Genomic DNA, 144,179 nt, shown 5'->3' with positions numbered 1-144,179 from the left:
CTTACCTTCAACTTTCCTTCCTACTTCAACCTGAAGATCATTGTAAGCAAAAACACGTTGTCTAATCACTTTTACTGCTTTTATCTTGTCTTCTCTTTAAAATTCGTGATGTCTTGCTTTATACGTAAGGACATAAAATTAGAAATAACAGTAAAGCCTATTGCCCCTCAAATCTGCTCCAACTTTTAATTATCTGCCTGTTGGTCTTCACTCAATTGCCCATGTGGTTTCCACCCCCACCCCCCCCACCCCACCCCAACAAAAATTTGATTCAAAAATCTATCTTAATCTTGAATAAGATAACCTTCACAGATGGAGAGACAGATGACTAGATTCTGGAATCTGGAGCAACATACAAGATGCTGGAGGAACTCAACAGGTCAGGCAGCATCTGTGGAGGGAGATAGGCAGTTGATGTTTTGGGTCAAAATCCTTCATCTAGAGACTTGAACCTCCACAGATGTCTGGGGCAGAGAATTTCAAAGATTCACCCCCCCCCCCCCCCCCACCGAGAGAACAAATTCCTCCATCTTAAGCCACGTCCATTTACCTTGAAACTATGTCCTCTAGTTCTAGATTCCCCCACCAGAGAAACATCCTCTCAGTATGTACAATAAGAGTTGGGACGTAATGTTGCAGCTACACCAAACATTGGCTCGGAGTATTGTACAGTTCTGGTTGTCACACCACAGGAAGGATGTGTCAACAATAGAGAGTGCAGAAGAGATTCACAAGGATGTCGTCCAGAATGAAGGCTGTAGATATAAGGAGAGATTGGATAAACTGTATTTGTTCTCACTGGAGCATGGGAATCCAATGAGTGAACTTATTGGGATTTATAAAATTATGAGGGGTGTAGATAGTCAGAGCCTTTTCCCACAGTAGCAGAGTCCAAAAGTAGGAGGCATAGGTTTAAGTTGAGAAGGGAATTATTTAAAGGAGATTTAAGGGTGGTGGTTACCTGGAACGAGCTACCAGAGGAGGTGATGGAGGTAGGTACAATTACATTATTTAAAAAGCATTTGGACAGGTACATGGACAAGAAAGGAGTAGAGGGATAGTGGCCTAATGCAGGCAAGTGGGATGAACATAGATAAGCATCATGGTCAGCATGGACTAGTTGGGCAAAGGGCCTGTTTCTGTGCTGTACAGCTGACTCTTTGACACAGTGACCCTGTCAAGACCCCATCAGAATCTTCTGTTTCAGTGATTATCTCTTCTTGTTCAGAGAGTAAGGTTTGTCTTCCTTGGAGCAAATGGAGGCTGAGTGAAGATCTGATAGAGGTGCATTTAAATAAAATGGGCTGCATAGATTGGGTTGATCATGGAAAACCTCTTCCTAGGTGCATAAAACCAGTGGGCGTAGGTTTAGGGTAAGGAATAAGGAGTCTAGTGAGGATCTGAGGAAGATTTTTCTCACCCAGAGGGTGGTTGGAATCTGGAACAGTGGCTGCTGGATTGTGGGTACAGGGGAACCCCACATTACAGAAGCTCTGGTAGTGGAAATCCACCCTTGTGGAATTCATAAACCACTACCAAAAAATCTGAGACAGAGACTTAAAAAAAAAATTCAGTCATGAAATTTCATGTCAATTTTTATTTTTTCTGCTCTCATTTCCTACCATGTGTGGAGCTAATATGGATGTGTTACAGAAAATCACCATAATAAATGACTCCAGGAACAGAACCCTCTCGTAACAGGGGGTTGCCTGTACTCTCATAATATTTGTGAAGTATTTAGCCAAGCACTTGAATACCAAGCATAGAAAGCTATGGACCAAACGCTGGTAAATGGGATTAATATAGATGGGTACTTGGCAGTCATCATGGACAGGGTGTGTGGAGGGCCTGCTTCTGTGCTGTATGACTCCATAGAACTGTCTGTTCATCAGTTAACCCCTTTAATCAAGTAATCTGGTGGACTTTCACTTTCTCAGTCAACTGACGTCTAAATCAACCAGGAAGAAAGAGCAACACACAAAGTGTGAGAGGAACTCAGCAGGTCAAGCAGCAGCTATGGAGGCAAATGGACAGTCTATGTTTTGGGTTGAGACCCTTCATCTGGACTGAGAGTGAGGGGAGAGAGCCGGTATAAAATGATGCAGGGAAGGGGTGGAGCAAGAGCCGGCAGGTGATAGGTGGATCCAGGTGAGGAATGGGGGTGAGAGGCAGATGGGGGAGGGGAGAGTGGGAATAGAGACAGAGGCTGGGACGTGATAGGTGGAGGCAGCAAAGGGCTAAAAAGGATGGAGACGGGAGAGGAAGGTGGAGCATGGAGCCAAGTGAGGGAGGTGGGGAGGGCAGATGGGAACAGTGGGGGGTGGGGAATCCGTGGGCGGAGCGTGTGGGTGATGGGTAGATGGCGTGGCTGGAGAAGGGGAAAGAGATGGGGGGATGGGGGGGGCTGAGATGAGTGTAGGAAGAACTGGATAGATCAGGAGGAGAGAGTAAAGGGACAGCCAGAGAGCAGTTTACTTGAAGTTGGAGAATTCAATGTTCAAGCTGAATAAAAGAGCTTGTTTTTGCCCAGCCTCTTTCCATGACATTTTTAGTGCTTCAAGGACAACGTATAGGATTTAACAGTATTTAGCGTAGACAAATGCTGTAATCAGTTCACACTTTGCTGGGGTAATGGAACTTATGGGAATGCTCTGAAGCCAGCATTGACCACACACACCAAATAACCACCTTCTATGTCGTAAGAAAAGAGTGAGAAACCTGAGAAGGACAGGGACCAGATAATGTGTTTGTAGTAACATTGGCTAAGGGATAATTGGGATGACTGTGGAATACCTCAAGGGTAAAAGCAAGCCACCAGAGTGAGATGGAGCATTGATTCATTGTTTCCAGCAAATATGATTGCACGTCTAACAATGGAGCACTTCCTCAGGCACACATTGGACTATTAGCTAGGACTTTTGTTCAGAGGCCTCAAAGGGAATTTTAACAACCTGCTCTCTGAGGTAAAAGAACGAACATTGCACAGAAGGGATTAAGTAAATCTTGATGGGGAAAGGGGGCACTGACTGCTTGTCTTATGAGGATAGGTTGAGTGAGCTAGGGCTTTTCTCTTTGGAGAGGAGGAGGATGAGAGGTGATTTGATAGAGGTATACAAGATGATAAAAGGCATAGATTGAGTGGACAGTCAGAGACTTTTTCCCAGTGTGACAATGGCTAACATGAGGTGACATAATTTTAAGGTGATTAGAGGAAGGTATAAGGGGCATGTCAGGGGTGAGTTTTTTTACAGAGTGGTGGGTGCATGGAATGCACTGCCTGCAGAGGTTGTGGGGGCAGATACGTTAGGGCCATTTAAGAGACTCTTAGATAGACACATGAATGATAGAAAAATAGGGGGTTATGTGGGAGGGAAAGGTTAGATAGATCTTAGAGCAGGATAAAATGTCGGCACAACATTGTGGGCCAAAGGGCCTGTAATGCGCTGTAGTGTTCTATGAATCACAGATAAGTTGCAGCATAGAAGGAGACCATTTCACCCCACAGGTCTGTACTAGATTCATGCAAGAGCAATCCAGCAAGCCTCACTTTACTGTATTTCTCCTAGAGCCCAGTAAAATCAGAATCAGGTTTATTATCACTGACAAATGGTGAAGTTTTGTAATTTTTTTGTAATTTATAGTAATTTTATAGTAAAAGGAATAATGAGGTAGTGTTCATGGACCGTTCAGAAATGTGATGGTGGAGGGGAAGAAGCTGTTCCTGAAACATTGAGTGTGGGTCTTCAGGCCCCTGTACCTCTTCCCTGATAGTAGTAACAAGAAGAGGGCATGTTTCAGATGGTGAGTGTCCCTATTGATGGATGTTGCCTTTTTGAGGCACCGCCTCTTGAAGATGTCTTCGGTGGTGGGGAGTGTTGTGCCCGTGATGGAGCTGGCTGAGTCTACAACCCTCTGCAGCCTCTTGCAATCCTGTGTATTGGAGTCAGAATGCTCTCCACCATACATGTATAGAAACTTGTAAGTCTTTGGTTACATTCCAAATTTTCTCGAGCTCCTAACAAAGTAGAGCCTCTTTTCATTCGTGTTTGTCCAGCTCCCTTTTGAGTTCTACAGTTGAATCTTGCTCCACTACAACCCCTTGCCATCCACTTCAAATCCCAACCACTCTCTGCATAAACAATAACTTTTCCTCATGTAAGTTTTGGCTCTATCACCAATTGCAATTGGTTATTGGTTTATTGTTGTCACATACCTGACCATACCCTGATTGCTTCCCTGGCTTATATTTGGAAATAAAAAAAAACAAAGGGAAAGAAAATTGGATCTTCCCAGGAAGGAAAATAAAGGTGGCCCAACTACATTGGTAATTGGTTTATTATTGTCACATGTACCGAGATACAGCGAAAAGCTTTTGTTTGCGTGTCATGCAGACAGATCATTCCATACACAAGTACATCGAGGTGGTACAAAAGGAAAAAATAACAGAATACAGAATATCGTGTTAGTTACAGAGAAAGGTGCCTTTCGAGTGACACAGTGGTCAGTTAGTAGAGCTGATTCCTCATAATTCCAGCAACCTGGCTTCAATCCTAACTTTGGGTACTGTCTGTGTGGAGTTTGTATGTTCTCCCTGTGACTATGCGGTTTTCCTCAGGGCTCTCCAGTTTCCTTCTACATCCCAAAGACATGCGGTTTGGTAGATTAATTGGCCACTTGTATTGTTCCAAGTGTGTAGGTGAGTGGTAGACTTTGGGGTGAGCTGATGGAAGAATAAACTGGGGCTTAGGGTTGGATTAGTGTAAGACTGATCCTCCTCAGGTTATGACAAGGTTCCGTCCTGCGAACTGTTGGTAACCTGAACAGTTCGCAATTTGGAAATGCAGCACCCTGCATATATTAAACAGAAACATAGGCCAACCAAGGGCAATGGTATTGGTTTATTATTGTCACCTGTACTGAGGTACAGTGAAAAACTTGTCTTGCATACCGATTGTACAGGTCAATTCATTACACAGTGCAGTTACATTGAGTTAGTACAGAGTGCATTGAAGTAGTACAGGTAAAAACAATAACAGTAGAGTAAAGTGTCACAGCTACAGAAAAAGTGCAGTGCAATAAGGTGCAAGGTCACAACAAGGTAGATTGTGAGGTCAAGAGTCCATCTCATCGTATAAGGGAACTGTTCAATAGTCTTATCACAGTGGAATAGAAGCTGTCCTTGAGCCTGGTGGTATGTGCCCTCAGGCTCCTGTATCTTCTGCCTGATGGAAGAGGAGAGAAGAGAGAATGACCCGGGTGGGTGGGGTCTTTGATGTGTTGTTAAACCAGGGTGTTTAACTCAACTGTTCAGATATCTCCGCAAGATGCAATGATGTTGCCACGAACCGACTTCACAGGTGGCAGAAGGTGCTTGTGGCCCGGACAAATCCATTCCACTGGGTTCCCAAATGCTTGCTCGTATGTATGGGCTGTACATAAGTTGAGTGTTCATAACCTGGGGAGGATTTGTGGGTGCCTAGTGGTCGGCATGGACTCAGTAGGCCAAAGAACCTGTTACAATGCTTCATGACTCTCTGACCTTTGTATTATGTATCTGGTCCTTGACACTTCTGACAATGAGAGCTGTATCATTCTACCTAGACCCTCCATGCCTCTAAAATACCTCCTATCAGATCTACAAGTTTGCAGATGATACCACCATAGTAGGCCATATCTCAAATAATGATGAGTCAGAGTACAGGAAGGAGATAGAGAGCTTAATGAGATGGTGTCATGATAACAACCCTTCCCTCAATGTCAACAAAACAAAAGAGCTGGTCATTGACTTCAGGAAAGGGGGCGGTGTACATGCACCTGTCTACATCAATGGTGCTGAGGCTGAGAGCTCCTGGGAGTGAACATCACCAATAACCTGTCCTGGTCCAACCACGTAGACACCACAACCAAGAAAGTTCACCAGTGCCTCTACTTCCTTAGGAGGCTAAAGAAATTTGGTTTGTCCACTTTGATACTCACCAACTTCTATCGATGCACCATAGGAAACATCCTATCTGGATGTATCACGGCTTGGTATGGCAACTGCTCTGCCCAGAACTGCAAGAAACTGCAGAGAGTTGTGGACACAGCCCAGCACATCACGGAAACCAGCCTTCCCTCCATGGACTCTGTCTATACCTCTCACTGCCTTGGTGGAGACCCCACCCACCCAGGTCATTCTCTCTTCTCCCCTCTCCCATCAGGCATGATACAGGAGTCTGAGGGCATGTACCACCAGGCTCAAGGACAGCTTCTATCCCACTGTGATAAGACTATTGAATGGTTCCTTTATAGGATGAGATGGACTCTTGACCTCACAATCTACCTTGTTATGACCTTGCACCTTATTGTCCACCTGCAATGCACTTCCCTGTAGCTGTGACATTTTACTCTGTATTCTGTTATTGTTTTAACCTGTGCTACCTCAGTACACTGTGCAATGAATTGACCTGTACAAACGGTATGAGTCAGAGTACAGGAAGGAGATAGAGAGCTTAGTGAGATGGTGTCATGATAACAACCCTTCCCTCAATGTCAGCAAAACAAAAGAGTTGGTCCTTGACTTCAGGAAAGGGGGTATAAATGACAAAAATAAACCAATGCCAGATCCCTTTACAACGTTCTCTACTCCATGGAGAACAACCCCATCCTTTCCAGTCTACCCTTTCAAATACAGCCTCTCTTCCACAGAATCATTTCAGTAAGATGAAGTGAGGTGCAGGAAAATAAAAAGCATGGAATATAAACAATAGAATGGATCCACTAGGTCAAATGGTCTGCAAGTGCCTCGCAAACACTTTGTCTTTTTTGAAGTTCCTGATTTGTCTTGATTTTTTTTTGCTGGCATCTTTCAGTCCACCTGAGTGGACAGGTTGGTCTTCAGTTCAATCTTTCTGCACAGGACAGGAGCTCGGAAAAATACATCCTTCCCTCAATGCTGAAATAAAATCTCAGGCCAGATTATCAGGTTGGTACATGAGTTGAGCCTGAATTCATTATCGAAAGCAAATACATTTCAACAGAGGAGTCTATTTGCCCAATGTACTTTCCCGGTATCTAAACTCTCTACGCTAATCCCATTACTTTGCTTTCTTCACAATCCTTTTCTTCAAGAGTTTATCTAACTTTTCATACGCTATTGTGGCACAAAGGTTATCATCAAAGCTTTAGTAAGCCCTTCACATGCTGACTGCTTCATTTATTTAAACCAATTTTATTTTACGAAATAACTGAATAGATTTTCATTTAGACAAAAATCAAGGGAAGGTAACAGACAGATGGCGGGGAATAAGATACAAATATTATGCGCAAGTTTTTAGCCAGAAACATTTGGAAGTTTAATTGCTCTTTTGGTTTGTCACTGCTGATGGGCTTTTAGAACTAATGAATAAGTTAATGGAATGAGACAGCAGCATTCTGCAGGGAAAGAATGGGTAGTTTAGGAAAAAAAATGGGGTAATTTGCAGTGTATTGTAACCTGTTATGTGCTGGAAGATGGAACACTCTGGTATCAATCAGTAGTTATTTGATACTCCTTTGTCCTTGTTACCGTGATATATCTTCACTCTTCTCCTGAGGAAGTGCGGGATGGGATATTAACTGTATCTTTTCCGAGGTGGACCTTAAGTATCTTCTGCCAGGATACACAGAAAACAAAGCAACAACCAATTTGTTTCAGGAACTCAGCAGGTCAAGCAGCATCTGTGGGAGGAAAGGAATTGTCGATGGTTCGGGTCAAAACCCTGCATCAGGAGTCCGTATCTACTTTTGTTTCTGCTTATTTTCCTCCAGCTGCTGTCTTCAATCTCCACGCTCCCCTCCCTCCACCTCGCTCCATCTGCCTCTCAATTTTGTTTTCTCTCTCTTTCTCTGCCTCCATCTATCATCCACTTGCCACTGTCTCCCAACTCCACCTCCACTCTCTTCCCCTACCTGGCACAACCTGCCTGTCATCTTGAACCCCTCCTCAGCCCACCAATCACCTCGGGCTTCTGTCTCGCCCCTCCCATTATAGTGACCATCTCCCCTCACCACACTCAGTCCTGATGCAGGGTTTTGACCCAAAACGTGGACAATTCCTTTCCACAGATGCTGCCCGACCTGCTGAGTTCTTCCAGCATATTGTTTGTTGCTCCAGATTTCAGCATCTGCAGTCTCTCGTCTACAAAGAAGAGAAGGTAAGTTCTCTCACTGTGCTGTCACTGGGACAGATGATCTGACCATTTATTTTGTTGAGATTGGTTGTGGTGTGTCCTATCTTACAACAGCCTCTCCTTCAAAAGTACTCGATTGACTGGGATTTGGTTTTGGAGATTTTGGGGTTTGAAAGGACCAAGTAAGTACCAATTCTTCTACATTTTCTTATGCAATAATGGTGATTGTGATTCAGAAGCAATTATCTTGAACAAATATGAAAGGGGACTTTTTTTTTCTCTATCAGAACTAATACTCAATGATTCAGGAACAGCTTCTTCCCCTCCGCCATCAGATTTCTAAATGGTCCATGAACCCATAAACACTACCTCGTTATTCCTTTTTTGCACTATCTATTTATTTTAGAAATTTATATTAATTTTGTCTTTGCACTGTGCTGCTGCCACAAAACAACAAATTTCACATCATCGAAGTCAGTGATAATAAATCTGATTCTGATACCATAGAGGCTGGTCAATTGGTCAAGGTGTAACATGACACAGATTGATAATTATTTTGTAAATGTACACATACACATGTGCATCAATGTACACACACACCAATATACACATCCTTATACATGCATACATGCATTGACATACACACTTGTTTTAATTTGATAACTACCCATAAAAGCAGAGGGAAAATGAAAATCTGGTGATTTCCACATCAAAGACTGGAGCTCTTTATCCAACAGCATTGGGGGAAAAGCCTAATCCGCCCTCCCTTCCTCCCCAAGAATGTTACACAGTGGTCCAAGAAGGTTACTCACCACCATCTTGTTAAGGTCATCCAAATCCTGTAAGTGAATAATAGAAAAAGGTGGCTGATTTGCCACACTACTTGGCGGGAATGATTCGAATGGTAGCAAACTTACTTCAAAATCAAAGGTTGCACGCAGTCTTTTTTTCCAGAGTTGGTGAATCAAAAACTAGAGGGCATAGGTTTAAGGGGAGAGATTTAATCGGGTCCTGAGGGGCAACTTTTTCACACAGAGGGTGGTCCGTATATGGAATGAGCTGCCAGAGGAAGTGATTCAGGTGGGTGCAATAACAACATTTAAAAGACATTTGGACCCGAAAGGTTCAGAGGGAGATGGGCCAAAAGCAGACAAATGGGACTAGTTTAGATGGGCATTATGGTTGACATGGACCAGTTGGGCCGAATGGCCTGTTTATGTGCTCTAGGACTCTTGTGTTTCTGGTTCAAATCCTGCTCTGAATCCTTAAACTCCAAGATCTAGGATACCAGCCCAGTGCTTTCTGGTGGGTGAGATGTTTAACTGAGGCCACATTAGCTTTCTCTGGTAGATTTAGAAGATCTTATGGCAATATTTCAAAGATATGCAGGTGATATGAAGATTGGTGGTATTGTGGATGGCTTAGAAGACTGCCAAAGGATACAGTGGGATATAGATCAGTTGCAAGTATGGGTGGAGAAATGGCAGATGGAGTTTAACCCGGCCAAATGTGAAGTGTGGCACTTTGGGGGAATCAAATGTAAAGGGACAGTACACTGTTAATGGCAAGACCCTTAACAGGGTTGCTGTGCAGAGGGATCTTGGGGTCCAAGTCCATAGCTCCCTGAAAGAGGCTACACAGGTTGCTAGGGTGGTAAAGAAGGCATATGGCATGCTTGCCTTTATTAATCAAGGAATTGAGTTCAAGAATCAGGATGTTATGTTGCAGCTTTATTACAACATTTAACTCCAGTTAGTCTAGCGCACCTAACTCTAGTTAGGCTGCATCTGGCTTTGGAGAGAGTGCAGAAGAGGTTTACCAGGATGCTGCCTGCATTAGAGGGCATGTGCTATAAGGACAGGTTGGACAATCTTAGGTTGTTTTCTCTAGAGCGGCGGAGGCTGAGGGGAGATTTGATAGAGGTTTATAAGATTATGTGAGCCATACATAAGAGTAGACAGCCGGTATCTTTTTCCCAGGGTTGAAATGTCTAATATCTAAAAGTGAGAAGGGCTAAATTCAGAGGAGATGTGCGGGACAAGTTTTTGTTTTGCACAGAGTAGTGGGTGCCTGGGATGCACTACCAGGGGTGGTGATGGAGGCAAATACGAAAAAGGCGTTTAAGAGGCTCTTAGGTAGGCACATGAATGTGCAGAAACAGAGGATATGGACATTGTGTAGGCAGAAGGGATTAGTTTAGTTGGGCATTTGATTACTAATTTATTTAGTTTGGCACAACATCGTGGGCCGAAGGGCCTGTTCCTGTGCTGTACTGTTCTATGTTCTAGAATTGTCCATTGTATTTGATCAACTTTTATCTTCACCCAGTGTCACTCAAAAATGGGTTGCAGTTTATGGGAGCTTGCTGTTGGCTGTTATGTTTGTAACAGAGATTATACTTCAAAAGTACTTCATTACATCTGCCTCAAAGGGATGTGAAAGGAGATAAATAAATGAAAGTCATTATTTCTTTATTCCTGAATAAAATTATTGGTGCCAACTAGTTTTCTAGGAGATCCACTAAAAACCCTAGTGTTTACATCAGAAGAAATACACAAGATGGTATAAATATGACAGAGCTGAGAATGCCTCTTTCTTATAGTTCAGCCACATGGACACTGTGGCCAAGGAAGCACACGAATGCCTTTGGTTCTGCAGAAGGCTAATCAAATTCGACATGTCCCCGATGACTCTTCCCAATTTTTACAGATTCACCATAGAAAGCGTCCCATCCAAATGCATCACAGCTTGGTAATGGCTCTGCCTAACACCGCAAGAAATTGCAGACAATTGTGAATGCAGCCCAGAACATCACTCAAATCAGCCTCTCCTCCACTGACTCTGTCTACATTTCCTCCTGCCTGGGGAAAGCAGCCAACATAATCAAGGACCCCTCTCACCCAGGTCATTTTCTCTTCTCCCCTCTTCTATCAGGAAGAAGGTATGAATGCTTGAGAGCACGTACCACTAGGCTCAAGGACAGCTTCTATCCCACCGTTATCAGACTCTTGAAAGGACCTCGTACGCTAAATATGAATTCTAGATTTCCCAATCTATCTCAAAGTGACCCTTACACTTTATTTGTTTACCAACACTGCACTTCTTCTGTAACTGCAACACTATATAATGCATTCTGTTTTCTTTTTATTACCTCGATGTACTTCTGTATGGCATGATCTGCCTGGATGGCACACCAGTGAAAGATTTTTACTGTATCTCGGCACGGGACAATAATAATAAACTAATGTTATTGTCCCATAAAGCACACCAATCAAAACTAACGAGATTCCTCCTTATTTAGGGGCATACGTCTGATAGTCCGTGAATGAGCAAAACCCAGAATGCTCTTAACTTATTCTGCTGATCGAGATGAGTTGCCACATTCCCTCATGGTCCTTCCTTGGAACTCCAGCCTTGCAGAAAATGGGTCTACTTTTAAAGGAAAAGCGAATAATACATGCTTCAGGCACAGAGCTAGGGAAAGAGAGCAAGCAATGAGATTAATTTCGAATTGTTCTTGAAAAGACTGGCAGAGACACAACGGTCTCCTTCGGTGTTCTTTTATGGTTGTACATACGATATAAATTAGTGTTTCAAGAAGAAAGCATCTGCTCAAGGCAATTAAGGAAGGGCAATAAACATGGCCTTGTAAGCATTGCTCACATTCTGAGAGCAGAGAAAAGCAAAGCAACCACCTTCGTAACATGAGGTACCAAGGGAATGAATAACAACACCACCTGAAACCATTAAGATGCATGAAACATTTTACAATTACCACTGCACAGCAGGAATCAACAGCGACTTGAGCAATGGCTTGTAGGATTTCATTCCTTTGTAATGTGAGTAGTGATGGCCTCTGTATGTCACAATCAGTTACAAAGAACAGTACAACACCGGAACAGGCCCTTTGGCCCAAGATGCCGTACGATGTAACTTCTGTATGTCAGTTACATAGAACAGTACAACACAGGAGCAGGCACTTTGGTCCCCAATGTTGTGCCAAACTAATTAAACTAGTAATTAATAGCCTACTAAACTAGTCCCTTCTGCTTAAACAATGTCCATATTTCTCCATTCTCTGCATATTCATGTGCCTATCTAAGAGGCTCTTAAATGCCTCTATCATATTTACCTCCACTACCACCCCTGGCAGCATATTTCCAGGCATCCACCACTCTCTTTAAAAAAAACTTGTCCCACACATCTCCTTTGAACTTACTCCCTCTCACCGTAAATGCATGCCCTCTTTAGACATTTTGACCCTGGGAAAACGATACTGGCTGTCTATTCTATCTATGCCCCTCCTAAACTTATAAACTTCTATCAGGTCTCCCTCAGCATTCGCTGCTTCAGAGAAAAGAACCTAAATTTGTCCAACCTCTCCTTATAGCTTGTACCATAGTTGGAATCTGGAGCAACAAACAACTTGCTGGAGGAACTGAGCAGGTAGAGCAGCAGCTGTGGGGCAAGAAAGGAAGTCTCAACATTTCGGGTTGAAACCCTGCATCAGTCTAGAAATTCTGCTCCACACAATGAGTTCCTCCAGCAGGTTGTTTGTTGTCCTACCATGAGGTAATGCTATCTCGGACTACATCTTTTTTCTCTCTCTCTGTCTTGCGCTAGTGTTGGTGTTTATTTTATTGTATATTTTATTGGTATTGGTTTATTATTGTCACTTGTACCGAGGTACAGTGGAAAAACTTGTCTTGCATACTGTTCGTACAGGTCAATTCATTACACAGTGCATTGAGGTAGTACAGGGTAAAAACAGTAACAGAATACAGAGTAAAGTGTCACAGCTACAGAGGAAGTGCAGTGCAGGTAGACAATATGGTGCAAGGTCATAACAAGGGGAATGAAGAACCAGAGGGCATAGGTTTAGGGTGAGAGGGGTGGCATTTAATAGGAATCTGAGTGACAACTTTTTCACCCAGAGGGCGGTCAGTAAATGGAACAAGCTGCCAGAGGAAGTGGTTGAGGCAGGTACATTAATAACGTTTAAAAGGTACTTGGATAGGAAAGGTTTAGAGGAATATGGACCAAAAGTAGGCAAATGAGACCAGCTTGGGTCTTGGTCAGCATGGACCAGTTGGGTTGAAGGGCCCCTTCCGTGCTGTGACACTAAGTTTGATATGAATGGCACTTGCATTCGGGTTAAAGGACCACTAGATGGCTCCTTGATGGGAGTGAGCACGCTGAAGTGATTACACTCAGATCACACACTTCAATCACTTTTGTTATTCTTTGGCAAAATATTCTAGTGGTGTTTGAAAGTAATAACAGTTAGCTATTACCACACCAATCTGAGTGCTTATTCAGACATAACGCTGTTAAATGCCATCATAAATCAACATTGACCTCACAGAGTGACATCTTTCACGCATTTCAAACAGTTGTATTCTGTTAAACACACATAATTAGAGCAAATGGATGGAGTACTAACTACAAAAAACACCTCATTGACCACAGATGCTACCAGTTGTCTCTTCATAGTTCGCTCAAGACTTCAGTGAACTTCCCTTCAATATGTGGAGAGTTACGCTCCAATTTATGTTCTTTTACAATTTAAAAACTGCCGCAGCTGTTTACAATTTAATTACAGGAATCCTTTCTAGTGTTGGCAATAGATTAGAATTGTGGCTCTGTGCTAAGTACGAAACGTCTGCACCAGTGATTATTCCTTGACTGCCTATTCACCATATCAGCAATGTTCTGTTGTTGTAGCACCTTAACATCATTATAATGGCTCAAGGTTCTTTAAAGGACAACAGGGACATACAGTTGTAGAACTCCCATTTACAGCACAGAAGGAGGCCATTTGGCCCATTGAGTCTATGTTGGCCAAATTCTGTAGTCCTGCAGATTATAGCTCTTCATTCCAGATACTCACCATTCATTGAGTGAAATAAGGTCCTTTCTGGTTTCCTCCCTGTAGCATAATTTTATGCATATCGAAAATAAGACTTTGCACAGGAACAAAGGCTAAAGAAGATGACCATAGTACTTTAATACAAAACTGTCCGTCTAAACAAGTAATGATTCATTTGCAAGGCAAAACACTTAAATGGTAAATTGATTTATTATTGTCACATGTACCAAGGTACAGTGAAAATCTTTCTTTTGCATGCCATCCGGGTTCAAATCCGACCATTGTCTGTAGGAGTTTGTACGTTCTCCCCGTGTCTGCGTGGGTTCCCTCCGGGTGCTCCGCTTTTCTCCCACATTCCAAAGACGTACGGGTTAGGAAGTTGTGGGCATGCTATGTTGACGCCAGAAGCGTGGCGACACTTGCGGGCTGCCCCCGGAACACTACGCAAAAAGATGTATTTCACTGTGTGTTTTGACGTACATATGACTAATAAAGATATCTTAAAAAGCGTAAACAAAATCTGAAACATATGTGGTATGTGTAATCTTGGTTGGTACCAATTGTTTCATGTGACCAACTGCTTCCTGCAACATTTTTTAGCGTGAAACATGTTGAAAAGTCTATAATAAAGGTAAAAAATGCTGAAAACTCTCAGCAGGTCAAGCAGCATCTGTGGAAAGGGAAACAGGTTTGTAGATCGAAGTTACATAACCCAAGGAGTTAGTGGAATTACAGCGAAAATTTGTAAATGAACATTTGTAAATCAAGACATACATGTACATTAAATCCCTGTTGTGTTTTTGGCACCAAGGCCTAAAAAATGAGACTAAAGTCAAGAAGAGTAACTGAGCGATGTTCAACAGCAATTGCAGTGAAGTGGCTGTGAATTTTAAACTTGGTTGACAGTAGGAATTGGACTAAAGTTTTATTTCCTGGCTCCATTTTGCTCTATGAAATCACTTTTAAACATTTAATCTCTCCTGTCTATTGCAGACTTTCCGTTTTGTTCTCCCTTCCTTTACCCACTGCCTCTGAATCCACTGAAAGTCTTTTCTCATCTCTGACCTTTTTTCAGATCAAATGAAAGTCCAGAGACCCAGACCGTTAACTACCTCTCTCCCTCTACTCATGCTTCCTGATCTTCTGAGTACTTACAACACTTTTTGTTCTAATTTAAATTAAACTGTGATCACAAAACTGCAGGGCATTTGTACAGAATTATGAAGCATTAGGCATGATCAGGCATTAGGAAGATTTCAATTCCTCTATCCCTCCTCAGAGATGCAGATTTATTAAATTATGGCCAAGTTTTTCAATAATATTCCCTTTCACCTTAAAGAGGTTGTGTCTTCAAACACAGCAACCATCCAGTCCCAAGAAGATGAGTGAAAGATAACTTTGCTTTTGATCTGAAGTGAGTTTTGAAATGCATCACTGTTGTGGATCACTGTTTATAGCCAATCAGGGAGCCATTTTATTCATGTAAAACATTTATGAGAATCTCCCTTTTTGTTGTTTGATCACAAGTCCTACCAGGCACCAGATGACATCTCAGTACTTTAACAGTGCCATTTGTAATGTATTAGGTTATGCAATTCACTATATTGTTCAGCTTGGGTGGCTGTGATACTTGCTGGTTTACCAGCAGATAACCTGTTGACCCTTACCTCAGTCAATTAACAGGTTAGGTAAATGACCACACGAATCCTAATTAGAACATAGAACACTACAGCACAGAACAGGCCATTCGCCCCACAATGTTGTGCTGACATTTTATCCTGCTCTAAGATCTATCTAACCCTTCCCTCCCATTTCTCTGTCATTCATGTCTATTAAATCAAGAGTCTCTTAAATGTCCCTATTATATCTGCCCCCACTACCTCTGCAGGCAGTGCGTTCCATGCACCCACCTCTCTCTGTGTAAAAAAAAACCTACCCCTGACATCCCCCTTATATTTTCCTCCAATCACCTTAAAATTATATCCCCTCGTGTTAGCCATTGTCGCCCTGGGAAAAAGTCTCTGACTGTCCACTCGATTTATGCCTCTTATCATCTTGTACACCTCTATCAAGTCACCTCTCATCTTCCTCCTCTCCAAAGAGTAAAGCCCTAGCTCATTCAACCTATCCTCATAAGACATGCTCTCCAATCCAGGCAGCATCCTGGTAAATCTCCTCTGCACCTCCTCTAAAGCTTCCACATCCTTCCTATAATGAGGCGACCACAAATGAATGCAATACTCCAAGTGTGGTCTGACCAGAGTTCTATAGAGCTGCAACATCACCTCATAGCTCATGAACTCAATACCCCAACTAATGAAGGCCAACACTCCATACGTCTTCTTAACAACCCTATGGACCTGCGCAGCAACCTTGATTAATTCAAAACTCGCACTTTGTTGTATCAACAGAAATATCCACATAAACTAGGTATTTTGTTATAATTGACCCCGGGTCAATGACTTAGGTTACTGAATGCTATTGTCCTTTTGTACCAGTACTCACCCAGACCCCCTCTCCAACACTGAAATAGGGGATCTCCTGTTGGCCAAATGATTGATCCTTCTTCTCCCTGCCCCTGGCATGGGGGCCTTCCTTGCGATAGTTATTCTCCGGACTTCTTGCTGCTGTACTTCTGAAATCCTTCAATCTTGTTCTTTTTTCTTATCGGTTCTGCACCGTTACACTTTGATTCCATTGGTTCTGACTTATGGGGTTAGCCTGTGTCCTCTCTCATTGGCTCTGGCCCAAGGCTACAGGTAACATTACCTCATTGTTCTTCTCCCAAATAAGATACTGTACGTCTCTGATGTCATTCCCTTGCTTCTCCTGGAATCAGGCCATTTTGAACCAGTTAGAGCCAGCTCAAGTCAGACACTGACCTTGGGTTATCTCAGTTCACAGACACAGACTATTCTTCTTGTAAGACTGCATTGATCCTTTGACCTTATCAAAAAGTATCTCTCAAAAACTTCTTATTTGGAAATGATCTCTGTTTCAGCAGATCATCGATAGGGTTCCTGTCGACCGCCGCAGGGATGGTTTTCTCCTCTCAGGTCATCGATAGGGTTCCTGTCAACCGCCGCAGGGATGGTTTTCTCCTCTCAGGTCATCGATAGGGTTCCTGTCAACCGCCGCAGGGATGGTTTTCTCCTCTCAGCCATCCTTCTAAATCTCCTTTGGACCCCTTCCAGCTTAGTGACATCTTTCCTATAGCAGGGTGACCAAAACTAAACATAGTATTCCAAGTGAGGTCTCACCAATGTCTTGTACAATTGCAATTGCAGACTTTGGTTGGACCAAAGAAATTGGTCGACTTATCTTCCACAGAACCCAATGAAATGCTGCAGAGGCATTTAAAGCCCATGGGTAGTTGATAGGAGAAAAAATAAAGATGGCTGCATGAAGATGAAGAGCACATGTCTCTATCTCCCTCTCTATTATTATCACAAAAGTTATTACAGTGGTCCCCATGATCAGATCAACTTGGTCCAGATGCACCATGCATCCTGTATTTTGTATAAAATGCATGAATCATCAGCAACGTTTTGTTATTACAATTAAACTTCCACCATTAAAAAGCTGCAGGAATTAGACGGGTACCACAATCTGAGGAATCAAAAGAAGATTTTGATTATTTCTTGGAATGTGTGAATGGTAATGATATTACAGATGAGAAAAAGGCAAATATATTCCTTGTAATTTTGTACCTTACATGGGGGCATAGAGTCATACGGCACGGAAACAGGCCCTTTGGTCCAACTGGTCCATGCCAACCAAGATTCCTATCTAAGCTAGTCCCATTTGCTCGCGTTTGGCCCATAGCCCTCTAAACCTTTCCTATCCATGTACCTGTCCAAGAGTCTTTTAAGTGTTGTTAATGTACCTGCCTCAACCGCTTCCTTTGGCACTTATTCCATATACAGACCACCCTCTGGGTGAAAACGTTGCCTCTCAAGTTCCTATTAAATCTCTCCCTTCTGACTTTAAACCTATGTCCTCTAGTTCTTGATTCCCCAACCCTGGAGAAAACCCTGTGCATGCACCCTATCTATGCCTCTCATGATTTTATACACCTCTGTAACATTAACCCTCATTCTCCCATGCTCCATTGACTAAAGTCCCAACCTGCCCAACCTCGCCCCATAACTCAGTCCTTCGAGCCCTGGCAACATCCTTGTAAATCCCCTATGCATTCTTTTCAGCTTAATAGCAGCTTTCCTACAGCAGGGTGACCAAAACTGAACACAATATTCCAAATGGGGTCTCACTAACATCTTGTACAACTGCAATTACAGACTTTGGAGCTTCTCAAAAATTTGACTGGACCAAAGAAATTGGTGGACTTACCTTCCGCAGAACTTACAGAAACATTGCAGTAGCATTTAAAGCCCAAGCCAATTGAATAATCCTTCAGATTTCACCATCAGGACTGAGTGGAAGGAGGAGCTTTTACTTACGACATTATTGCATTGAAGAATCTGGCAAATTCCTATGAGTTTGGTGTGGTCCTTGGTGATGTCCTCTGTGATCATTGCTGCAGGAGGATTTGACTTTTTTGTCAGCTTGTGATATTGCACTTGGCTTTGGAAATTGCCTGTAAAGATACAAAGCGGTTAATGTGAACACCTAACCCCAGCAGAGGTGCTGATCAAAACACAACACCAAGAGGCAGCAAGAGTGCCAAAATGTGAAACAGGCCTCCTCCCTTTCTTCAGTAAGCACAGGGTCCTCAGAAGTACGCTCCTCAAATAATAGTCTTATGACACAAGCATGCATGTTCCCATTCTGATGAAAATTCCACAGATTTCTCATAGATTTCACCAGGAAAGGTTATGTTGTCCCCAGGATAACATCATCAACTAATGGTACAGCTGAGCAAACTGTACAAGTCTTCAAGAAGGCCTGGATAAAACAGGGTTCTCAGCCTCTGACTCCTTGCCAATATGATAAGATGGACACTTGACCTCACATTCTACCTTGTTATGACCTTGCACCTTATTGACTTCCTGCACTGCACTTTCTCTGTAACTATAACACTTTATTCTGCATTGTGTTATTGTTTTACCTTGTACTACATCAATGGACTGTGTAATGAATTGATCTGTATGAACAGTATGTAAGACAAGTTTTTCACTGTACCTCGGTACATGTGACAATAAAAAAGTAATTTACCAATTTAGTTGGCTCGGTTCTTATTTGCTTACTGGAACACACGTCACGCACAGGCTAGAAGGACATCATCATGCTAAACAGGTTCATCTGCCTGATTCTCCCTCCATGGTTGCCAAACTGCGGTGAGTAAGAGCTCATGATAAGATGGCCAGGTTGGTGCAAGTGTTATACTTGGACAGAGGGTGATGGTTCTGTCAGTAATATCCACATCCAAAACGCTTGAGGACTTATGGAGAGGATGCCAAGCACTGAGCGCCTTTGACCTACATAGTTCAAGTGGAAAATAGACATGTTCACGTGGACCGTCTCTTCCCTTCCTGAGCTCCAATACTGCCAGTAGATGTCCTTCCAGACCAAGGTAGAGATATGAAAGACTTTGCTTTTTGCTCAAGAGACTGGAGCAGAACCTTCTCAACATGCTTAATACCAACACCCATTACCTCCAAATGAAGATACCTTTAAACTGGGCATATCTGACTTTTTGTCATTGGCAACAGGTTCTATAATTGGGTAAAATAATCCCCTAAACTTGTTCTTGAGTTGAACTGCTCTTTCAGCCCTGGAGTTAGTGAACATTATGCTATGTTGATGGGCATTGAGCTATATATTTCTGTCAAGGGAAGTATTATCTCAGAGGGAGAAGTGCTGTATATTGAGTTGTGCATTCTGATTGGTTGCGACACTGCCTGGTATGGAGGCTCCAATGCACAGGATCGCATGAGGCTGCAGACGGTTGTAGACTCAGCCAACTCCATCACGGGCACAACCCTCCCCACCATCAAGGACATCTTCAAGGAGGCGGCATTCATCACTAAGGACCCTCACCATCCGGGACATGCCCTCTTCTCTTTACCATCATCAGGTACAGGAGCCTGAAGACCCACACTCAAGGATCCAGGAACAGCTTCTTCCCCTCAGCCATCAGAGTTCTGAATGACCCATGAACCAATGAACAGTACCTTGTTATTCTTTTTTTTTGCACTATTTATTTATTTTGTAAATTATAGTAATTTTCATGTCTTTGCACTGTACTGCTATCTCAAAACAACAAATTTCACATCATATAAGTCAGTGATAACAAACCTGATTCTGATTCTGTTTGTCTGCCTTGGATTGCTGGGGTGCTGGTTTACCAGCAGTTAACCAGCAGGGAGTGTCAAGAGGGAAAATATAAAGATGGCTCAACAAACAATCTGCCGGAGCAACTCAGTGGGTCGAAAGGAATTGTCGATGGTTTGGGTCGAAACCCTGCATCAGGATATAAGGATGGCTGCCTGTTGAACAACACCAATCTCTGACTCCCTCACTATTATAATAACAAAGGTTATTACACCATGAGGTGTTTAATATCCTCTCTCTTGGCATCAAAGATAGCTTGCATCTATACTACCTAAAAGAAAGATGTCAATGTGTGACTGAGGATCATATAGAAGTACAGCAAGGAAACAGGCCCTTTGACCCGTTGCATCTGCACTGACCATCACGCACCCATCTACATTAATTCTACACTAATGTTATTTTATTCTCTTCATGTACATATCAAGTCTATATGTCTTGCGCAGAAGATGTAAAAGCCTGAAAGCACATACAACCAGGCTCAAGGACAGCTTCTATCCCACTGTTATAAGACTATTCAATGGTCGCCTAGTACGATAAGACGGAATCTTGACCTCATAATCTACCTTGTCACATGCCCTTGCACTTCATTGTCTGCCTGCATTGCACTTTCTCTGTAACTGTAACACTATATTCTGCATTCTGTTATTGTTTTCCTTTGTACAACCTCGATGCAGTGACCTAATGAAATGATCTGTATGGATGGCATGCAAAACAAAGTTTTTCACTGTACCTCAGTATATGTGACAATAATGAACCAATTTACCAATTTACTCAAAGTGGGAACATTAAATTGGGATGAGCGTAAATGGTTAACGAAATATTGATGGGTTAAATGTCTTGTTTCTGTGCTGCATGACTCTATGACCATGTAACTACCCATTGAAAGATGTTTTATTTGCAATATTGTTAAAGCTTCCACACAAATGCAAATATCAGACCAAAATTTGGGAACTGGATTGCTTAACAAGCTCTGGCTTAGCCAGTATAGGCATGATGGGGCAAATGTCCTCTGCACTGTAAATTTATAAGATTCTGGTAGTGTACTAGCTAGCGTAATGCTATTACAGCGCCAGCAACCCGGGTTCAATTCCAGTTGCTGTCTGTAAGGAGTTTGTACGTTCTCCCCGTGTCTGCGTGGGTTTCCTCCGGGTGTTCCGGTTTCCTCCCACATTCCAAAGACATACAGGTTAGGAAGTTGTGGGCATGCTATGTTAGCGCCGCATGCGAGGCGACACTTACAGGCTGCCCCCCAGAACACTCCATGCAAAGATGCATTTCACTGTGTGTTTCAATGTACATGTGACTAATAAAGAATCTTATAAAAAAGTTGGGAACTGGTTTGCTTACCAAGCTCTGGTTTAGCCAGTATGGGCATAGAACATAGATCATTACAGCACAGTACAGGCCATTCGGCCCACAATGTTGTGTCGACATTTTATCCTGCTCTAACATCTATCTAACCCTTCTCTCCAACATAGCCCTCCGTATCCCTATCATTCATGTGTCTATCTAAGAGGCTCTTAAATGTCCCTAATGTATCTGCCCCCACAACCTCTGCTGGCAGTGCATTCCACACACCCACCACTCTCTGTGTAAAAAACTTACCCCTGACATCCCCCCTTATATCTTCCTCCAATCACCTTTAAATTATGTCCCCTCATGTTAGCCATTGTCGCACTGGGAAAAAGTCTCTGACTGTCCGCTTGATCTGTGCCTCTCATCATCTTGTTCACCTCTATCAAGTCTCCTCTCATCTTCCTTCTCTCCAAAGAGAAAAGCCCTAGCTCACTCAACCTATCCTCATAAGACATGCCCTCCAATCCAGGCAGCATGCTGGTAAATCTCCTCTGCACCCTCTCTATAGCCTCCACATCCTTTCTATAATGAGGCGACCGGAACTGAACGCAATACTCCAAGTGTGGTCTAACCAAGGTTTTATAGAGCTGCAACATTACCTCGTGGCTCTTGAACTCAATACCCCGACTAATGAAGGCCAACACACCGTACGCCTTCTTAACAACCCCATCGACCTGCGCGGCAACCTTGAGGGATCTATGGACGTGAACCCCAAGATCCCTCTGTTTATCCACACTGCTAAAAGTCCTGCCATTAACCTTGTATTCTGCCTTCAAATTCGATCTCCTGAAGTGTATCACTTCACACTTTTCCGAGTTGAACTCCATCTGCCACTTCTCAGCCCAGCTCTGCATTCTATCAATATCCTGTTGTAATCTACAGCAACCTTCTGCACTATCCACAATACCACCAACCTTTGTATCATCAGCAAACTTACTTACCCACCCTTCCACACCCTCATCCAAATCATTTATAAAAATCACAAAGAGCAGGAGTCCCAGAACAGATCCCTGTGGAACATGATGGGTCAAATGTCCTCTGCACTGTAAATTTCCAAGATTCTGGTAGTACACTGGTTAGCTTAATGCTATTATAGCGCCAGCTGCCCGGGTTCAATTCCAGCCGCTGTCTGTAAGGAGTTTGTATTTTCTCCCCGGATCTTTTGAAGCATCCATCCAAATATTTAGATGTGATTGAGTTTGGAGATTTTTGATGTTGTGCAGAAGGCAAAATTAAGATGAGATATCTTTATTACTCACTTCAAAACACACAGTGAAATGCCTAGAGCACCCAGAGAAAACTCACGTCTAAATATTTGGAGGGATGCTTCAAAAGACTTGGTTGCAAAATGGACATTGTATCTACTCAGGAGACACCAGAGACTGCAGATGCTGGAATCTGGAGCAACACACAAGATGCTGGAGGAACTCAACAGGGCAGGCAGCATCTGTGGAGGGAAATGGGCAATCGACGTTTCGGGTCGACACCCTTCATCTGGACTACAAGATAAGGGGAGGTAGCCAGTGTAAAAAGGTAGAGGGAAGGGCCAGAGCAAGAGCTGGCAGGCGATAGGTGGATCCAGGTGAGGAGGCGTGACAGGCAGATGGAGGAGGGAAGGGGGGGGAGAAACACGGCGATGGAGGGGCTGAGGTGAGTGTAGGAAGAACTGGGTGGATCAGGAGAGAGAAAAGGGACAGAGGGGGAGCAGTTTACCAGAAGCTGGAGAATTCAATGCTCATGCCGTCGGGTCGTAGACTACCCAGGCGGAATATGAGGTGCTGTTCCGAACTAGACACAAACTAGAATTATTCTTACAACCCCCCAGCCGCCATCACCCTGTTTCTTTCCCCTCCCCCACTGTCTCCATCTGCCCGTCACCCACACCCTCCTCCCACTGGTTCCCCTCCCCCTACTGTTCCCACCTGCCCCCCCCACCTCCCTCATTTGATTCCATGCCCCACCTTCCTCTTCTTCAGCCCTTGGCCACCTCCACCCATCACCTTCCAGCGTCTGTCACTATTCCCAGTCTCCCCTCCTTCATCTGCCCATCACCCCTCCTCACTGAAACTATTAACACTGGGTAAGCTGTTACAAAGGAAATCTAACCGATGTAAGAAGGTGATGTGAGATTTCGTCCATATATGTGACTCCATACCCACAGTGGTTGACTATTAACTGTCCTGCGGAAATGGCCCATCCAGCCAAAGGCTAATTAGCGGTGGACAGTAAAAGTCGTTTTTGGTATTTGGTATCCACATTTGTGAAATATTATTAAAAAAGCACCACTTGGCCTTTCAGAGAAACAGTTAAAAAAAAGTCAATTCTCCTCACTCTTCTTGTAAAAATAACACACAGGGAAAAAAAAAGTAACTTTTCAGAAGTGGCTCATAAAATAGACTTCGATCGTTTATCTTAGCTGGGGTATTCTTCCTTGGACATCCTTTTGGCCAAGACCTTTCAAAAGCTGAAAAGAATTTTGCTGAAATATTTATAGCTTGCAGCTAGTTTCAGCAAGAAATCTATCTATAAATCTCTTTTACAGTGATTATTCTGGAAATACAGCACAAATAAAAGAACTCAATCTTGCTCTATCTCACTGTCATGTAAAATGCACTGCAGAAAGTGAGGAAATACTCATTACATCTCCGCTTGCCATTATTGGATGTGGTCCATTACCAATGGACCTAGAGTGTAAAATATGGCATAGTGCAGAAGAAACAAGAATGCAAGAGCTTTGAAATGGGCTATCCTCTTTTCTATGACATCCTAATATTTTTAGGTATTAAGGGAGTCAAGAGGTATGGGGTTAGTGTGCAAAGTGGTGCTGAGGTAAGAGATGGGCCACAATCTTTGTGGAACGGTAGAGCTTACAGGTGGGTCAAATGACTTCTTCCTGTTTCTATTTCCTATGTTGTTACGTTCCCCTCATTAGCCACCATGCATTATAGAACATGGAACAGTACAGCACAGGAACAGGCTCTTTGGCTCATGATGTATGTGCTGACCATGACTACATTAGCACAACATTGTTGGCTGAAGGGCTTGTTTTGTGCTGTACTGTTTTATGTTCTATGTTAAACCTATCTGCCTGCACATGATCCATATCCCTCCATTCCCTGCATATTCATGTGTCTAACAGCCTCTTAAGCACCTCTATCGTATCTGCTTGCACCACCATCCCTGGCAGCCCATTCCAGGCACCCACCACTCTCTGTGTAAAAAACTTACCTCGCACATCTCCTCTAAACTTTCCCCCTCTTGCCTTACAGTTATGCCCTCTAGTATTTGACATTTCTACCCTGGGAACAAGACACTGACTACCTACCCTATCTATGCCTTTCATTATTTTATAAACTTCTATCAGGTCTCCCTTCAGACTCCAATGCTCTAGAGAAAAACAATCCAAGTTTGTCCAACCTCTCATGGTAGCTAATACTCTCTAATCCCGGCAGCATCCTGGTGAACCTCCTTTGCACCCTCTCCAAAGCCTTCACATCCTTCTTGTAATGGGGCAACTTGAACTGCACACAACAGCCTAACCATACAATATGGCTTCCTGACTCTTATACTCAATGCCCCAGCCAATGAAGGCAAGCATGCCACATGCCTTCTTTATCACCCTATCTACTTGCATTGCCTCTTTCAGGGAGCAATGGAGGTGGACTCCAAGATCCCTTTCCTTATCATTTTCAAACTATTTTGGCTTTGATGCATTCAGTGGATTTTGTCCAGACCATAAATGCCATTGATCAAAAGAACTATATGCAAAATTATGAAGGGTATAGATAGAGTAGATGGTATAAAATGTTTCCCCATGGGAGAGGTGTCTAAAACCATAAGAGGGCATAGGTTTAGAATAAGGGATAAGAGGTTTAGAGGGCATTTGAGAAGGTTAATTGACCATCTACTCAAGTACTTGCATCACCAAGGCAGAAAATGTTAGGGAGAAAGTGCTGGTAAATGGGGTTAGTATAGCTGGGTCCTTGATGGTCACCAGAGACATGATGCACCAATGGTGTATGAGTCAATGACTATAACTGTGTTAAAGGCTCTTAAAAAGAAGACCATCAGCTCGTCCTTCTAACCCATCCAGCCTGGCCAGGAATAGAGAAGATCTCATCTGACGCCTGTTTTGTTGTCCACAAAACATTGAGTGGACAGTTAGAGACTTTTTCCCAGGGTGACAAGGAGGCATAGTTTTAAGGTTAATGGAGGAAGATTTAAGGTGAATGTCAGAGGTAAGTTTTTTACACAGAGAGTGGTGGGTGTGTGGAACACACTGCCAGCAGAGGTGGTGGGGGCAGATACATTATGGACATTTAAGAGATTCTTAGATAGCCACATAAGTGATAAAGAAATGGAGGGCTATGTGGGAGGGAAGGGTTGGATAGATCTTAGAGCAGGATAAAATGTCAGCAGAACATTGTGGGCTGAAGGGCCTGTACTGGGCTGTAATGTTCTATGTTCTTATGTTCAAAAGTTTTCTTTGCATTGAGGCCAATGAAGAATGCGATGGAACAAGCATCTGACCTCATTGGGTTAAAATTAAGATGTTGTTTAGAAAAGAGGCTAAGAAAATTTCTGTTAGATGAACCATGATGTACCAGTAGTGGATGAATTTCTAATCATTTATAGAATGTCATAGATTTGTACAGCACATAAACAGGCCCTTCAGCCCAAATAGTCCATGCTGACCAAGGTGTCTTCTTGAGCTAGTTTTATTTGCCTGTATTTGGCCCATATCCCTCTAAACCTTTCCTATCCATGAACCTGTCTAAACGTCTTTTAAATGTTGTTACTGTACCTGCCTCGACCACTTCATCTGACAGCTCATTCCACATACCCACCAACCTCTGTGTGAAAATGATGCCCCTCAGGTCCCCTCTAAATCTTTCCCCTCTCCCCTTAAACCTATGCCCTCTAGTTTTAGACTCTACTACCCTGGGAAAAAAAACTGTGACCATTCACCTCATCTGTGCCAGAGAAAGAAGCAACCTACTGAGAACAGATGAAGTTTTCCAGCTTTTTAAATCTTCTTAATTTTTCAGGAACTGGGCACAGCTGGCAAGGCCAGCATTTATAGCCTGAGACTAATTGCCCTTGAGAAGGTGGTGGTGAGCCACCTTCTTGAACTGTGCTGTCCTTCTGATGAAGGTACCTCCCACGGTACTGTGGGGCAGGGAGTTCCAGGATCTGGAGTCAGCAACAATGAAGGCACAATGATATATTTCCATGTCAAGATGGTGTGTGACTCAGAGGGGAATCTGCAAGTGGTGGTGTTCCCAAGCGCCTGAAGCTCTTGTTCTTCTTTGCAGTAGAGCTTGCAGATTTGGGAGGTGCTGTTAGAGTAGTCTGGGTGAGTAACTGCAGTGCATTTTGTAGTGGAATTGGCATTGGTTGCACTTTATTGTCTGCCTGCACTGCACTTTCTCTGTAACTGTAACTCTACATTCTGCATTCTGTTATTGCTTTTCCCTTGTACTGCCTCAAAGTTCTTATGTTTTGAAATGATCTGTATGGATGGCTTGTACGTTTTTCAACTGTATCTCAGTACATATGACAATAATCAACCAATACCACTACCAATATTGTCGGATCCTCTGGGTTTTCTGGTTTCCTCCCACATTCCAAAGATGTACGGGTTAGGAAGTTGTGGGCATGCTATGTTGGCGCTGGAAGCGTGGCGACACTTGCGGACTGCTTCCAAAACACTCGATGCAAAAGATGTATTTCATTGTGTGTTTCGATGTACATATGACTAATAAAGAAATCTTATACAGTGAAAAACTTTTATTTAAATGACATCCAGACAGATCACGTCATGTATAAGTACATGGAGGTAATAAAAAGAAAAACAGAATGCAGAATATAGCACTACAGTTACAGAGAAAGTGCAGTGCAGGTAGGCAAATAAAGTGCAAGGGCCATGATGAGGTAGATTGGGAGATCAAGTGTATGAGAGATCCATTCAGGAATATGAAAACAGCAGGATAACAGCTGTCTTTAAGCCTGGTGGTATGTGCTCTCAAGCTTTTGCATCTTCAGCCCAACGGGAGAGGAGAGAAGAGAGAATGACAAGGTGGTCCTTCATTATGTTGGCTGCTTTCCTGAGGCAGCAATATGTCTAGATGGAGTCAATGGAGGGGAGGCTGGTTTCCGTGATGGACTGGGCTGTGTTCACAACTCTCTGCAATTTTTTGTGGCCTTGGGCAGAGCATTTGCCGTACCAAGCTGTGATGCATCCAGATAGGATGCTTCCTACAGAGCATCTGTAGAAATTGGTTAGAGTCATTGGGGACATGCCCCATTTCCTTAGTCTTTTGAGGAAGCAGAGGTGTTGGTTTCACATAATCACTTTTCTCAATCCCTTACAGCAATAGAGGCTTCAGTCTCATGCAGGTAATAAGAAAGCCAAGTATGTTTTAAGTTAAATTAACCGCAAAATTGCACTTTCCTTCAGCATCATTTTGACTGAAAGTAGGAACTGCCATAACAAAAAGCTTGTACAAAAAAGATTGTAAAACAGATTGATTTGAGTGCAATGCATGAGAGAGGAAACAATCACAAGATTTTTATCTCCTTCCATTTTTAAAAATTCCACATGCACAGTGGCAAGTAATTCCACAGAAGCTTCAGGTTCAGTCAATTAGTATTTAAATTTACTGAATGTTGCTTTCGGTCTGATGTGATTCCTGTGTTAACAAGAACCCAGAAAACACTGTAAAAGCAATCTACTAACATCTTAATGAAAAAGGCAGGCTGATGTTCTGTCAGGGACTCTATCATCAGTTCACGCAGAATGTGCTAACAAATGAGAGTCATGCATTTATATAGCACCAATTCAAATCCAGAGCTACCCCAAAAAGTTTTACCGTTAATCCTCGCACTTCGTGTACCTTTGATCAGCTTTTAAATGTGGAATAAGTTGTAAGCTGGTGTGCTGGTTGGTGATACGTAAGAAATAGACACGTAAGATAAGATTTCTTTATTTGTCACATGTACATCAAAACACACAGTGTAATGTAGCTTTTGCGTAGAGTGTTCTGGGGGCAGCCCGCAAATGTCACCACATTTCCGAACTCCTACATTCTTTTGTCTACGTTCTCTCTCTCTATCAGCTCCCATTCACTCATTGACCAAACAACCATGTCTACAGCTTATCTTCATGGTCATTCTGGTTTTAAACTTGCAGAGACCTGACAGGACCTTAGATTATTGTCTTGTCCAACAGTGCGGCCCTGTACTGAAGTGTTAGCCTTGATCTTTGTGCTGAAAATAGCAGGCTGAAGAAACATCTACATACGGGAGAACGACAGGGCAAGTTCAATTGCCTTAAACGGGAACTTAAGGTCTGAATAGATTGCTATTTTTGAGAGTAACTATGAATTTTTTAATGAATCTTTCCTTCTCTTCCACTAGTTCTTTATTATAGAGGAAATTAAACAAGAAAAATTACATTAACTCTACTTGCCAATTTCCATCAGCAAACGAAAGATCTTTACTGTGTTTAACATGTGTGGAGGATGTTTCTTAAGATTAGGCTGGGTAAATAGCAAACCTCACTTCAGTTTAACAATTCCCCACTGGCAATGCCATTTCCATTCACTGGCATATCATTTTTTATTGATAAGATCAATTCTCATTTAAAATCCCACTGTTTAGACAGTGACAAATCTTGGTTTACTTAAAGCTATTCCTTTCCATTTTGCCTCTTTCCTTGTGCAGTTAAAATAAAGCATTTGGGGACCATCTTTGTTGGGTATTACTTGCTGTAAGGTCATAAATATGTTCTAAAATATAGCACAAAGATATGTATATGTCCCCACCATCGAGGACATCTTCAAGAGGCGGTGCATCAAGAAGGTGGCATCCATCACTAAGGATCCTCACCATCTGGGACATGCCCTCTTCTCGTTACTACCATCGGGGAGGAGGTACAGGAGTCTGAACACCCACACTCAACGTTTCAGGAACAGCTTCTTCCCCTCCACCATTGGATTTCAGAACGGTCCATGAACCCATGAATACCACATAGCTATTCCTTCTTTTTGCACTATTAGTTTATTTTTGTAATTTATAGTAATTTTATGTCTTTGCACTGTACTGCTGCTGAAAAACAACAAATCTCACATCATTTAAGTCAATGATAATAAATTTGATTCTAAATTCTATTCTAAATGTTGTACCAGTGTATGTCACTTCTCTTTTAGGGGCATCAATTTTCAGTAAAAGGACCCAAGAAAAATCCCCAGTAACTTTCCATGTGACTCAGAGCTGCTCACTTCATAAACAGTATGCAGAATGGAAAGACTTACTGCCAAGATCACAAGGTTTGGAAATTGGGCGACCCAGTGGTGCATCATGCATTGCTGGTGTGCCACATCACCAGCGACCTGGGTACTATACCGTCCTCCGTTACACCTCTTGTACAGAACATCAATGAGGCTGCACCTGGAAAATTGTGTACAGTATTGGTTACCCTGTTCTGCACGGTAGTGTAGTGGTTAGCGTAACGCTATTACAGCACCAGTGACCCGGGTTCAATTCCCGCTGCTGTCTGTAAGGAGTTTGAACATTCTCCCTGTGACTGCATGGGTTTCCTCCAGGTGCTCCCATTTCCTCCTACATTCCAAAGATGTACGGGTTAGGAAGTTGTGGGCATGCTATATTGGCGCTGGAAGTGTAGCGACACTTGCGGGCTGCCCCCAGAACACTCTATACAAAAGATGCATTTCACTGTATGTTTCGATGTACATGTGACTAGTAAAAGATATCTTAGGAAAAAATGTCATTAAGCTGAAAAGAGTGCACAGATGATCTACAAGAATGTTGCCAGGACTTGAGAGCCTGAGTTATAGGGAAAGGTTGAGCAGGCTAGGACTTTAATCATTTGCGTGTAGGAGATTGAGAAGTGAACTTATGGAGGTGCATAAAATCACAAGTGGCATGGATAGGATGAATGCACATGGTCTTTTTTCAAGGGAAAAGGAATCAAAAACTAGAAGGATAGGTTTAAGATCAGAGGGGAAAAATTTAGGATCTTTATTCTTTACCTTTGTTAGTCACATGTACATCAAAACACACAGTGAAATGCATCTTTTTGCGTAGGGTGTTCTGGGGGGGCAGCCCGCAAGTGTCTCCACGCTTCCAGCGTCAACATAGCATGCCCACAACTTCCTAACCCGTATGTCTTTGGAATGTGGGAGGAAACTGGAGCACCCGGAGGAAACCCACACAGACACGGGGAGAACGTACAAACTCCTTACAGACAGCGGCCGGAATTAAACCTGGGTCGTTGGCGCTGTAAAGCATTACACTAACCACTACACTACTGTGCCTGCCTGAGGGTCCTGAGGGGCAGCTTCTTCGCACAGAAGGTGGTTCAAGTATGGAACGAGCTGCCAGTGGAAGTAGTTGAGGCAGGTACAATAACAACATTTAATAGACAATTGGACAGGTACATGGATAGGAAAGGTTTTGAGGGATATGGGCCAAATGGGACTAGCTTAGATGGGCATCTAGGTTGGCATGGACATGTTGGGCTGAAGGGCCTGTTTCTGTGCTGTATGAGTGGCGTTATCCTGTTCTCCCTGTGACAGTGTGGATTGCTGTGCTCGCTCCTCACCCTCGTGCTGCAGTTTCTTCCCATGTTCAGATAATTGGCAGGTTAATTATCTACTGTTAGGTGCCCTCGTATAGGTGGGTTGTTGTAGTGAAATTGGGGTGAGGGGATTTGAAGAGCATGTGGAAAGAATAAGTTAAAGGGAAACAAAGGGGGAATGGGATTGATGGCATTGCTCTAAGAGCTGGCATAGACTAACGGGCTGAATGGCCTGCTTCTATGTTGTCAGAAAAAACAAGACGATGCCAGAACATTACATTAGCATTGACAGAGCGGGCTAGGACGATAGACCTCTATCACTGAAGCAGCAGGAGTGGAGATGTGGTCTAGCAGCAGAAAGGCAAAAGAGGATTGGAACAGTTGGAGAGGGGTCAGTCTGACAGAGTGAGAAATGGTGTTTGGCAGTGGGGAATGGAGAGAGCTCAAGGTGTCTCATGGGAGAGGTCAGTCTGATGAACGGAGAGGCTGTTCCAATAGCAGGAGAGGTCAGGCCAGGCCAATGGCAGATCAATGGGGGACTTGGGTAGTCCTGGGTGAGGTCGAACATTCAAGACAACACGGTGGGCCAAATGAGGGTCCATGATATATCACAGCACATTTTGTTAAGACACACATGTAATACCTGTGTGAAAGTCACACCATTGCATGCACTACTCCCTCCGCTCACCGATGGATCCTTCAGATAATGTCTAGAGTAGCAGGATGTACTGGAGCTCATGGGATGACAAGTCAAGTATTGTCACGTGCACAAGTATACGATGAGATGGACCTTGACCTCACGATCTACCTTGTGACCTTGCACCTTATTGCACTGCACTTTCTCTGTAGCTGTGACACTTCACTCTGTACTGTTATTGTTTTTACCTGTACTACTTCAATGCACTCCGTACTAACCCAATGTAACTGCACTGTGTAATGAATTGATCTGTACGAGTGGTATGCAAGACAAGTTTTTCCACTGTGCCTCAGTACAAGTGACAATAAACCAATACCAATGGTGAGGGACAGAAAGACTTACTTGTAGCAGCATCACAGGCATGTAGAAAGACAACAAAATATAAATTATACACCAATTACACCATACAGTAAAAAAAACAATGCAAAATAGAACAAAGACACAATGGATGACAAGTCCATGGTAGTGCAAGAGGTGATCCGTAGTGTCCCGTTGCTGAGGTAGGGTTAGGGTTGTGCAGGTCAGTTCAAGAGCCTGATTGTTGTAGGAAAGTAGCTGTTCATGAACCTGGTGATGTGGGACTTCAGGCTCCTGCACCTCCTGCCTAATGGTAGCAGTGAGAAGAGGGCATGACCCAGATGGTGAGGATCCTTGATGATAGATACCACCTTCCTGAGGCAGTGCCTCCTGTAGATGCCATTGGTGGTGGGGAGGGCTGTGTCCATGATGGACCGAGATGTTTATTATTGCCAGCACTAAATAGTGATTAAAATATCAGCTGCTACTTGTGGTTATCCATGCATAGTCAGTTCCATGGAGTTCAATATTTCCAAACATATTGTGGTGAGCATTACTGTTCATTAATGGTCATACACATTAAGCACTAGCAATCAAAGATGAACTTCTTCCATAAAATCATTGTCTTTAATGTTTGCCAGCTAATCACAATTTAAGGCAATTAAATGTTGCTGATATTATTGATTGGCTTATATCAATGTGTATGGATGATATCTTGAAATATCCTTCTGTCACTGAACTTAGTTGAGATGTTTTTTTTTTGTACTTATCCATGTAAGTAGCATTGAATTTTCATGTGCTTATATCCAGACTGACTGAGAGGACCAGACTGGACAGAAGTAGGATTTCCATTGAGTGAGAGGGACAGAAAGTGGTTTAAGTTTTTGCGCCAGATTTATCCTCTTGTTCAACACCAGTTCTTGAAATTAGATCCCATGACGGATATCATCCCCATCTACAAATCCCTTCCTCTTCAATGGTAAATAAATTGGTTCATTATTATCACATGTACAGTGAAAAACTTTTGCATACCATCCACACAGATCACTTCATCACAACCGTGCAGTGAGGTAGTACAAGGGAAAAGCAATGACAGAATGCAGAATAAAGTGCTACAATTACAGAGAAAGTGCAGTGCAGGCAGACAATAAGGTGCAAGGCCATAACGAGGTAGACTGAGGTTAAGAGTCCATCTTGTCATACCAAGGGACTGTTCCATAATCTTACAACAGTGGGATAGGAGCTGTGCTTGAGCCTGGTGGTACATGCTTTCAGGCTTTTGTATCTTCTGCCCAATGGGAGAGGGGAGAAGAGAGAATGTCCAGGATGGGCGAGTCTTTGATTATGTTGGCTGCTTTACTGAGGCAGCGAGAAGTGTGGACAGAATCCATGGAGGGGAGGCTGGTTTCTGTGATGTGCTGAGCTGTGTCCACAACTCTGGTTTCCTGCAGTCTCAGGCAGAGCAGTTGCAGTACCAAGCTGTGATGCCTCTGGATAGGAAAGGATTAAAGGGGATAATGTGGAGGCATTATAGAAATGTGATTGCATAGAATGAACCCACCCAGTTTATTAGGCCAAATCTGATAAGAGCAATGGACAGTTGATGGTTTGGGTCAAGACCCTTCAGCTGGATTGAAAGGGTAGAGGGGGGGATAACTAGTAGAGGTGAGGTGGAGGGTCAGTACAAGAGCTGGCAAGTGAAAGGTGGATCCAGGTGAGGAGAGGTTGATTGGTAGATGGTCAGGTGGGGAGGGAAGGGTGGAGGTTAAGATAACTTTACTGGTCACATGTACATCAAAGCACAGTGAAATGCATCTTTTGCATCGTATTCTGGGGGCAGCCAAGTGTCACCACTTTTCTAGTGCCAACATAGCATGCCCACAACTTCCTAACCTGTACATCTTTGGAACGTGGGAGGAAACCCACACAGACATGGGGAGAACATGCAAACTCTTTACAGACAGCAGCTGGAATTGAACCCAGGTCTCATCTGTCCGCCCCCTCACCCATTTACACTGACTCCCTCCCCTCTTTCACACCAGGTGAAGGGTCTTGACCTGAAATGTTGCCTGTCCACTTCCTTCCACAAATGCTGCCTGACCCACTGAATTCCTCCAGCAGCTTGTTTTTTAGCTCTAGATTTCAGCTTCTGCAGTCTCGTGTCTCCAAGAGCCATCCCATCAGTCACTCCTCTGCTCTTTCTCCATGGTCCTACAAACAGGGTGAGATGCCGTACAAAAATAGACCCAGTGAGTGCAGGCTGATCACTGCGCACTACCCCAATCCTACCCTAACTTGTTTTGCTCTCCCCATGTTCCAATCAACTCATCCCCAGATTTTAACACTCATCCACACATTCTGGGTAATTAGTGGTAAACTAACCTCTGTCTTTAGAATGTGGGAGGAAACTGGTGGACCCAGAGGAAACTCACACAGTCACAGAAAGAACATGCAAATTCCACACAGACAGCACCCGAGGTCAGAATTGAACCTGTGTTGCTGGAGCAGTGAGGCAGCAGCTCTACCAGCCGCACCACTGTTGCCACCTCAACGCACTAATCCAATTTTCTCCAGAAGACAACTTCCTCCATCCAGACATGCACTGTCCAGATCCCAACTGCTCTCCGAATAAACAAAAGATTTTCCTCACATTCCCTTTTTGCCCTAAACTTTAAATCTATGTCCCTTGGTCCCTGCATACCCACTGACAGGAACAACTTCCCTCCATGTGCCACTTCAGGGGGCAGTGGAAAGTCAACCAAGGTCACATTTAGGGCAGAAGAGGTGAGAACAGCTGATTTCTTGCCCTTTTAACACAATCAACCAACTTCATGTCCATCATTGCAGAATTTTTATTGAACAAACTGAATTTAGATTACATAGAACAGTACAGCAGTGCATCAGGATATAAAGATGACTGCCTGTTGAACAACACCAATCTGTTTCCCTCACTATTGTAATATCAAAGGTTATTACACCATGAGGTGTTTAATATCATAGAACATAGAAGAGTGCAGCACTGAACAGGCCCTTCAGCCCACAATGTTGTGTCAACATAGCTAATCCCTCCTACCTACAGAATGCCCATATCCCACTATTTTCCCCTCATTTATGTGCCCATCCAAGCTCCTCTTAAAAGTCCCCAATGAGTTTGCCTCCACCACCCTTTCAGGCAACACATTCAAGGCATCCACCACTGAGTAAAAAAAAAAGTACCCCTCACATCTCTTCTGAACCCACCCTCTCTCACCTTAAATGCATGCCCTCTGGTTCTTAGCAGTTGCAGTGGAGCTCTTGGAATCTAGATCCTGGGTGTTCAAACCTGGGGATATAGAAACAGTAATACATTGAGAGAAGGCAGATGATCTTCACATGAACCAGCAAGCCACTCAAATTATGAAGGTTCTTGGAGTCAAAGAATGATAGACTTATACAGCACAGGAAACAGACTCTTTGGCCCAACTTGTCCATGGCAACCAAGTTGCCTTCCTCAGCTGATCCCATTGGCCTGTGTTTGACCCAGATAGAATGTAGAACAGTACAGCACAGAACAGGCCATTTGGCCCACAATGTTGTACTGACATAGCTAATCTCTACCTATAGAATGCCCATATCCCTCCGTTTTCCTCTCATTCATGTGCCCATCCAAGCCCCTCTTAAGCCCCCAATGAATTTGCCTCCACCATCCTATCAGGCAACACATTCCAGGCATCCACCACTCAGTTTAAAAAAAACATACCCCTCCTGTTCTGAACCTACCCCCTCTCACCTTAAATGCATGCCCTCTGGCATTGGATCACTCAATAATGGAGAAGATATTGCTTGTCCACCCTGTAAACTTGCTGTGACTCACAGGGTTCTTTGAGCTACCCAGACTCTTGTCAATCAAGCACTTAATCATGTCAGTGTACCAAATTTCACTCTTCAAATCCATATAAATTGTCAAAATTCAGATGCAAGAAATAAAGGTTCTGATAGAGTCTTTGACCTGAATGTTCTCAGTTTCTCTTTCCACAGTGACCGAGAAGTGCTGCCTAACAGCTCCAGTGATCTGTGCTCAGTCCAAACCTCTGGTGCTCTGTTCTCCCTGTGACCACGTGGGTTTCCTCTGAATGGCACTGTTTCCTCTCAAATGCTAATGATATGGTTAATTGGCCACTGTAAATTGCCCCTAGTGTGTAGGTGGGTGGTAGAATCTGGGGAGACTTCATTGGAATGTGAAGCGAATAAAATAGGGAGAAACAAAGGACTCCAGATGAAAAACATGACGACGCTGGAGGAACTCAGCAGGCCAGGCAGCATCCGTGGAAAAAAAACAGGCAGTCAACGTTTCGGGCAGTCAACCCTTGGCGGAAGGGTTGATTGATTATGAATCTGATAGGAGAGGAGAGTGGAATAACAGGAAGGAGGTGGGGAGGGGAACCAGGAGTGTGGGCAGTGGGCAGATGGAGAGGGAGGAGATGTGGTGATGGGGTCAGGTGGATCAGGGAAGAGGAAAGAAAGGGAACAGAGGGGCAGCAGTTATCAGAAGTTGGGAGAATGCACTGTTCATGCTGCCAGGTTGGAGACTATCCAGGTGGAATATGAGGAGCTTTTCCTTTAATTTGCATTTCAGATCCTATCAGATTCCATCTTCAGCCCTTTGTCACTTCCCCCCCATCACCTCCCAGTTCGTGACACCATTCCCACTCTCCCATCTAGATCCACCCATCACCTGCCAGCTTTTGCTCCACCCCATCCCTCCATCTCTTTACACTGGCTATCTCCCCTCTATCTTCCAGTCCTGATAAAGGGTCTCAACCCAGAATGTCAACTGTCCATTTCCCTCCACAGATGCTACCTGACCTGCTGAGTTCCTCCACCATTTTGTGTGTTGCTCCAGATTCCAGCATCTGCAGTCCATTGTGTATCCTGAATAGTGTGCCAGGGTAATCAGAAATTAGAGGGCAGAAGTTCCTTGTGATTGAATGCACTAAATGTGTAATAAATTAGCAGCTGCACATTGTAGCCATGAAAATTCAGTTCCATTAATTTCAACAACCCCCGAGGTATTTAAGAACATTTATTTTGACAAGTTAAGGAAATGCATTGAGAAAGTCGTCCAGCTTTAGTTATCACGGGCTTGACGCTAACACTTAGTTATGATGGTTCAAGCTCCACTTTGAAGAAATGATTAGAAACCCAGAATGAATCTCCTGTCAAACTTAAACCATTTGAAGGTACCTTTAGCCAGTGCAAATGAAAGATGTTACCTTTTACAACTTCAGCATGTCTCAGAGCACTCAGTCACTGAAGTCCTTTCTGAAGTCTATGCACCATTGATATGCAGGATATAGCTTGCAGAGTGACTTCCTCACACCTCCAGGGACCCAAGTTCAATCCTGACTTGGTACTGCTTGGTAGGTTAATTGGTCACTGTAAATTGCCCCTAGTGTAGGAGAATGGTAGAATCTGGGAGGAGTTGATGGGACAAGAGGTTACAGGGAAAATTAGTCAGGGAGATGGAATTGCCCTGTGTTGGCGTAGACTCAATGGGACAAAATGGTTTCCATCTATGTCATAAGTTTATACAAGAAAAAATGTTCAGTGAACATCCTTAAACACTGATGTGATAACATCCAGATAGTCAATTACATTTCTGATCATTACTAATATTGTCAAGATGTTAGAGGAGACTCCTCTCTTCAAAACAGTGGCAGAGGAACACTCAGGCCAACTTGAGAAGGCTGAGGGGTTGTTGTGAAGAAGTAAAGGGTTAAGAAACTGTGACTGACTAACTATACATATAAGCTGATGGAAAAATACCTCAAGCAAGAGCATGCAAGCTACTGACTCATGGATAAGTGAAAATTACTGTGTCCAGAGCCTCAGTTTTAGACCAGTTATGCTAGACAATAAGGGTGGTGGGTGCAATAAACAATGAGTGGGAAGCTTGTCCTAAACAGTCTTTGAATCTCGATTATAACTCAATTATGTTGGACAATAGGTGTGATGTCTGTCTTTGGATCTGAGGCCTGACTGTAACTAATGGCCCCACATTCATTGTGTGCGTGACAATATCTGTATAAATTTGTCTGCTCCTTTGTATGAGAGACCTCGAGAAGTGACTCAATGAGTGCTGAAGAGACCTCTCCTTAGTGGGATACTGCTAATAAACACGTTTTATCGAATCAACCTGGTGGCACCGTGTTACTTTGCAGCAGACAGAAGCGGGAACTTAAAATCGGGACAGCAGGTGCTTTAACATCAGAAGAGGTTTACCAGGATACTGCCTAGATTAGAAGGTATGCACTTTCAGGAGAGGATGGATAAACTTGGATTGCTTTCTCTAGAGCATTAGAATCCAAGGGGAGACATGATAGAAGTTTATAAAATTATGAGAGGCATAGATAGGGTAGACCATCAGAACCTTTTTCCCCAGGGTAGAAATGTCGAATACTAGAGGACATAGCTTTAAGGTGAGATGGGGGAAGTTTAAGGGGGATGGGTGGGTGAGTTTTTTTTAAAATAGTGGTGGGTGCCTGGAACAGCCTGCCGGGGTGGTGGTGGTGGAAGCAGATACGATAGTGGCATTCAAGAGGCTCTTAGATAGCTACATGAATATGCAGGGATGGAGGGATATGAATCATGTGCAGGTAGAAGGGATTAGTTTAATTAATCATGCTCAGCACAGACATTGTGGGCCAAAGGGCCTGTTCCTGTGCTGTACTGTTCTGTTTGAACTCAGTTGGAAGGTAGTGTCAGCCTAGCTTTTGTCACCTAGGACCTGGAGCTGGCTTCAAACCCATGGCATCATGTCTGTGCCTCAGCTAACTTGGCAAATAAATGGTTGTGTGCCACTGGAGCTCAGCAGCTAGCTACAGCACCTTTGTGGATCACTACCCTGTGCCACACTCCTGTTCAGCCTCCAAAAGTATTGAGCTTTAATGGAGTGATCCTCGTGGTCTGAGGACCCTGGAGATGTCCTAGGCTATTGGTTGTAAATTGTTGGGGAAGTCCCATCCCAATATTTATTATTACCATGTACACTCTTTACTCTAGCTTCACGTTAGCAAGGAATTTCATTGCACCCTGGTATATATGACAATAAATTGGTAAATTGGTTTATTGTCACATGTACAGTGAAAATCTTCATTTTGCATGCCATCCATAAACTAATAATAAACTGATCTAATCTAAAATCTCACCCATTTCCCCTCTCCTTCCTCCTCTGCTACCTGGGCTAACTCAGTCCTGATGAAGGGTCCCAGACCCAAAATGTTATCTGTCTCCAGATACTGTCTGACCTGCTGTTTTTTTTTTAATTCCTCACTTTGTTGGGATTTCCAATATCTTCAGTTTTGTTTTTGATTTTCAAAAGCCTTTGGAACACCCTTCCTCAGAGTTGACGAGTTGCTGAGTCTATTTAATGCTGAGACAAAAAGCCTAATGAACATGAAGGGAATCAGTGGTTGTGTGATCAAACTTTGAAGCACAAGATTAGTCACAATATTATTGAGTTTGGGAGTAGGCTCAAAGAGTCATTTGACCTACTCTTGCTTTTGTTTCCTACAATCTGAAAATCATTCCCATCATTTGAGAATGACTATTTATTAATGGAACACAGAAATTGGCAGATCATGAAACCTGTTATATCTACTTAACCAGATTCCCCATAGACAAGTAAGGCTCAACAATGAAACGGAGTGTCCAAAACGAGAAGGCATAGGTTTAAGATGAGAAGTAGGAGGTTTAGAGGAATCCAAGGGTGAATTTTATCAGAGTGGTTGGAACACACTTGTCTCAGGAGGCAGTGGAGTCAGGTTCTCTCATGACATTTAAGCAGCATCTAGACAAGCATTTGAATCACCAAGGCATAGAAGGCTAAGGACCAAATGCAAGTAAATGGAACTAATATGGATAAATACCATGGTCAGCATAGACATAGTGGGCTGAAAGGCCTGTTTCTGTGCTGTATGACTCTATAGAGAGGAGCAGGGCAAAAGTATGTTCTGTGGGCATTATATTTATGGCAGCTATTATGATCTACATGCAAATTATCATTGCTGTGCAGTTAACAAGTTCAAATTCAAGTTTCAGAAAATGAAAAATCTGATCTGTTTATAACATTGAGAGGTAGAGATAGGGTAGACAACCAGAATCCTTTTTTACCCAGGGTAGAAATTTTGAGTACCAGAGGGCATAACTTTAAGGTGAGAGGGGGAATGTTTAAAGGGGATGTGCAGGCAAGGTTTTTTTTAAATATACTCAGAGTGGGGGGTGCCTGGAATGGGCTACGGTGGGGAAGGACTACAGTTTAGTGTTCTTCTGCCACTGGAAAGGGAGGGGCAGGGTCAGGCAAGAAAGCCCCTTAAATATTGTAAATATGGGATTAGGGTATCACCTCAGAGCCACAAGAGTGGTATCAATGCTGTGTTTTTTGTTACACAAAAAGGTAACACTAATGATTGATCTGTACAATATAAAGGCTTGCACTATTATTGCATATAGTTTGTCTTTTATTATGAATAAAGTTTATTTTGGATAAAAGTGTCAGGGCTGGTGGTGGAAGCAGATACAATAGTGGCATTCAAGAGATTTTTAGATAGTCACATGAATATACAAGGAATGGAGAGATATGGATCATGTGTAGCCAGGAGGGATTTAATTTAATTTGGCATAGTGTTTGGCGCACACATCATGGATGGAAGGGCCTGTTCCTGTGTTGTGCTGTTCTATGTTCAATTTCTTAAGGATCACTTTACTCTGTGCTTCTGAGTGAGTAGCCCACAGTTCAGATAATGCAGTTAGTCAGTGAGAAGGGACCGCTCTGAGTAATATGCAGTGTGACAGCAGTATCAAACAATGTAAGCAAGGCAGATGTTTAATGGCAGTCCCCCAAGTTTTATTGCTCTCAACTATCCATTTTCCTTTTGTTTAAAGAAAGACATTCTGACCTTGTGGAAAACTGATAGGAAAACATTATGTCCAGTATATTAGGGCCTTGACACAGAGTAAATGAGAAGTCACTAGTGATTGGGACAGAGAATGTGCATCATTTGACCTGATGGAAAGAGACATCCATCGTCTCCCTGTGAGCCTGTTATGACAAAAATGATACACCAGACATCAGAATGATTTAGGTAGCTCATAATACTAAAACCTATTTTATACCATTAAACTTGAAAGCTGTGGAGAAAATTTTAACCTTCAAACTTTGGCAGGGAATAGAGATGGGTGTATGGGGTTGAGGAGCAGATATAGTGAAAGGGAAAAAATGGGAAACTCAACCCTCCCAAGTCACATAAAAGATGCAGGAAGCACTGGCCAGACTGCATTTATTACCCATCCCTAATTACCCTCAAAATGGGTGACTTCTGGGCAACGTCAGAGAAGTTGAGGGTGAAAAATTTAGAAGTTGTCTTTCACTCCCTTCACTCATTCAACCCTGAGTAAATTGTCCAGGGTGTGATTTGCACATAAACACTGCACAGAAATGGGTTCAATTTCCAGCATAGAGAATCATAGCTTAGGAGATACATTGAGTCCTCCAAGCTCTTTGGCAGAGAAATCCAGTCCCATCCCACCATCGTCTCCTGGCAGATTCCATAATCTTCAACCCCTTGTCACTTCCACCAATCACCACCCAGCTTCTGACACCAATCCCACTGTCCCCTCTCCCTCTTCTGCCTATCACCCCTTCCCTCACCTGGATCCACCTGTCACCTGCCAGCTCTTGCTCCACCCCTTTACACTAGCTATCACCCCTCATTTTCAGTCCTGAAGCGTCTCAACCCAAAATGTTGACCCTCCAATTCCCTCCATAGATGCTGCCTAACCCACTGAGTTCCTCCAGTGCTTTTTGTGTAGTCCCACATCCACACTCTTTTCCCCTAACATTGCAATTTGTGTTCTTCAGTTAGATATTGAATTTCTGCTTAAAAGCCAGATCTGGACCTACTTCCACTACCCTCAGTGAGTTCCAGATCATGACTTCTAGCTGCATGAAACCATTTTTCCCTCATGACCCCTAATCTTTTACCAACCACCTTTGTCTCTTTCCTCTGGTTCTCAATTTTTACCCAATGAGAACCATACATCTTCTCCAATACATTGGAGAACAATCCCAGCTTTTCTAGTCTATCCACATAACTGAAGTTCCTTATCCCAAGGACCATTCAATGAAATCTTTCTAGCACCATCTCCCAAACCTTCACATTACAGTGATCAGAATTAGATGTATTACTGTAGTTCTCATGCTTCATAGAAGTTAGAACATAAACACCACAGCACAGTACAGGTCTGTCAGCCCACGATGTTATGCCAACACTTTAGCCTGCTCCAAGATCTATCTAACCCTTCCCTCCCACATAGCCCCCCATTTCTATTATTCAAGTGGCTAACTAAGTCTCTTAAATGTCCCTAATGTATCTGCCCCCACAACTTTGCCAGCAGTGCATTCCATGCACCCACCACTAAAAAAAACTTACCCGACATCCCCCTTATATCTTCCTCCAATCACCTTAAAATTATGTCCCCTCATGTTAGCCATTGTCACCCTGGGAAAAAGTCTGACTGTCCATTCGATCTATGCCTCTTATCTTGTACACCTCTATCAACTCACTTCTCATCCTCTTTCTCTCCAAAGAGAAGAGCCCTAGTGCACTCAACCTATCCTCACAAGACATGCTCTCTAATCCAGACAACATCTGGTAAATCTCCTCTGCACCCTCTAAAGCTTCCACATTCTTCCTATAATGAGGCGACCAGAACTGAACACAATACTCCAAGTGTGGTCTAACCAGAGTTCTATAGAGCTGCCACATCACCTGAACCCAATCCCCTGTCTAATGAAGGCCAACACTCCATACACCTTAACCCAATCGACCTGTGCAGCAACCTTGAGGGATCTATGGACATGGCCCCCAAGATCCCTGTCCTCCACACTGCTTAGAGACCTGCCATTAACCTTGTATTCTGTCTTCAAATTCATCTCCTGAAGTGTAGCATTTCACATTTAGAGTTGAAGGCCATCTGCCACTTCTCAGCCCAGCTCTGCATTCTATAAATATTTTGTAATCTACAGCAACCTATGCCATTGACAACACCACCAACCTTTGTATCATCAGCAAACTTACTAACCCACCCTTCCACATCCTCATCCAAGTCATTTATAAAAATCACAAAGAGCAGGGGTCCCAGAATGGATCCCTGCTGAACACCACTGGTCACTGACCTCCAGGCAGAATACACTATCTACCACCACCCTGTCTTCTATAGGAGAGCCAATTCTGAATCCACACAGCCAAGTTTCCCTGGATCCCATGCCTTCTAACTTTCTGAATGAGTCTTCCATGAGGAACCTATCAAACACCTTACTAAAATCCATCTACACCACATCCACTGCTCTACCTTCAATGTGTTTTGTCACATCCTCAAAGAATTCAAATCAGGCTTGTGAGGCATGACCTTCCCCTCAAAGCCATGCTGACTGTCCCTAATCAGCCCTATGCTTCTCTAAATGCCCAGAAATCCTGTTTCTAAGAATCTTCTCCAGTAGTTTGCCCACCACTGAAGACTCACTGGTTTATATTCCCAGGGTTATCCCTACTCCCCATCTTAAAGGAAAGAACATTCACCACCCTACAATCATCTGTCACTACTCCCATGGCCAGTGAGGACAAAGATAATCACCAAAGGCACAGAAGGCTCTTCCCTCACTTCCCATGATAACTTTAGATATATCCCAGTGACTTATCCATCTTAGTGCTTTTCAAAAGTTCTAGCACATCCTCTTCTCGACCTGCCCTTGCATATCAGCCTGTTGTACACTGTCCTCACAAATGTCAAGGTCTCTCACTGGTGAATACTGAAGCAAAGTATTTATTAAGGACCTACCCTACCTCATCTGACTCCAGGCACCTTTTCTCTTTTATCCCTGATCTCCTACCGTCACTCTAGTCATCCTCCTATTCTTCACATGTAGATGATGTTGTTTTCCTTGATCCTACTCACCAAGGACTTCTCATGCCCCCTTCTAGCTTTCCTAAGTCCATTCTTAAGCTCCATCCTGGCTACCTTGTAACTCTCTAGAGCCCTGTCTGACCCATGCTTTCTAAAGCTCAGGTAAGCTTCTTTCTTCCTCTTGAAGAGATATTCTATGTCTCTTGTCAACTGTGGTTCCTTCACTCTACCATCAATGCCTCAATGGAACAAAGCTATCCAGAACCCCATGCAAGTATTCCCTAAACAACTTCCACATTTTTGCTGTGCGCTTCCCCAAGAACATCTGTTCCCAATTTACACTTCCAAGTTCCTGCCCAACAACATCATAATTCCCCCTCTCCCAGTTAAATACTTTCCCATATCATCTGCTCCTATCCCTCTCCAAGGGGATAGGGAAGGTCAAGGAGTTATGGTCACTGTCTCCAAAATGCTCTCCCACAGAGAGATCTGAAACCTGATCAGGCTCATTGCCTAGTACCAGATCCAGTACAGCCTCTCCTCCAGTCAGCCTGTCCAGATACTGTGTCAGGAATCCTTCCTGGACACACCGAACAAACTCTGCCCCATCTATTCCCTTTACACTGAGGTGCCAATCAATATTCAGGAAGTTGAAAATACCCATGGAAACAACCCTGTTTTTTTGCACCTTTTCAAAATTTGCCTCCTGATCTGCTCCTCAGCATCTCTGCTGCTATTGGGGGGGGGGGGCGCGGGGCAGGTCTGTAGAATACTCCTAATAGAGTGATCACTCCCTTCCTGTTTCTGACTTCCACCTACACTGACTCAGTGGGTGATCTCTCCAGGACATCCTCCCTTTCTACAGCTGTGACATTGCCCCTGATCAGCAAAGCCACTCCCCCACCTCTTACCTCCACCCCATCCCTATTGAAACATCTAAACCCCGGAATATCCAGCAGCTATTCCTGCCCTTGTGGCAGCCAAGTCTCTGTAATGGCCACCATGTCACAATTCCATGTACTTACCTATGCTCCAACTTCAGCCTTGCTCCTGATACTTCTTGCATTAAAGTAGACACTTCAGCCCATCCAACTGACTGCCATTTTGCCCTTTCAACTGCCTATCCTTCCTCAGTCTTTCTACATGCTGCATATACTTGCACACTAAATGAACCAACCTTTGACCTATTCCTCTGGCTCCCATTCTCCTGGAAAACTAGTTTAAACCCTCCCCAATAGTTCTAGCAAACCTGCCCACAAGAATATTGGTCCCCTCCAGTTCAGATGTAACCCATCCTTTTGTACTGGTCATACCTTCCCAGAAGAGATCCCAATGATGAACAAATCTGAATCCCTGCCCCCTACACCATTTCTCAGCCACACATTCATCTGCCAAATCATCTTATTCTTACCCTCACTGGTGTGTGGTATAGGCAGCAATACAGAGATTACTACCCTTGAGGTTTTCTTTTCAGCTTCCTACCTAACTCACTAGATTCCCTCTTCAAGACCTCATCTCTTTTCCTACCTTTGCCATTGGTAGGAATATGTACCACAACCTCTGGTTGTTCAGACTCCCCCTTCAGAATGTGTGGACCTAATCAATACATTCCTGATCCTGGCACCTGGGAGGCAACAGAACATCCAGGAGTCTCTTTCACATCCACAGAATCTGTCTACCCTCTTACCATGGAATCCCCTATCACTACCACCCTCCTCCCCACTTCCCTTCTGCACCACATGATCTGGCTCAGTGCCAGAGACCTGGTCACTGCAGCTTTCCTCTGGTCGGTCATCTCTCCCAATAGTATCCAAAGCAGTATACCTGTTATTGAGGGGGGGGGGGGGGGGAAGAGAAGAACAGCCACAGGGTTACTCTGCACAACCTGTCTATTCTCCATCCTCCTCTTGACAGTCACCCAGCTCCCTGTAGCTCTTATTTATGAACTCCTCATTCTCCCACAGGAGCCAAAGGTCATCCAACTACAGCTCCAGTTCCCTAACATGGTCTGTAAAGAGCTGCAGCTGGATGCATCTCATGCAGATTTAGTTATCAGGGGAGACTGGATGTCTCCTAGTACTCCACATCTCACAAGCTGAGCACACCACTGACCCCAAAGTCATTCTCCACTACTCTGGCCTGGCACTAAAGGAAACACCAAAGCAAAGAAAGGAAGGAACTTACCTTCACCTCTTCTCATCAAAGCCTCAGCTTTCCCCACTCTGACACTAGCCACTCTACTTACACCTGCCTTCTCTTTATTTGCTGCTGTTAATAAGCCAATCAACTGGTAACAATTTGCAAATGTGCCTCGTCTAGATTCTTGCAAAGTGAAACTCAAGATCAGGCACAGAGACTCACCTCTTTTCAAAGGTCCTACTCCAAATCTCATCGTAGCTTCCTAATCTATTCTTTTATGTATAAAATCTAGGTTCCTAAATGATTTTGTTAATGTCTTTTTTAACCTGGTTTGCCACCATCATGTTCCTGAGTGTTTGGAGTCACTTGAAGATGAGACCAGGTTAAAACTGCAAATTTCTTTCCTTAAGGACATTAGTGAAACAACTAGATTTTTGCAAGAATCCAGCATTATTACTGATAGTAAATACCTATTCCAACTCCCTTCCAATTAAATAAATTGAATTTCTTCATCTTCAGTACCAGAATTTAACTCATTTGTTCAGATTGTTCATATACTGAAAGATAAACTCACGATCTCCCAATCTATCTCGTCATAACCATTTCACTTTACTTGTCTACCTGCACTGCACTTTCTCTGTGGCTGTAACACTATATTCTGCATTCTGTTTTCCTCTTATACTACCTTGATATACTTAGTGTGGAATGATCTGTCTGGATCAGAATCAGAATCAGATTCAGGTTTATTATCACTGACTTATATGACGTGAAATGTGTTGTTTTGTTGGCAGTAGTACAGTGCATGACATAAAAGTTACTATAAGTTACAAAAGTAAATAAATAGTGCAAAAGAGGAATAACGAGGTAGTGTTCATGGGTTCATGGACCGATCAGAAATCTGATGGCGGAGGGGAAGAAGCTGTTCCTAAATTGTTGAGTGAGGGTCTTCAGGCTCCTGTACCTCTGCCCCGATGGTCGTAACGAGAAGAGGGTACGTCCCGGACGGTAAGAGTCCTTAGTGATGAATGCCATCTTCTTGAGGCACCGCCTCTTAAAGATGTCCTCGATGGTGGGGAGGGTTATGCCGTGATGGAGATGGCTGAGTCTGCAACCCTCTGCAGCCTCTTGGAATGGCACACAAACAAAATCTTTTCACTGTACATGTGACAATAATAAACCAATTCCAATTCCAATTAGTCCAAGGCTGGATTGCTGGATAAGGAATATAATCAGTTTACTCCTACCGTTCATAATTGGGGTATGCTAGTGAAAGGATGACTATCCTGTTCTCTACTGAGGGAAGTGTAGGGGGTTGGTCCTTAAACTGTCAGTCTATTTTAATGAGGTTACTTGCCTAACGCTTGTCCCCAGATTTAATACAGGCCTGCTGTATTTACCAATCCTCAAGAAACCAGACAGTGGAAAGGAGGTGAGAATGGTAATTATCTTCCCAGTATCTCCTGGAGTCATAGGGTCATACAGCATGGAAACAGGCCATCTGGCCCACCATGTCCACACTGGACCAGTGCGGCACCCTTTCCATATTAATCCCATTTTCCACCATTGACCTTTGGCCACCTATGCTTGGGCAATTCAAATGCTCATCTAGACACATCTTAAATGATATCATTGACTGTTCCCACCACTCTCCCAAGCAGTGCATTCCAGTATCTTACCCTTTACCCCTATATCTCCGTCCTCGAGTTTTATTCATTTCTGATAAGGGGAAAAGTTTCCCTTTTTGCAGTCTTCTCTACCTCTACCCCTCATCATTTTCTTTATCAGGTTCCCTCTCAGCATCCTCTGCTCCAAGGAAAACAAACCCAGTCTCTCCTCATAACTGAAATGCTCCATCCCAGGCAACATCCTCTGGAGTGAGTGTATATTGAATGAGTTTGATTCACTTCATGTATTATCAAGAAACAGCTGAGAGTGATGTATACAGCAAAAGCTATGGGACCAGACAAGATTCAACTATAGTACTGAAGAAAAACACTATGGTGCTGGAGGAATTCAGCAGGCCAGGCCGAAGAGAGGAAGAAAACTTCTTCACAGTGGGCATACTTGAAGAGACTTCACAGTGGAGCAGTAACAATGGAGAAACAAAGGATTGCAGATGCTGGAATCTAGAAGAAAAACACTATGATGTTGGAGGAACTCAGCAGGCCAGTCCTGAAGAAGGATCCTGACCTGAAACATTGACCACCTGATTTTCTCCAGCCTTGCCTGCTGAGTTCCTTCAGCATCATAGTGTTTTTCATGTAGATTCCAACATCTGCAGTCCTTTGTTTCTCTCCTGTTGTGCTGAAGACCTGGGCTCCAGAACGAGCTGCATCTCCAGTCGAGCTTTTCTAGTACAGTTACAAACTGGCATCTCTCTGACAGTGTAGGACATTGGCCCAGCTATGTCCTGTTCATCAAAGGGCAAAATGAATCAAATGCAGCCAAGTTCCACACAACCAGTCAGTTCCTTATCATCAGCAAAGTGATAGACGCTGTTATCGACAGTTCTGTCAAGCAACAATTACTCAATCATAACCAGCTCATCAATGCCCAGTTTGAGATTCACTGGGACTCTCCACTCTAGACCTCATCATAGCCTTAGTCTAAACATGGACCAAAGAGCTGAGTTCTGGAGGTGAGGTGAGAGTGACTGCTCTTCACAACAAGGCATATTTGACTAAGTGTGACATGAAGACCTCTTGATAAAACTAAAGTCAATGGGCATCAAGGTTAAACACTACAGTGTTCACACAGAGGAAGATTGTTGTATATTAAGAAGTTAATCAATCATCACTGAAGAAGTTCCTCAGGTCAGTGTTCTAGAGCCAACCATCATCAACAACCGTCCATCCCTCATAATGTCAGAAGTGGAGAGTTACCTGATGATCGTGCAATATTCAATTCCTTTCATAGCTCCTCAGCATTCAAAGCAGCCTATGCCTGCAGCAAGACCCAGGCAACATTCAGGGCATGGGTTGATCAGTGGCGGGCAATGTTTACACCACAAAAGCGCCAAGAAATGGTCATCACCTCACCATCTACCCTTGACATTCAATGGCTTTACCGCCTGTCAAGTCCACACCATCAAAATCTGTGGAGTCATTATCGACCAGAACCTCACCTGGATCAGTCGTAGGGTCATAGAGTCATACAGCACGGAAATAGGCCCTTCGGCCCAACCGGTCCATGCTGACCAAGATTCCCATCTAAGCTAGTCCCATTTGCTTGCGTTTGGCCTATATCCTTCTCAACCTTTCCTATCCATGTACCTGTCCAAGTGCCTTTTAAATGTTGTTAATGTCCTGTCTCAATTAGCAGCTCATTCCATATTGTGACCACCCTCAGGTTCCTATTAAATCTCTGCCCTCTCACCTTAAAGCTACCTCCTCTCATTCTTGATTCCCCAACCCTGGGAAAAAGACTGTGTGCATTGACCTTATCTATGCCCCTCATGATTTAATTATTCTCCTACGCTCCTGTGAATAAAGTCCCAACCTGATCAAGCTCTCTCCATGACTCTTCCTCTCACCAATACTATGGCCACAAGGGCATGCCAGGGGCTGGCTATACTGCAGTGAGTGGCTCGCCTCCTGATACTACATGACCTTTCCACTGTCATTGACCCATGAATCAGGAGTGTGATGGAGTACTCTCCACTAACCCTGATGAATACAACACCAGCAACTCTCAAGGATTAAGATTTTCTTAAAATTTCTTTATCAGTCACATGTGCATCAAAACACACAGTGAAATACATCTTTTTGCGTAGAGTGTTCTGGGGGCAGCCCGCAAGTGTCGCCACGCTTCCGGCGCCAACATAGCACTCCCACAACTTCCTAACCCGTACGTCTTTGGAATGTGGGAGGAAACCAGAGTACCCGGAGGAAACCCACGCAGACACACGGGGAGAACGTACAAACTCCTTACAGACATCGGCGGGAATTGAACCCGGGTCGCTGGCTCTGTAATAACGTTACGCTAACCGCTACACTGCCGTGCCCGCACTACACTACCGTGGTTAGTGTAAGTGGGCGATTGATAGTTAGGTGGGCTAGCCCATTCAGTCCTGTATCTTTGACTCTATAAAATCAACAGCATCCAGGACATGTATCATGCTTGATTAGTACTGCTTCCTTCCACCACTGGCACACAGTGTCTGTCGTGTGTACCATCCACAAAATGAACTGCAATGATTTCTCAAAGATATTCCAAGAGCACTCAATGCTTCAATCATCACCACCACGGCCTTGGAAATGTATCGTCAGTCCTCTGTCATTGCTGGGTATAGACCCTGGAACTCCCTGTTTCCAACAGCATTGTTGGAACGCTTTCATCGGAAAAACTGCAGTTATTCAAGAAAGCAGCTCACCACCACTTTCTCAAGAGCAATTATGTACGGGCAATAAATGCAGGAAGTGCCAGTAATTGAAAATTAATGAATTAAAAAATATAGGACGTCAACTCAGAATTTCTTCTTTTACACATCTCCCTGAACTTAAAATTACCTCCTTTATTTCATGATTTGCTTTTAAATTCCTCTCTCTTTCTAGAATCTCCCTAGTCATAGAACATAGAACATAGTACAGTACAGCACAGAACAGGCCCTTTGGCCCACAATGTTGTGCTGACATAGCTAATTCCCCCTACCTACAGAATGCCCATATCCCTCCATCTCCTCTCATTCATGTACCAATCCAAGACCCTCTTAAAAACCCCCATTTAGTTTCCCTCCACCACTCTATCAGGCAATGCATTCCAGGCATCCACCACTCTTTGAGTAAAAGACTTACTCCTCACGTCTTTTCTAAACCTACCCCCCTCAGCTTAAATGCATGCCCTCGGGTATTGGATCGCTCAATAATGGGAAAAAGATATTGCTTGTCCACCCTATCTATGCCCTTCACACTTCCAACAGATCACCCTTCAGCCTCTGCCGCTCCAGAGAAAAAAGCCTAAGTTTGTCCAGCCTCTTCTGATAGCACATGCCCTCTAATCCAGGCAGCATCCTAGTAAACCTCCTCTGCACCCTCTCTAAAGCCTTGACATCCTTCCTATATTGAGGTTACCAGAATTGCACGCAATACTGTAAATGCGGCCTAACCAAAGTTCTATAGAGATGCATCATAACTTCTTGACTCCAGTACTCAATACCTCGATTAATCCTCTAAATCCCTGAGATATTTGCATTCCTTAATTTCTGGTGACTTTCCCATCCCCAATTTTAATCATGCCAGCATTAGGAACAAGATCCTAAGCCTGAACTTCACTCCTAAAACTTGATTTATGTTACTTTATTTCACTGTCTTCAATTATTTATTAGTATTTCAATATGTTATAATTAATTTTATGCCTTTCAGACGGTTGTCAACCTGAAGCATTTCTCTCTCCACAGATGCTGCCTGAACTGCAGCATTTTCTTCCTCATTTTCTGTTTTTATTCCAGGTTTCCAGTTCCTGCAGATCCATGAGGTCGTTGTCAGGGATGGAAAGCTGGGGTTCTGAGGCAAGGCAACTCAGGCTGTTTTTTTGGAAGAGACTTTGGGGAAATTTATAACATTGTGAGAGTTTTGGACAAGGTGAACAGTTACAACTGATTCCCTTGGTTGAGAGGTCAGTAACTAGGGGGAGTAGAATTAAGCTGATTGGTAGAAAGATCGGTAGGGAGTTCAGAGGAAACGTTATTCCACTCAATGAGCAATGAAAGTGTTGAGCCACTGCCTGAAAAAACATAGAATAGTACTGCACAGTAACAGGTCCTGTAGCCCACGATGTCTATGCCAAACACATTGTCAAATTAGATGAAATCTCTTCAACTTGTACATGATCTGTATCTCTCCATTTCCTGCATACTTGTGTGTCTGACGGCCACTGTCGTATCTGCTTCCACCACGATCCCTAGCAGCCCGGTTCAGGTACCTACCACACTCTCTGTAAAAAAACTTGTTCCTTTAAACTTTCCCCCTCACACCTTAAATACATGTCCTCTAGTATTTGACATTTCTACCCTAATAATAAAAAAAATCAAGGTAGATAGGGTCGTAAAGAGAGCTTTTGGCACTTTGGCCTTCATAAATCAAGGCAGTGAGTACAGGAGTTGGGATGTTATGTTGAAATTGTACAAGACACTGGTGAGGCCGAATTTAGAGTATTGTATGCAGTTCTGGTCACCTACCTACAGGAAGGATATCATTAAGCTTGAAAGAGTACAGAGAAAATTTACACAGATGTTGCTGGGACTTGAAGACCAGTGATAGGGTAAGGTTGAATAGGTTAGGACTTCATTCTCTGGAGTGCAGGAGAATGAAGGGAGATTTTATCGAAGTACACAAAATGATGAGGAGTAGGGATAGGGTGAATACATGCAGGCTTTATCCCCTAAGGTTAGGTGAAACTAGAACTAGAGGTCATAGGTTTAGGGTGAACTATTTAAGGGGAATCTGAGGGGGAACTTCTTCACCCAGAGGGTGGTGTGAGTGTGGAATGAGCTGCCAGCGGAAGTGGTAGATGTGGGTTCAATTGTAACATTGAAGAGAAGTTTGGATAGGTATATGGATGGGAGGGGTTTGGAGGGCTATGGTCCGGGTGCAGGTAGATGGGACAAGGCAGAAGATCGGGTCAGCATGGACTAGATGGGCCGAAGGGCCTGTTTCTGTGTAGTAGTACTCTATGACTCTAAAAAAATTGTTTTAAAATGGACACGGGATTAAACTACATTCCACTGTTGGTGACAGGCTAGGTTGCCTCTTTTTAAGCTGTAACATCCCTAAATCTCCTGTGAAACTCCTAAACATCCGGTTGGCTGCTGTTCTATTGAACCCAGCGTTGGGGCATGGACCTGCTGAGTAGAGGAGCTGATGCAAATTTTTTGGCCAATTGGCCTTTATTGCAAGCAGGTTGGAGTTTAGAAGTAGGGAAATATTGTTACAGCTGTAGAGGGTGTTGGCGAGGCCAAACCTGGAGTACTATGCACTATTTTACACAGAACAGTACAGCATAAGAACAGACCCTTTGGCTTACCATATCTGTGCCGAACATTATGCCGTTCTAAACTAATCCCATCTGCCTGTACATGGTCTATATCCCTCTATTCCCTGTCTGTTCATGTGCCTAACATTGCTATCGTATCTGCTTCCAGCACCTCCCCTGGCAGCACATTCCAGTCACCCACCGCTCTCTGTGTAAAAAAAAACTTTCCTCACACATCTCCTTTAAACATGCCCCCTTCTTGCCTTAAAGCTATGCCTTTTAGTATTTGACATTTCTACCCTGGGAAAAAAGACTATAACTATCTACCCTGTCTCTGCCTCTCATAACTGTATGTACTTTTGGTCATCTTTATTTAAGAAAAGATATACTGGCATTGGAAGCAGTCCAAAAGAGATTCATTTGGTTAATTCCTGAGATGAGAAGTGACGAAAGAACTTGCATCTGTATTCTTTGGAGTTTCGGAAAATGAAGGTTGATTTTATTCGTCTTCAGAGGGCACAACAGGGTAGACGGCAAAGGGCAACCTATTTCAGGTCTAGGATGTGGAAAGAGAGAAAACAAGTTAATTTTTAATAGCAAAGAAGGTGGGGAAGCATGCGTACAGCAAAGGAAATATCTCTGATAGGGTAAGACCAATTGATTAACAGAGGGTTCTGGGCCTGAAACATTACTTGTTTCTCTTTCCACAGATGCTGCCTGACCTGCTGAGTGCTCTCAGTATTTTCTGTTTTTATTTCAGATTTCCAGCATCAATAGTTTTTAAATCTTCTTGACCGGATAAGATATCGAGATGTTTCCACTAGTGGGAGTCTGAAACCAAGGGGCATAGTTACAAGATAAGGAAGTGGTCATTGAAAATTGAGCTGCATAGGAATTTATTCTCACTGAAGGTAGTGAGTCACTGGAATGCTTTACCCCAGAGGGCTGTGAAGGCTAGATCACTGGTGGTATTTAAAGAGGAGGAGAAAACACTCAGCTGCTCGTTGTCCTTTGAGTCCTCGTGGTCCACGGGGATGGTGCCAGAGGATTGGAGGGTTGCGAATGTTGTTCCCTTGTTCAAAAAAGGTAATAGGGATAGGCCTGGGAATTATAGACCGGTGAGTCTCAGGTCTGTGGTGGGTAAGCTGTTAGAAAGGATTCTAAGGGATAGGATTTATGAACACCTAGAGAATCATGGACTGATTAGGGACAGCCAGAATGGCTTTGTGAAGGGAAGATCTTGCCTCACAAGCCTGATAGAATTCTTTGAAGAGGTGACCAGGAAGATTGATGAGGGCAGTGCGGTGGATGTGGTTTACATGGATTTTAGTAAGACGTTTGATAAGGTTCCTCATGGTAGGCTTCTTCAGAAGGTCAGAGGCCAAGGGATCCAAGGAAGTTTGGCTGTGTGGATTAGGAATTGGTTTGCATGTAGAAAGCAGAGGGTTGTGGTGGAAGGAGTGTCCTCGGATTATAAGGCAGTGACTAGTGGTGTCCCGCAGGGATCGGTTCTGGGACCTCTACTTTTTGTGATATTTATAGATGACTTAGATGAGGGGGTGGAGGGCTGGGTTAGTAAGTTTGCAGGCGACACTAAGATAGGCGGTGTTGTGGATAGTGTGGAGGGCTGTCGGAGCTTACAGAGGGATATTGATAGGATGCAGAGCTGGGCTGACAAGTGGCAGATGGAGTTCAATCTGGAGAAGTGTGAGGTGGTACACTTTGGAAGGACAAACTCCAGGGCAGAGTACTGGGTGAATGGCAAGGTACTTGGCAGTGTGGAGGAACAGAGGGATCTGGGGGTTCATATTCACAATTCATTGAAAGTTGCCTCACAGGTGGAAAGAGCAGTTAAGAAGGCCAATGGGATGTTGGCTTTCATAAATCGTGGGATTGAGTTTAAGAGCCGTGAGGTGATGATGCAGCTTTACAAAACTCTAGTTAGGCCACACTTAGAGTATTGTGTTCAGTTCTGGTCGCCTCATTATAGGAAGGATGTGGAGGCATTCGAGAGGGTGCAGAGGAGATTTACCAGGATGCTGCCTGGATTAGAGAGTATTGAATATGAGGAGAGGCTTAAGGTGCTAGGACTTTATTCACTGGAAAGGAGGAGGATGAGAGGAGACATGATAGAGGTATATAAAACATTGAGAGGAATAGATAGAGTAGACAGCCAATGCCTCCTTCCCAGGGCACCAATGCTCAAGATGAGAGGGCATGGCTTTAAGGTTATGGGTGGGAGGTTCAGGGGAGATGTCAGGGGGAGGTTTTTCACCCAGAGAGTGGTTGGTGCATGGAATGCACTGCCTGGGGTGGTGGTGGAGGCAGATACATTGGACAGGTTCAAGAGCTTGTTGGATAGGCACATGGAGGAGTGTAGGATGGGGGGATATGCGGGAGGAAGGGGTTAGGTAGCGTGAGGGTGGTTTGATGGACGGCACAACATGGTGGGCCGAAGGGCCTGTTTTGTGCTGTATGGTTCTATGGTTCTATGGTTCTGTAGATACATTTTGTGAAAGATTGGGGGATTGAGCACCATCGGGAGCTGGCACAGTAGCAATGAAGCCTGGGGCAGATCAGTCATAGTGAATGGGGCAGGTTTGAAGGGAAGAGTGGCCTACTCCTGCTCCTATTTTCTTGTGTTCTTGAGCTCAAATTTTCTTGTACATAGCCCTCAGATTTTTCTCAGCTATCAATTACATGTTGATCCCATTTATTTGAATGAGCTGGCTAGCCTATGTATGTATGCAGTTGAGTTATTTTACTTCATTTCAATGTTTTTAATTACTTATTTGTATTTCAAGATATTTTACTTAAACACAATTTTTTTTTATTATTTATGACTTGTTTGATGGTTGCAAGTGTAAAAGACTATATTCCCTCATGTGTAAGGGATGTGTTGTGAGGGGTATAGATCGGGTGAGTGGCCTTTTTTCCCAGGGTTGGGGAATCAAAAACTAGAGGACATAGTTTGAAGGTTAGTGGTGAAAGGTTTCATAAGCACCTGTGGAGAAGCTTTTTTACACAGTGGGTGGTAGATACATGGAACCAGCTGCCAGAAGAAGTGGTTGAAGCAGGTACATTAGATACATTTAAGAAATATGTGGATAGGTATTTGGATGACAGGAGTTTAGAGGGATATGGGCCAAGTGCTGGGAAATGGGATTAGCTTGAATATACATCTTGGTTGGCATGGACCCCTATGGGCTGAAGAGCCTTTTTCTGTGTTCTCTGATATATGTTGTATGTCATATGACCAACCTAAGTAGTGAGCAGGCACAGTAGTGTAATGGTTAGCATAACGCTATTACAGTGCCAGCGACCTGGGTTCAATTCCAGCTGCTGTCTGTAAGGAGTCTGTACGTTCTCCCCATGTCTGCGTGGGTTTCCTCCGGGTGCTCTGGTTTCCTCCCACATTCCAAAGACGTACGGGTTAGGAAGTTGTGGGCATGCTATGTTGGCGCTGGAAGCGTGGCGACACTTGAGGGCTGCCCCCTAGAACACTCTACACAGAAGATGCATTTCACTGTGTGTTTTGATGTACATGCGACTAATAAAGATATCTTATTTTACGACCTCTGTTCTGGCCTTTTCTGAGGTGTCTCTGGCTTCTGTTTCAGTTGCTCCTGGGACTTCTGACCATTCCATGACGGCTCTTGGGATCTTGTAACTGGCCCACCCAATCTCACTCCCCCTGTTCTGTCAAAAGACCCAGGAACTAATCCAATCATGTCGCTGAGTTGGAGCACAGAACTGCAACTCCCCAAAGGTTGTGCATTGGAAAGTAGGCTTTTTCTAACTCCACAAACATTATTTAAGTGCTTTAAAACATTGTAACTTATATGAAAGAGAAAGGGAATCAAAAACTAGAGGGCATAGATTTAAGGTGAAGGAGGAAAGATTTAAAAGATTTAAAACTTCTTCATACAGAGGGTGAGGTGCGTATATGGAACGATCTGCCAGAGGAAATGGTTGAGGCAGGTACAATAACAACATTTAAAAGTCTTTTGGACAGGTACATGGACAGGAAAAGTTTGGAGGGATATGGGCCAAATGTGGGCAAAATGAACTAGTTTAGATGGGCATATTGGTCAGCATGGATGAGTTGGGCTGAAGGGCCTGTTTCCATGCTGTGTTGCTCAATGACTCTATGTAACTTAAGCTATAACCCCACCAGAAATAATTAAGATAAGATAAGGTAAGATAAGTTATCTTTATTAGTTGCATGTACATCGAAACACACAGTGAAATACATCTTTTGCGTAGTGTGTTCTGGGGGCAGCCCGCAAGTGTCGCCACGCTTCCGGTGCCAACATAGCATGCCCACAACTTCCTAACCTATACGTCTTTGGAATGTGAGAGAAAACCGGAGCACCCGGAGGAAACCCAAGCAGACACGGGGAGAACGTACAAACTCCTTGCAGACAGTGGCGGGAATTGAACCTGGGTCGCTGGTGCTGTAATAGCATTACGCTAACTGCTACACTACCGTGCCTGCTATCTGTTATCTGACTTTCATAAATTACCATAATTAAGCAAAGCAAATACAATTTTTCCACAATGTTGTTCACAACTTAGGCACATTTTTTAAGCTTGATCCTATAACTTAGGCAAGGTCTTACAAATTGTGTGCACAGAAACTTGCTCTCAACTATAGCTATAAATTCAAGCTAATGCTTCTACCTGCCTGTAAGAGGTGCTGTTGGACCATCCTGAAGAATTTCAGTGCCCATCCCAGGCATTCCTCATTCAGTTTCCTCTCAATTAGTTGGTCGGGAACAGATTCAACCAATATCACAATCTGTAGCCCTTGTGTAAGCTGCAGGGCGGACATCAGTCAATATTCATATTTTAGTCTTAGTCAGAACATTGTGGGTTCAAACCCCAATCCTGAGCACAAAGTTGATGCTTTGTGCGTAGTGGTGCAGCCAGTGGAGTCATTGGCTTGCAGTGCCAGCGACCCGGACTGAATCCTGACCTCCATTGCTATCCGTGTGGAGTTTGCACGTTCTTCCTGTGACAGCATGGGTTTCCTCTGGGTGCTCTAAATTCCTCCCACATCCCAAAGTCGTGCTTGTTGGTAGGTTAACTGGCCACTGTAAATTGCTCCTAGGTGGGTGGGTGAGTGGTAGAATCTGGGAGGAGTTGATGAAAATGGTGCAAGGATAAGAAATGGGTTTAACGTAGGAGTAGTGTAAATGGGTGGGCGATGGTCAGCATTGACTTGGTGGACTGAAGGGTTTTGTTAACTCATTGGTCGAGTTCAAGAGTTTGTTACATAAGCATATGGAGGAATTTAAAATAGGGGGATATGTGGGAGGAAGGGGTTAGATAGTCCTAGGCGAGGTTTAAAGGTTGGCACAGCATGGTGGGCCGAAGGGCCTGTATTGTGCTGTATTGTTCTATGGTTTCTATGGTTATGTGCTGTAATGACCATGGCTGAATTGCCATAACGTTGCACAAGGTATCTCTCATCTGGTAAGTTATCTCTCTGTTGGGTGTAGAAGACCCAATGGCAGAGTTCAAGTGAGATTAAGAGACAATTCCACAGCGTCTGGTAAATATTTATTCCTCAACTAACCTTACTTACTCATTATGGCACAGAATGGGGCCATTCAGCCCATCTGGTGTAAGCCTGCTCCCAGCAGAGCAATCCCATCAGCCACATTTTTCCTTTTCCCTGTGTAGCCCTGCAGGGAATTGACGTTTCTATTGTATTGACATTTGTCTTGAATTGTCTTGTATTGGCATTTCTCATGAATTGACATTTCTCTTGTAGTCTCATCAAATTTGCTTTCATTCTTTTGCTACGTACCTACATAAGAGAGGTGATTTACATTAGCCAATTAAGGCAGAAGGCATTTGACAAAGTGTCACATGAAAGGCTGACGCTCAAGATAAGCACTCAGAGTTCTAGGAGAAGTGTGTTAGCATGGGCTGAAAACTGATTATCACACAGGGGACAGAAAGTTGGAATAAAGGGTCTTTCTTGGGCTGGATGGGTGTAATAAGTGGAGTGCCCCAAAGATCAGTTCTTGACCAGGGCATGGCTTTAAAGTAATGGGTGGGAAGTTCAAGGGAGATATCAGAGCAAGGTTTTTTTACCCAGGGAGTGGTTGGGGCATGGACTGCGCTGCCTGGGGCGGTGGTGGAGGCAGGTACATTGGTCGAATTCAAGAGATTGCTAGATAAGCATATGGAGGAATTTAAAATAGAGGGATATGTGGGAGGAAGGGGTTAGATAGTCTTAGATGAGGTTTGAAGGTCAGCACAACATTATGGGCCAAAGGGCCTGTATTGTGTTGTACTGATCTATGATTCTATGATTGACCCTTAGCTATTTACAACCTATATTAATGACCAAGATGAGATGCCAGAGTGTAGAGTATCCAAGTTGGCTACTAACAAATGTAGGGTATCCAAGCTGGCCACTGACACTAAAATAGGTGGGAGGGCATGTTGCAATGAAGATATTTAGACTTTGCAACAGGTTGAATGAGTGGGTAAAATCTTGGCAAATGAAGGCAAGTGGGAAGCCATGCAGTAAGATTGAAGATGAGTGAAGTACAGAGGGATCAAGATGTTCTTGTGCATGAATCACGAGAAGTAATCAGGCAGGTACAGCATGGGTTTGGGAAGTCAAATGGCATATTGGTCTTTATTGCAAGGAGGCTGGAGTTTAGAAATAGAAAAGCATTGCTGCATTTGTGCAGGGTGGTGCTGAAGCCACCCCCGGAGTACTCTGTAGTGTTGGTCCCTTCATTTGAGAAGGATATGCTAGCATTGGAGGTAGTCCAAAAAGAGATGCTCCAGGCTAATTCCTTGGATGATAGGGATGAAAGGCAACTAAAGAAATCAATCTTTGAAGAGAAGAATGAAGGGTGTGATAGAGGCATTTAAGAGGCTTTTAGGTAGGCACATGAATGTGCAGGAAACAGAGGGATATGGACATTGTGTAGGCAGAAGGGATTAGTTTAGTTGGGCATTTGATTACTAATTTAATTAGTTCAGCACAACATTGTGGTCCGAAGGGCCTGTTCCTGTGCTGTACTGTTCTATGTTCAATGTTCTTTGTTGGGGGAATAACAGAGTAGATGCTTCCGTGAATGGAGAACCATAAACAAGGCGACGTGGTTGCAAGATTAAGAGGTGGTCATTTAAAACTGAGGTGCATGGGAACATTGTCGTGAAGAGCGTGGTAAGAAGGAGGTAGATACATTTCTGAAAGATCAGGGAATTTGGTGCTGTAGGGAACTGGGAAAGAAGAGGAGATGAGGTCTGGGGCAGATCAACCATGGTCATATTGAACAGTAAGGCAGGATTGAGGGGCTGAATGGCCTACTCCTGCGACTTTCTTAAGTTCTAGTGTTCTTAACCTATCAGCACGTCTTTGGAATGTGAGAGGAAGCCAGAACACCTGGCGGAAACTCACACTGTCATAGGGGGAACGTGCAAACTCTTTTTCTGTTTGGATCCCAGAATTCTCACTTTGTAACATTGACTGCATTTCAAGAGTGCCCTTCATTGCCTGTAAGATGCTTTGCATTGTCTTGAAGCATACAGCATAGATGCAACTGTAAATGAAAATAAAAAAACTGCAGATGCTGGGAATTGGAAATAAATGCAAGAAGAGCTTTAAATGCTCAGCATCTATGGAGAGAGAAAAATGGGAAACAATTCAGGTCCAAGGCCCTTCCTCAGAGCCAGTGGATGTCTCAGGTGGTTGCTTTATTGTTTTCTGTTGTGAGAAGGTGTGAGGTCATGATTGAGAGGGTTCAGAGAGTGTATTTGGTAATTTGTTTATTATTGTCACGTGGACTGGGATACAGTTAAAGATTTTTGTTTGTGTGCCATCCAGACAGATCATTTCATACATAATACATCGAGGTAGTACAAAAGGAAAACAATAACAGAATGCAGAATATAGTGTTACAGTTACAGAGAAAGTACAGTGCAGGTAGACAGGTAAGATGCAAGGGCCACAATGAGGTACATTGAGAGATCAAGAGTTCATCACTATCATATTATAGATCCATTCAAGAGTTTTATGACAGTGGGATAGAAGCTGTCCTTGAGCCTGGTGGTACATATTCTCAAGCTTTTGTGTCTTCTGCTCGATGTAAGGAGGAAGAAGAGAGAATGTCTAGGGTAGGAAGGGTCATTGATTATATTGGCTGCTTTCCCGAGGCAGCGGGAAGTGTAGACAGAGTCAATGGAGGGGAGGCTGGTTTGCTTGATGAACTGGGCTGTGTTCACAACTCTCTGCAATTTCTTGTGGTGTTGGGCAGAGCAGTTACCATACCAAGCTGTGATGCATCCAGATAGGATGCCTTCTATGGTGCATCTTTAAAGATTGGTAAGATTCATCGGGGACTTGCCAACTTTCCTTATCCTTCTGAGGAATTAGAGGTGCTGTTGTGCTTTCTTGGCCGTAGCACCTACGTGGCTGGACCAGGACAAGTTATTGGTGATATTTGCACCTAGGAACTTCAAGCTCTCACCTTCTCCACCTCAGCACCATTGATATAGACAGGGTCATGTACTCCGCCCCGCTTCCTGAATTAGTGGATTGTTCTAATATCAGTGGAAGCAGATTAAAACAAAATGGGCAAAAGCTACAAGGAGACAAGATACAAGATTTAGTTTTTAGTCAAAAAGTGGCAATGGCCACTTTTGTCTCAAAGGTGAGTGTAGGGAAGAGCACGGTTGAGGGGTCTGTGAGATAGAATAAGTGGAAAGACTACAAGGAAATAAGGAGAGAGGAATGGGACTCACAGGATTGCTTAGTTAGGGGCTGGCATGGACTTAATAGTCCAAATGGCTGCCTTCTGTGTCATAATATTTATGTAGCAGTGGTGGGATCAAAATCATTCAAGGTCTCCAGAGGGAATTGGAATGGCACTTGCATGCGAATGATCTACAGAGTTTTGGGAAAAGAGAAAGGGATTGGAATGATCAGATTGTTTCGCCAGGAACTGGGTCAAATATCCTCGTACTGTAACGATCCTCTGATTCACTGTACCAAGCCTCTCAGTGTTGAAGATAGCCGCCTTCACTGAAGCAGCCTTGATGAAGCACGATGGTTCATTGTGCAGCTGACAGAGTGGGGGAGAGGTGTCAGTGAATCAACTAATGATGGCCTGATATCAAGCTATAAAAGAATGTCGAATGTAGGCAGTGGGAAGACTGCCATGGATCACCACTGTTGCTTTAAGCCAAATGCATGTTCATTGATAACTATAAATTCATTTTTCAGTTTAATGACTAACAGAACAATGAACGAGGCAACACAAACTTGACAATAACAACTTCTCGAACACAGAAACAAAGATGATTACTGACATTGCTATTAGAAGTATACTGCGCTATTTCAGTGGGATAATCCATTATAATGATTCATTAGAATTTGGAGTATTTTCATTAAATTGTCCAGCATGAAAAGAAATTGCTTGCAGCTTTTATTCAAACCTCATTCATTATTTAAATAACTTACCAGAGATGCTCTGTACTCTGTGAGTTGGCACTTTGTAAAGAAACCTTAAAGAGTTAACATATTACTTATTCAGGTGATCAAATGCGCCGCTCTCTTTAATTTACCCTGACTATATTAATCTGTTACACCGATGTTTAATTTGTCTTGTTTCATTGTAGTTTCACTGTTGGGATGGGAGTTTCAAGATTGCACCTGAATAATTGATTATCTGTGATATTTGTTCAATACCTTTCACATTCATTGTTCATCCTCGTGAACTCTGCAAACTATTCCTCTGTGGCACATGGAAGGGTAATATTATTTGGGTGGTAATCAGGAGAAACAGTCTAATAATTGGACAACCTTGGGTTGTTTTCTCTGGAGTGACAGAGGCTGAGGGGAGACCTGATAGAAGTTTATAAAATTATGGGAGGCAGAGATGGGTAGACAGTCAGAATCGTTTTCCCGGGATAGAAATGTCAAATACTAGAGGACATACATAGAACATAGAACAGTACAGCATTGGACAGGCCATTCGGTACACAATTTTGTGCCGATCTTGATGCCAATTTATACTAAATGTCCTCCTTTTGTATATTATCCAAATCCCTCCATTCCCTTCATATTCATGCATCTATCTAAAAGCCTCTTAAACTCCACCAAACTGCCTGATTCCACTACTACCCCTGGTAACCTCTTCCAGGCACCTAGCACTCTCTGCATAAAAAAAGCGCCCCTTACGTTGCCTTTAGACTTGCCCCCTCTGACCTTAAAAACAAGTACTCTGTTGTTTGACATTTTTACCCTGGGGAAAAGATTCTGACTGTCTACCCTATCTATGCCTCTCATAATTTTAAAAACCTCTATCAGGTCTCCCCTCAGCCTCCGAAGCTCTAGGGAAAACAACCCAAGTTTGTTGAACCTTTCCTTATAGCTCATACCCTGTAATCCAGACAGCATCCTGGTGAACCTCTTCTGCACCCTTTCCACAGTCTCCACATTCCTCCTATAATGGGGTGACCAGAACTGCACACAATGCTCCAAGTGCGGTCTGACTAAAGTTTTATATAGCTGCAACATGGCTTCCTTACTCGTATACTCAACACCTCTACCAATGAAGGCAAGCATTCCATATGCCTTCTTTACCACCTTATCCAATTGCGTCACCACTTTCAATGAACTATGGACCTGGACCCCAAGATTCGTCTGTACCTCAATGCCATTAACTGTATACTTTCTCCTTTCATTTGACCTCCAAAAGTGCAACACCTCACATTTGTCTGGGTTAAACTCTATCTGCCACTTCTCTGCCCATATCTGTAACAGATCTATATCCCACTGTATCCTTTGATAGTACTTTACGCTGTCCACAACTTCACCAATCTTGGTGTCATCCCCAAACCTGCTAATCCACCCATCGATATTTTCATCCAAATCATTGATATATATCACAAACAGAGGTCCCATCACTGATCCTTGTGGAAAATCACTGGTCACGGACCTCCAGCCAGAATAACAGCTTTCCACCCCTGCTCTCTGTCTTCTATGGGCAAGCCAGTTCTGAATCCAAACTTGCAATTCACCCCGGATCCCATGCATCTTTACCTTCTGAATCAACTGACCATGAGGGACCTTTTCAAATGCCTTAGTAACGTCCATGTAGATAGCGTCCACTGCCTCGCTCGTCTTGCAACTTTGTCACCTCCTCAAAAAACTAAATCAAGGTTGGAAGGCATGACCTGCCCAGCACAAAGCCATGCTGACTGTTCCTAAGCAGGCCGTGCCTTTTCAAATATGATCAATCCTATCCCTCAGTATCCTCTCCAATAGCTACTCTACCCCTTTGATCAGCTGACCATAGCCAGCAAAATCTGGCCCAATATCAATTGCTTCCTCAATCATTTTACGAGAAATCTTCACACAATGGGTTAAGGTGTCCTTTAAAGAATGTAGATAACAGTTTGACAGAATCACAATCTGTGTTCAAAGGATTTTATCATCAACAGTAAATTCCATCTAGATATATTTTTGCTACTTAATAGACATAACAATGGAGCATAATAAATCTTTCTATAGAAGATTCAATGTACAAGATAACTGTCTAGAGATTGTCTGTGGCAGAAATGTGTTCTACTGGGGTTAACATTTTAGACATTTCAATCTATTACTTTTGCATACTTTGATTTTTAATAATACCCTAATGCACCTTAAAATCAACTTTCGTTTCTACATAATCAGATTGACAATTTGTGTGTGACATTGACTAATAACACTTATGATATTCACACCGAACTTTTCCCAGTGATTTCAGTCTCTGATGAACTGTCAGCTCTGGTAGTGGTAGCTCTGACTGCAATGGAACAGTCCTTCTGTAAATCTACTGAAAGTATTAGGTGCGTCAAAATTGATGGTCAAGTTAATGTGAGGCAGTTGCTTAAAGCAAGCCAAGTATTGGCTCAAGTTGAGAAAGAAAATTCTTAAGTTACTAAATGATCACTGAGTTCTGCACAGCCCAAATTCAATTTCAGCCACATTTGGAATAATTGATCCTTTACAACCTTCCTGAGTTAACAAGGAGTCCAATAATTTCTGGTTAAATCCACTGACCCCATTATTTTGGACACCAGGTACTACTTTATTAATTGGCTCTAACATTTTCCCAACAATAGATAACAGGCTAATCAGCCTGTAGTTTTGTCCTCCCTCCTTTTCTGAATAGGCCCCAAACCCTATTTCAAGCCTTCCCTTTTGTTCTTCTTCTTTACCCTGACTTTATATTTATCTAAGACTTGTTTCCTCTCAAATATTTTCCATTTCCGATGGAACTTTTTAAATTGGAAACACAGCTCTATTTCTCTCTCTGCAGATGTTGCCTGACCTATTGAGACTTCCTGGGATACATTTTGTCTTTATTTGAAATAGATTGAACTTAAGTCTGTCTACTTTCTTTGGGGCTATTGTCTCTTCCAATCAGGCAATATGAGTCTTCCCAGTTTTTTTTGATTTTGTCTTTATTTGGGATAATAGATTGGTGTGGCTGATTAAACTTTATCCATCCACCTTTATTTTAGGGATACTTTGAAAACACCAGCTCCTTCCAGGAACAACAGAGATGCTGACTTCCATTTGTGTTTCATTCCTTTTTTGATGGGAAGTAATCGGAGCAAGAGAACTCTGCACAGCTTCACCATTCCATGATATGACCCATTTTCTTGGTCGACCTCTTCTCTTGACATTCCAATACTCCATAATTTCTTTTATGTTTAAAAAATCAACAATTTCCACCGCCTTGGAAAGGCTGCCAAAATAATCAGTCATTCTGGGCAGTCACAATAGTATAGCGGTTAGCGTAACACTATTACAGCGCCAGTGACCTGGGTTCAATTCCGGCCACTGTCTGTAAGGAGTTTTTACATTCTCCCTGTGTATGCGTGGGTTTCCTCCAGGTGCTCCAGTTTCCTCCCACATTCCAAAGACATATGGGTTAGGAGCTGTGGGCATGCTACATTGACGCCGGAAGCATGGCGACTCTTGCGGGCTGCCCCCAGGACCTCTATGCAAAAGATGCATTTCCCTTTGCGTTTCGATGTACATGTAACTGATAAAGATGTCTTATCTTCTCCCCCCTCCTGTCAGGTAGGAAGCACAAAAGCTTGAGAACATGTACCACCAGGCTCAAGGAGAGCTTCTATCCCGCTGTTATCTGACTCTTGAACACATCTCTGGTATGCTAACAGATGAACTCTTGATCTCCCAATCTACCTCATTGTGGTCTTTTCACTTTATTTGTCTACCTGCGCTGCACCTTCTCTGTAACTGTAACACTATATTATGCATAAATTTTTCCTTTTTACTACCTTGATGTACTTATGGAAAGATCTGTCTGGGTGGCACACAAACAAAAGTCTTTCACTGTTGTCACAAACCAGCAACAAAAGAAACACACTGAGCATGATTCAGTGTTAAAAACTATTTTATTAATCACTACTTATGATAATACGTAAAATAAAAGTAAAAATGTTAGTATGTTAGAATTCAAGAATGTTAAACCTCGAACGTTAACCCCAAAACTAAACTCTTCGTGTGTGTGTGTGACAAAGTCCAAAACTCCCAGTTCCTGAATGGTTCTTAAAGTTCAGTTCCGCAAGCCATAAGGTGAAACATGAGCAAGGGCTTCTTCAACAACCACCGTTGTCTGAAGATAAGATGTAGATGTAGAAAAACATAGAGAGAGTACATACGAAATCCAAATGTTCCACGATGGAACCCAAACGACACTTCAGTGTTTACTCGGTAGTGACTTCCTCACCCCGAAAAGCATCCGAACCGTGGTCGTCCACACACAAATACCTGTTTCCTTCTACAGGTCGGCAACAAAGTGAACTCCACCGGATTACTTCCAACTTCCATACATGGATTTCAGTGGCAAACACAGTTATTGTTTCTCATCCATCGATAGAGAAAACAAGCAGGCTGGTGTCTCTCTCCCTTCTCTCTCTCTCTTCTTCTTCTTCTTCAACAACGTCATTACGTCCTTTATCTTCTATTGATGTAAGCACGCCCCACACACACATACACACACACTCTCTATCTTAAAGGGACTTTCACTGAGTCCATAACACTGTACCTTGGTACATGTGACAATAATAAACCAATACCAATTGCAATTAATGACTTAGTATCTACAACCTCTGCAGCAGAGTTTAGTTCTCTAAAACTCAAAGCTCAGCTCCACTTGGTTATAAGCAGAAGGCTGCCAGCATCTCAAAGATCACAGGTAACTCCACTCCAGATCAAGATGGCTCTTTTGTAATGTTCTGGTTGTGCTTATAGAACAATTACAGCACAATTCAGGCCCTTCGGCCCACAAAGCTGTGCCGAACATGTCCCTACCCTAGAAATTATTAGGCTTACCCATAGCCCTCCAATTTACTCAGCTCCATATACCGATCTAACAGTCTCTTGAAAGACCTTATCGTATCAGCCTGCACCACCATTTCCGGCAGCCCATTCCACACAATCACCACTCTCTGAGTAAAAGACTTACCCCTGACTTCTCCTCTATACCTACTCCCCAGCACCTTAAACCTATGTCCTCTTGTGGCCACCAATTCAGCCCTGGGGAAAAGCATCTGACTATCTACCCTATCAATACCTCTCATCATCTTATACACCTCTATCAGGTGCCCCCTCATCCTCCGTCTCTCCAAGGAGAAAAGGCTGAGTTCCCTCAACCTGCTTTCATAAGGCATGCTCTGCATCCCAGGCAGCATCCTTGTAAATCTCCTCTGCACCCTCTCTATGATATACACAGGGCTTCGGTTGCCACAGGGGTGGTGGTGGAGGCAAATACGATAGAGGCGTTTAAGAGGTTCTTTTAATTAAAATTTTATTTACAGCGTGGTAACAGGTCCTTCCGGCCCAACGAATCCACGCCGCTCATTTTAAACCCAAATTAACCAACCCGAACGTCTTTGCAATGTGGGAGGAAACTGGAGCACCCAGAGGAAACCAACGCAAACATGGGAGAACGTACATACTCCTTACAGACAGCGATGGGAATCTAAACCTGTTCACTGGCGCTGTAATAGCGTTGCGCTAACTGCTACGCTACCATGCCGCCCATCTATGTTCTTAGTTAGGCACATGGATCTGCAGAGAATGGAGGGATATGGACATTGTGTAGAATGGATTAGTTTAGTTAGGCATGTACTTATTAGTTTAATTAGTTAATTAATTAGTAAATTTAATTAGTCTGGCAGAACATTGTGGGCTGAAGGGCCCGTTCCTGTGCTGTACTGTTCTATGTTCCATAATCATTACTTGGCTCTCATCCTGATGTGCCCCTACTGTGGGCTGAAAGAATGGAATTCCAGCCTCCAAATTTTAATTTAATCCCAAGGTCATGCAAACATCACGGTTCAACAGACGAAGTTGAGTTTATTGTCAAATGCACAAGTACGTGTGTGCACACAGGTGCAGTGAAAAACTTACTTGCAGCAGCATTAGAATCAGAATCAGAATCAGGTTTATTATCACTGACGTATGTCGTGAAATTTGTTGTTTGTGGCAGCAGTACAGTGCAAGACATAAAAATTACTATAAGTTACAGAAATAAATACATAGTGCAAAAGAGGAATAACGAGGTAGTGTTCATGGGTTCATGGACTGTTCATAAACCTGATAACGGAGGGGAAGAAACTGTTCCTGAAACATTGAGTGTGGGTCTTCAGGCTCCTGTACCTCCTCCTCGATGGCAGTAACAAGAAGCGGGTATGTCCGGGGTGGTGAGGATCCTCAATGATAGATGCTGCCTTCTTGAGGCACCACCTCTCGAAGATGTCCTTGATGGCAGGGAGGGTTTTGTCTGTGATGGAGCTGGCTGAATTAACAACCTTCTGCAACTTCTTGCGATCCTGCGCATTGGAGCCTCCATACCAGGTGGTGATGTAACCAGTCAGAATGCTCTCCACTGTACATCTGTAGAAATTTGCAAGAGTCTCTGGTGACATAGACTCATGTCAGAGTCAAAAGCTTCTGCACAAGACTTTGTCACTTCGGACAAGGGGTCTTCCACCCGAAACGTTAACCCTTTTCCTCTTTCCACAGATGGTGCCTGACCTGCAGTGCGCTTCCAGCATTTTCTGTTTTTGCTGATGTGGTAAATGTGGGAAGAATTTTCCACTTGCTTATAAGCAGAAGGGTGCCAGCATCTCAAATATCACAGGGTAACCGCACTCCAGATCAAGGTGTTTTCCACAGTAAAGCTGCTGCCTCGCGGCTCCAGTGATCTGGGTTCGATCCTGACATCTGGTGCTGTCTGTGTGGAGTTTGCACGTTCTCCCTGTGACTACATGGGTGTTCCATGGGTGCTCCAGTTTCTTCCACATCTCAAAAATGTTCTGGTTTGTAGGTTAATTTGCCACAGTAAATTGCCCCCATAGTATAAGTGAGAGGTAGAGTCTTGGGGGAGAGGATGGGACTATGGGGAGATAAACTAGGATCAATGTAGGGATTAATACAAATGGGTGGTTGATGGTTAGCACAGACTTGAGAGGCTGAAGGGCCTGTGTCTGTGCTGCACAGTCCTATGACTCCAGACCTGCCATTGTTCCTGACTCTAAGCTGCTCTCTGAGCTACCAACTCAGTTCAAGCGTAGTTAGGAATGGACAGTACGTGGATACTTTGGATAAGTACATGGATAGGAGGGGTTTAGAGGGATATGGGCCAAATGGGACTAGCTTGGTGGGCACCATGGTTGGTATGGACAAGTTGGGCTGAAGGACCTGTTTCCATGTTGTGTGACTCTATGAGTATTTGGAGGCTGGTCCGTAAATGGATTGAGCTGCCAGAGGAAATGGTTGAGGCAGGTACATAATCAACACTTCAAAGGCACATGTACAGGCACATGGAAAGGAAAGGTTTCGAGGGATATGGGCCAAACATGGGCAAATGGGACTAACTTAGATGGGCATCTTGTTTGGCATGGACCAGTTGGGCTGATGGGGCTGTTTCTGTGCTGTATGACCTACGACTCTATAACAAACCTTACCAGTGATTTCCAATATCCCATGAATCAATACTTAAAACGTGTAAGCTACTAATTTTCAAGTGGTTTTTGGATCCTTTACACAGTCATGATGAACCATCTTTTCAAGAGGAGGATGTTCTTCCGTCTCATACTGGAGAGTTCCTCTTAGTTTCTGGGTTTTGAGCCAAAACATTGAACATTCCTTTCTCCTGGCAGATGCTGCTCGACCCGCTGAGTTCCTCCAGCAGACTGTTTGTTGCTCCAGATTCCAGCATCTGCAGTCTCTCGTGTTACTGCCTTGTAGAGTACAGTTCTTCAAGCATTCATCCAATTAATTTATAAATGTCTTTCTTCTTCTATCAATCTTTCAGCAAGTGAGTTCCAGTATCCCCACCCTCTGCATGAATATCTGTTTGTCCAACTCATATCTCATCCTTCTGTTAATTATTTTAACTCCATGCCAATTGGAGACTGTCCTTTCTTGTTCACCCACCTAGATCTATTGCAATTTTATAGATTAGATTTCTTTCTGCTTTTCCTTTGTTCCAGAGAAATCAACCCAAGCTTAGTTAATTTCTCCATCAAACTGAAGAAACTTTGGCAACAATCTCATAAAGATATCTTTATTGGTCACATGTACGTCGAAACACATAGTGAAATGCAACTTTTGCCAACAACTTCCTAACCCGTACGTCTTTGGAATGTGGGAGGAAACCGGAGCACCCCGAGGAAACCCACGCAGCCATGGGGAGAACATACAAACTCCTTACAGACAGCGGCTGGAATTGAACCCCGGTCGCTGGTGTTGTAATAGCATTATACTAACCGCTACATTAAACCACTTTTAGTGCTAACACACCCCTTAGTGTGGTGACCACAAGCATATGCATCATTACAGTTGTAGCTTGCCATGTTTTATGCAATTTCAGCATGATCTCCCTATACCTACATTCAAGAAAGGAAATTTGGCATGTGCCCTTTGACACTCACTATTTTTTAATCAATGCACCCATGGTTTAATGGCAACTGCTCTGCCCATGACCACAAGAAATTGCAGAGAGTTGTGGACACAGCTCAGCACATCAGGGAAACCAGCCTCCCCTCCATGGACTTTGTCTATACTTCTTTCTGCCTTGGTAAAGACCCCACCCATCCTGGACATTCTCTCTTCTCCCCTCTCCCATCGGGCAGAAGATACAAAAGCCTGAAAGCATGTACCACCAGGCTCAAGGACAGCTTCTGCCCTGTTGTTATAAGACTATTGAAAGGTTCCCTAGTACGATAAAATGGACTCTTGACCTCACAATCTACCTCATTATTACTTTACCCCTTATTGCCTACCTGCACTGCACTTTCTCTGCAGCTGTTACACGTTATTCTGCATTCTGTTATTGTTTTACCCTGTACTACCTCAATGCACTGTGTAATGAATTGATCTGTACGAATGGTATGCAAGACAAGTTTTTTACTGTACTTCAGTACGAGTGACAATAATAAACTAATTCCAATTCTAATGTTTCAGCTCATGGATGAGAATATTAAGTATTTTTTAACCCTTTGGATTCTATCAGACAATGTGAAACACTGGTCAAATTACCCTTGCAATGAAAACGGCAAGAGTTTAATAAATAGGTCAAAACTCTCTTGGGGAACATGATTAACCCGAAGGTCAGGTTTGCAGCAATTTTTAGATTTATAATAACAAACTAAAACGAAAGAACCAGATTAATAGAAGAGCAGGGAAAATCAAACTCAGGCATTTCCAATATATGAGATAATGAATGGTGCAGAACACGGAAAGTGAACTCATTAAATTACATAACTGCACCAATAGGGTCATTATTGTCGTGGAGGCACGAGAGACTGCGGACGTGGGATCTGAAGCCCCAAAAAAAACAATCTGCTGGAGGAACTCAATGGTTTGGGGAGCATCTGTGGTTGAAAGGAATTGTTTCCAGTTGAGACCCTGCATCAGGACTGAGAGTGGAGAGGGAAGATAGCCAGTATAAAGGGGAGAGGGGAGTGGTGAGACAGGGGCCAATAGGTGACAGGTGGATTGAGAAGGGGTGAAGGGTGGGAGACAGAGGCAGGTGGGTGGTAGGTGGAAGCAGACCAGGAGAAAACTAGGGCTGAAGGAAGCAGGTGGGGGCATGATTGTTGCATTGGCTGAAAAGATTACTGTGGTGTTCAGAATGAGTTTAGAATATAACATTCAAAGTGTCTAAAACCTTGCCAAGGTAAAGGAAATTTGGTATTGGTATTGGTTGGTATTGGTTTATTATTGTCACTTGTACTGAGGTACCCTGAAAAACTTGTCTTGCAAACCGATCTTACAGGTCAATTCATTACACTGTGCAGTTACATTGAGTTAGTACACAGTGCATTGAAGTAGTACAGGTAAAAACAATAACAGAATACAGAGTAAAGTGTCGCAGCTACAGAGGAAGTGCAGTGCAATAAGGTGCAAGGTCACAACAAGGTAGATCATGAGGTCATGAGGTCATAGGTCATAGTCCATCTCATTGTATAAGGGAACTGTTCAATAGTCTTATCACAGTGGGGTAGAAGCTGTCCTTAAGCCTGGTGGTACATGCCCTCAGGCCCCTGTATCTTCTACCCGATGGAAGAGTAGAGAAGAGAGAATGTCTCGGGTGGGTGGGGTCTTTGATTATGCTGGCTGCTTCACCAAGACAACGAGAGGTAAAGACAAGAGTCCAAGGAGGGTAGGCTCGTATCCGTGATGCGCTGGGCTGTGTCCACAACTCTCTGCAGCATTTACAGGGTCATTTATGCCTTTGATGCATTCCAGCAGTGTCTGCCATTGGGAATACCACCTGGGTCCTGCCACACTGACCCTGCTGCTGAAGCCCTCATCCCTATCTTTGTTTAACTCCAGACCTGACTAGTTTAACGCTCTTCCACTCATCTCCTGTCCATTATCCTCTTATAAACCCTCCATCCTCTCAACTCAAGCTGCTTTGCAGGTTTTACAGTGACTAGCCAGAGCTCTCAGGCAGTTAGCAGGATGTGAAAGCAGATTCAAGGGAGAGGTTAGTGGTGCAGTTGTTAAGTTACTGGACTAGCAGCCTCAACTATAGATCGATGATCTACAGACATGAGTTCAAATAGCACACCGACAACTGAGAAATTTAAACACAAGCAATTAAACGCAATCTGAAATTTACAATAACATTTGGTTTCAGTAATGGTAATTATGAAACTATTGATTGGTTGTAGACAGCTCTCTGATTCACTAACATTCTGCTGTCTTTACTGAGGCCTAACCTATACTACTAATTACCAATTATTGGACTCAGTAACACCAATGCGTTGACTCTTCACTGCTTCCTCAGTTCAGGGTCAATTACAGATGGACAATAAACACTGGCAGTGTCAGCGAATGCCATACCTCGTGAACAGATGCAAAAATGTTCCTTTATCTGTACTGCTTGAGGGCCAAGGGGAGCAGAATTATTTCCTTCTACGATACGATACGATAAGATTTCTTTATTAGTCACATGTACATCGAAACACACAGTGAAATGCATCCTTTGCATCGAGTGTTCTGGGGGCAGTCCGCAAGTGTCGCCACGCTTCCGGCGCCAACATAACATGCCCACAACTTCCTAACCCGTATGTCTTTGGAATGTGGGAGGAAACTGGAGCACCCGGAGGAAACCCACGCAGACACATGGAGAACGTACAAACTCCTTACAGAGAGTGGCCGGAACTGGCGCTGTAATAGTGTTATGTTAACCGCTACACTACCGTGCCTTAACTTTGCACAGCAACCTTTGGTGCCAGAGTTTGGAGTGCACCATGCCCCTTCCACGGAACAATCACGTCACTAATGTGGTGCAGAGGGTTGGCTACTTCTCCCGGATAAAGAGCAGAAGCCAACCAGAGTCAGACAAACAAAGAAATTGCTGGAGGAGCTCAGCGGGTCGAGCAGCATCTGTGAGGGGAAGGGAATTGTCAGCGTTTCGGGTCAAAACCCTTCATGAGATGCTGCTCGACCTGCTGAGTTCCTCCAGCAGATTGTTTGTTGTTCCAGATTCCAGCATCTGCAGTCTCTTGTGTCTCTAGTGTTGGACAAAGGTGACAGATTAAAATTTACTCACATCACTGACAGGTTTATTTATCTTAACACGTGAATCCCAGCTGTCTTCTCCTGCTTTTCAACTATGCCAACATTGTGAACATCACTCGACTGAATTAAATCCATCTCAACGTCATCCATCCAATTGTGTAGACTGCTCCTAATAAGTGGACTCCATGGTCCTTGTGAATCTTTTCTCCACCCTTTCCAGCTTAACGATATCCTTCTTATAGCTAGGCAAAGTGACCTGCACAGAATACTCCAAGTGCAGTCTCACCAATGTCCTACGCTTCTTGGTTGCAGGTTTGGGAAGCACTATTAGAATGTGACATTGGAATTCCCAATTAACAATAATATTGGCTGCTTCCTTGTTCGTGTTTGCAATGGATTGGGAATCTGCTAGGTGGTCAATTCCTTTTTATTCCTTTTCAAGTGATCTTTTCTTATTGACTACAAGTTAAAACACAATAGATTAATTAGCACCTAATATGGAACAGGATAAAGGCATGGTTGGTTAAATTACATGTGTTGGTTATTCAAAGGTGTGGATGAGAAAACCAGACCCCTGAGTTCAAACTGAACCATCATACTGGTATTGGTATTGGTTTATTATTGTCACTTGTACCGAGGTACAGTGAAAACCTTGTCTTGCATACCGATCGTACAGTCAATTCATTACACAGTGCAGTTACATTGAGTTAGTACAGAGTGCATTGAGGTAGTGCAGGTAAAAACGATAACAGTACAGAGTAAAGTGGAATTTAAATTTAGTTAATAAATTGGGAACAAAAATCACCTAATCCTAAAAACAACTAATCTCAGTAATGATGACCTGGAAAAGAAGTTTTGTTTTGTTTTTAAAAAATCCATCTGGTTCCCTAACAGAGTAATAGACACATCGAGCGCAGAAATGGAGTCTTCAGCTACCCATTCACACTGATCCTACATTAATCCCATTTTCTTATTCTCTCCACGTTCCCATCAACTCCCCCTAGATTTTACCACTTATTTACAAATTAGGGGAAATTTACAGTGGTCAATTAACCTGCCAACTCGCACATGTAGATCTCTACAGATCTACTCATTACCTTTACTATAATCATTATACAGGAGCCTGAGGGCACATACCACCAGGCTCAAGGACAGCTTCCATCCCACTGTGATAAGGCTATTGAACGGTTCCTTTATACGATGAAATGGACTCTTGTCTCACGATCTACCTTGTTGTGACCTTGCTCCTTATTGTACTGCACTCTCTCTGTAGCTGTGACACTTTACTCTGTACTGTTATTGTTTTTACCTGTACTACCTCAATGCGCTCTGTACTAACTCAATGTGACTGCACTGTGTAATGAATTGACCTGTACGATCGATATGCAAGACAAGGTTTTCACTGTACCTCGGTACAAGTGACAATAATAAACCAATACCAATACCAATACCAATACCAATGTTTGGGATGTGCCAAGAAATCCGAAAGGAGAATGTGCAAACTCCACACGGACAGCATTCGAGGTCAAAATTGAACCTGGACCTGTGGCACTGTGAGGCAACAGCTCTAGTAGCTATGCGACTATGCTGCCCAAATGAGTATCTGCAGCCTTTCGTTGCTGCCACAAATCACCTCCCAGCCTCAGTCACTATTTCTACTCTTCCCTCCTCCAACTGCCTATCACCCCTCCTCACCCAGATCCGCCTATCGCTTGCCAGCTCTTTGAGTCAGAGAGTCATACAGCACGGAAACAGGCCCTTCAGCCCAACTGGTCCATACCCATCAAGATTCCCATTAAGCTAGTCCCATTTGCCCGTAGTTGGCCCATGTCCCTCTAAACCTTTCCTATCCATGTACCAGTCCTAATACATTTCAACCACTTCCTCTGGCAGTTCATTCCATTATACTGACTACCCTCTGGGTGAAAAAGTTACCTCTCAGGTTCCTATAAAATGTCTTCCCTCTTAACTTAAACCTATACCTTCTAGTTCTTGACTCCCCAACCCTGGGAAAAAGACTGTGCGCATTCACCCTATCTATACCCCTCATAATTTTACACACATTTATAAGATCACCCCAACATTCTCCTAGGCTCCAATGGAAAAGAGTCCCAACCTGCTCAACTTCTCTCTATAACTTGCTCCACCCCTTCCCATCACCTCTTTATACTGGCTATCTTCCCTCTATCTTTTAGTCCATATGAAGGGTCTCGACCCAAAATATCGACTGTCCATTTCCCTCGTCCATTTCCCTCAACAGATGCTGTCTGACCCACTGTTGTGTGAAATCGTTCTTTACTGTCTTAAGGAACAAGGACTCTGAACACGAGCTTTGTAGACCAAAACTAATTTAATCACAAAGGCAAACGCGGGACAGAATGGATGGGAACAGACACACACTCACTCACATGCAGGATACCACAAACACGAGAGGGGATCGCAACTGGTTTAGGATACACTCACACACACACTAATACACACAAGCACACAGTAACAATGTACAACTTCAGGATATAACACTTCAATGCCCGTCCCACACTAGCATTGGCCCTTAACGCTCCCTGAGTCTGAGTGAAACGTTCCCTGACCATGTGGTGATGCACTCTTACCAATGATCTCTGCAGTGTTGTCTCACTACTCCTGGGGTCATCAAAAGAGGAAGGGCTAGTGGATGCAGCCCTTTTTATGGTGCTAGGAGGCTGGATGGAGCCTCACTGTTGTGATTTAAATGAGCCAATGGTGTGGGAGTCAAAGACAAAGGTTCCTGCCACAGCCAATGGTCAGGCAAGTTCAGAGGCAAAAGATACTCTCACACCTGAGGGATGGGTGCAGCTGCACCTTGATTGGCAATAGTATCACTTCTGATCAGAAGAGCAATGCTGTCCTCCGGTCAGCGCGGGTCATTGTCGTCACTGTCACGTGACATCCATGTGGATTTCTCACAACACCCACTGAGTTCCTTCAGTATCTCATTAGTTGTAAACCAAGCATCTAGCTCCCACACCTGGGATGTTCAAAGCATAGCCTGTGAAGTTTGCATGAACTGTGTACCCTTACACCCTATGTGAGTGCAAACAGGAATTAACAACACACGTCCATAGCACCTTTAACGTAATAAAATGTCATCAAAGTACTTTGTGGAAGCATAATTAGGTATGCATGGATCTTGAGGAAGTATCAGCATACTTGTCCAATTGCTTAGATCGAGAGGTTGGTTTTGAAGTGTGTCTTTAAAGAAATATGGAGAAGTTGAGATGTTTAAGGAACGATTTCCAGAGAACCATGGAGGACGAGGTTACATGAGTGCAGCAGCATGGTGGTTAACTTTCTGGATTAGAATTCAGAGGCTTAAGCCATTGATCTAGAGATGGCAGTTTGTAATCTCCATCAGGAAAACAGGGGAATTTAAATTTGACTGTTCGGATAACTCTGGAATAAAAAAGCAAGCAGAAATCTCCACAAACCTCCTGGAGTGCTGCTAAAAAAGAAACAATATGGCTCACTAATGTCCTTCAGGGAAAGAAAGCTGTTATCCTTATTCCATTGGGTGTACATGTGACCCCATTCACCAATTCGTTTGGTACTTAACTGTCTTCTTACTTCAGGGTTAATTAGGGATGGATGATAAAATACGTATGTATGTCTAAAAGTCAGGATGTTGAAAATTTAAACTGAGGTATTACCTTGGCAACCTGGAGGATGAAGTGAGAAGATACATAAAGTCACGTTTTTTTCTCATCCAGAGAGTTTATTGTTGTCTACTTGGACTTCCTGTTCAAGTTACCTCAACCAGCAAAGCTTCATTCATGGAGCTCCCAGAATGCCATGGAATGTTAACAGTGGATTCATCCATTGAGGAATTACTTTCCTTCTGCCACATTTGTCCTTGTTACCCTGATGTTGGACACAAAGGAACCCTAGCAGGAGTTCTTTGGGCTAACCTGGGGAGATGGTGTCTGATGTAATGGCATAGATTCGTAGAGAGATACAGCATAGAAACTGGCCATTCAGCCCATCAACTCTGCGCCAACTATCGAGGACCATCAAGGCAGGCACGGTAGTGCACCGGTTAGCACAACACTATTACAGCGTCAGTGACCGGGGTTCAATTCTGGCCACTGTCTGTAAGGTGTTTGTACGTTCTTCCCGTGTGTCTGCGTGGGTTTCCTCCGGGTGCTCTGGTTTCCTCCTACATTCCAAAGACGTACGGGTTAGGAAGTTGTGAACCTGCTACGTTGGTGCTGGAAGAATGGCAACACTTGCGGGCTGCCCCCAGAACATTCTCAGTAATGCAAAAAGACACATTTCACAGTGTGTTTCAATGTACATGTGACTAATAAGTAAACATCTTACCTTATCCTGTCTTATCTTATCTTAGCCATTTTTACACTAATCTTACCCTAACCCATTTTTTTCTCTCCACATTCCCATGAACTACCCTCAGGTTCCATCACTTGCCCACATATTAGGGGTAATTTACAGCCACCAATTAACTAATGAAACCTCATGCCTTTTCGAAGTGGGAGAAAACTAGAGCATCTGGAGGAAAGTGACGCAGTCACAAAGAAAACATACAAACGCCACACAGACAGCACCAGAGGTCAGGATTGAACCCAGGTCTCTGGAGCTGTGAGGCAGCAGCTCTACCAGATGCGCCACTGTGCTGCCCAATATTAATTCTTACTCTAGTTGAGGGCAAATGAATATCACTGGGATCACACAGATTTTCTGACTGGAAAACTCAGATGCTTGTGTGTTATTCTCAATTAAATAATGTCAATACATGAGTAATTTACTACAGAGCCGCAGTTTATAAGTTCAATTTGACATTCAATTTATTCTCCTCCTTAACTATTTTAGCATCACATAGTTCTCTATATATTATCTACATACTCTGTTGCATTCCGCAGACTGTTAAGATCCATCCCTGCATGAATGCTGGAAATTACAATCCTAAAGGTCATGGGGATTGGAGACTGTTGCTTTTCAATGACATTCATTTAGAAGGTCAAGTTATTGGATGCTTTATAATCTTGGATTGATTCCAATCAATCTGGCGATTGTTGCATTACCTCTAGCACAGTCAGAGCTCTGTGCAAAAGTAGTTAAAATTCTAACAGCTCACAAAGCTTTGATATATTTCCCTCTTCCAATGTTATCAACTTATCTGCTCCTTGCTGCGATACTTTTTACAGATACCAGAAGTTCAACCCACCACACAGCGCATAGTGACTGTTATAACGTGTTGGTCTACTCACACCTGGAGAACGGTGTGTGGTTTTGTTCCATGTGCCTCAGGAAGGATACAACATCATTGAAATTTACAGCACAGAAGGAGGCCATTAAGCCCATTGAGTCTAATGCTGGGATATTGTTCAATAGTTTGATTTCCGGGATGAGGGGAATTTGAGAAAGACTGGCCATTTCCAACAGAGTTTAGGAGAAAGCAAAGAGGTCTCATTCAAACAGATGATTCTGAGCAGGATTGTCAGGTTAGATGCTGAGATGTAATTTTCTCTGGATTGGGAGCCATAGAGTTTAGCTTGTTCAAACCGACCAAGATGCCTATCTAAGTTAGTCCCATTTGCCTACATTTGACCCATATCCCTCTGAACTTTTTCTATCGATGTACCTGTCCAAGAGTATTTTAAATGTTGTTATTGTACCTGCCTCAACCACTTCCTCTGGCAGCTCATTCCATATACGCACTACCCTTTGCATAAAGAAGTTGCCCCTCAGGTCCCTTTTAAATCTTTCCCCTCTCGCAATAAACCCATGCCCTCTAGTTTTTGATTTCCTTTCCCTGGGAAAAAGACTGTGTGCATTCACCCTATCTATACCCCTCATCAGTTTATACACCTCTATAAGTTCACCCTTCAGTCTCCTACACTTCAATGAATAAAGTCCCAGCCTGCCCAGTCTCTCCCCTGTAACTCAGGGCCCCGAGTCCTGCCAACATTCTTGTGAATCTGCTCTGCACTCTTTCCAGAATGACGTCTTTCCTATAACAGGGTGACCAAAACTGTATACAATACTCCAGGTGCGGCCTCACCAATGTCTTGTACAACTGCAACGTAACATCTCAACTCCTATACTGAATGCCCTGACTGATGAAGGCCAGGCTGCCAAAGACCTTCTTCATCACCCTGGTCCACCTGTGATGTGACTTTCAGAGAACTATACACTTGCACTCATAGATCTACAAAACTCCCCTGGACTCTAGAGCTGAAGCTTGTAATTTTAGGACAAAGGTTTGGTCATCTTGGACTCAGAGGAGGAGAATTTTTTTTACACAAAAGGTACTAAATGTTTGGATTCTGAAAGTTGGATCAATAGGATTTTGGACACCAATGGAAATGACACCAGGCAGGAAAATGGACTTGAGATACAAGATCAGTTGCGATTTTATTCATTGACAGAGCAGTACAGAATGGTTGGCAACAACACAGCAAAATCTCAGTGACCAGATAATCTATTCTTTAACAATGTTGACCAAGGGCTAAGTATTGGCCGGAATATTAAGATCTCCTTGCCCTAGAAATTCAGTGCATGTGTTTTATGCCAAACAGGATTGAATTGCAGAATCAAATCAATCGAGAATGTGATTTGGATTTTATAGTGTGCGTCACACATTGGAAACTAAGATTGTATGTTGCACCAATGTAAAAGTAAGGTCAATTGCTCTACTGCTCATCTTTGACAACATTGCCTCAACATTGGAGCATGGGTAAGCTAAGAAGGAACCACATGCTGGAAGGAAAGCCCAAAAAGAAAGGCACATGTCCACTTGTGCATGAACAAAACAGATACCCTGCTGTTCTCCGCCACACCTCACCACCAAGCCTATCTTCTCCTCCCCACCTCTTTCTGCCTTTCACAGGGACTGATCTATCCACAACTCCCTGGTTCACTCCTCCCACCCCCCCCCCCCCCACCCATCCCACTCCCATCCCGGGATCTTTCCACTGCCTTTGCCATAGGTGCAACACCTGCCCCTACACCACCTCCATCACCTCCGTCCAGGGACCCAAACAGTCCTTTCAGGTGAGACAGAAATTCACCTGCACCTCCGTTAATATCATCTACTGCATTCGGTGCTCCAAGTGTGGCCTCCCCTACATTGGACCAGACACAGACTAGGTGACCATTTCGCAGAGCACCTGCGCTCTGTCCGTAACCGCGATCTGCATCTCCCCGTTGTGAGTCACTCCCCCTCCCACACTATCACTGATATTTCAGTCCTCGGCCTCCTCCACTGCCAGCAGAATTCCAAGCACAAACCGGAGGAACAGCACCTCGTTTTCCATCTTGGAACTTTGCAGCCTGACGACATGGTCATTGAATCCTTTCACTTTAGGTAATCCTCACCCCCTTCCCCACAACAACTCCCCCACCACGCTTCTTCTCTTCTTCCCTTTCCTAGTCTCTTCTTTTTCTACCTTTTTTTTTCCTTTGACCCATCCCCCGGTGGATCTGCTCTCTCCTCCTCCCCCGCACCTGCCTATCACTATCTCTTACCAGCATCTACCTATCACCACCCTGTGCCCACCCTGCCTCCCCTCTTTTGTCCACCCATCACTGCTCTGCTTTTCCCTCCTATATATTGGGCTTCCCCTTTTCCTATCTTCAGTCCTGAAGAAGGGTCCTGACCCGAAACGTTGACCGCCTGCTTTTCTCCACGGATGCTGCCTGGCCTGCTGAGTTCCTCCAGCATTGCCATGTTTTTCACCCTGTTGTCAATCGTTGATGGGGAGTGTATCAAGGAAGACATCAGAAAGTTCAAGTCAGATGCAATGTTGAAGCAGGTTTAGAGTCATAGAGTCACACAGCATGAAAGCAGGCTGTTTGGCCCACCATGTCCATGCGAACCAGTGAGCACTTCCCAGTGGGAAAGCTCACCTTCCAGCACTTGGTCTATAGCCTTCAATACCCAGGTGATTCAAGTACTGGGCTGGAGACTTCTTAAATGCTGTCAGTGACTCTGCTGCCACCACTCTCTCGCACAGAGCGTTCCAGGTGCTCAGTGCTCTCTAAGTGGAAAAGTCCCCCTCAGATCCCCCTCTTACACCTCAACCTATACCTATGTACTCTAGTTTTTTTTTACTTCTGGTAAAGGGAGAAGTTCCTGCCGTCTACCCTATCAGTCCCCTCATAATTTTATATACTTCAATCACGTCCCCTCCTAACCTCCTCTGCTCCAGGGAAAACAGACCCAGCTTCTCCAGTCTCTCCTCATAACCGAACTGTTCTATCTCAGGCAACATTCTGGTGAATCTGCTTCATCCCATTTAACTGAAATTGGAAAATTCACTATTCATAGCTTGGGGCTGTAGACTACCCAGGCGGAATATGAGGGGCTGTCCCTGTAGTTTGCATTGGGCCCCACCCTGTCAGTGGAGACGGAGAAAGGTTGGCGTGAGAATGGGAAGGAGATTTGAAATGGCATGCAACTAGGAGCTCAGGATAGCCATGGTGGATAGAGTGCAGGCGCTCAGTGCCTCATCTATGATTTGAACACGCCAATGTAGATAAGCCCATACTGTGAGCCCCGAGTGCAGTAAACAAGGTTGAAGGAGGTGCACGTGAATCTCTGCCTCACCTGGAAGGGCTGTTCAGGTCTCTGGATGGTGGTGAGGGAGGAGTTGTAGAGATAAGTGTTGTACCTTCTATGGTTGCAGGCGAAAATGTCAGGGGTGGGTGGGGAGGAATGAGTGAACAAGGGAGTCACGGAGAGAGTGGTCCCCACGGAAAGCAGAAAGGGGTAGAAAGGAGAAACAGTTGGTGTTTTTCTTATTCTATATGTATTGTTTGGCCTACTGGGCATGTCAAGCAGCCTCACTATTTACAATACATCACACAAACAAAGAAGGTAATAACCCCCTCTTGACTCCTGTTATCAGAGAAATTCCCTTTGTTCCACCCATCCCCCACCCACCTTCTCTCCTATTAGGGCTAACTTGTTTTTACTCTCTTTCAATGGAGACACAAGAGACTGCAGATGCTGGAATCTGGAGCAACAAACAATCTGCTGGAGGAACTCGATGGGTTGAGCAGCATCTGTGGGGGGAAAGGAATTGTCGGCATCAGGTCCTGAAATCCGAAATGTTGACAATTTCTTTCCTCCCACAGGTGCTGCTCGACCCCTTGAGTTCCTCCAGCAGATTGTTTGTTGTTTCCTTTTTCAACGTCTTGATGAAGGGTTCTGGTCCTGCTATATTAACTCCTCTTTCCACAGACGCTGCCTGACCTGCTGAAGGTTTCGAACATTTTCTTCCATTAGACCAATCACAATGGATATAAACCTCCATCCCTTCCCTGGCACACAGTTTCAACCTACTTATTTGCCTCTGAAATCCAGGAATTAGGTCCACTTCATCTACTGAGACAGTAATGTGCATTGCACTCGGATGCTGAACATCAGTTTGAACTAAAGCTTTCAAAGTATAGAAAGAAAATAATTCAAAACTTCAAATATCCCCGGATGTTTTCTGATTTGCATCTACTGGTGATTTGTTGCTATAAGCATGCTTTAAAAGCAGTAAACTTTGCTATATTAATCCTAACGTAGGCTCATTATGTTTAAAATGATGGATATGATAAGTGGTTTGCATAAATGGGAATATTTGTAATCTTTATTGGTTGAACTGTTGTATGATGTGTTCCATGTTGTATATTTAATTATCTGCCTTTACAATGCAAATAAATCTCTTGGAATAGCTTTATGCAAAATTTTATGAAAGGAAATGGTGATTTTATGGCATTATTTTTGGAGTTACTGTAATTACTGTCATATTGAAGCTGACTGTTAGTGATGGATGGGATATATATGATCGGTGTGGTAGAAGATTATCTTGGGAAAGACCACTGGAGACTTAGAGAGCAGCACTCTCGAACACCTCAAAGTTTTAATGCAAAGAAAAGGACTAATGACTTGGATTTGTTTGATGCAATATCCTTCAGGCACCAGTGGTTATTCATTTGTCATGGAGTATGCATTTTTCACACGACTATAACCTATAACTATGGGCTTGACAGAGAAAAAAACAAATGAGCAAATTAGGTAACTGCTGGCCTCTCAGCACTGCAACCATCCGGGGCACCGTTCCAAGAGGTAATTTATTCTGACAGAGAATTATGTGGCCTTATAAGAACTTTATGCCCAGTCTCTTTCTCTCTCTGGCGATTGCCCTTGGTTGAATCACCTGTGGAAATATACCCTGTCCAGCAATCTAGGTGCTAGAGAAAGCCACCCTTTCTCCTGTTCCCTTTCAGATCTTTCCCCCTTTTAGCCTACTCTCCCTACATACACGGTAGTGTAGCGGTTAGCATAATGCTTTACAGCACCAGCAACCCGTGTTCAAATCCGGCCACTGTCTGTAAGGAGTTTGCACGTTCTCCCCGTGTCTGCATGGGTTTCCTCCGGGTGTTCTGGTTTCCTCCCACATTCCGAAGACGTATGGGTTAGGAAGTTGTGGGCATGTTATGTTGGCGCCGGAAGCGTGGCAACACTTGCGGGCTGCCGTCAGAACTCTACGCAAAAAGATATATTTCACTGTGTGTTTCAATGTGCATGTGACTAATAAAGATATCTTATCTAAGAAAAAGGAACAGGAGTATGACCCTGCTCCTTCTTGAGTCTAGTCTGCCATTCAATAAGACCATGATAGCTCAATACCATTTTCCTGCACTATTTCCATTTCCCTTGACTTGTCCAATATCTAGGAACCTATCAATCCCTGTGTGGGATGAAATTGATGAATGAGCTTCTACAGATCTCCAGGGCAGCTAATTCCAATGATTCACCTCCCTCTGGATGAAGAGATTTCCCTTCATTTCAGTCCTAATTGGTCTACTTCCTATTTTGGGAGTAGCTTTGGAATTCCTCAATCAGGGAAATATCCTCCCTGATTGAGGAATTCCAAAGTCCTCTAGTCCTCTAAGGATGTTGCAAGTTTCAATAAGGTCACCTCTCATTCTTCTAAACTAGGAAATAGAAGCCCATCCTACTCCGTTTCTCCTCTTACGACAGGCTAATCATCCCAAGAACCAGTTCGGGATGACAAATCTTCACTGCACATCTTCTTGAAGTCAGACCTCTCTTTTTAGATAAAGAGATCAAAATTCTACATCATACTCCAGGTGTAGTCTCACCAATGCCCAATATACTTATAGCAAGACACCTTAACTCTTGTACTCATATCCCCTAGCAATGAAAGCCAACATACCATTTGCCTTCCTTAGTCCCTGCTGCACCTTTGTTTTAGACTTCAGTCACTTGTGTACAAGGACACACCGAATAGCAACATTTCCAGTTTTTCATCATTTAAAAAAGTGCTCCACATACCTATTTTTTCTCCTGAAGTAGATAACCTTACATCTTTACACATAATACTCCATCTGCCAGCACTCTCTCAGTTTGTCAGTATCCCCTTGAGCCCCTCTTCCTCATCACTACTGATATTGCCATTATGTTTTTTGTTATCAGCAAACTAGGAAATGGTGCCCTCAGCCAACTTGTTGATATGGATTGCGAGTGGTTGGAGCTCGAACACCAATCCTTGTCGTACCCATTGGTCACAGCCTATCAATCTGAGACCGTCTTGTCTTTCCTACTCTTTGTTTTCTATCTGTTAATCAACTCTCAATCACGGTTCGTACATTGCCCTCAATTCCACATGATCTAGCCCTATTCCCCTACCTTTTAAGTGGGACCTCATCAAAAACTTGAATCAAATATCTGCTAATTCTCCTTCATACTCTATTAGATGCATAGAACTCAAAAGATTAGTCAAATATGATCTCCCTTTAATAATTCCATGTTGACTCTAGTCAATCCTATTATTTTCTAAATGCCTTGATATCACAGTCTACGTGCCTTGATGAGTATCTTGTCTCAATATAGGCAGTGGATTGGGGGTAATTTTCTGACACTTGTGCTATGACATGGATCCTTTATGACTCAGGTAACCAAATCTGGGTACCATGCCCAGGAACTAAGAACCAATGGCAAAAGCACTGCACCTTCTCAGCAGACAAGGATTCCAGTCAGCTGCTCAAATACTGAAAAGTCACTCAGACTTGACCAGTGAGCTGGGACACAGAAAAACTTACATGTCTCTTTTCCACACACCATTTTCTTGCCCTCTCCTCTCATACGCCTTTGATTTGCACTTTGAAGATCTCCGGTACCTTTCATGATGATATTCAGGTATGTTCACTCCCTTTTGTTCTTTCAAGGTTTCCCATTTCCCACCCCAGGCATATGAGTTCAAAGTTCCATCATGTTACTCCAGTAGAACTTCAAAGGAGCATCTTCTATCCGATGAGGTGCTAAATAAAGTCATGGACACAGCATGGACAATGGCCATTTGGCCCACTATGTCCACACCAACCAATGGGCACTCATCCATATTAATCCCATCTTCCAGATTTGGTCCATAGTGCTCTATACCAAGGTGATTCAAGTGTTCATCTAGATATTTCTTAAATGCTGTCACTGACTCTGCTTCACTGTCAGTGTACTCTAGGCACTCACCACTCTCTGGGTGGAAAAGGTCAACCTCAAATCCCTTCTAAATCACTTACATAGAACACTACAGCACAGTACAGGCCCTTCAGCCCACAATGTCATGCTAACATTTTATCCTGCTCTAAGATCTATCTAACCCTTCCCTCCCTCATAGCCCTCCATTTCTGTATCATTCATGTGGCTATCTAAGAGTCTCTTAAATATCCCTAATGTATCTGCCCTCACAACCTCTGCAGGCAGTGCGTTCCACGCACCCACCACTCTCTGTGTAAAAAACTTACCCCTGACATCCCCCTTATATTTTCCTTCAATCACCTTAAAATGATGTCCCCTCATGTTAGCTATTGTTGCCCTGGGAAAAAGTCTCTGACTGTCCACTCGATCTATGCTTCTTATCATCTTATACACCTCTATCAAATCACATCTGTAATGTTCTATGTTCTATATTCTATGTTTTTATTTAAACCAAGGTCCTGCTTTCCAGGTGTGGGTGATCAGAAACTTCTATCAACTAAGTACGAAAGAAAGGCCATTATTTTCAGCCTCCTTGATAAACTCTGTTCCCCACCTACTGACTTCATCTGTCTGCCTGCAAATGTGTGAAACTATACCAGACGGTGAACATTGCTGGTCTCATATCTGACAGTGAGACAAGCTTCAGACAGCACATCAATGTCATCACTAAGGCTGCCTATTGACACTTCTGTATAAATACTCAACCTCATCTGCAGCTGAAACCCTCATCCATACATTTGCTATCCCTAAGCTTGATCATTTTAATGCAATCCTGGAAGACCTCTTTGTTTTACCCTTTGTAAACTTAAAAAGTTAATCAAGACTGCGTTGCCTGCGTCCTAACGCAGGTTGTGGAAGCTGGACCCATTGCAGGGTCTTGACCCGAAACATTGACAATTCCTTTCCCCTCCACATATGCTGCTTGACCTTCTGGGTTCCTGCAGCAGCTTATTGTTGCTCTAAGAGTATTTAGGTTGTCAATTAATGTTATCCTTGCTGGCAAACCCCACATCCTACCTATGAATAAGAGAAGTTGTAAAACCTCTTGAGCCTGCTCTGTCATTCAGTGAGATTATGACTCATCCTCATTCAATTTCTTGCCCAACCAAGTGGACAGCCAACACCTTATCCCCAGGGCGGTGATGGCCAATACCAGAGCTCACCAGTTTAAGGTCAGAGGAGAAACGTTTAGGGGGGATATCAGAGGTAGGTTTTTTACACAGAGAGCAGTGGGTGCCTGGAACGCACTGCTGGGGGTGGTGGTAGATGCTGATACAATAGCGGCATTTAAAAGACTCTTAGATAGGCACATGGATGTAAGAAAAATGGAGGGTTATGGGCTGTGTAGGAGGGAAGGGTTAGATTGATAACAGAGTAGGTTTATATAAGTTGGCACAACATTGTGGGCTGAAGGGTCTCTACTGTGGTATTGGTATTGGTATTGGTTTATTATTGGCACTTGTACCGAGGTACAATGAAAAACTTGTCTTGCATACCGTTCTTACAGATAAATTCATTACACTGTGCAGATACATTGAGTTAGTACAGAGTGCATTGACGTAGCACAGGTAAACAATAACAGTACAAAGCGTCACAGCTGCAGAGAAAGTGCTTTGCCGGTAGACAATAAGGTGCAAGGTCACAACAAGGTACATGGTGAGGTCAAGAGTCCACCTCATGGTATAAGGGATCCATTCAACAGTGGAATAAAAGCTGTCCTTGAGCCTGGTGGTATGTGCCCTCAGGCTCCTGTATCTTCTGCCTGATGGGAGAGGGGAGAAGAGAGAATGTCCCGGGTGGGTGGGGTCTTTGATTATGCTGGCTGCTGCACCAAGACAATGAGAGGTACAGACTGAGTCCAAGGAGGGGATGCTTGTTTCCGTGACACGCTGGGCTGTGTCTACAACTGTCTGCAGCTTCTTGCAGTCTTGGGCAGAGCACTTGCCGTACCAACCCATGATACATCCAGATAGGATGCTTTCTATGGTGCATCGGTAAAAGTTGGTGAGAGTCAAAGGAGACAAACTAAATTTCTTTAGCCTCCTGAGGAAGTAGAGGCGCTGGTGAACTTACTTGGCCATGGCATCTACGTGATTTGACCAAGACAGGCTGTTGGTGATGTTCACTCCCAGGAACTTGAAGCTCTCAACCGTCTCGACCTCAGCACCATTGATGTAGACAGGTGCATGTACACCACCCCCTTTCCTGAAGTCAATGACCAGCTCTTTTGTTTTGTTGACATTGAGGGCAAGGTTGTTGTCATGACACCGTGTCACTAAGCTCTCCATCTCCTTCCTGTACTCCAACTCATCGCTGTTTGAGATACGGCCCACTATGGTTGTATCATCTGCAAACTTGCAGATGGAGTTAGAGCAGAATCTGGCCACACAGTCATGAATGTATAAGGAGTAGAGTAGAGGGAATCCCCACAGCCTTTAATTCCCTAGTGTCAAATTTATGAATGCTTCAGTATGATAGAGTCCATGATAGATCAGTCTGACCTTTGATGTAATCCTAATCCCAACCCTAATGTCACAGTCATAGATAGAGCATGGAAACAGGCCCTTCGTCTCTCCGAGTCCGTGCTGACCATCAACCACCCATTTAAAATAATCCTACGTTATTCCCATTTTTATTCTCCCCCTCATTCTCATCAACTCACCCCAGGATCTACCACTTACCTACATACAAAAGGCAATTTACAGCAGCCAATTAACCGACCAACATGCACCCCTTTGGGACGTGGGAGGAAACCGGAGCACCCGGAGGAAACCAACGCGCAAGAAAATGCAAACTCCACACAGACGGCACCTGAGGTCGGGATTGAACCCCAGTCTCTGGCACTGTGAGGCAGCAGTTCTACTAACTGTGCCACTGTGTGTGCCATTCCACATAGAAGTCAGCAAGTACTCTAAAACACCTTGTATTTTCAATCTATTATAAGCAATAGCTTCGTAAATGATAACCAGTTACACGACCAGTGGGACAATTAAAATGAAGTGACTATTAGGGAAGCAGGCCCCATAAACTAACTCTCACCAGGACCACTCCTGTCTAATAGACCTTTCCTGTGCACTTGAAGTAACAGATTAAACACAGCTTTCAAGTGGGATACCAACTGCATCTGTTTGCTTATGTCAGTTTTCTATACTCTATATAGTCTAACTAACACTGAGGGATTTGGAGCATTGGATGGCTGGAATTAATCGTCCATTTTAAGAACAGTCCATGGAAGTGGTGTCTAAGCTGTTGGATCATTTAGATCTGTGTGTGTGTGTGTTTTAATCTTCTGTGTTCATGTGGAATAAAGTGCTGAGGGAGCAGAAAAATTGGAGTGTGCTGTACTCAGCACAGATATCCCCTATGGACCAATGGTCAGTAATGGAAGTACTTAGTGTGCTGGTTGCTCTCATTAAAGTTGTTGATTAGCAACATTTCTACAAGCTTGATAGCTGTGGAAGGTGACTTTTTCTCATCCCATGTCCTTACATATAATATAAACTCTTGGTGTCTTCCTTTAAATGTAGGAATCTTTTAATAATTGGTTAGCAAATGCCCAAGAATGATGGGCAGATCCTTTGTCAAACAGACAGTATCGGCTGGACTGAATCCCTGGATTAATTTCCAATCTCTCTCCTGCTCTCAGGTTATCAGATTTATCTGCATGAGGGCATTGCTTGGACATTCCCCCAATGACATTGCAGAGTTTTACAGCACTGACTAAGTGTAAATATAACTTTAATTCACTTCATCTGCCATTTGGGTTTAGCTGGTAATGAAGAAGGCAAATGAAATGCAAGATTTATTGAGGAGGACAGCACAGTGGCACAGCTTGTAGAGCCACTGCCTAACAGCACCAGAGACCCAGGTTCAATCCTGACCTTGGGTACTGTCTGTGTGGAGTTTGCATGTTCTTCCTGTGACTGCGTGGGTTTCCTCCATGTGCTCTGTATTACTCTATGACTCTAAACCAGAGCACACGGAGGAAACCCATGCGGTCACGGGGAGAACGCTGCAGAACTCTGCTAGGTCATTGAGGGAATGTCTAAGCAATAGCCTGATACAGGTAAATCTGATAACCCGAGAGTGGGAGAGATTGGAAATCAGTCCAGGGATTCAGTCAAGCCAAAACTGTCTGTTTGAAGAAGGATCTGCCCATCTGACTAAGATGCCCATTAAAGCTAGTCCCATTTGCCCACATTTGGCCCATATCCCTCTAAACCTTTCCTATCCATGTACCTGTCCAAGTGTCTTTTAAATGTTGTTATTGTACCCGCCTCATCCGCTTCTTCTGGCAGCTCATTCCATAGACCCACTACATTGTGCATGAAAGTGTTGCCCCTCAGGTCCCTTTGAGGCACAGTGTGTAGCGGTTAGTGTAACACCATTACAGCACCAGCGACCCAGGTTCAATTCCGGCCACTGTCTGTAAGGAGCTTGTACATTCTCCCCCTGACTGCGTGGGTTTCCTCCAGGTGCTCCGGTTTCCTCCCACGTTCCAAAGATATACGGGTTAGGAAGTTGTGGGCATGCTATGTTGGCACTGGAAGCGTGGAGACACTTGCGGGCTGCCCCCAGAACACTCTATGCAAAGATACATTTCACTGTGTGTTTCGATGTACATGTGACTATTAAAGATATCTGATCTTAAATCTTTTCCCTCTTACCTTAAATCTACACCCTGTAGTTTCCTCCCATGTTCCAAAGATGTGTGGGTCAGTAGATTATTTGACTGTAGTAAATCGCCCCTGGTGTGTAGGTAGAAATAGGGGGTAGTAGATGACAATTTGAGCTGAATAAAAAGAATAGGACTACTGTAGGATTAATGCAAATTGGTTGTTAATGTTCAGCATAGACTCAGGTGGACTGAAGGGCCTGTTTCTGTGCTGTGTCTCTATGAATCTCTGACCCTAGTCATGGTATATAAACGTAAGGAAGTCTTGTTTCAATGGTATAGAGACCATATCTAGAGTGCTGTTTACACTTGTGTTCTCTTAACCATAGAACGATACAGCACAAAACAGGCCCTTCGGCCCACCATGTTGTGCCTCTTTATTTAAGGTAGGATATAGCTTGGAGGCTGGACAACAAAAAAAAGTCACTGGGTTGACTATAAGGTTGAGTGAAAGGATATCTTCAGGGGTTTCACAGGATAGATATGGTGAGGGTGTTTCTTCTGTTGGGGAAGCTTGGAATTAGGGGTCATTGTCTCAGGGTGAAGGGGCTGGCCACTTGAAACAGAGATGAGAAGAATATTCTGCTGTCAAATGAGGCAAGCTTTTGGAATTTTCTGTCATTAAGCGCATTCAAGATCGTCGGACCTTTGGAATTCAGGAGCTGCGTGATAGTGCGGCAGGTAAGTGGTAATCCCGAGGTATGTGCTATGTTGACACCGGAAGCGTGGCGACACTTGCAGGCTGCCCCCAGAACACTACGCAAAAAGATGTATTTCACAGTGTGTTTTGATGCACGTGTGACTAATAAAGATATCTTGTTTTAGAAACACACAGCAGGTCAGGCAACAGATGTGGAAAGAGAAGCTGTTACCGTCTCAGGTCTGAGACCCATCGTCAGACCAAAAACATTAACTGTTTCTCTTTCCATGGATGCTGCCTGACCTGTTGAATTTTTCCAGCTCTTTTGATTTTGTTGCAGCTTTCCAGCATCTGCAGATTTTGTTTGATTTTGATGCAGTAATCCTGAGGGCTAGATTAACAGTGCAGATACCCGAGTCCAAACCTCACCACGGAAGCCGCGAAATTTAAATGCAGTTAATAAATCTGCAGGAGGGGAAAAATCGTTGTAATGTTAGCTACAAAATTACTGGATTTGCTTAAAAGCTCATCTGGTTCATTGATTTTTTTATTCAGGAACTACTACCCTTCTTTCCAAACCCATCAATATGGTTGACCCTTATAAAGCCTGACAAGTCACTCGGTTCAAGGGCAAGTAAGAACTGGCAATAAATGCTGCCCTTACTTACAAAGTCATTGAACATATGAATCAGGAACAGAAGCAGGCCACTAAGCCTCTCGACCCTGCTCTGAAATTGAATGAGATCTGACTGAAACCTCTGTTCCATCTAATCTTTCACCCCTTTGCTTATAAAGAATCTACGTATCTGCTACTTCCTTAAAAATTTCAAACTCTTTTCTTCCATTCCCCTTTGAGAGAGAGATTCAAAGACTCACAACCCTCCAAGAGAAAGAAAACTTTGCCTTACCTTTGACTTAAATGAGCCACCTTTTATTTTCAAATAGTGACCCCAAGTTTTAGATTCTCCCACAAGACATCCTATCAATATCTCAGTCAAGACCCCTCAGGATCTTATATGTTTCAATTAAGTCTCCTCACATTCTTCTAAGCCCCAGCATTTATAAGTCCAGCCTGTCCAATCTTTCCTCATAAGGCAACCTGCCCATTCCAGATGTAAGATCTCAAAAAAAGAATAAATGAAAGAAAAGGGGTATCAGGCAAGGAAGTGTTGAGGCAAAATATCAGCTCAGCTCTTATTGGATGGTGGAAGGCCACTTTGGCCTCCTGCTCTTATTTCTAACATATACGAGGGTTACTGAGATTGAGCTTCAGAATGGGATTAAGGGAGTGCAATCAAGATTTACTGATGTTGGACTACTCATGAGAAAACTGACAGAAACTCAGATTGTTCTCCTGGGAGCAGAGGAGGTTATGGTAACAATTGGTACAGGCATTCAAAGTTACAAAGAGTGTTGGAGGAAGAGAAAGAGAGAATCATTTCCACTGGTATGAGCTTTGCTAACCAATGGACAGATATTTATGATAATTGGCTGTTGGGGAGTTGATATGGATTTTTTAAAAAATTTTATTTACAGCATGGTAACAGGCCCTTCCGACAAACTCCTTACAGACAGCAACGGGAATCGAACCTCGATCACTGGCGCTGTAACAGCGTTGCGCTAATCATTTATTTTGCAATGAACTATAAGGGCAGAGGAAGTAGTTGCAGCAATAACCAATGAATTGGAAATGAGATAAATATTTGAAGATTTCCCACTATTCAACATTCAGAAGCAGGTCATTGTCTAAACTAGTTTGTGCTGGTGCTGTGCCCCACCCAAGCCTTCTTCCAGCCCCTTTCATCTCAATCCTATCCTTCTACAAAAAATAAATGTTTCCAGAGCTCTGGTGAAAGACCTTGGGAAAGGAACTAACTTGGAACATTCTTTCAAAAGAGTCAAAAGAGGAAAAATGGGCCAAATGGCCCCCATCTCTACTGAAAGATTCCAGGACCTTTATTTGCTAACAAGACACGGTATGGAAAATGAATCAAGCAATAGACTGCACTTATTTTCACTGTTATTTAACGAGTTATGTTTTGCCTCAAAAATCAGATCTTTAGAGACCTTTTGTCTCTCCAAATAATAGCTTTTAAAACATCCTTCATTGCAATTACAATGAGACTGTCTGATGGCTACTTGATGAAGATTATTTTCTTTCTTGTTTACTCAACAATAGGACTCAAATTCAACTCCCAAATTGCCTTTAGTGAGTTAATATCCGGCCATGTCACTAAACATTTATATTAATGTACTTGAAATGACCTTGCCAGTTAATTTAATTTCTCCATAACCAGAATATTTTTAAAGAGGATAAGTATGTATTAAACCATTGCATCAGATTTTTCTGAAACAGAAAATTACAGTTTGATAAAAGCACTTACAGTAAATGCAAAATCCTTCAAATAACTGATGGAATAACTTAACATATGAGAACATGGGAAATAGGAGCAAGAATAAGCCATTCAGCCTTCAAGCCCTCTCCAAAATTACTACTGATCTTATACCTCAGCGCTATACTCCAGTACTATCCCCTGATTCCCTTATCTATTGACCTCTACTTTGAATGAACACAAAGAGCGCAGGGCTAGAGAATTCCAAAGGTTCGCCCCTCTAGGTGAAGATGTTTCTCCTCTTTCCCAGGCTTTAACAGCCTTTCCTTCTTTTGAAACTGTGCCTCCTGGTGGTAGAATCCTTAACCTTGGGAGGCATCTTTAGCCCCCTACTCTACTCCCTACACACTCATGACTGTGTGGCCAGATTCTGTTCTAACTCCATCTACAAGATGATACCACTGTAGTGGGCTGAATCTCAAATAACTATGAGTTAGAGTATGGGAAGGAGATAGAGAGCTTAGTAATATGGTATCATGACAACAATCTTTCCCTCAATGTCAGTAAGACAAAAGAGCTGGTCCTTGACTTCTGGAAGGTGGGTGGTGCACATGCACCTGTATATATCAATGATGCTGAGGTCGAGAGGGTTGAAAGCTTCAGGTTCCTAGGAGTGAACATTATCAATTAGCCTGTCCTGGTCCAACCGTGGAGGTACCACAGCCAAGAAAGCTCACCAGGACCTCTACTTCCTCAGGAGGCTGAATAAATTTGGCATGTCCCCTTTGACACTCACCAATTTTTATCAATACACCATAGAAAGCATCCCATGGATGTATGACAGCTTGGTATGGCAACTGCTCTGCCCAGGACCGCAACAAACTGCAGAGAGTTGTGGACACAGCCCAGCACATCACGGAAACCAGCCTCCCCTCCATGGACCCTGTTTATACTTCTCGCTGCCTCAGTAAAGCAACCAGAATAATCAAAGACCCCACCCACCCCGGACATTCTCTCTTCTCCCCTCTCCCATCAGGCAGAAGATACAAAAGCATGAAAGCACGTACCACCAGGCTCAAAGACAACTTTTATCCTGCTGTTATAAGATTATTGAATGGTTCCCTAGTATGATAAGATTCACTCTTGACCTCACAATCTACCTTGTTATGACCTTGCACCTTATTGTCTTCCTGCACTGCACTTTCTCTGTAGCTGTGACACTTTACCCTGCATTTTGTTATTGTTTTACCTTGTACTACCTTGATGAATGAATTGATCTGTACAAACAGTATGCAAGACAAGTATTTCACTGTATCTCAATACAAGTGACAATAATAAACCAATTCCAATTCTAATCTTTCCGGTATTTGACCGGCAAAGTCCTTTAAGAATTTTGAATACAGAGGCTCCTAGGGTTACAAATGACCTGACTTATGAAAATTCAACTTGATGCAAAGACTCCCATACATTTTTAAAACATTTTTTCAAGCTGGTAATAATAGCAATAATAAAATATTTCACGGTATTCATTAATGAATGGATACAATATATATTCCATTAGTTTAATTCTAGGTAGTGTTAAGGTGATTATTCGAACAAAATGAAAGAGTTATAGCAGGTGTATGTTGGGCGATACATTATGGGTTACTATAGAAAATGGATGTTTCTGATTTACAGAGAAACGGGCTTATGAACAGTTCTCAGGAGTAGAACCCTTATGTGACCCGAGAGCTACCTGTATTTCAATGAAATCTCTCATTCTTTCTTCTCCCTCTCCAGTCAGGCAGAAGATACAAAAGCTTGAGAAGACATTCCACCAGGCTCAAGGACAGCTTATCCCAGTTATCGGACTCTTGAATAGACTTCTCATGCACTAAAAGATGAACTCTTGAACTCTTGATCTCCCAATCTACCTTGCACTGACCCTTTCATGTAATTTGTCTGTCTGCATTGCCCTTACTCTATAACTGGAACACTATATTCTGCATTCTGTTTTTCTTTTTACTACCTCAATGTACTTGTGTATGGCATGATCACTCTGGATGGCACAAGCAAAAGCTTTTCACTGTATTCTGGTACATGGGACAATAATAAACCAATAGCAATCCCAGTCTATTCAACCTCTCCTTATATGGCAAACCCACCTTGCCTGGAACTAATCTAGTGAATCATTGTGGCACTCCCTCAATGACAGGTACATCCTTTCTGACGTAAGGAGACCAAAACTGTACATAGTGCTCCAGGTACAATCTCACCAAGGCCTTACTCTTACATTCAAACCCTCTCATATACAATGCTAACCCTCTTCGCTGTTGTGGGAGATGGTGCAGGGGAGTAGACATAAGGTAAAGGATTGACCATGATACTGATTGACTGTGGCACTGCTAGTGGACGGTGCTCTGGTTTCCCCTCACATCCCATCTACATGCAAGTTGGTCGATTAATTCTCCACTCTAAATTGTCCGTGGTGAATGGGTAAGTGGTAGAATCTGGGGGGAGTTGAATAGAATGTAGGGAGAATAGATTAAAGGAAAATTTATTGGGGGAATGGGATTGGTCTGTGAGCTGGCCTGGACTTAATGGTGTGAATGGACTCCAATATCATAAGGACATATGGGATACGGAAAATATCAGTAGGCATAAGAATTAGGATAGACTGTTCTTATATTCTCACTATGGAGTCAACCCCGCTATGAGAGATCACCTTCCCATGAAGCTCTGAGCTTAGCTCAGTGGGTTAAAATAAAGTCTGTTTACTCCTGTGGCGTGAGTGTAAAATGTAGATTGACACCTCAGAGCAGCACTGAAAGCATCACTGAGTTGTTCCTGTACAGAAGGAGGGCGTTCAGCCTGTTGGGTCTTTCCTAGCTTTCAGAGCACCCAAGTCAGTTCCATTGCTCAAAGCAACCTCTGAGTGAATAACTCAAGATCAAACAATGGATCATGTCACACGCTTGATACAAATTCAATAGAGATACCTTTGAAACAAACTCTATGAAAAGGCCATATAGCGGCATGAAAACCTCAGAAGTTAATTTACAAAAGTTACATTAGTCCTATGTAAGAGGAAGAAAAAGTTGCCTTTGAGCAATAGAGGAACAATGGCTTTGGAATTTTCTCTGCGCCCCGCAGAGGAAGAGCATAGTTACGGTATAAATACACACCTTATGGGGTATGTATTAATCTTCAGTTTTAATTCATGCAAAGGAAGCAAACTGAATCTGTTAGCACCAGCAGGTTATTTTTATTTCAGATGCATTAATTTACATCAGTATGCAAAGCAAAGGATAGAGTTTTATTATAGAAAGGGTTTTGATGCATTAGGGATATTGATACACCTGATCGATTAAAATAGAATGGTCATATAGATAGGCTTTAAGGAGAATTCAAAGGAGGAGAGGTATAGAGAGATACACACCCATGGCCAGCAATGGTTGAAGGTATTACAACAACCTTCTGTTTATATAGAGATATTTAACATTGCAAAATGTGCCCCTAACATTGTAGCACTAAATAGTTATTGTCATTCCAAAGGCAACACCCTTCATTGCAGTTTGTGGCAGTTCTGTGCGCTGTGCTCCCGTGCCCTGACATCTGTTGTAGCTCAATCAGATTCAGGAGCTGATGAGAGGCCAGTCAGAAATCATGAAGAGCCTCATTAATCACTGTGCACTGAGGCAATTTCTTTTCCCATGGCTTTTGCTTTTCATACCCATTGTTGAGCTGATTCTCCCTGCTTCCTCAACCATAGTTCTTACTGCCTACTCACTTCACTGCCAATCGGCTGTCATTCTTAATGAATGGAAATCCAAACAACTATGCCATTGATGAAGTGGGGGCTTAGGTGCAGGCCAACTAAATTATTTGATTCAGAACCTCCTTGCTGCACATGTCAGCTTAGCTCAATGATTGCCTTTGGGTTAAAAGAAAGTGGGATCAGACTCCACTCTTGTGACATGAGCACATAATGTAAGTTGACACTTCAGTACAGAATTGAGAGCATTGCACATCAATGGATATATTGTCTTCCAGGAAAGATGTGCTTTGGGAGGATGTAAAAGATCTTGTGGTTATAACTGTGCAGGAAGTCCCCCTAACATCCTACCTAAGAACTGATCATCATTCAACATCGCCAAACCAGGCAGATCCAATTGCTGCTTGTGGAATAATTGCAAAATCAATTTTTCCTGGAGTCCTCATTGAAAATCCCGACTTTAAAAAAAATCGTTTAGCCTATTGCAGGATATGGATGCACCGACAAAGCAAACATTTATTCCTCACTCACAATTGTCTCTAAATGGCGGGGACATTGCAGTTATGAGCCATCCACAAAGGTGGTCTGAACTGAAATACTGCAGCTGCTGAAAATCTGAAATAAAAACAGAAAGTGCTGGAAATACTTGGCAGCATCTGTGGAAAGAGAAACAATTCAGGTATTGACCTGAAATATTGACTCTTAAAGATGTTACTGAGTCTTTTCAGCATTTTCTGTTTATAATTTACATTTCTAGATTTTTTTGGTTAACATTACTGACACTAACATTTTCATCATAGATTTATTCATTTTCCTGAATTTAAATACCCCAGCGATCATGATAGGTTTCAAACTCGTGTCTCTAGTTCAATGAGCTCGATTCTATCACATGCCAGGGAACAGTCTTATCAAATTAACATATCTCGACAAGTGATCAAAGGGCATCAGCTCATTCATTATCTGTGGTATAGAAGCCATTCAAGAGTATGGACCAAGTGTTAGTAATTGAGGTTAGTGTAGAAGGGAACTTGATGGTCAGTCTTGATGTGCTGAGCCAAAGGACCTGTTTCCGTTCTGTTTGACTCTATTACAGTGGGAATTAATTTCTCTTAATCTCTAGCCTGGAGAGATTAGGAGGAGAGGTTTGTTCATTCCAAAAGTTTAGTTGATTGGAAAGACTTTTCTTGATGTATTGGTTTATTATTGTCACTTGTACCGAGGGACAGTGAAAAATTTGTCTTGCATACCAATCGTACAGGTCAATTCATTACGCAGCGCAGTTACATTGAGTTAGTACAGAATGCATTGAGGTAGTACAAGTAAAAACAATACCAGTACAGAGTAAAGTGTCACAGCTACAGAGAAAGTGCAGTGCAATAAGGTGCAAGGTCACAACAAGGTAGATCGTGAGGTCATAGTCCATCTCATTGTATAAGGGAACCGTTCAATAGTCTTATCACAGTGGGATAGAAGCTGTCCTTAAGCCTGGTGGTATGTGCCCTCGGACTCCTGTATCTTCTACCTGATGGAAGAGGAGAGAAGAGAGAATGTCCTGGGTGGGTGGGGTCTTTGATTATGTTGGCTGTTTCACCAAGACAATAAGAGGCAAAGACAGAGTCCAAGGAGGGGAGGCTGGTGTCCGCGATGCGTTGGGCTGTGTCCACAACTCTTTGCAGTTTCTTGCGGTCCTGGGCAGAGCAGTTCCCATACCAAGCCGTGATACATCCAGATAGGATGCTTTCTATGGTGCATTGGTAAAAGTTGGTGAGTGTCAAAGGGAACATACCGAATTTGAGGGCATCAGTTATAATTATACTACTACAACAGAGAAGGAGATCATTCGGCCCATTGAGTCTACGTGGGTTCACAGAGCATTCCCATACCTTCACTTATTTCCCCTATAACTTATTCTTGTCACATTCTTGTCGAGCCGCCCCAGATTCAACTACTCACTGACACTCTAGGGGCAATTTACAGTGGCCAATTAACCTACCAGCCTGCCCATCTTTGGGATGTGGGCAGAAACTGGAGATCCCAGGAAGAAGGGAGAATACAGTCATAGGGAGAATGTGAAAACTCCACATTGACAGCACCCCAGGTAAAGATTTAACCTGGGTCGCTGAAGCTGTGAGGCATCATCCGAACAAGCTGCACCAGTGGGCCACACTCGGATCGTTCACTTAACAAGGTGGGATGTGAGAAAGTTGTCTAATTGATAGAATAGGTCTTATGTACTTGCCTTTAGATAATCCTGCACCATAGTGATGCTTAGGAGATGACCAATAACAACAACAGCATCCCTCTTGATCTCTCTCTCTGTATCTCTGTCTCTCTCTCACTCTCTCTCCCCCTCCCTCTCTTTCTCTCCCTTTCTCCCCTCTCTTTCTCTCTCTCTCACACACACACACACCTTCACTGTCCTATTTACTTCTCTCCCTTTCTCTCATGATATCAGTTTTGAGCTCAGTCAAAGTGTGGGATTAATTTGTCAATGCTGATTAAGTAAATTCAAAATTGCTCTTTTCTCGTTGCTGATAATGGTCATTATCTGCTAACAATCTTTAGCCAACAGATTATTGTTTTACCCTGCTGGTTACCACTGGGTGAAGATTCAAAGGCAAAGTAGAAATGCCAACATAGGAAAAACATCATTAACTGTACATTATTTAGAAAACAGCTTTCTGCTCTAGATTAAACAAGGAAATAATTTACATGAAACAATTACAGGGTGATTAAACATGTAAGTTAAAAGGAAAGCTTAACTCTGTTTCCCTCCAAACCGATGCTGCCTGACCTGCTGAGCATTCCCAGCATTGTTGGGTTGTACATTCTCCCTGTGTCTGCGTGGGTTTCCTCCGGGTGCTCCAGTTTCCTCCCACATTCCAAAAACATACAGGTTAGGAAGTTGTGGGCATGCTATGTTGGCGCCGGCAGCGTGGTAACACTTGCGGGCTGCCTCCAGAGCACTCTGTGCAGAAAGATGCATTTCACTGTGTGTTTTGATGTACATGTGACTAATAAAGATATCTTATATTATCTACAATGGAAGTTAATGATTTAGATGAAATTTATTTATGGGAGATAGATTTTATTTTGTTGCATCACAGTGGCTTATTGGCCAAGATCAGAAGGGCAGTTAAGAGTGAGCCACATTACTCTGATACTGGAGATGATATTTTGGAATTTAGAAGAATGAAATGTGATCAAGTCATAAAGTCATACTGCACGGAAACTGGCCATTCAGCCCAACTCATCCACACCGAACATGTTACCGACCTGAACTAGTCCCATCTGCCTGCATTTGGCCCATATCCTTCTAAAGCTTTCCCATCCATGTGATTGTCTGAATGCCATTGTAATTGTACCTGCCTCCACTACTTTCTCTGGCAGCTTGTTCCACATACCCACCACCCTCTGTGCAAAAAAAATTTGTCCCTCACGTCCCATTGAATCACACAAAATTCTTAATGGGGCTTGAGCAGGAAAAGGCAGCAATGATGTTTCCCCTGCCTGGGATGTCTAGAACCACAGATCTCAAAATAAGGAGACAGCCATTCATAAAAGAGATTTGAAAACATTTCTTCATCCATGGTAATAAACCTTAGGAATTCTCTAAGCATGAGGGCCATGAGGTTGAGTCACTTTGGATATTTAAGGCTGAGTTTGGTAGATTTTGAATATTATGGGGATCAATTAATAAAGGGTTAGTACAAGAAGGTGGCACATAGGGAAGGTCAATATTCACAACCTGCCCCATTGCATCCCTGAGAAGATGGGAATGAGCTTTCTTCCTCAAAAATCATCGTTTATGCAGTGAAGGTGCTCCCACAGTACTGTCAGGTAGAGATACCCTCAGGTAACCAGACAGACTCACTGTGGGGAACACTGAAGCTTCAGTTTCTTCAGAGTTTACCAAGCCCCCACATCTCTTGCCCATCTTCCGCCCTTTGTCAAAGAATCATAAGGTGCAGAATCAGGCCCTTCAGCCTACCGAATCTATGCTGACCATCAAGCAGCTTAAACTTGTCCCATTTTATTCTCCCTACATTCCCAACAGCTATCCCCAGATTCTACTCCCTACCTACACACTGGGGGAAATTTACAGCGGTCAACTAGCTGACAGACACGCATGTCTCTGGGATGTGGGAGGAAATTGGAGCAGCCAGGGAAACCCCCATGGTCACAGGAAGAACGTGCAAACTCCACACAGACAGCACTGCAGGTCAGGGTTGAATCCGGATCATTGGATTTGTGAGACAGCAGGTCCACGAGATGCAACACTGCTTACTCCTTGTGTGGCGTGGGGGTCAAAATTCGTTCTATAACCTTATATTAGAGCTAAGTCACTGTGGAGTGAAAAGACGAGGATGTTTTTTTCACAATGGGGAGTAGAAGTCATGTTCCCTCCCCAACAGAAGACGCAAAAGCTGGATGACATTCCAACTAAGATCAATAAGGTTTACAAGGGTTCTGGTGAAATGAAGGGCAAATATGTTGAGGGTAAAAAGCAGTTATAACCTAACTATTTGATTGGGTAGAGTCACAGAATCAAAGTGTTAACCACACAGGAACAGGCCCTTCAGCCCAACTCGTCCATGCCGACAAAGATGTTTACCCCTGTTGGTCCCATTTTCCTCTATTTAGCCCATATCCCTCTAAACTTTTTCCTATCCATGTACCTGTCTAAATGTCTTTATAATGTTGTAATTGTACCCATCTCTACCACTTCCTCTGGCAACTCTTTCCATATACGCACCACCCTCTATAGGATCATTTGTTCCTAACAAGTCCCTTTGCCAAGTGTGTGGCATGTTTAGAATGATCCTTTGCATCATAAGCAATCATAATCTTCACATGGGAAGTCAGGGTAAGGTTGTTTCAAGACAATCCTCGCAGTTACTCACCTGGGCTGCTGTGACATCACCTCCCAAACCCACAACTTAACAAGACAAGGGTTGAAAGTTTATGCAACATCTTATGTTTCTATCCAATCACACACCATCATCACACCTGGGTCTAAATCCTGGATCTCCCTACACAAGAATACTATAGGAGTATAAGATAAGATATCTTTATTAGTTACATGTACATCAAAACACACAGTGAAATGCATCTCTTGTGTAGAGTGTTCTGAGGGCAGCCCCTAAGTGTCGCCACGATTCCGGCACCAACATAGCACGCTCACAACTTCCTAACCCGTATGTTTTTGGAACGTGGGAGGAAACCGGAGCACCCGGAGGAAACCCACACAGACACGGAGAGAACATACAAACTCCTTACGGAATTGAACCCCAGTTGCTGGTGCTGTAATAGCTTTATGCTAACTACTACACTACTTTTCCTGCCCTATACCAGAAGTCTTCACTAGAAGGACTGCAGCAGTTCAAGAAGGCAGCTCACCACCACCTTCTCGTGGGTAATTAAGGATGGTCAATAAATGGTGGCCCTTTCTTTGATAAACATATCTTGAAAGCGAATAACTAACTCAGGTAATGATTGAGGGTTACAATAGTTCCATTTTCTTCTCCATGGATTGTCATCTTGTCGTGGTGGAGAAGCTTGTGTGGTTCTGAGATCCCGAGAGCGATGCCGTCCGGAGCTATGCTCCTGGTAGGACCACCCATGGCAGTAAGGTCGATGGTGAGGTCCCTGACAAAGAACAATCTAACCAAGACCTCAATGGTGGAACAGGCGGACGAAGTTATTTCAAACTCAATGGCTGTGAAGGCGGATGAAGGCTGCAACAAATCCAGCAGCTCCAATCATCGTGGTTTCCACGTCATTGGAATCAGTTGGTTGATTTGTGAAGTCTCGTGTGCATTTTCTAGGGCAACATCAAGTACATGTTAAACAAATACATGCACAGGCATCTTCGCTCTGTGGGCTACTTCTGATCAACGGAACGAAGACCATCATCCTCGACCTCGAGGGATAGCCACGACAACGACATTCCGTTGTAAACCACCATCATAATGTTACCATTTATGGGGATTTGGCCTCAGCCCATCTGGCCCTCCCTCCCCCTCTCCCCACAAGGTCAACTTATCAAAATAGTGAGAGATTTCAGAGCTCTGAGAAAAATCTGGGAGTCCCACTGCATGTTTCCCCAAAGCCTACTTCTTTGGCCAATCTTTTGGTTGACCCCCGAAAGTCCCTTCATTGTAATGTACAATTTTATTTGATAATTCTCCTCTGAAGAACTGTCTAACATTATAGGCTCCATATTGGAAATAGGAGCAGTAATAGGTGACACTATCATAAGGATTTGTTCTGCCGTTCAGTAAGCTCAGTTTATCCTCATCCTTAACTCTACTTTTTGACCGTTCTCCCCTCTCCCATCTCCCCTTTTCTTTGAATCCAGATGAAGGGCCTTGACCCAAAACATTAACTGTCCAGTTCCCTCCATAGGTACTGGCGAGCACACTGAATTCTTCCAGTACCTTGTTTAGAACATAGAACACTACAGCACAGTACAGGCCCTTCAGCCCACAAGGTTGTGCCGCCATTTTATCCTGCTCTAAGATCTATCTAACCCTTCCCTCCTACATAGCCCTCCATTTCTTTATCATTCATGTGTCTGTCTAAGAGTTTCTTAAATGTCCCTAATGCATCTACCCCCACAACCTCTGCTGGCAGTGCGTTCCACACACCCACTACTCTGTGTGTAAAAAACTTACCCCTGACATCCCCCTTATATTTTCCTAATCACCTTAAAATTATGTCCCCTGGTGTTAGCCATTGTCGCACTGGGAAAAAGTCTCTGACTGTCCACTCGATCTATGCCTCTTATCATCTTGTACACTTCTATCAATTCACCTCTCATCATCCTTCTCTCCAAGGAGGAAAACCCTAGCTCACTCACCTATCCTCATAAGACATGCCCTCCAATCCAGGCAGCATCCTGCTAAATCTCCTCTGCGCCCTCTCTGTAGCTTCCACATCATTCTTGTAAAGAGGCAATCAGAACTGAATCAGGGTTTGTTCACCCTTTCCCCATATCGGTTTATCCCTCTGTAATCCTTGACTATATTCAGAGAGTGAGCACCCACAACCATCCACAAATGCAAAAAACTCACAGCTCTCTGAGTGAAGGGATTTCCTTTATTCCAGTCCTAAATTCCTGACCCCTTATCCCGAGACTAGGCCCTCCATTTTAGATTCTCCAATTTTAATAAAAAGTGTTGTTACTTTTCTGAACCCTGCAAATTTCCTGTAAAGCAGAGCACTTCAGTTCCTGAAACACTTACAAAAGATCCTTGTTAAATCACTCTCAAATGCTTAATCACTGTTTCACAAAATTGTACCTAATAATTAATTTCAATTTGCCCCACCATTTGTATGAGATAATGGATTTTTATAAGCCAAATCATCATGCTTTAATGAGGCTTGCCTTCTAATGAAAATTCCCTGTGAAGTCCTCCAAATTCTCTGGAGTTCCCTGCTCTGTCATCTGGGGAAGCATTAGCCGTTTAACACAAAAAACACAGCAGGTCACTTTTCCCTTTGTTCTTCATTTAGAGACTCACACTAGACAGAATGGATGACTTGCCAGAATGTGTCCTTGGCTCCCCTCTGTACTGTCTGAGACATTAGTAAGGCGTTTTCCACTTGAGGGAATATTCTGTTTATGCCTCAGTAGCCATGCCGGCCTCTGACCTCTGCTGATTGTCTACATTAAATAATTGTTAAAACAACAGGAGGGAACACATACCATAATTTTTCTATCCTCTGTTAAAGCAGTTATAAACTGATCATAGTGAACAGGTAACATCTTTGATTAATTCTGCCAAGTCATCTCAAAGCTCGATCAATATATATTAATCTATAGGAAATATACAAAAATTGGTGTTGGTATATTATTGTCACATACTGAGGTACAGTGAAAACCTTGTCTTGCATACCTATCGTACAGATCAATTGTTACACAGTGCAGTTACATTGAGTTAGTACAGAGTGCATCGAGGTAGTACAGATAAAAACAATAACAGTACAGAGTAAAGTGTCACAGCTACAGAGAAAGTGCAGTGCAATAAGGTGCAAGGTCACAACAAGGTAGATCGTGAGGTCAGAGTCCATCTCATCATATGAGGGAACCGTTCAATAGTCTTATCTCAGTGGGGTAGAAGCTGTCCTTAAGCCTGGTGGTACATGCCTGCAGTCGCCTGTATCTTCTACTTGATGGAAGAGGACAGAAGAGAGAATGACCCGGGTGGGTGGGGTCTTTGATTATGCTGACTGCTTCACCAAGGTAGTGAGAGGTAAAGACAGAGTCCAAGGAGGGGAGGCTGGTTTCCGTGACACGCTGGGCTGTGTCCACAACTCTCTACAGTTTCTTGCAGTCCTAGGCAGAGCAGTTGAAGTAAATCCATATGCCATCAATAATTCCTTACCTCTTCACTTACAGCCTGCTTGGACACATCTTGTACAGAAGACATAGATTTGGAAGACATGGTTGGAAAATGTTGGGAGGATGTTTCCTTTGATAGGGGAAAATTCTTGGGGGATTCAGATGAAGAGGATTTTCTCCTCTTGGAGGACTATAAATCTTAAGAAATCTCTATGCCAGAGGGTTGTGGCTGCCCAGTGTATACAAGACTATGATAGGTAGAGTTTTGGTCTGCCACAGGGGTCGGTGTTGGGTCCCCCACTATTTAACTCTTTGAAGTTTTGGGCTTGTGATTTGCTGCTGTTTGGGAGATCAGTGTGTGAGATGACATTGGCAGTGAGTCTACAAACTCAAGTAAAAATACATTGAAACAGTGGGAAGAACAAAATCAAACTGGCTCATTCAATACATCATGCCTCCTTCTTCTAAATCTCCACTATACCTTCCTCTAATCACCTTAAAATTATGTCCCCTCGTGTTAGCCATTTCACCCTGGGAAAAAGTCTAACTACCCACTTGATCTATGCCTCTTATCATCTTGTACACCTTTATCAAGTCACCTCTCATTCTCCTCTCTAAAGAGAAGCTTGGAAGTCGGTGACCAGTGGTGTTCCACAGGTATCTGTTCTGGGACCCCTGCTCTTTGTGATTTTTATAAATGACTTGGATGAGGATGTGGAAGGGTGGGTTAGTAAATTTGCTGATGATACAAAGGTTAGTGGTGTTGTGGATAGTGTAGAAGGTTGATGTAGATTCCAACAGGATATTGATAAAATGCAGAGCTGGGCTGAGAAGTGGCAAATGACATTCAGCCTGGAAAAGTGTGAAGTGATACACTTCGGGAGATCGAATTTGAAAGCAAAATACAAGGTTAATGGCAGGACTCTTAGCAGTGTAGAGGAACAGAGGGATCTTGGGCTCCACGTCCATAAATTCCTCAAGGTTACCGCGCAGGTCCATAGGGTTATTAAGAAGCATAAGGTGTGTTGTCCTTCATTAGTCGGGGTATTGAGTTCAAGAGCCGCAAGGTGATGTTGCAGCTCTACAGAACTTGGGTTAGCCCACACTTGGAGTATTGGGTTCAGTTCTGGTTGCTCGTTTATAGGAAGGATGTGGAAGCTTTAAAGAGGGTGCAGAGGAGATTTACTACAATGACATCTGGATTGGAGAGCATGTCATGAGGATAGGTTGAGTGAGCTAGGGCTTTTCTCTTTGGAGAGGAGGAGGAGGATGAGAGGTGACTGGATAAAGGTGTACAAGATGATAAGAGGCATAGATCTAGTGGACAGTCACAGACTTTTTCCCCAGGGCAACAATGGCTCACACGAGGGGACATAATTTTAAGGTGATTAGAGGAAGATATAAGGGGGATGTCAGGGTAAGGATTTTACACAGAGTGGTGGGTGCATGTAACACACTGCCTGCAGAGGTTGAGGGGCAGATACATTAGGGACATTTAAGAAATTCTTAAACACATGAATGATAAAGAAATGAAGGGCTATGTGGGAGGTAAGGGTTAGTTAGATCTTAGAGCAGGATAAAATGTTGGCACAACATTGTGGGCCAAAGGGCCTGTGATGTGCTATAATGTTCTGTTCGCAGCTTTGGAAGGCACATTGGTTGGCATAGCTGAGTTGGGCCAAAGGGCCTGTTTCTGTGCCATACAACTATGTGCTGACACTGAAGCATATTGCACCTCTTGTTCCTGCTTAATATGAGTTATGTGTTACTTGATCTCTATCAGCAGAACAGAAAGGGCTAGGAATATTCGAGCATTTGGAAGATTATTGCTTTTGCGTGTAAAAGGGTCATTTAAATATCAGATTGAAAAGGACAAAGATGAATTACTGCAGGTATCTGGGAAAAAGGTTGGCTCATCATGAGTATTTTGGAAAGCTGAATGTTCCCCAGGGCCATTTCTTTTCTTTTTTCTGTGTTCATGGGTGGTGGAGAGGGATGGTGCTGGGATATGACTTGTGCCACAATGGCACCTCATTATGTGTTTAGGTATTTTTTTTTAATTATTTGTAATTTTGAGTATTAATATTACACAAGTTTCCCCCATGCACGTTGACATGGTTAAGCAACACCTAAATTTTAAAAACCTTCAGCCTTATAGAGTCAGACAGCGTGGAAACAGGCCCTTCAGCCCACCAAGTCTGTGCCAACCATTCATACTAATCCTACACTGATCCCATTTCATTCTCCCCACACTCCCCCCAGATTCTACCACTCACCTACACACCAGGGGCAACTTACAGCAGACAATTAACCTACCACCCTGTCTGTCTTTGGGACGTGGGAGGAAACAGGAGCACCTGGGGGGAAAAACACACGGTCACAGGGAGAACGTGTGCAAACTCCACACAGACAGCATTGAAGGTCAGGATTGAATCCCGCTTGCTGGAGCTGTGAGGTGGTAGATCTTCTGTGACACCCACCAGTTTCTACGATCTTCAAGAAGAATTAGTTTCAAATCTTTCCATGTTCTCACTCTTCCATATCTCCACCAGATCTACTGTCTCCTCACATAGCTGGACTGCTCTATTTCCGGCCCCTTATATCACTCCTGAATTTAAAGGCATAAGTGGCAGTGCAATTAGTTAATGAGGTCCCAAGCTCTGGACTTCCCTACCTAAACCATTCCCCTGCCTCCCCTCCACTTCTCCTTAAGGCACACCTGAAAATTTAACTCTTTGACCAAGTATTGGGTATCTGCCCTAATAGCTTCTTTTATGGTTTGGTGTCAAATTTTGTTCCACGACTCACTTTCTCTGCTTGTACTGGAACCAACCAGCTCTGCTTAGAGGTTATCTGGCTGTAATACTAACTCAGTTTTCCTCTCTCCACAGACACTGCCTGATCGACTGGGCAGGCAACAGTAGTGCAGCAGTTAGTGTGACACTTTACAGCACCAGAGATCCAGGTTCAATTCCAGCCACTGTCTGTAAGGAGCTTGTATGTTCTCCCCATGTCTGCGTGGGTTTTCTCCGGGTGCTCCAGTTTCCTCCCACGTTCTAAAGATATACGGGTTAGAAAGTTGTGGGCATGCTATGTTGGCGTAGAGTGTTCTGGGGCAGCCCTCAAGTGTCACCACACTTCTGGCACCAACATACTGTCCCTGCTTGATAGGCTGAATGGTCTCCTTTTGTTGAACAGTTTTATATTCTGCCTGAACCTGCCACCCGAGTTCTAATTCTTCACCTTGTTCTTATAACCTGGATTCCCTCAGTGTCCAACAATGTACCAATGTTACCCTTGAATATACTCAATGACTAAGTCAGGTTGAGAGAACTCCAGATACCCCACACTGAGTGATGTATATTTCCTTCTCTCCCTTAAATAGCCAATAACCTACATTTAGTTTGTCTGCTTTTCAAATGATTAAGGTATTCACATCCAATGAAATGCATTTTGCAGTGCAAGCCTTATGATATGGGTGGATGCGACAATACACTTGTTTTAAACACTGAATCAGAGCATAATTATTTTTACTGAGCAGTCTTGCATTGTAAGAGGGGCTAAGTGCAAAGAGGAGAAAGATGGAAAGATTAACATGTTGCTAACATACTTAATTAAAACACCTTCCAAATGGACTGCTGCAGGGATAAAAATAACAGCTGCATCAATCAAACAGGAACTCACACTTAACACACTGATAACCTCTGTTCCTCTTCCTTGACAGTTACTTTAGACTGAAAGCTGATGGAATCCAGTCTCCAGCCAAGCTTTAGTGCACTAATTGTTTATTTAAAAAAATTTTTTTTTTTTTTCCCCCCAACATCTGAATGACATCTTTTTGTTCTGACAGAAAGCTGTGCCCAGAACAAGCAGCTTTCAGGGAAGCACACTGGGGAGTACATCAGTAGGGCTCAATGCATAGAACTCTTAGAATGAAACTACAATGCTGTGGGTCCAAAGCCCACTCCAGAACCTTGACTGCAATGATCCAGACCTTGGAGATGTTGTACTTTGGAAGAGGCAACATTTGCTTTCTCCAGTGGACTGGAAAAGAACTAAAGACATTGTTCTGAATTTCCATATTTCCTTACAACATGGAGGGAAGCCATTCATCCCATTGAGTCTATGCTATTTTACAAAGTAATCCATTACCCAATTTTCTTGGCAACCTCGTCTCCACATTCCCATCAATTCTATCACGAGGGGCAATTTATAGTGGACAATCAACATATCAACCCTTATGTCTTTTTAATGGGTGGTTATAGTCTTTTACCAGGGTAGGGGAGTCTAAAACTAGATGGGAAAAAAAAACAAACTGCTGGAGGAACTGAGCACGTCAGACAACACCTGTAGAGGGAAATGGACAGTCGACATTTCAGGTCGAGACCTTTCATCAGGGCCAGCAGTAGAGTCTCGATGCGAAACATCCCTTGTTGATTTCGCTCCACAGATGCTGCTCGAACTGCTGAGTTCTTCCAGCAGATTGTTTGTTGCTCTAGATTTCAGCACCTGCAGTCTCTTGTGTCTCCTAAAACCAGAGGACATAGATTTAAGGTGGGAGGGGAAACGTTAAAGGAGATCTGAGTGGCAAGTTTTTCCACAGAGAGGCCACTGGGTAGATGGAACAAGTTGCCAGAGGAAGAGGTAGATGCAGGTACAGTTACAAATGTTTAAGAGATATTTGGACAGGTTCATGGATGGTTAAGGTTTCAAGGGATATGGTGGTTAACTTTTTGGATTACTCAGAATGCATGGCAGTTACTTGCCGAGGCTATTTCCTCACATTTCATCCCACCAGCCCACATATCCAACACATCATTCTCTACCACTTCTGCCATCTCCAACAGGATCCCAACAGCAAGCATATCTTCCCCTCCCTACCCCTTTCTGCCTTTTGCAGGGACCACTCTCCGCAATTCCCTAGACCACCCCTCCTGCTCCCACTCTGGGGACTTTCCACTGCCCCCGCCATAGGTGCAACACCTGTCCCTGTACAACCTCCATCACCTCCATTCAGGGACCTGAACAACCCTTTTAGGTGAGACAGATTTACTGCACCTCCCTTAATATCATCTATCGCATTCAGTGCATCAAGAATGGCCTCCTCTACACTGGTGAGACCAAACACAGAACGAGGTGACCATTTCAGAGAACACCTGTGCTCCGTCCGTAACCATGATCTGCATCTCCCCATTGCCAGTCATTTCAACTCCCCCTCCCACACTATCACTGATATGTCAGTCCTCGGCCTCCTCCACTGCCAGGAGAATTCCAAGTGCAAACTGGAGGAACAGCACCTCATTTTCCATCTTGGAAACTTGCAGCCTAATGCCATGAATATCGAATTTTCCCACTAAATAATCCCCATGCCCCCCAACCATGATTCTTCTTTTCTTCCCTATCCTAGCCTCTTTTCTAGCCCCCTTTTTTCTCTCCTTACCTTTGACCCATCCCCTAGTGGATCTGCTCTCTCCTCCTCCCCCACCTATCACTATCTCTGACCTGCATCTACTTATCACCACCCTGTGCCCACCCCACCCCCCCTTTTGTCCACCTATCACTGCTCTGCTTTTCCCTCCTATATATTGGGCTTCCCCTTTTCCTACCTTCAGTCCTGAAGAAGGGTCCTGACCTGAAACATTGACCACCTGCTTTTCTCCACAGATGCTGCCTGGCCTGCTGAGTTCCTCCAGCATCATCGTGTTTTTCATCAAGATTCCAGCATCTGCAGTCCTTTGTTTCTCTATTCCCACATTACCTCCCAAACCTGGGACCTCTATGATGGAGTTATATAGGTCCACCATCTCCAACAAGTTCCCCTTCATGTCACCCATGAAGGATATGGGCCAAATGCAGGTAAATAGGACTAGCTGAGGAAGGCACCTTGGTCAGCACAGACATGTTGGGCTGAAGGGCCTACTTTCATGCAGTATAGCTCTATGACTGACATCTGAAGGAAACCCGCCCAGTCAGAGGGAGAACTTCACGAAGACAGCATTCAAGGTTAGGGTTGAACTTGGGTCACTGGTACTGTGAGCTAGGAGCTCTACTCACTAAGATAAGATAACTTTATTAGCCACATGCACATCGAAACAGTGAAATGCATCGTCTTGCATAGTGTTCATTGGGCAGCCCGCAAGTGTCGCCATGCTTCTGGCATCAACGTAGCATGCCCACAACTTCCTAACCCGTACGTCTTTGGAATGCGAGAGGAAACCAGAGCACCCAGAGGAAACCCATGCAGACACGGGGAGAACATACAAACTCCTTACAGACAGCGGCCGGAATTGAACCCGGGTTGCTGGCACTGTAAAGCGTTACGCTAACCACTAGACTACTGTGCCTGCCACTATGCTACCTGCTACCGTGTCACTATGCAGCCAAAAAGCAGAATTTTTAAATTTATTTTTCAACATGTGGCATCAATGATGAGTGCAGTATTTATTGCCCATCCTTAATTGCCCGAGAAGGTGGTGGTGAGCTCCTTCTTGACTCCTGCAGCCCCCATGATGAAGGTGCTCTCAGAGAGGAGTTACAGGATTTAGACTTAGATGAGACACTGGCAATATACTTCCAAGGGAAGGTGTGTGACATGAAGGGGAACTTGTTGGAGATGGTGGACCTATATACCTTAATAGCAGAGATCCCAGGTTTGGGAGATAATGTTGAAATAGCCAAGATAAGTAATTGCCATGCATCTGTAAGTTAACCACCATGTTGTTGTACTCATGTAACCTTGTGCTCTCCAGAAATCACTCCTTAATCAACTTCAACATCTCTTTAAAGGCACACTTCAAAACCAACCTCTAACCAAGCATTTGAATGGATATTCTGATTCTTTATCTTAATTATGTACCTAATTATGCTCCCGCAAAGTATTACCATAGAATACAGGCCCTTCGGCCCACGTTATGCCAACCTTCAAACCACACCTAAGACTATCTAACCCTTTCCTCCCACATATCCCTCTATTTTAAATTCCTCTATATGCTTACCTAACAATCTCTTGAACTTGACCAACATATCAGCCTCCACCACCACCCCAGGCAGCACATTCCATATACTAATCACTCTGGGTGAAAAACCTCCCTTTGACATCTCCCTTGATGTTCCCACCCATTACCTTAAAGCCATGCCCTCTTGTATGGAGCATTGGTGCCCTGGGAAAGAGGCACTGGCTGTCCACTATCTATTCCTCTTAATATTTTCTACACCTCTATCATGTCTCCTCTCATCTTCCTTCTCTCCAATGAGTAAAGCCCTAGCTCCTTTAGTCTCTCCTCATAATCCATACTCTCTAATCCAGGCAGCATCCTGGTAAGTCTCCTCTGCACCCTTTCCAATGCCTCCACATCCTTCCTAAGATGAGGCAACCAGAACTGAACACAGTACTCCAAGTATGGTCTAACCAGAGTTTCGTGAAGCTGCATCATTACTTCACAGCTCTTAAACTCGATCCCACGACTTATGAAAGCTAACATCCCATAAGCTTTCTTAACTACCCTATCCACCTGAGGCAACTTTCAGTGATCTGTGGATATGAACCCCCAGAACCCTCTGCTCCTCTACACTGCCCAGAATCCTGCCATTTACCTTGTACTCTGCCTTGGAGTTAATCCTTCCAATGTGTACCACCTCACTTCTCTGGATTGAACTCCATCTGCCACTTCTCAGCCAAGCTCTGCATCCTATCGATATCCCTCTGTAAGCTTCGACAGCCCTCCACACTATCCACAACACCACTGATCTTGTATCATCTGCAAACTTGCTAACCCAGCCTTCCACACCCTCATCTAAGTCATTAATAAATATTACAAAAAGTAGAGGTCCCAGAACTGATCCCTGTGGGACACCACTAGAAACAGTCCTCCAATCCGAATGTACTCCCCACACCACAACTCTCTGCTTTCTACAGCCAAGCCAATTCTGAATCCACACGGCCAAGCCTCCCTGGATCCCTTGCCCTCTGATCTTTTGAAGAAACCTACCATGTGGAACCTTGTCAAATGCCTTACTAAAATCCATGTAGACCACATCTACTGCACTACCCTCAATCAATCTTCCTGGTCACCTCCGCAAAGAACCCCATCAGGCTTGAGGGGCAAGATCTTCCCTTCACAAAGGGATGTCGGCTGTCCTTAATTAGTCCATGATTCTCTAAATGCTCATAGATCCTCTTAGAATCCTTTCTAACAGCTTGCCCACCACAGACGTAAGGCTCACCAGCCTGTAATTCCCTGGACTATCCCTACTACCTTTTTTGAATAAGGAGACAGCATTTGCCACCCTCCAATCCTCTGGTACCATTCCCATGGACAACGAGGGCTCAAAGATCCTAGCCAACAGTTCAGCAATCTCCTCCCTTGCCTCACGAAGCAGCCTGGGGAATATTCCGTCAGGCCCCGGGGACTTCTGTCCTAATGTTTTCTAACAGCTCCAACACATCCTCTTGATATCTACATACTCTAGAACATTACCCTTACCAACACTGTCCTCAGCATCAAGACCCCTCTCCTTGGTGAATACTGAAGGGAAGTATTCAAAAGTACTTTGATGACATTTTATTCTGTTAAAGGTGCTATGGACATGTGTTGTTAATTCCCTTCTTCACTCAGAGTTTAAGGGTTCAGGGTTCATGCCTAGTTCATAAGCTATTCTTTGAACATCCCAGATGTGGGAGTTACATGCTTGGTTTACAAAAGCAAGTGCTGGAGGAACTCAACGGGTCAGGCAGCATCTGTGGAGCAAAATAGACACTCGATGTTTTGGGCCGAGACCCTTCATTTTGAGTTTTCTGGAGCGAAAGTACTTACAAAATTAGATTTATCTCTGGATTACACCATCCTGTCATTCAGGAGAGGCAGCAATTTTTAAACTATCAGTCACCATAAAGGATTCTATTCTATTTGTAGACCAAATACCTGGACAGTTTCAAACACTTCCAAGCATCCTTGGACAAAAAAGTTTAAGAAATGAATCACTGCTTGTGTAATCAGGATGATATTCTGATCACTATGTGCATTATAGAATAATATCTTCAGATTCTAGATGTACAGAAACAATTAGATAGGCAGTGTTAAATTGTCTAATGTGAAGTGGTTTCTCTTGGCTTGAAGCCCATAGATAAAAAATTCCATGCATTTTTAAAGGCTCCAAAACTAAAGTCATTCTTGGGATAGTGCATCAGACAACTTCCATTCAGCATTTTGACATGGCAGTTTCTTGTCAAAGATATTTCAATATCACCTCCCAAACCTGGGATCTCTACCATTAAGGAGGTATTATGGGTTCCCTTTTCCTTCTCCACTAACTGTTCCATTTTACAGCACTTTCCCATGGATGAATACTTTGCAGAACACCCAAATTCAGTCTGCAAGACCAAACCCTAGCTTCCAGTTGCCTGACACTTTAATTCTCCATCCCATTCCCACTCTGACCTTTCTATCTGTCACATCCTGCACCGTTCCAACAAGACCCAATGCAAGCTTGAGCAGCAACACCTCATCTTCTGTCTGGACACATTTCAGCCTTCTGGTCTCAATATCAAGTTCTGACTTGAGATAACTTTTTCTTTCTGCCTATCTCAGAACTGGCCATTTCTGATAGTCATCCGTCTGTGATTTTGGCTGTTTTTCTCTCTCCATTAGTACAGTCAGTTCTGCTGGGCATATCCCACAGCCATGTTATTAGTAACACTTAGCACAGACTAAGAAGCATAATCTGCCTCCAACAACCATGTTAACCCATTTGTTCTCACCCTATCAGAGGTAAGTCCTCATTTTACCCATGGCTCCCCCTCACCTTCTCTGTAACTTAAGGAATTTGCTTGCTCTTTCCCTGTGGCCACCCACTTCAATTCCACATCCCACTCCCATCGTGACATGTCTATCCATGGTCTCCTCTACTGCCACGTTGAGGCCAGATGCAGGTTGTAGGAGCAACACCACATTCCACCTTGGGCATCTCCAACCTGATGGCCTCAACATCGATTTCTCTAACTTCTGGTAACCACCCCCTCCCCCACTCCTTTGTCTTCCCTTATTCCTGTGGCTCCCTTGCCCCACCTTGATGACCTGCCCCTCTCCTCTCCCATCCTTTATTCCATGGTCCATCTGGACTGGATGAAGGGTCTCGACCTGAAACATCGACTGTCCATTTCCCTCCAGAGATGCTACCCGACTCACTGAGTTCCTCCAGGTCTTTGTGAATTTATGAGTCCTTATTGATAGCCATCCCAAGTAGTTTGAAGTAAAGCCTGCAGAAATCTTTACCACCAGGGAATGTACTTCAGTTGAGCTGAGAGCAATTTTTACTTATCGTGGTTTATGGGTCACAGTTTCACGTAGGAGGGCTTGAAAATTGTGAGAAGGAATGATCTCCAGATCACCGCAACCCTTTTCTCCTCCTATACTTTCTTTGTCACATCTAGTAACTCAGTTTCCCCTCATTATGATCTTACTATCTAAACATAGTTTGTCTTGATCTACACCATTGTAGGCAGAGGGGCCTGTACTGTGCTGTAGTGTTCTATATTCTATGTACCCTACCAAAACTCCTTGGTGCTTCAGGTAGCTGAACTAACTTGATTAGGAGACTGAAGATCTAAAGGCCCATGGTTTAATATTTGGTTTCAGCAAGTATTAAAGACATTGGATTGTTGAGGGCATTTGACAGAGTTCACACTGAGGAAAATACTTCCTATCATAGGGGTAATCTGGAACTGGAGGCATGGACTTGGGAAAAGGGCTAAGATGAGGAAGGATTTCCTTTGAGGGAATGGGAACATTTGTAATGCTCTATTCAGAGAGCTTCGGAGGCTAATACATTGGTGGGGAGTGAGATTAGCTGGATCATTCTTAGAGCTGGCATGAAGTCAGTGGGCTGAATGGCCTCTGTGCTGCAACCACTCTATGATTCTATAATTAAGAATTTAATTAGTGCTGGATTCAGCCAGTTCCATCACAGGTACAGCTCTCCCCACTGTCAAGGACATCTATAAGAAGGTGACATCCATCATCAGGGACCCCCTCCATCCAGGCCATGCCCTCTTCTCGATGCTGCCATCAGGCAGGAGGTACAGGAGCCTGAAGACCCACGCCTCATGGTTCAACAATAACTTCTTCCCCACTGCCATCAAGTCCTTAAACTGACCTGAAAAACCCTAATTCAACCTCAGACTACATTTCCCTCAACTGGAACCAATGTCATTATGTTAATTTTGTTTTGTGTTGTGCAAGTTATGTATAATTTATATTAATTTAAGTTTATGTTTGTAATGTACTATGTTGCTGCTACAAAAAGCTAATTTTCATGGCATTTATACCATGAGTATGTATGCCCATGACAATAAACTTGAACTTGAAGTTGGAATTAGAGGTCGAGATAGGTTTCTGGGGCTGGGGGAAATCAAAGGTTATGGGGATCAGGCAGGACAGTGAGGTTGAAGCCAACAATCAGATCAGCCAATGATCTTATTGAAAGCAGGGTCCTCTTCCTATATGTTCTTATGAACACCTCAGTTAAATAAACCCTGTGACATGTACTTGTACTACACCCTTCTGCAGGAAGAAGATGGAGAGCCTAGTGACATGGTGTCATGACAACAACCTTTCCCTCAACGTCAGCAAAACAAAAGAGCTGGTCATTGACTTCAGGAAAGTGGGTGGTGTACATGTTCCTGTTTACATCAATGGTGCTGAGATTGAGATGGTTGACAGCGTCAAGTTCCTCGGAGTAAACATCACCAATAGCCTGTCCTGGTCCAACAATGTGGCCAAGAAAGTTCACCAGCACCTCTACTTCCTCAGGAGGCTAAGGAAATTTGATATGTCCTCAGTGACCTTCAATTTTTATAGATGCACCATAAAAAGCATCCTGTCTGGATGCGTCACAGCTTGGTACAGCAAATCCTCTGCCCGAGACTACAAGAAACTGCAGGGAGTTGTGGACACAGCTCAGCACTTCACGAAAATCAGCCTCCCCTCCATGGACTGTCTACACTTCTTCCTGCCTCGCTAAAGCAGCCAATATAATCAAAGACTACACCCACCCTGGACATGCTCTCTTCTCCACCCCCCATTGGGCAGCAGAATAAAAAAAATTCTGAAAGCACGAACCACCAGGCTCAAGGACAGCTTCTATCCTGCTGTTATAAGACTATTGAACAGACCTCTTGTACAATAAGGTTGACTCTTGACCTCAATCTACCTTGTCATGGCCTTGTACCTTATTGTCCACCTACACTGCACATTCTCTGTAACTGTAACACTTTATTTTGCATTCCGTTATTGCTTTTCTCTTGTACTACCTTCATGAATTGATGTGATGATGTAGGTCAGTTGCAGATGTGAGCAGAGAAATGGCAGATGGAGTTTAACACAGATAAATGTGAGGTGTTGCACCTTGGTGGGACTAATGTCAAGAGGCAGTACACTCTTAAGGACAAGACCCTTAACATAGTTGAAGAGCAGAGAGACCTTGGGGTGCAAGTCCATGACTCATTGAAAGTGGTGACATAGGTAGGCAGGGTGGTTAAGGTGGCTTATGGAATGCTTGCATTTATTAATCAAAGTATTGAGTACAGGAGTCAAGTTATGTTGCATCTCTATAGAACTCTGGTTAGGCTGCATGTAGTGTATTGCATGCAATTCTGGTTACCTCCCTACAGGAAGGATGTCGAGACTTGAGGGTGCAGAGGAGGTTTACTAGGATGCTGCCTGGATTAGAGGGCACGTGCTATCAGGAGAGGCTTTTCTCTGGAGCGGCAAAGTCTGAGGGGTGATTTGTTGGAAGTGTATAAAATTATGAGGGGCATAGGTAGAGTGGACAAGCAATGTCTTTTTCCCATTATTGAGCAATCCAATACCAGAGGGCATGCATTTTTGGTGAGAGGGGGAAGGTTCAGAAGAGATGTGAGGGGTACTTTTTTTTTAAAAACAGAGTGGTGGATGCCTGGAAGGTGTTGCCTGATAGGGTGGAGGCAAATTCATTGGGTTTTTTTTCTTTTAAGAGGGGCTTGGAAGAGCACATGAATGAGGGGAAAATAGAGGGATATGGGCATTCTGTAGGTAGGAGGGAATAGCTATGTCAGCACAACATTGTGGGCTGAAAGGCCTGTTCTGTGCTGTACTGTACTATGTTCTTACTGTACTTCAGTACATGTGACAATAATAAACCAATTTACTTTCTTACTTTCCCCACAAGAAACAGATGATTTTCTTCACCCAGTTACTATTATTGCCTAACGTGCAAGGAGAGAAAGTAAATCCAATTTTATTGTTCCAACTTTAATTTGTTGAATGGTTGGAAAATAGGTCAGAGCTTGGACACTATGTGGCTGTTGTACAAAACTTCAAGTTGGATTATTTTTGCTAACTTGGGAACTGGCTGACTGCTATTGCTGTAGAGAGCTGAGTGTCAGGGAGCCCCAATTAGGGAAAAAACAATTGCAAGATATGTTCCCAAAAGTTATGGAATATAAATCCAGCCTGCTGAGCCACTTAAATTGAAGAAGTGAATTGGGAATGAAAATACTCAAATCTATACAGTGGCTTATTATAAAACTCTTAGAAATATCCCAAAGGCTTTACATTGACCGAATTCACTTTTAAGAAGTTGTGAAGATCTTGAGCATTAAATTTCTGTGTTATGTTGGCACAAAATTCATGATACAGCTTAAATTCCCAGCTCAAACAACTGCCTAGCTGGAATAACAGGCAATTTTTTTTAAAATTCAAAGATAATTTAAAAAAATTTATAAATGTTTAACTTACTTTCTTTTGTGGCACCCACACTTTGCTGACTTTAGTGAGGATTTACACAGACTATGCTGATCCTTCAGTACTAAGTGGAAGGAAAAAACGACAGATGCTGAAAATCTGCAATAAAAGTAGAAAATGGGGAAAAACAAAACAGGTCAGGCAGCATCTGTGGAAAGAAAAACAGTTTATTGGTCGGGATATTGAAAATAAAATTTGGGAAGTCATGTTCCAGCTGTATAAAACTTTGCTTTGGCCACATTTGGTGTATTAGTGCAGTTCTGGTTGCCACATTACAGGAAGGATGTGATGGCTTTGGAGAGGGTGCAGAAGAGGCTCACCAGGATGTTGCCTGGATTAGAGAGCATTAGCTGTAAGGAGAATTATAGAGTAATACTGCAGAGAAACAGGCCCTTCACCCATGGTGACCAGGATGCCAATCTAAGCTCATCCCACTTGGCTGCATTTGGCCCATACCCCCTCTGAACCTTTCCTATCCATGTACCTGTCCAAACATCTTTAAAAGTTGTTATTGTTCCTGCCTCAACCACTTCCTCTGGCAACTCATTCCATTTACACATTACCTTCTGCGTGAAGTTGCCCTTCAGGTCCCTCTTAAAACTTTCTCCTCTCACCTTAAATCTATACTCCTCATTGAAGGGCCAGCGGTGGAAAGGATGAGCAGCTTCAAGTTCATAGGTGTTAACATCTGAGGATCTATCTTGGCCCAACACATTGATGCAATCACAAAGGCAGCACATCAGCAGCTTTACACATTAGAAGTTTGAGGAGATTTGGTACATCACCAAAGACTCTTGCAAATTTCTATAGACATACAGTGGACAGCATTCTGACAGGTTGCATTACCACCTGGTACGGAGGCTCCAATGTACAGGATTGCAAGATGCTGCAGAGGGTTGTAGACTCAACTAGTTCCATCATGGGCACAGCCTTCCCCACCGAGGACAACAAGATGCAGAGCCTCAAGGCAGCAGCATCTGTCACTAAGGACCCTCACCATCTGGGACATGCCCTCTTCATGTTACTACCATCGGGGAGGAGGTACAGGAGCCTGAAGACCCACTCAACAATATAGGAACAGCTTCTTCCCCTCTGCCAACAGATTTCTGAATGGTCCATGAACACTGCTTCATTATTCCTTTTTGAACTATTTACTTATTTTGTAATTTATAGTAAATTATGTCTTGCACTGTACTGCTGCTGCAAAACAACAAACTTCACAACATAAGTCAGTGACAATAAACCTTATTCTGATTCCCTTTCCCTGGGGAAAACAGAACTTAGTGCATTCACCCTATCTCTGCCCCTCACGATGTTATACACCTCTATAAGGTCACCCCAGTCTTCTGCACTCCAAGGAATATTCTGAGCCTGCTGAACCTCTCCCTATAACTCAGACCCTTGAATCCTGGCAAAATTCTTGTAAGTCTCCTTTGCACCCTTTCCTATAACAGGCTAACCAAAGCTGTACACAATACTCCAGCCTCACCAATGTCTTGTACAACTGCACATCCCACTTGTATGTCCCAACTCCTTTAACTCAATGCCGACTGATGAAGGCCAGCATGCAAAAAGCCTTCTTCATTACCCTGCCTACCTGTGAATCCACTTTCAAGGAACTAGGTACTTGTACTCCTTGGTTGTTCTGTTCTACAAAACTCTATAAGGTCCTATCTGGTTGGACAAACTTGGATTGTTTTCTCTGGAGGTCAGAGGCCTAGGGGTGACTTGATAGAAGTGTATGAAATTATGAGACACATAAGTAGGGTAGATAATCTTTTTCCCCCCCCAAGGTGGAAATATCAAATAGTAGAGAGCATAGGTTTAAGTTGAGATGGGGGAAAAGTTTCAAGGAGATGAGAGGCAAGTTTCTTGGGGCCCCCCCCCCCCCCCCCCCACAGAGTGGTAGGTGCCTGGAATATAGTGCCAGGGTGCAGGGAAGCAGATACGAGAGTAACATTTAACAGGCATTTAGATAAAGCCATGAACGGGCAGAGAAGAGAGGGATATGGACCTTGTGCAAGCAGATGGGATAAGTTTAAATTGACATCATGTTTTTTTGCATTGGCATTGTGTGCCAAAGGGTTAGTCCTGTGCTGTATTGTTCTATGTTGTGCAAATTGACCTTTTGGATTTGAAAACCCTTCAGTGTTCGAGAATAAAACATTAGTGACACATTGCAAATATCATAGGTGAATGTAATGCTAAATTTGGTATAGAAAATGGCCTCTCATCAGAACTGAAGGATCAGTGACTTTAAAGTGTTAACTGTTTCTGTTTACCCAGATACTGACTGACCTGCTGAGTATTTCCAACATATTTTATTTTTACCTCAGTGTTAAGTACCAAAGTATTGCATACATTTTTCCACTGCTTGTTTAACAAGGGATTCATTGGAGTGAGCTCAGACAAGGTCCATTAGATTAATTAACAGATTGACTTGAGAGGTTGAGCAGACTGGGCTGTTACTCAATGGACTTATATATATTACAATAGTCATTTCTTATTATTTCAGATTGAAGGGGCTTGATAAAGTAGATGCTTAAATGCTTCACATAGTACTGAAGGATCAGAAATGGATCATGCAAAGTCCAGGTGAAGGTCTCAACCTGAAATGTTGACTTTCCACTTTCCTTCATAGGTGCTGCCTGACCCATTGAGTTCCTCCAGCATCCTATGTGTGTACTTCCTTTTGTGCAGGGAATCGAACTAGGAGCCACAGTTTCAGAATAAGGGGTCGATCATTTAAGATGGAGGAGGAGTAGGAGGAATTTCTTCTGAGAAGGTGAATCTTTGGAAAATTCAAGCTGAGAGATCCATAGAGGTGGGTTATTTGAGATGGAAAGATTTTTGGTTCATCAGTGAGCACAAAATTAAGGGCTACTGATAGAAAAGTGGAGCAGAGGCCAAAATTAGATCAGCTACAACTTTATAGAGGCATAGAATCAGAGCAATGCAACATGGAAACAGGCCCTTCAGCCCAACTCATCCATGCTGACCAAGATGCTCATCCAAGTTGGTAGATTCCCATATAAACTACTTGCCCATCTAAGCCAGTAAGAATTGAATTATAGTAAATTATTGAATGAGTAACTGGCTGGAGGAACAGTGTAGGCTACTCCTGATCCTTTTTTCTGTCTTATGTTAAGTGGATGCTGTACTAACACAGACACAACTTTATTAAGGTAAGGTATCTTTAAGTCACATGTACATCGAAATACAGTGAAACACATCTTTTGTGTAGAGAGTTCTGGGGGCAGCCTGCAAATGTCACCACGTTTCCGGTATCAACATAGCATGCCCACAACTTCCTAACCTGTATGTCTTTGGAATGTGGGAGGAAACCCACACAGACACAGGAGAACATACAAACTCTTTACAGACAGTGGTGGGAATTGAACCTGGGTTGCTGGCACTGTAAAGCATTATGCTAATTGCTATACTACTGTGCCTGCTTACCAAGTCATGAGAACAACAGAAGCAGTGATTCAACTGGTAGACGAGCTATCCAAAAACTTGGAATAACAACCCAAAGACTGAGTTCAAGCCATATGAACTTAAATTCAACTAAATCTAGATTTGCTGGCAGTTGGGGCAATGGGTGTGTCCACGCAGCATTCAGATATGGAGCTAGTGGCTACACCCTGGCCATCACAATGAGTGTGGACCATCAGATGGGACTGGAGCTCCTGTTCTGTGTTGACAGACTGGCCTGGATACCACCGTTGCTCTGGATGTGATGGAAGCTGCTGCCTCCACAGGTCTCACCAGCCCAGAGATTTCTCCATTGTAATTGGTTCGCTGGCCAGTGACCACCATTTCATGCTTACCAAGTTGTGAGGCAATAAGGTCATTTCAACTGCTTTATTGTTGCAAGAGCATCTGCAGAAGGGCTGAGCCCTCAAGTACAGTATTGGTATATTAAGGCGAGGGGTGAGTGCCAAGTTATTGGCGTAGTACTGCTGTCAATAATGCATCTCTATATAGAACAGAACAGTTGAGTACAGGAACAGGCCCTTCAGCCCACAATGCCTGTGCTGGGAATGATTCCAAATTAGACTCATCTCTTCTGTCTGCACATGGTTCATATCCCTCCATTCCCTGCATATTCATGTGCCTATCTAAAAGCCTCATGAACAGCAGTATCATATCTGCTTCCACTACACCCTGGGAGAGTGTTCCAGGCACCCCTCACTGTGCAAAAAAACTTGCCCAGCACATTGCTTTTAAACTTTCCCCCATCTCACTTTAAAGCTATGCCTTCTGGTGTTTGATATTTCTACTCTGGGATAAAGATTCTGTCTATCCATCCATGCCTCTCAGTTTTATGAACCTGTCAGGTCTCCCCTCGGTGTTCAACACTCCGGAGAACACCATCCAAGTTTGTCCAAACTGCCCTTATAGCTAATACACTCCAATTCAGGCAGCATCCTGTCAAACCTCTTCTGCACTCTCTTCAAAGTCTCCACATCCCTCCTGTAATGGGGTGACCAGAGCTGCACACAGTACTCCAAGTGTGGCTCAACCAAAGTTTTATACAGGGGCAACATGACTCCGATTCTTATACTCTATGCCCCTAGCAATGAAGGCAAGCATGCCATTTGCCTTCTTTACCGCTATCTACTGTTGCCACTTTCAGGGAGCTATAGACTGGGATCTCAAGATCCCTCTGTACATCAGTGATGTTAAGGGTCCTGCTATTAACTGTATACTTTCCCCTTACATTTGACTTTCCAAAGTGCAACACCTCACTTGCTGGATTAATCGCCATCTGCCACTTCTCTGCCCATAACTGCAACTGATCTACATTCTGCTGTATTCATTGGTGACCTTCTTCACTGCCCACGACTCCACCGATTTTTGTGTCATCTGCAAATTTACGAACCATCTCATCTACATTTTCATCCATTTATATAAAGCTATACAATAACTTATATAATAGAGCTGTACAAGATAAGAAGCATAGATCGAGTGGACAGTCAGACTTTTTACTAGTGTGACAATGGCTAACATGAGGGGATATCGTTTTAAGGTGATTGGAGGAAAGTATAAGGGGGATGTCAGGGCAAGTTGTTTTTTTTTTAAAAAAAAAGTGGTGAGTGCATGGAATGCACCGCCAGCAGAGGTTGTGGGACAGATACATTAGGGACATTTAAGCAACTTAGATAGACACATGAATGATAGTGGGGCTATGTGAGAGGGAAGGGTTAGATAGATCTTAGAGCAGGATAAAATGTTGGCACAACGTTGTGGGCTGAAGGGCCTGTGCTGTGCTGTAGTGTTCTGTTCTAATGATGGCCCCCTTTTGGTGCTCATTCCATTGGTACTCACTCCCAGGAACATATCCCGTAGGCTGAGTGGGTTACCAGTACACCAGGGATGCAAGGTCTAGTTTTGTGGAGGAATTGGCCAAAGAGACAGGAAATGATCAGGAGACAACATTTTACTCAGCTAGCTCTTGTGCTGCAGATGGCAATTCCTGACACTGTGTTAGAAGTAGTTTGATTATCAACTTCCAAAACAGAACTGAATAAATATTTAAAAAGCTACCAGCAATGAGCAGAAGTGGCACTAATTGGATTGCTCCATCAAAATGTTGGCACTGGTACATGGCATTAAGTAGTTCTCCAACACTATGTTCTGGGGTCACTGTTACGATGGAGGAAACATGACAACCTATTTATGCACAGCAAGCTCCCACAATCAGCAAAGTGAAAATGAGCAGTCAGATTTTGGGATATTTTGAGAAATTCAACACTTGTTATTTATTGAGTCTTCTCTCAAGCATGTCAATGTTATTTCCATAGATAGATAATATAGCAGAGAAGGTTCACAGGTGGACAGAAAATTCAAGGTGGACACAGCTCAGCACCTCACAGAAACCAGCCTCCCTTCCATGGACTGTCTACACTTCGCTGCCTCAGTAAAGCATCGAACATAATCAAAGACCCCACCTACCCCAGTCATTCTCTTTTCTTCCCCCTCCCATCAGGCAGAAAATACAAAAGCCTGAAAGCACGTACCACCAGGCTCAAGAACAGCTTCTATCCCAGTTATAAGTCCCCTAGTACAATAAGATGGACTCTTGACCTCACATTCTACCCTGTTATGACCTTGCACCTTATTGTCTGCCTGCTCTCCACTTTCTCTAACTGTGACACTATATTCTGCATTCTGTTATTGCTTTTCCCTTGTACTACCTCAATGTACCACTATTATGAAATGATCTGTACGGATGGCATGCAAAACAAAGTTTTTCACTGTACCTTGGTACGTGTGACAATAATAAACCAATTTACCAAGCTTCACTGAATGATCTGGCTATTTATACATAGTATCTGGTCCCTTCCTCTGCACCCAAGGACATCTTGGTTCTCAAATATTTATCTGCCATGCTTTGGTGTTGAGTCACAGCCCTGATCCCCACATCACACCTGCAGATACTAAGTATGTGGCTGCTGATTTTATTTCTCAAATACTCTGCTGCAAAACCCTCTTTAATAATGGCACCTCACAGACCTCAATAGATCAAAAATCCTGAGCAGTTGGGATTTCCAGTTTAAAAGGACTGGGAAAAAGTAATTCATAGAGCAGCTCTCTCCACTGTTATCTATACCAACAAACTATGGGTGGAATCACCTTGATCATCCTTTGATATGTCATCTCATACCATCTACTCTGTGTGAATTGAATTGCTGGTGACAAATATTCAGATTTCCAGCCAATGGCTGGGGGTTTATTGTGGATACAGCTTAATGCAATGGGTCAGAAGGAGTGAGAGATCTCTGGTAGACAGTAGGAACTTGGCCAGCTTCCTATCCACCCACACAACAGGCACAGGTTTCTGTTTGCAACAGGCAGATTGTTCATCCAGGTAAATAAAACTATTGCCATGATCTTATTGAATGGTGGGGCAGGATTGAGGTGGCAAGTGGCCTATTCCTGTTCTTATTTTCTTGTGTATTGGTTTGCTGTCAGCTGAGTCTTAGATTAGAGCTCCTCTTTCTAAGTCTGAAGGAACTTCAGATGATGAAACAGGTTGGTTGATGTCTCTGGGCCTGTACTCATTGGAGTTCAGAAGGATGAGGTGGGGGGGGGGGGGGGGGGGGGGGGAATCTCATTGAAACCTACTGAATACTGAAAGGCCTGGACAGAGTGGACGTGGAGAGGATACTTCCATCAGTAGGAGAGTCTAGGATCCGAGGGCACAGCCTCAGAATAAAGGGATATCCCTTTAGATCTGAGAAGAGGAAGAAGTTCTTCAGCCAGGTGGTGGTGAGTCTGGAATTCATTGCCTCAGAGGGCTGTGGAGGCCAAGTCATTGGGTGTATTTAAGGCAGAGATTGATAGGTTCTTGATTGCTGAGTGGATTGAGGGTTACAGAGAGAAGGCTGGAGAATGGGGTTGAAAAACAAATCAGCCATGATTAAATGGTGGAGCACACCCGATAGACTGAATGGCTCCTATATAGTTGTGGACAGCTCAGCACATCACAGACACCAGCCTCCCCTCCTTGGACTCTGTCTTTACCTCTCGCTGTCTTGGTGAAGCAGCCAGCATAATCAAAGACTCTACCGACCCAGGACATTCTCTCCTCCTCCATCGGGTAGAAGATACAGGAGGCTGAGGGCACGTACCAACAAACTTAAGGACAGCTTCTACCCCACTGTGATAAGACTATTGAACGGTTCCCTTATATAACGAGATGGACTATGACCTCATGATCTACCTTGTTGTGACCTTGCACCTTATTGCACTGCACTTTCTCTGTAGCTGTGACACTTTGTACTGTTACTGTTTTTACCTGTACTACATCAATGGACTCTGTACTAAATCAACATAACTGCAGTGTAATGAATTGATCTGTACAGTTTGTAAGACAAGCTTTTCACTGCACCTCAGTACAAGTGACAATAATAAACCAATGCCAATGTGTCTAAAATTGGTGCCGTATGCTAAAAACAGCTCACATCACAACCAATGCCGAGGTGATTGAGTGTCACTGGTAAGCAAACAAAGTCGCCATTCTTTATAAATGTGGCAACGTTGTAAACAGCAAAGATCCCACAAACAGAATTGGGATGTTAATCCAAAATAAAAACACTGGATACACTCAACTGATCAGGGAGCATCTGTGGAAAGAGGAACAGTTAACATGAAGTCTTGGACACTATCAGAAGCTAATCTGCTATGGTGGTGGTCTAGCTGTGGTATTGAGAAAACACCCACTAGATCTTTAATTCTTTAGCCTTCACCTTACAGGACCTCAGTTTAATATCCAATCTGAAGGATGGCAAATTGGCACTGACAACAAAGCAAAATTAGCTCTGCACTCAAATGTCAGCCTAATTATGAGGCATGAATATAAAACACCCAAAATAGGTAGCTTGAGGCATAAAAATGGGGGCTAAAAATAGGCTTGTCATCAATGTTGAGTCAACATAGGGAGGCTGTTAAAACTTCTGGTGAGATCCTGGGAAATGCTATCACATCAGTGGAGTACTTCTCTAGAGTGATGTGAAAATTGCTGCATGCTCGAGTCACAATTTATTTCTGGTTGGTATGCCACTAAGTGGTTGCAGACAAAAGTAAAGAAAGAATAAATAGACATTTACATGAAGCCTACCATAACCTCTGGACACCCCAAAGTGTCCTGCATCAGTGAAACACTTTGGAATTAAAATCACATTTGTGATGTGAATTTTCATGCAAAGATACCTTGGACAAATTGTTAACAACCAGATATTCTGCTATAGTTACATCCTGAAAATTGTGTTGGAGCTTTTTTATTCCTGAGGACAGATGGCTTAATATCACATCTAAGTGACAGCATTTCCAAAGTGCAGCACACGTTTGGGACACCACTGAAGTCTTAGCCTGAAATCCTAAGCTGAAGTCTTTAGGATCAAAGTCTAAAGTTGAGTTTATTGTACATTTATACACAGGTGCAATGAAAAACTTTCTTGCAGCAGCATCACAGGCACAGAGCATTAGATAAGCAGCATTCACAAGAAAATCATAAATTAAACAAATTATACACAATTTTTGCAAGAAAGGACACAATAAGAACAAAAAAAAACACCAAGTGCAAAGTGATCAAAGTGGTCACTGTGTTGAAATACTGAGGTAATTAGTTTTGTGCTGGTTGGTTCAAGAACCAAATGGTTGAAGGGGAGTAGCTGTTTTTGAACCTGGTGGTGTGGTACTTCAGGCTTCTGTACCTCCTGCCCGATGGTAGCTGCAAGAAGATGACATGGCCCAGATGGTGGGGATCTTTGAGATGGATGTTGCTTTTTGAAGCAACACCTCCTGTAGATACTACTGATGGTGGGGAGGGATGTGTCCATGATGGATTGGGCTGAGTCCACTACTCTCTGTAGCATCTTACATTCCTGTGCATTCATGAGTCTGTGTATAACAGGTGTGGTAACACCATGGTTACTGTTCTAGCATTCGAGACCTGGGCTAATGACCAGCAGAGCAAGACTGAATCTCACCACGGGAACTAAGAAGTTAAATTCAGGAGGTAAAATAAATCAGTGATGTGATCAGTAATGGTGATGTGAAATTACTGGATTGGTGTAAAAATCCATCCAATTCACCCAAGGGTAAGAAATCGATTGTCCTTTCCTGAGCTGGTCTGTATGTGATGCCAGACACAAGTAGTGATGGAAATAATTGAGCATTACCAGCAAGCTCTACCACTTGACTGGATAGCTATCAACTACAAACTTTCCTTTGTACCAAAGGAAGACATCTTGTCACACATTTACCCCTCAACCAAATGAAAGTGTGATCACATTGCAGTTTGAGAGAACCTGCTATTTACAGCTCATCTGCCCCTTCTTCCCCTTGGTATTTTTCTAGGCTGCGAGCCCAGATTTTGGGGAGTGGGAACTTGAACCAACAACTGTCAGACTGAAGGGAGAGGAGTGGAGGTGGCACCTTTAACTGAATGGATGTAGAGAAGAGTCGCAAAATACACTCGTGGGTGCACTGGAGAACTTTAGGCTCTATAGTTATGGAATGAAAAGGCTTGTTTTTATATATAAAATATAAAAGGATTCAGTAAATATCAATCCACAACTTTATTCCAGTGTGACACAGGAAATAGAGCTGGAGAACATAGAAGACTCAATATGGAATTCAACAATTTTGGATAATCAGTAATTCTGGTCTTGTATCTCAGTTCCCATATTCCGCAGTTCTTTTTTGCCTTCTCCTACTTACATCAGACGTATCATTACCACCCTCTTGCAACCTGCCACACTGCTTTTGTCATTCAGCTTCTCCGAGTCTCCAACCTATCACAGGGTCATTGACCACAGAATCAGACCCTTTGGCCCATCACATCCACACCAACCCTCATGCATCCATTCACCCCAATCCTACACTAATCCCATTTTATTCTCCCACATTCCCATCAACTCCCCCCAGATTCTCTCACTCACATACACTATTAATAATTTACAGGAATCAGTTAATCTACATCTCAGCACATCTTTGGGATGTGGGAGGAGCCCTGCCCTTGGTCCTCCCCATCACTCCCCGCTCTTGTCTGCAACTTAAAACTTAGTCATAGAACATTATAGTACAGGCCCTTCAGCCCACAATATCATGCCAACCTTTTAACCTACTCTAAGATCAATCTAACCATTCCCTCCCACATAGCCCTCCATTTTTCTGTCATCCATGTGCCTAAGAGTCTCAAACATTGCTAATGTATCTGCCCTGCCACCTGCCTGCAGTGCATTCCATGCACCCACCACTTTCTGTGTAAAAAATTTACCTCTGACATCCCCCCTATAGCAGGTACTCTGCACTACCTGCCTATTCCCTTTCCCCTCTCCTGACAGTCACCTGACAGCTCAGGAGTGACTGCCTCCCTGTAGCTCAGGAGTGACTGCCTCCCTGTAGCTCTTACTTATGAACTCCTCATTCTCCCATAGGAGCCAAAAGTCATCCAGCTGCAGCTCCAGTTCCCTAACACAATCTGTAAGGAGCTGCAGCTGGATGCACCTCCCACAGATGTAGCTATCAGGGAGACTTGAGATCACCCAGATTTCCCATATCTGGCAGGAAGAACACCCCACTGACCCTGGATCTATTGTCACTGCTTTAGCTCAGCACTGATCGACAAAGAAAGAAACTTACCTTAGCCTCTTCTCACCAAAGCCTCAGCTCCCCCCACTTTAACACTGGCCCACTGTCACAATAGCCACTCTGCTTGAGCCTACCTTCTTTTTATTGGTTGTAGCCAATTGGCTAACTTCCCATTCAATTATCACCTGACAATTCACACCTGTGCCTCTTATATTGTCTGGAAAGACCTGGAAAAGAACTGGGTCTCAATACTCACCTCTTGATATGGCTCCGAGTTCTCACACTGGGAGACCCACTTCTCGCTCCAAGTCACAGTCCTCGCTAGCTGGAAAGAGGTAGACAGCATGGAGAACAGGGCCTCCAGCCGAATTTGTCCATGCTGACCACGTTGCCTAACTGAGCTAGTCCCATATGCCTGGGTTTGGCCCATGTCCCTCTAAATACTTCCTAACTACCTGTCCAAATGTCTCTTAAATGTCATAATTGCACCCGCCTCTGACAGCTCATTCCACAGACAAGTTCAATTTCAAGTTTATTGCTGTCATAAGCATACATAGAACATAGAACAAAGAACAGTACAGCACAGAACAGGCCCTTCAGCCCACAAGGTTGTGCCGACATAGCTATTCCCTCCTACCTACAGAATGCCCATATCCCACTATTTTCCTCTCATTCGTGTGCCCATCCAAGCCCATCTTAAAAGCCCTCAATGAATTTGCCTCCACCATCCTGTCAGGCAACGCATTCCAGGCATCCACCACTCTCTGAGTTAATAAACGTACCCCTCCCGTCTGTCCTGAACCTACCCCCTCTCACCTTAAATGCATGCCCTCTGGTTTTGGATCACTCAGTAATGGTAGCTCAATGATTTATACACTGTATAAATGCCATGAAAGTTAGCCTTTGTGAGATGCACCACCCCCGTATGAAAAGGTTGCCCTTCAGGTCCCTTTTAAACCTCTCCCCTCTCACTTTAAACCTTTACCCTCTAGTTTTGGATTCGCCTACGCTGGGGAAAATACTGTGGCTATTCACCTTCTCCAAGACGCTCATGATCTTATATACAGTATCTCTATGTGGTCACCACTCAGCCTCCTATGCTCCAGGGAAAAGAGCCCCAGCTTATCCAGCCTCTCCTTGTAACTCAATCTCTTCAAACCCAGTAACATTCTTGTAAATCTATTTGTTACACTTCTAACTATTACCAGTACAATGAAAGGTTCATTGACCTGAAATGTTAACTTGCTGCCCACAACTACTGCCTAGTCTACTGAGTATTTTCAATACTTTTTACTTTTAATCCAGAGGAGATAATGTACTGTCAATTCAGATCAGATATTAACGCAAACTCCTGCTTTTATCTGTATAATAAGATATTATCTAATACTGTTGTTATGACTACGACTAATACACATGCTGGATATTTATTTGCGTCACAGAATTATGGAGCCAGAATCATACAGCACAGTGTCCTTTCACACACTGTATCTACAATAACCATCAAGTACCCATCCATACTAATTCCTTTAACCAGCACTTGGTCTGTATGCCTTGGCAATTCAAGTCTTCGTCCAGACACTTCTTAAGTTTTGTGAGAGTATCTGCCTGCACCACACACGGATGGTAACCACCCTCTGGGGTGAAGAAACTTTCTCAGGTTCCCTCTAATCTTTGTACTCCTCACCTTTGACCTACGGCCTCTGGTTTTAGACATCTCCATTATGGGGAAATGTTTCTCATCATCCACCCTATCTATGCCCCTCATTATTCTGTATACCTCCAACAGCTCCTCCTTGGCTTCCTTCAGTCCTAGGCAAACAAACCCAACTTCTCCAGTCTCCCCTCTTAACTGAAACGCTCCATCCCAGGCAACATCCTGGTGAATCTCCTCTGCACCCTCTCCAGTGCAATTATGCCCTTTCTGTCATGTGCGACCAGGACTGCACACAACACTGCAGCTAGTCTTCTGTTGCAATAGAAATTAAAGCTTTAGAAAGGTTGAGACACATGATAGAGAATCTTACAGTAATGAACATAGAACATAGAACATAGAACATTACAGCACAGTACAGGCCCTTCGGCCCACAATGTTGTGCCAACATTTTATCCTGCTCTAAGATCTATCTAACCTTTCCCTCCAAAATAGCCCCCCATTTCTCTATCATTCATGTGGCTATCTAAGAGCCTCTTAAATGTTCCTAAAGTATCTGCCCCCACAACCTCTGCCGGCAGTGCATTCCACACACCAACCACTCTCTGTGTAAAAAACTTGAGTTACATCAATGCACTAAAATGGACTTATTCTTACTCTTGACATTGCTGATGTTCATTTACATAGAACATAGAACCTCGAACAGTACAGCACAGAACAGGCTCTTTGGCCCACAATGTTGTTCCGACATAGCTATTCTCTCCTACCCACAGAATGATGGAACGTAGAACAATTAGATAAGATAAGATATCTTTATTAGTCACATGTACATCAAGACACACAGTGAAATACATCTTTTTGCGTAGTGTTCTGGGGCCATGTCTCCAGCACCAACATAGCATGCCCACAACTTCCTAACCCGTACGTCTTTGGAATGTGGGAGGAAACTGGAGCACCCGGAGGAAACCCACGCAGACACGAGGAGAACGTACAAACTCCTTACAGACAGTGGCCGGATTTGAACCCGGGTCATAGGCGCTGTAAAGCTTTACGCTACCCGCTACACTACCGTGCCAATTGTACACTATCGTGTACAATCGTTAAGTAGCCTTTCACAACAAGGACATTTGTGATGGAAATAAACTATTCTTGCATCTCTTGTTAGTCTTATTGCCATCTCTTTAAGTTCTGTGACAATCCACGTAGCGTTTGACGGTCGGTTCAAACCACCTAGTTCATCTTCTCTTGAAATAATATTTTTTCACTTGTAGGGAAGTAACAAACTTTAATTATGTATCAGCTAAGGCTAGCATTTGACTGACAGTTTTGCTTTGATTTCTAGAGATCCAAAATTCCAACCTTTGCAAGGGTTTCCAGCTAATATGAAAGAGTTGTAAAATCCAATGGGAGAAATTACTTCGATCGGAGCAAAGCAACCAGATAAAGCAGAGTCAGACCTTCCTGAAGGAATCACCTGCACAGATTTAATAACAAAAAGGACTAGGTTAGAGATCAATACTTTCATTTGTCCACATGCTGAGTAGGCCAGAGGTTGTCTACTGTAAAATATAATGCTATTATTTGATTTTATCACAGAAATTTGTTTATCTTTTTGACAGAATTGAGAAGCTAGAAGTTTGATTAGAGACCTAAACTAGAATCAATAAATATGACGCCTTCAGTAAATTTAAAAGGGAATTCAGGAAGAACAGAAAATGATTGGAATATTGAACCAACTCCCAGATGAAATATTTGAGATATAGACACAATTAAGGGGGAGAGTAAGGAATTCTCTTTAAATTTAGTTTAGTAAATTTTGTTTATTTATACAATTTATGTAATTTACTATTGTCATGTCTGTAATGTACCACACTGTTGATGCAAGAAGCTAATTTTTATGGCATTTATACCCTGGGTATGTGTGCCCATACAATAAACTTGAACTTGAACTTGGAGTAATTCCTCATCACTCAGTTTTCAATATGTTGTCCAATACAAGTATATTACTTAGACACCAATCAGGCAGTAATTATTATAGTTACGCAATAAACTCAAGGATATGAAGGATGTGGAGAAGGTACAGGGAAAAATAAAGTTGCTGGAAGATTCAAGAGAAATGTAAGGAAAGAACATGTATTATCTTCATTAGGACACAGAACAGGATGAAGGGTCTTTCACCTGAAATATTATCTCTGTTTCTCTTTCCGTAGATCTAACCATCCTTTATTGAAAGTGAACTACACTCAACCAACAGCAGTGGCTGATACAACAACGTATTGGAAGTTATGCCATATAACATGAAGAGTTCTTGAAGATGTCCAACCAAGAGCTTGGTGCCGCAATGAAAGATAAACTGTGACATTTATTCCCATTTTATCTAACTGGCCTTGAGAGGTGAATGAACTTAAGTGTGAGATTTACCCAAAGCTGAATGGAAATGGTAACAAAGCAGATTCAAATACAAAACTGTACGAACACAAAAGGGAGAAAGAAATGGACAGATGTTCTGAAAGAGTGACATAAAGAGTGGAGAAAAGTTCTGTAAAGACTGGTTAGACACCCTGCTCCTTTACAGTTATGCTTTGTGCAATATTATGAAATAAGGTAAGATAAGATAAGATATCTTTATTAGTCACATGTACATCGAAACACACAGTGAAATACATCTTTTGCATAGAGTGTTCTGGGGGCAGCCCTCAAGTGTCGCCACACTTCCAGTGCCAACATAGCATGCCCACAACTTCCTAACCCGTACGTCTTTGGAATGTGGGAGGAAACCGGAGCACCCAGAGGAAACCCACGCAGTCACAGGGAGAATGTACAAACTCCTTACAGACAGTGGCCAGAATTGAACCCGGACCGCTGGTGTTGTAATAGTGTTGTGCTAACTGCTGCACTACCATGCCTGTATTTGTGTGATATTGAGAAAAATGAAATGGAGAGTAAGATTTATAAAGGCAGACAGTAAGTATGGCAACTGAATGCAGTCACCAGATAAGGCTCATAGTTGGTTTCCCTTGAACTTTGTTGAGCACTTACCCAAGCCTTGTAATGTGGGCAAAGCTGCTGTAACTCGGATCAAGAATTTAAAGGAACCTTAATACCATTTACAAGACTTGATATAAGAGAACATAGAACAGTACAGTACAGGAACAGGGCCTTTGGCACATGATGTCTGTGCTGAAGATGATTCCAAATTAAAGTAAATCTCTTCTGCCTGTACATAGTCCACATCCTTCCATTCTCTGCATATTCATGTGTCTATCTAAAATCCCCTTAAACACCACTATTATATCTGCTTCTACCACCACTTCTGGCAGCCCATTCCAGGTACCCACCACTCTCTGTGTAAGAAAGTTGCCCTGTACATTTCCTTTAAACTTTCCCTCTCTCACCTTAAATACATGTCCTCTAGTGCTTGATATTTTTACGCTGGGAAAAGCAAGACTGACTGTCTACCCTACCTACTGCATGTCTCTCATAATTTAATAAGCTTCTGTCAGGTCTCCCCTCAGCCTCTAACAATCCAGAGAATAAAAGAATGAAAATCTTGCATTTACGTGGTACCTTTCTCATCCCTTTCAGGACATTTGGAAATTCCTTCCAGCCAGCAAAGAACTTTTGAGTTAAATCCACTGTTGTATTGGAGAAAAATCTATTTAAACTTCCTTATTGGTAGAATTGTGAGAGTGTGAATCTTCTTCCCACAGTTAGTTATACTGCAGGTCCATTTTAAGTGAAGGCTGATTAAGCAGATAGAGGGTTGTGCCCATAGTTGGATGTGGATGGATGGGATAGGCTCAAGTGGAGGATGTACAGCCCAAACTGATGAACTAAATACCCTGATTCTTTGCAGCTTATCCCATGTCCACTCATCCCAATCCTTTAATGGCAAGACCCCATTCAACTCCTAAAGATGTCCAAGTCCATACCTCCTTGAAATTGGCTGCACAAGTTGATAGGGTGATAAAAAAGTTGCATGGAATGCTTGCCTTTATTAGTCAAGGCATTGAGTTCAAGGGTCAGGCTGCATTTGGAGTATTGCATCCAGTTTTGGTCGCCCCATTATAGGAAGGATGTGGAGGCTTTGGACAGGGTGCAGAAGAGGTTTACCAGGATGCTCCCTGGATTGGAGGGCGTGTGAGATTGGAGCGGCGGAGGCTGAGGGAAGACCTGTTAGAAGTTTATAAAATTATGAGAGGCATAGACAGCTGATATCTTCTTCCTAGTGTTGAAATGTCGAATACCAGAAAGCATGCAGTTAAGGTGAGGGGGGAAGTTAAAAGAAGATGTGTGAGATAAGTTTTTTAACACAGAGAGTAGTGGGTACCTGGAATGTGCTGCTGGGGTGGTGGTGGAGGCAGATACGATAGAGACGTTTAAGTGACTCTTAGCACGTGAATATGCAGTGAATGGAGGGATATGGAGGGACATGAACCCCATATCTGCCATTGAAGGCAGACGGGATTAGTGTAATTAGGCAATATTAGCCTCATTCGTTTGACACAACATGGGCAGAAGGGCCTGTTCCTGTGCTGTACTGTTCTTTGTTCTACGTTCTATGTTTTGTAACCCTAAAATGACGCAGTCATCATGCATTCCAATACCTACTAACTACAAGACAGAAGGACACCGTTTGAACCAATGGACCTTTTCCAGATTATGGGAGAGCAATCCCATCAATCCCATTCCTCCTTCCTTGTTTTCCCTGTACCCTTGCAACATATGCTTTAATTGGTAATTGGTTTATTATTGTCGCATGTACCAAGATACAGTGAAAAGCTTTTGTTTGCATGCCATCCAGACAGATCATTCCATACATAAGTACGTCGAGGTAGTACAAAAGGAAAACAAAACAGGATGCAGTGTATAGAGAATACAGAATTTTGTGTTACAGTTACAGAGAAAGTGCAGTGCAGGTAGACAAATAAAGTGCAAGTGCTCTGATGAGGTAGATTGAGAGATCAAGAGTTCATCTTTATTGTATGAGATCTGTTCAAGAGGGTTAAAACAGTGGGATGGAAGCAGTCCTTGAGCCTGGTGGTACATGTCCTCAAGCTTTTGTATCTCCTGCCCAATGAGAGGGGGAGAAGAGAGAATGACTGGGGTGGGAGGTGTCTTTGATTATGTTGGCTGCTTTCCCGAGGGAGCAGAAAGTGTAGACAGAGTCAGTGAAAGGGAGGCTAGCTTGCGTGATGGACTGGGCTGCATTCACAACTCTTTGCAATTTCTTGCAGTCATAGGCAGGGCAGATGCCATACCAAGCTGTGATGTATTCAGATAGAATGCTTTCTACGGTGCATCTCTAAAAGTTGCTGAGGGTCATTGGGGACATGCCGAATTTTTTCATCCTTCTGAGGAAGTAGCGGCGTTGATGGGCTTTCTTGACCAGAACTTCCACGTGACTGGACCAAGACAAATTGTTGGCGATATTTGTCATATTTTTGCAACTGAGCTGCACCAATGGGTAATTTCAAGTGGCCAATTAACCTACCAGCACGTCTTTGGGATGGGAGAGGATCCTGAGCACCTGGGGTGGGGGGGGGGGGGTGGAAAACATGAGGTCACAGAGAGAACATGCAGACTCCACACAGACAGCACGTGAGATCAGGATCAAAGCCAGGCCCACGGAACCGTGAGGCAGCAGCACTACCCACTGCCCCACCTGATCCCTTTATATTCTTCATCGTGTGAACGGATTTTGTTGAAGAGACCAATGTTGTTTTGCTGCCAGTAAATCAGTTATCCCACCAAGTGAAAAATTAAAACTAATATCACAGCATCTGCGCCATCCCATATTTCATCCTTACAACTCTGACCTGAAGACTGGGGGCTGCTGTTCGACGCAGTTCTATGTCTGAGAGAGATCTAAAGCTAAGCAAGGTCAAACGAGAAAACTGTCAACTCATGCTGAAGGTGAATTAGGTACGAGAATCTGGAAGAGAAATGTGACTTCTTATAAGATCACCTCATATTGCACCAGGGCAGTCAACAATCTGACTGCATGAACATTGAGTTCTCCAGCTTCTGGTAAACTGCCCCCCCTCTGTCCCCTTATCTCTCTCCTCATGATCCACCTAGACCCCAAATTTCCTCACGTCCACCCTCTCCAGCTGCCCTTCTCCCCACTGGCTCCCTCGCCCACTACGCCCCTCTTCCCTCCCCACCGGCCTCACTTGATTTCATGCTCCACCTTCCTCTCCTATCAGGTTCCATCATCTTCAGCCCTTTGGTCACTTCCAGCTCCCAGCTTCTGACGCCATTCCCACTCTGTCGTCTCCCATCTGCCTTTCACCCTTCCTCACCTGCCAGATCTTGCTCCACCCCTTCCTTCCACTAATTTTATACCAGCTATCTCCCCTCTATCTTTCAGTCCAGATGAAGGGTCTTAACCCAAAACATTGCCTGTCCATTCCCTCCACAGATGCCGCTTGACCTGCTGAGTTCCTCCAGCATCCTGTGTGTTGCTCCAGACCCCAGCATCTGCAGTGTCTTGTGTCTCCAACATGACTTCTAATCTTTCTATACTGCCCTCAGAGGAAGCTTCATCCACAATCAAGACAATTTTCCAGATGAGACAAGTCAGTGGCAGCAAGTCACTGGGAATATCAGTGGCAGCTAAGTAAGTATTAACCCACCTGCACTATGTGGGTTAATACCTGTTTAGCTGCCACTGATATTCCCAGGCAAAGCTGCCTGAGAGGATCTATTAAGTTTGACATTACCTGACATGGTTCATAAAGAAACGATTAATACATGGTTCCAGATCAGAGATGTTTGACAAGCATGGCTGGCTTTATTTTTTTATTGCTGCAAAGAATAATGAATTTGATTTTAGACCTCCTACTGTTTTTGGTTCCCTCCAGGATAACATGTAATACTGTCTGATGGTTTGTCCCAGGTTAACATTGCCAGATGTGGTATACGTGTGGCCAGGAGCAGATGTATGAATGGGAGATGGGCAATTGCAATACTGGGTGAGGGGGAAGTGTGTGGCGAGCAGTTGGGGGCAAGTGCAATGGTCAGAGTGGGGGCAGATGTGTGGAAGGAATTTGGGTATGTACCCTACTGAGAGTGGGGGCAATTGTAGGTTTATAAAATGGATAAAAGGTGTATAAAGCATGGTGGTGTCAATCATGAGGATCAATGAACACAGTGTTTATCCCAGGGTTGGAGAATCAAGGGCATAGGTTTAAGGTGAGAGAGGAGAGATGTAATAGGAATCTGAGGGGCAACTTCTTCATACAAAGGGTGGTGCATGTGTGGAACAAGCTACCAGAGGAAGTGGCAGGTACATTAAGAACATTTAAAAGGTACTTGGATAGGGAAGATTTTGAGGGATATGGGCCAAACTCTGGCAAATGGGACTAGGTTAGAATGGAATCTTGGTCAGCATGGACTAGTTGGGCTGAAGGGCCTGGTTCCTTGCTGTATGACTCTGTGTCTATAACTGTGTGGTTGACAGCAGGGGCAAATCTGCTGCCAGGAGTGAGGGTAGGTATCCCACTGGGAGTGGGGGAGCAGGGGTGGGTGTGCAGCTGGGAATAGAGGTGCAAGGGCAGTTGTGTAGCCAGGAGCTAGAGAAGGCACAGGATGGACTGGGACTGGTGGTGAAGAAATGCAGATGGGGGGAAGAGCAGAGTGCCAGAGAGGAGGGAGGATGCTTGGTACAGGGAAGGATGGGGAGCAATGGAGGGGGTCCGGGGGTGACTGAAGGGAAAGAGGTTCAGGAACAGGGAGGGCAAGGGTGAGAACGGTCAAGAGCAGGGTGGCTGAAATGGGAGGAGTTCATATAAAGAGGAGGCTTTGGGCAAGGGGGTCTGTGCCTGAGTGCATGTGTGTGTGTGTGTGTGTGTGAGAGACTCTATATGTGGTTTTTTTGGTGTGCGTGTATGTGCATATTTTTTGGTATGTGTCTGTTGGGGTGTGTGCACGTATGTATGTTTGTTGGTGTGTATGTGCATGTTTTTTGTCTGTTGGTGTGTGTAGGTGTCTATGTGCCTGTGTGTACATAAAGTTTGAGAGTGTCGGGAGTGTTTGTGTGTGTGCGCGTTGGTGTATCTGTTGGGGTTGTTGTGTGTATCTGTGTGTGTTGGTGTATCTGTTGGTGTGTGTATGTATCTATGTGCCTGTGTATACATAGAGTTTGAGAATGTTGGTGTGTGTGTGTGTGTGTGTGTGTGCATGTGCATTGGTGTGTCTGTTGGTGTGTGTGTGTGTGTGTATGTGTATTGGTGTGTTTGTTGGTGTGTGTGTTTGCATATGTGTGTGTGTGCATTGGTATGTCTGTTGATGTATGTGTGTGTGTGCATGCATATACGTTAAGGTCTCCATTTGCCTTGGACCCCCTTGCCATTGGATAAAGTCCTCATCTGTGATGTCTATGGGGTAACTATCCCACCTGAAAAGAAACCACACACCGGCAACAACATACAGTTTAGGACCTGGTCCGCCAGTTCCCTCATGGACCATGACAGACCTGAACCTTGTTCCATGATCAGAGCCCTGGAACTCAGATGCTCTGATGTTGGCATGACCACCTTGAATGGGACAATGGCAGGAGATGGTAGCTAATAAATCCCAGAAGTGGGTATGTGAGGAAATATGAATATAGGCAGTAGGAGCAGGACCAGGACAAAGGGCCCTTCAAGTCTTTCTCCCATTCATTGATCGTGGTTGATCTTCTACCTCAGCACGTTGCCCTGAACAATCCCAATATCCTTTGAATCCCAAATATCCAGAAATCCATTAAGCTCTGTTTTGAATGAATTTAGTGACTCAGCCTCCACAGCCCACAAGGGGAGAGAATTCCAAAGTTTACTCATCTCTGCACATGCAGAAATTTCTCCACGCAGTGGCCTACCTCTGACCCTGAGATCATGACCCCTGGTTCCAGGCTTCTCAGCCAGGGTGAACATCGTCCCTGTATCCACTTGTTGGGCTCAGTAGGAATCTTGCAAGTTTGAATGAGATCTCCTCTTGTTCTTCTAAACTTGTGAGAATGTAGGCCTAATCTACCCAATCTCTCTGCCATCACTGGAGCCAATCTACCTCCGTTAGCCTGCTCCCAAAACAGGAGCAGCAACAGAAAACAATGCCACAAGAAAATCAAAGCTGATAGCTGGAAGGATCATGCAAAAAAGTCTTGCTCGGACAGCACCTCACAGATACCAATGACCTCAAGCTATTGGACTTTGCCCATAAAATGGGGCAGCCATTCAACATGGCTGCTAGACTGGGCCTACAGAATGTGGCATCAAGACTGGACCTTAGAAGAAGGCTAGTAAACTGGGCCTGTAGAAGTGGTTGCTAGACGAGGCCTACAGAACAAGGATGCTGGACTGGTTCTGTCTGAATATGGCTCCTCCATTAAACCAGTAGAACTAGCCTGCAAGACTTGACCTGTATCAAGCAACTATGATTGTTCGCTGAGCAAGAAATTGACTTGTCTTTGCACTCACTTATCCTTGCTTCCTTCGGTAGAGCGACCACTGCATATTCTCGGGGCAGACTGCTCCACAGGCTTGACTTTCCTACAGTGTCTCGATAAGCCCATTTGCTGATGGTGTGAAGTGTCGAACAAACGCACCAAGACTCATGAGCTCCAAGAAACAAGGCTGTTTATTCCAATGGCTCCTCCAGACTAACTCTGTAAGCTTCCACTAACAACATTGCCACCCAGAGAGCAGTCAAGCAGCTGAAACTCTACATGAAGATATAGCAGCCTCAAAGCCTTTAACAACCAGTACTATATATATTACAATTCCATTCTAGGCTTTTCCTGGCTGCTGATGTGGGACTAATTGGTCTCCAGTTGCCTAGAAGCCAAATCTTTTTTAAATAAAGGCAGTACATTTGCAATTCTCCATACCTCCAGGACCACTTCTTTGTTTATTTCAAGATATTCCAAAAATATTTGTCCCAGCGGTTCCACTCGGGATATGTTAGGTGAGCATCCCTGCTGATTTTGGCCCCGTTCACAGTAATTAGTGATGCGCTACACAACCTAAATTAGGCTTTCTGGAAGGAAAGAAGGAAGGTGTGAAGTTCCTGGCTCCTATACTTGGGAATTAAAATAGTTGATACACTATTCCAATTAGAAATAAATAACCAGCCCTTCATGTTGTTTGGTCTAAGTCCTGAACTCGTGAGAGGACTTTCACAGTGAGAGCAAGTAACATTCCACCATTATCTCCATCATGGGAAACTCTTGCTGAACCGTGCAGACGAACTGTACGGAGAACGCGGTGAATGTGCATGCTGGTCGGTCAGTCGTCCAGCAGATCGATGGGGCGAATTTGGCAGTACACATGTGTGCACCTATACGTGGGTGCACGCTGGCCGGCCGATCGCTCAGTGGAGCGACAACGACGCAACTTCACTTTTGGTGCGGGACTTCGGGGACTCGCGCGCTTCGAGTTCTCCGCTGACCTTCTCGCGGATCTACAATTGTAAGTTGCTCAGAAGCGTGGCAACACTTCCGGGCTGCCCCCAGAACACTCTATGCAAAAGCTGCATTTCACTGTGTGTTTCGATGTACACGTGACTAATAAAGATATCTTAACTTAAAGATGTTTATTCTACAGGACCGTTGTCGTTCTTGCTCCATGCATACGTAACACCAGCTACCTAACTTTGAAAGTCTTTTTTTTATTCCAAAATAAACTTTATTCATCATAAAAAACAAACTATATACAACAATAAGACAGTACAAACCTTTACATTTGTGTACAGTTCAATCATTAGTGTTACCTTTTTATGTATAAAAAAACAGCACCAATGCCACTCGTGTGGCTCCCTGGGGTGATACCCCAATCCCGTATTTGCAATATTTAAGGAGCTTTCTCGCCTGACCCCTCCCCTCCCTCTCCAGTGGCAGAAGAACCCTAAGCTGTAGTCCTTCCCCACTGAGCCCTTGCATTGGCTGCACCCAGCTTCAGTGCGT

Source organism: Pristis pectinata, chromosome 11 (genome assembly GCF_009764475.1).
Source record: "Pristis pectinata isolate sPriPec2 chromosome 11, sPriPec2.1.pri, whole genome shotgun sequence".
Lineage (NCBI taxonomy): Eukaryota > Metazoa > Chordata > Chondrichthyes > Rhinopristiformes > Pristidae > Pristis > Pristis pectinata.
This window is presented reverse-complemented; position numbering follows the sequence as displayed.